Source organism: Rhyacophila brunnea, unplaced genomic scaffold, assembly GCF_057557595.1.
Source record: "Rhyacophila brunnea isolate RB1 unplaced genomic scaffold, BYU_Rbru_1.0 scaffold_23, whole genome shotgun sequence".
NCBI lineage: Eukaryota > Metazoa > Arthropoda > Insecta > Trichoptera > Rhyacophilidae > Rhyacophila > Rhyacophila brunnea.
In genome coordinates, this window is record NW_028232893.1 from 19546586 (window position 1) to 19680235 (window position 133650).

The 133650-nt window shown below is 33.6% G+C and overlaps 1 protein-coding gene across 1 annotated transcript; it reads right to left on the bottom strand.

Annotated features, from left to right (window-relative positions):
* Positions 1-815: 815 nt before the first annotated feature.
* Positions 816-96223, bottom strand: Gld (Glucose dehydrogenase). Its single transcript, XM_085950402.1, has 11 exons — positions 96156-96223; positions 38213-38356; positions 25902-26022; positions 17486-17631; positions 13970-14228; positions 12741-13002; positions 10965-11200; positions 8787-9030; positions 6406-6670; positions 5667-5807; positions 816-926 (listed from the first exon to the last, which is right to left on the bottom strand). Exons 2-11 carry the CDS (start codon positions 38354-38356, stop codon positions 816-818), a joined length of 1929 nt encoding a protein of 642 aa, XP_085806528.1. The 5' UTR covers positions 96156-96223.
* Between the last annotated feature and the right edge of the window lie 37427 nt (positions 96224-133650).

Sequence of the window (133650 nt, forward strand, 5' to 3'; positions counted from 1 at the left end):
GTTGTCGTCCAACTTAAAACTCAAATTACTAGCCACCATCGGTCGATTGATTTGCATAATCTAAAAAATTAAAAACACAGTGACATCTGTTTGAATAATTATGAAATTAAGCCACAAATTATCGGTATTACAGCGATTTCTCTAAATTCAACGTGTGTCGTTAAAAATCAGCAGCCTATCAGATACTGCCATAGTTATATCGTAAGGTATAGAAAAGGTTAAGAAAGCAAACGTGAGTATGCAATGTGCTGGTTGATAGACACCTGAAATGACAATGGGTTAGCATGTCGGTTGGAGAATGAATAACCAGCACCAACTTAAAGCGAATTGATTGAGAATGGCGATGACAAGCGAAATTAAATCTACTCTGAATGGAAGGAGATAAGGGGGGCCTTTATCCGGTAGTGGGTAGACCCCAACTGATAATGATGGCTTGGATAATGATACAATTTGTTCACAACGTGTATTTTACGGAGCTACGGGGGTGCTGGCATGTCCTGGGTAGAAACAAATACTGGCGAGCGACGGGAACTAGAGATGTCATATGGAAAGAAAAAGTAACTTTTTTCACACATCTAGCCGGGATTCTTGGAGATCTAAAGTAATGTGCTCAAAGAAAAGGAAAAGTTAATTAAAAAACCAAAAATATGAAATCTTTCACTTTGCTAATTGTTTTCTGAATTATTTTGCTAACCTCGATACATCCACTGTATCGTCATAATATTTAAATGGTCTTGTCCTTACAGTTATGTACAACACTTTAATTAATTAAATCTATTTATAGATAGTGGTGGATATCTATTAAACGTAATGCCTCATTTCCACGATCTCCATTGCCTCACAAGAGAAGCGGGGTGCGGTTGGAATTCGCTGTTCTGGAAGATTCCATTCAGTGCTCCGCCCGAGTTGTCTATTGGATAAGGTATCTGGAATTGGAAAAAATAAACGCACATAAAATTTTTTGCAAATTTCTAGGTAAAATATATTTATATGGCGCCCAACGTGGGGCAATTATTATAAATATAATTTCTTAATGACGAATGATAGCGAAACTAATATCACACAAAGTCATACCAACAAACGTGTTGACGTTTTTGTTTATTATATTACATGTTGTGTTAATTATATTAATAACCTCTTCCCCGCCGTATTTGAAACAATAAATTTAATATTTTTCCTCCAAAGAACATTTGGACAATGCATTGACACTAGTGGCATGCAGTGACTTTTGCTTAGAGGGGTGTCGTAGAGAAAAAATCATATATACATAATGTAGTATTATCTAACTTTTTTGGTTGGTGAAGCACTTGAGAGATTTTAAAAAATCTTGCGGAACCCTTACTTGGCTGACATATGCCCCCAAGGTGATAAATTATAAAATGGCCGCGCTAACCATTAGGCAGTGACATATTCAGCAAAGAAACGAGCATAAGCAGGTTCGAAATGCCATTCCTAAGCTGATTTAAGTCTCAAATATTATTTAAATTCATTACCTACTCCAATAATTTCTGTGCTGCCATCTTAAACCAGGTACTGTAAACAGAGGTTACTTTACCCAAGTGAAGATAACTTTAATCCACGATTTTAAATGTCTCAAACCCATCTGACAATATATGTATAGAATAGTTCACAAGATTTGAGAATGCAACATTCTTTATCGAACCAAATATGAAAACACTAATTAAGATATATACTTATTAGAGTAGAGAAAGTCTTTGAAAAAAACTACAACGCAGGGCAGGAATCGAATCAAGTGAAAAGACTAAGTTTCATTGTGCATTCTTGGCTTGGCTGTTCTTCTTTTTTTCTTTTGACCATGTCTGATTCTAATAGGATCATATGGGCCTCCATAGGGTAGAGGTTTGTATTAACAGATTTTTGCTTTTTATGAGAATAGAATGTCAGCCACTTGCTCAAGAGTATATATATATATGAAAAAATGCATTATTTTGAAAGTAATGGTTAAATTTTATATACTCTATATCAGGGGTTCTCACGTGAAATTTAACTGTGGCCGCAAAATTGACATTGACAGGTCTATGGAAACGTCTGGTGGCTGCACCAAATTTCACTTTTGTTGTCATTAAAAAAATTAAAGCTAAATTTTAATTACTAAAAATGGATCAACTTATTTATAGACAAGTCCATTTAATAAAAGACATTTGAACATTTTAGGACATATATAATTTATTTTAAAATAATGCAAATGGAAATTCCTCAATACTTTTTCCCAATGCGAGCCACATGGCTGCTTCAAAGTTTACATCTCTCAAGTGGCTTCGATATTTGTTTTTTTATGAAGTACATTACACTGATTTTTGTATTTTTTTTTTCATTTTCATTTTCACAGTATACAGTAGTAGGAAAAATCGATAATATTAATAAAGCAATAGTTGCCAATTCTTTGAATTGACTTGATTCTTGGTCAACGTATAACTTCGACCAAAATTGTTCAACCGTGGTATTATTAAAATGGTTTTTAAGTACTTGATCATTACTCTTTCCAATAACGCATATTTAACGTTAGCCCAGTTAATTAAATTAAATACTGAAAATGATGTTGGTGACCGCAGCAAAATCACCAGGGCCGCACATGGGAACCACTGCTCTATACCTACTTATATAAAAAAATTGCATTATTTTCAAGTTAACGGTTTTGTCAAAAATTGTATTGAAAAACCGATGTGTATTTGCCAGACCCAGGATTCAAAGCTGAGACCCATTCATTATAAGCCAACCTCGTTAATTTTGGCCATTAATGTGATAAAAAACATGCATAGATGTGTACACACATATTTTGGAAATCAGTCTTTTTGTAATGCACCTTACACCATAAAAATGACTTATTACCGCATGTATATAATTATTATAAAAGGTTTCATATACCTACCAAAAGGGCTTATTTCCAAATGTTTTTTAATATTACTAATAAAATAAACTTTTATCAGATTAGTTACATATTTGAGCTGAAAAAAACATAAAAACAATAATAAACTCATAAATCATTGCAGTTATTAAAAATATTTTCAGCATTGAAATAAGTCTCATTGAATAATATTAACCTCTTATTGCCTAGAGACTTATCCATAGGTTAGTATTGGTTAAACCGGGGTAATTACCACTGTACAGAAATAGAATATTATTTTACAAGCCTCATGGAGAACCTAGAAGAAGAAGAACCAGAGATAGAAGGTAGCAGGGCATGGAGGCCAAAGAAAATTACTGAATTTGAGAATACCACGATAAAAAATAAAATAAAAACCATAAACTCCATCTACCAACCTACCTAGTAAAAAACTCAATGTCTCTCTTTCCTAGAATCGCATCCTGTAACTAAAAATAATTAGGTATTATTGAAGACGACAGTGATGATACAATAATAAATTACCTGGGTAGTGGGTATTATTTTAAGCGCCCCTTTGATGTTAGTTGCTGGGATTTTGTTATGCTTTGGGTAGGTACTGACATCCACAGAAGAGATTAATAAATATAATTCCGATAGGGTATAATACCCCCAATATACAAACATTTTGACGCAGGATTTTGAATGTGTGAGTGTCCAAAGAAAATGAAATTTCCAGAAGAAAGTCTAGAAATTATAAGATTCTCACTTCTCGAGAAATCATCAATGAGAATAACGAGATATCGAGAATTTTTAATGGGACTACAAAAATACAAGACAGAATTTCGCAGTAGTAGTACTGGGGGTCAGAAGCAGATGGCGGTAAGTCCACTTTTTTAGAAAATGATGTATTGGTGCCAATTTTTAAATGAGACTAATATCTATGAGAAGCAGATTGCAACAAGTCCAAAAATGTTGTAGGTACCTACTTTTAAAGATAAATCATAAATCTGTGCAGTAAGTCCTCTGCCCTGTAGAAGCAGAATGCAGCAGAGTGAGTTATCGCATTACGCTTCTAAGTCGAGACAATCATATCGACTACAATATATGAAAAATGTTGGACTTACTTCATTCTGATATTAAAGTTTGGACTTAAGTACCTACTTCATTGTCCTATTAAAGTTTTTCATTTGGCTAAATTATATAACATATAAAAAAAATTAAGAACATTATGTTTTTTATACTGAAATAAAAAAAACCATCATTGTCTGTCTCATTTGTTATATTTTACCATTCAAAGCAGTTTTAAAAGTGCTCCCCTGAACAATTTCACTTTTGTGACTTACCGTCTTAGCAGTACTAACTGTATTACATTATGACATGTGTAATTTTGGTCCGCATCATAGAACAGATTAATAAATATAATTCCGATAGGCTATACCCCAATACAATGCATTTGGACTGTGCGAGTGTCATACGAAAATGAAACACATTATAGACGTGCAATCAGTGTTGCCATATTTTCAAAGTGGAATTATACAATTGGTTAATATTATGGAATTGTACAGAGCCTCCAAAATTATAGTATTTCGGCAAAAAATATAGTACGCGTTGAATGACCAATACTTTTCTGCATTTTCAAAAAAATCCAAGTCAAGTAATTAACGGCTCGTCTTTTGAGACTTGGGAAATCAGAGCAGAGTACGTACACGCACCGATTTTTTTTAGACAAAATTCAAATGTTAAGTAATTAACGTCTCGTTTTTTTTAGACAAAGTTCAAATGTAAAATAATTAACGTCACCCTATTTTTTGGCAAAAGGGCTTTCTTTAGCGGTATTATTCATCTACTGCCGACTTTTTTTTCCGATTATTCAAAATTGTAGTATTTTAAAATTATAAGCTGAAATTTAGCCGAAAATTATAGTACAAATATTATAATTATAGTACGGTTGGCAACACTGCGTGCAATAGTGTGTGTTCCAGCATTCAAATACACCAACATTGAATGAGCAACAGTGCACAAATTGAGAGCAGTTGTCAGAACGAAGGACAACGCATTTTCTTGACACTTGTTTAAGTTTATCCCATATTCTTCCACACTCGAGATCGGATGCTTGTTACTCAACACCCGTTAGGTATTTTAGCTCCCATTAATTCTGTGTTTCCTGGTGACATCCTGAGGTAAAGCGACGTAGCATGCCGCCCCTTATATTTTTAATTTAAAATTAGGTATCTGAAAATTTGTCAGAACACCAAAAATCTTTAAATTGACATACATACCATCAGAATTAGAACATTTCTACAGAAACTACTCTTAAACTTTATGACGATGAATTTAGGTACGGTAAGGCTTGTAGTACTGACAGGTATGGAGGTACCATTGTGAAAATTATGCCTGTGTGATAAACCTATATAAAAATACACATTATGTATTTCAATCGGTATTGCAATAAACCAACAGTTTTGTTGTCGTGATGTTTTATGCTTCGTAATATTTCCAGTGAACACCAAATTTTGTGTTCCCTGGTTCATTCATTCGCCGCCCCTATGCAACGCATGGCCTCCCTACTCCCACGGGATATCACCGGGTAGGTACTTACCTACCTATTCTATAGGTACTCAATGTTTATGAAATATGCATTGTTTTAAGATATTGATAAAATTTAATAATTGAATGACTGTTTAAACTATTTCTACGCCCCCTTTTCAATTGGTATTTTGACTAATCGATTGCATCATCTGCGTCAAATAACATCGTCGCTGACTATTCCTAGAAGTAATCGAGTAATTAAAAAATGTCAAAGAATATCAATATTATGTACCAATCGAGGGTCCATCCATCTTGCTTTCATCATGTCTGCTGCCTTCTCAGCTATCATGATTGTGGGGGCGTTTGTGTTTCCTGAAGTAACGGTCGGCATCACACTGGCATCTGCTACACGGAGACGGTCAATTCCTTGAACCTATCACAAAAAAAAACATTAATTCACATTCTAATACCATCATCATTATCAGTGGCTTAACAATCTAAGGCGGGTTCCAGCCTCTTCCATGAGCTTTCTTCATAATATATCCCCTATCATGGGACAGTGTCCTCTAGGTGCCTGCAAAGACTGTTTGAAGGATTGCATTGATAGCATACCCAGAAGAAAATAAGTCGACACATTCATTTTATTATCATTATCATAAGGAAAGAATCCGTATGTCCGTAAGTAGAGAAATCTAAGAAATCTATTGTGGACTCGATCCAACTTTGCATGGACGGACCTGTTAGGACTCCAAATAATGCTGACATATTCAAAAATACTCAACACAAATGATACGTATAATGTACGTAGCACTCGAACGTTTTCAAATGATTTTGAAACCCTCATAACAAAAGCAAGCATTTTGCTAGATCTAGTACTGATGTTAAGAATATGCTGATTGAAAGAGAACTTTGCATCATACAATGCACCCACATCTTTTATCTCAGTCACCCTACTCATTATTATACCAAAAAATGTGTGTGGGAACAATAAGGTGTGCCTTGAACGACTGTATGCAAGTATAAAGTTTTACCTGCAGCAGATTGTCGACGACAGCGTTCGGGTCTCCAGGCGCGCCCATCCTGCAGCTACCAGCCTGGTGGTTTTCTGGCCCAGTAGCTCTTCGCACAGCGCACTCCCAGTAAGCGTCGCAGCCGAATTTGATCTTCTCGCACCCAGGAACGGGAGTCATGTCCAATCGGAGGCCGTAGCGACGCAGCGCTGCAGTTTCAGATAGCCTCAAGGCGAATTTGATGCCGTCGACCAACACTTTCACGTCATCCGAGTGGGTTAAATAGCTGAAAGAATACACATTTGTTACTTTATAATGATCATAGACAGTGACGTCCCGTGGGGGTAAGCAGATTGAGCGTCGTTTGGGGGCGGCAGTTACTCGAAGGGCGGCAAATCGAGAAGAATCATTAGGTATATTTAGAATATAGCTACCTAAACTTAACGTAATAACGGAAATATCGTTCCATTAAAAAATTCAGCTCATTGGTTGGAAACAAAATGTATTAATTAACATACAAGGTTTAACAGGACTGTATTTTTTTGTCGGGTTCACGATGTCTAGCTTACTTCCGTTGTACTTGGACATCACGTCCTTGATGACCAGCAATGACACGTGCAGATTTACGAATTATAGGTAGGTACATACTTACCTAATTTAAAATTTATCTTAATATTTTTGCAGGTTACTCGTGAGTTTTGGAATTTGTCAGGTGTATTTTTAAATGTATTGGAAACCGTGGACTCGCAATATTGTCTATTGAAGCAGAGATGGCATTTAAATTAGATTTAGTGGTATATATTTTGTTAGTAACCATACAACACATTTCTTAGATATTTTCTCATGAAAGGATGATAAAAAATGAGGCGGCATTTTGGCGCTGCCTAGGGGCGGCATTTTGTCTAGGGAAGTCACTGATCATAGAACTGAATAGCTAAACAACGACAGTATGGCGTATCTACGAAAATCACCATATTTGCCCCAATGCAAAAGATAATATTAATATAGATTCCGACGTACTAATCCTTTGGAGGGATTACATCTTTCTTCTCAATGTGAGTGACAACAAATCCAAACCACGGAGTATATATTGCTGAGACCTGCGTCACATATTTTGTGACCCTTCGCCATTAATCCACCGATCGGATTGAAGTTCTGCCGGTGCCTATTTAGTGATAACTATTTGACTACGTGTATTAAATAAGGCTCTAAGTACCAAAAAGTAGTATTGCCTGTAGTTACAAAATACCGAGTCATTGCAGTAAAATTTCATGAAGCAGACCTTTTGAAAAATGTAGTTTTACAGTGTGAAGCAATCACGGCAGCTTCTATAATTTTAGGAATTTATAACTCGCAAGTGTCAACACACCATCGTCAGCTATTTTATATTGAATGCCGTTGAGAACTGCAGTGCTACTTATACCATTATAAATAAAACACGCCAACGGACTTACAACGTCGACAGGTTTAATTATTTTGCTGTATTTTTTTGACTTGCTTGAGGCACTTAGACTATAGTTGAAGTTATTGGTGTTGGTACGAGTATGTAGAACATTTTTCTATAAAAATGTCAGTTTTTATTTTTTTGGTACTTAGCGCCTTAATTAATACACGTATTCATTTATTGAAATGTGATTTTGTTTCTGAGAATATTTCTATGATATTGTCTATTATAATGTTGTCTACTTTCTGCTGTCATGCAAAAGTATAAATACAAACTTTTGAGCATATGTCCGAGAGCTGGATACAGAGATGTTGAAATTCATGTAAAAATAATAAATTGCACAAATTAGGAGCACTGTACATTGTCTAGAGTGGATCCAAAAGTTTGATAGCTTGTGTCACACTGTAGACAAGGTGACACTGGTGACAAGGCTCTAGCCTGGGGGCCCGGGCTCAGGAGGGGCCCGGCGAGGCGAGTCGTCCAGATAAGTGAGATAAACACACATCACAAATTTGCTTGAATAATAAAAAAAGTCGCCTGCGACGCTATTTTCCTAAAATAATGTTTTTATTTACAATTATGTGGTTGTAGGATACAATTTTTAATTGTGTATCGATACTCGATAACCCCATAATTCAAATGGATATATTAAAAAAAAAACACTAAATATACACATTAATTTTACCGCGTACACCATTTGAAAAACGCTACTGTAGAGTGTCACATTGCTTTTATCCTTAGCAATAGATAGGGGGGGCGCCAAAGATCCTAGCCTAGGGGCCCGCTTCAGGATGTGGGGGCCATGCTGTAGACTGTCAGCAGAGGGGACATCATTAAACCCCATAGTCATAATGATGAAGAGTTAATATGAAATCAATGATGATTCTTTAAAGATGCCGTCCGTCAGCATTAAGGAATAATGTCCGAAACAGAGAACAACTCTAAATAGATTGCTTACCCTGCAAATATCCTCGGATGTTGCAGTGGATCGGCTGAGGCCAGCGTCAAATATCCTCTGCTCTTTGGATGAAGAACTGTTGGCACGATGGTTATCATGCGAGTACCGTTGTCAAGCTTTTCTCCGACTTGACCAGTCCTCGCGCAGTTCGCCAGAAAACCGCTGAAGAAGAACTGGAGGTCGGGATTGTCCACGGATAGGTCGGCGTATTTTGAGTTCACCAGACCGGTCACTTCAGAGATTCCTGAATACAAATGTAAACAATAATATTATACGGTAGAAGTATCTACTAGTAAGTAGGTATAAGAGTCTTAATCATCATGAAACTTTATTGTTCCCAAGAAATATCAATTAGGTCAGCAAATAATTATTCATAGAAAAGATCCCAGGTTTCGTATTTCTGCATCTTCGGGCACTATGCGCACTCACCAATGGTAAATACACACTGACAACAAAATACAGTTCATTCTAACTTAAAATATAATAAATTAATAGAATAATGTAGGTAAACACATTATTACCTACCTATTAAGTCAATGATCAATTATAAAAATTAAAAACATATGAATAGTCGAAGTGTTTGTAAAAAACCCTACCTAATAGATAATTAAATACCTAATCACTAATAATACATTCAATAGGCACCGGGGAATAATAGTGGCACAACTCGAAAAACTTGTTTTTGCAGGAGAGCAGTTTGAATATTTTATTTTGGTGTGTTAAATAGGTTTTTTTTTTAAAATTTACTTTATAACAGCGTGAAGTTGGCACACTTAAGTCATCTCATTTTGAATGTTAACCGGGTTAACAATGGCACAATGATTATTGTGCCACTATTTCTGCTTGAATTCAAGTAAAATGTTATAATATGATAATGACGAAAATGCTTTTAAGGCCACCATTATATTTTTTAAGAATTATGCCGCTATTTGTGCGGATAGAAATGATATCTTGGAACATTTCTGCATACTTAACTCAAAAATGACAATTTGGACTTGTGCCACTATTATTCCCCGGGTGCGATTGGAAAAACAGCGGCACTGGGTAACGTATTAAGAATTATTTATGGAGTTAATTAATGATAATGTCAATAGTATAAGTAGGTAACTACTAATAATAAATAACAATGGACTCAAACGGAATAGTACAAAACTTAAATACGATAGAATTTAATGATATTCCTTTTCATTCACACTTTGATATTTCCGGAAAACGCCATTGGGGGGGGGGGGGGGTGTAGGACGATTTGGCGCCGGACAACTTGACGCCACGCAATTCGAAAATAAATAGACGTTAGGTACTTAGAGGTACTTTAAAAAAATATATTTAATATTATTATTTATATTTAAATTATTATATTTTGATTTAATAGTTGGTGAGAATTTAAATATGCACACGTAAATAATGATTTAATCATGCGTTTAAGTTCCAATGAAAGAAGAGTTTTTTTTATTTTATAACGTTTTTATTAGCTCTTATTCTTGTTTGTCCAGTACAAATCTTGCAGTCGATTTTTAACTAACTTCCCGACTAGCTAGACATTTGAAACTTTTAGAATATATCAGAACACGCTGTCAATGCATTATTTTAATACTTTTAGCCATTTTTAAGCAGAATTGAATTCATTTTCAGTTAATTCTCTTTTGTATAAAAATTTATTTCAGAAAAATCCGTAAAAAGTAAAAGACTATTAATGGTTGCTAAGGAAGTGGTCCTAGCAACTAAATTATTAATATATACGTGCGTTACTATAGAAATCAAAATGAAATGTCAAAATGACATTTCAGTATTCTATATTTGTTTGTTTGTTTGTTTTTTATTTACTTCGTATCAAGTACAAGTTTGAGCATACTGAGCATAATAATTCAACAAAAAAAATTTAAAACTTTGTATATAAAAAGTTATTTTTATCTTGTAATTATTTATATGAAGCCGTAGGCATGGTAATTCTTAATCCACAATAAAAAAACATTATGTTAAGAGTAAAATGAATTAAAACTACTATGTACTAGATAAAAACTGGTTAAAATTCCTCGTCTACGTTCTGTATACGTGTATACGACAGTGCGGCGTCCAATTGTCCTGGCGTCCAGTTGTCCCTTCCCCCCATTGGGATCCTCAATATATAAAAATCTGTGTTATCGAGACAAAGCAAGATGATCAAAATCGAATCCTAACCTGTTCCAGACATGAGTCCATCTCTGAACAGCAGATATTCCATTGCCGTTGCCCAGTTGAGAGGAGCAGTATTGGTGTCGTTGATGTTGAAGTTCACAAAGAAGGCGACGTGATTGTGAAGATTTCTACCAACTGCTGGAAGATCGTGGATGGGATTTATTCCGGCTCTCCGGAGTTCGTCTGATGGTCCAATACCACTCAGCAGGAGTAGCTGTGGAGAGTTTACTGCGCCGCCACTGTTGGAAGAAAAGCAGATAACATTTATGTAACCCTGTTAACTCCTTAGTTTCCATGATTTTGAGGTTTCTCCGATACAGTTTGGCAAATGTAAATATTACCCAGTCGCTAGGAGGATAGTATTGACAGAAATATAAGCATCTTGGTAAAACTTGGAAAAGGGACTTAGAGATTCGGGATTGCTTGAGCAAAGCAGTTGAAGATGAGAAAGATTGAATTGTGTTATCGAAGAAGATGAAGAGATGCGATGTATACCTTACTTTATACTAAAGGACTCCAATAAGAAACGTGTATACCTACATTCATTATCTTATTTGGCTAAAAATCAGCATCTTTGTAAATTGTATGTTTAGATTTTGGAATTTTTGACCTTCCCCCAACATCTTCGTCACAAAATCTTTCTTGTCTAAATTACGTCACATTTCAAAATCGTTGAAAGTACTTGAAGAGTGACATTCCAAACCGTCCTTAGTCCAAAATTACAAATTTTCATGTTTTGATGGAATCAGATAGAGTGTGCTGAGATCTATAATAGTCTCACTAAAACCTCTAAAAGTCTCTTCAATTTGATGTCGAAATGTGCCTTTTTCCAAAACAGCACTAAGGTAACGGTTGATTCTTTCCAAACTCGCCTAAGGAAATGCGCATGCGTAGTTGAACTCTTTTTGCTACATTTACGCTCCAAGCGGCCATAATATAATAGGTATTGTAACACGTCAGATTAGAAATGTCAGACGAAATATTAGAGAATTTGTTTTTTATAAGTTCATGTGCACATCAGTATACTATTTTTTTTATTGAAGATCCCTTCATTGTAGTGTTATTATATAATACCTATATTATGCTGTAAAAGTTACAATGTTTTCCTTTTTATCAAAAAATGCAACAAAGTGAAAGAAATTTAATATTATTTTTATTCATTAATCATCCCAACAGACCTGTCCATGACCACATTTTATTACACAATCATAATTGTACACACAAAAGATACTCAACTTTACTTTATTGTGTTTCAAACTGTTCTTAGTACAGACTTAGGGCCATTTTGAAAAACAATTTTTGAATGATTTTTTTTGAAGTTTTACTATACTTTTTAATGTTATTTATATTTCATGTTTTCGAGTCTTTGAATTTTCTATGAAATTGTCAAACATTATAGTACCGAAAAATTAAGAGGTAAATTACAAATCACAAAAATATGATTATCTCAAAATCAGATTTTTAGACTTAGGCCGGTTTGACATGTCACTCTTCAATTGATGTTCTCACGGAATATTTCATTCAAAGAAAAAAAGATGAGTTACACTTTGTTGGTTTTGTGACGTCACATTTTATACAACCCCTCTAATCCCTTCTTCACAATTTATCACATTACATCAGACCCTTCCCCCTCGTAGGGTGTGATGTCATATTTATATGGACGGCTGCTAATTAGCAGCGGACTATACTGATAGAAAGTAAGGTGCACTTGGCCCTTCTCCAGCTATTATCTGAGTATCAATATGGTATTATTATGCACCTATCTGATCTACAACTTACCTCAAAACAACCTCTTTATTCGCCAAAATCATCTTCACCACTCCTTTCGAGTCCAGGACCTCGACTCCGTAGGCAGCCTTCGTGGTTCTGTTGACAAGCACGCGCAGGCCCGTAGTGTTGAGCATGACGTGCAGATTCGGGCGGTTGCGTGCTGGCCTGAGGAAGGCGCGTGCAGTACTTAATCGGGACCCATTGCGGTTGGTCGTCTGCGCTATAGCGAAGCCAGCGCGCGTCTCACCGTTCAGATCGGTGGTTCTATATCCTGGATTTTTTTATAAAAAAATAATTATGAACAGCCCAGAATCATAACTCACATTTTGCAATTTTCGTCTATTCAATTCTAAACTATCCTACACGCCAAACCATAAAATGTGCAGGAAAGCGAAATTTAGAAATTACGAACCTTCCGAAATTCGATTTATGTACCTATTATCGAAATGTTAAAAAAACTTTTTTGTGTTTCAAATTACAATTAATTTTGGGGATTTTTTTCCAATTAAAATTTTTAAATTAATAATAATAAATACTTGATTTAATAATAACAATAATAAATAATTAATTTAATAATAACATAATTAATTTTCTTAAATTCAATATAAATAATCCTATGCATTTAGGTTTGTACAGAAATTTTAGAAATTTCATAGAAAATCGATTGATGTAAAAAAATGTATTTCGAAAAATTGGCGTTTAGGGTAGTTTTGTCATTATTTTAAATTACATATAGGTACCAAGTGATTCTAAAGGCATTAATCTATATAGGTACTTGAAAATAGTTGACTACCAAAAGTTACTTTAAACCATGTGAAAATCGTTGACAAAGTTGACTTCACATGACTTTTCAATGGATAATGTGAGTTCTATCATCAAGGACTTTCTAACCAATCACGAAGCTCTATTTCTCATAGTGTGCTGTGTGTCTGCAGCCTTAGGTGTATTATGATAGGTATATAGGTATATTAAAAAAATAATGTAAATCGACTCATTATTCAAGAGAGTCAATGCTTTTCTTTGAATTACAAAAAAACAGTGCTGTGGTAGTTTTTTGTGTTTATCTCAAAACTCGATTTTTGGAATAATATGTGAGTTATGTTATGACTCTACGTAACTCATAAAAAGTTGTACTATATATGTAAACTGGTCAGCAGAATAACTGAGTTAGTATCAGTACGTCAATTGATTATTTTAACGGTTATTAATAAAAGCATTAAGACGGAAAAGATACACACCTAACTCTTCGCCAGCTTTTAAAATGGCATACGATAGTGGCGGATGGTACGGGAACTGGCTGACAGTCAGCGGACCTCCAGCCGCGTGGTAGCCTCTGTCGATAATATCCGGTTGCTTATTGTCTTCAGATTTGAAGAAGTAAGGAAGAACCTCTTCATAAGACCATCCTGCGGCACCGCCTGCTGACCAGTCGTCGAAATCCTTCCTGGATCCTCGGATGTACATCATTCCGTTCATTACTGATGTCCCTCCGAGAACCTATGTATGATTTTAGAATGTCATTACTCATTATAAATAAATAACTGATCAATCAACCGATCTGTCTTACAATTTAAGGGGTTTATCTAATGGGTACTTTTGATCTGATTATGTTTTGAATTCCGTCAATAGATGGCTTCTATAACAATGATGTTTATAATGACGGAATAACGACACATACATTAAAATGATTCGCAGATTTCCAGATTATACAGCGGCGATTTTCTTTGGCGCACATGACGCAATTGATTCGTCAAAACGGTTTAAAAGGGGGGCCTTGAAACAGTTCAAACCACAATTATTATTAAATGAATACGTGTATTAATTAAGGCTCTAAGTACCAAAAAGTAGTATTGCCTGTAGTTACAAAATACCGAGTCATTGCAGTAAAAATTCATGAAGCAGACCTTTTGAAAAATGTGGTTTTACAGTGTGAAGCAATCACGGCAGCTTCTATAATTTTAGGTATTAAGAACTCGCAAGTGTCAACACACCATCGTCAGCCATTTTATATTGAATGCCGTTGACCACTGCAGTGTTACTTACACCATTATAAATAAAACACGCCAACAGACTTACAGCGTCGACAGGTTTAAATATTTTGCTGTGTTTTTGTGACTTGATTGAGGCACTTAGACCATAGTCAAAGTTATTGGCGTTGGTATGTAGAACATTTTTCTATAACAATGTCAGTTTAAAATTTTTTGGTACTTAGCGCCTTAATTATTAATACACGTATTCAAATTATATCAATATCGTTAAAATATTCGTATTTCACCCAAAACATCATAATATCTCTGCAACCATCACCAAAAAAGCTTACCTATAATAAAAGCACTTCTAAATATTAAGCTTACTTGTATAACTACGAAAAACATAGCCACTGACATTATTATGTGTCAACTCATCTTTCATCATTCATCATTCATCACACTCATCACGCTCATCACTGTGGTTTTACATAATAATTCAATAAAGAAGAAATGCATCGAAATTTTTAAAATATAGTTGTTATTATATTGTTTATCGTGGGGCCTCCAAATGATTCAGTGCCTCTGGACTACATATACGATTATAACATAACATATCAATTATTATATTCAATAAAGGATGATATTGAATCAGCGCTTGAAATGGAAAATTTTACGAACCGTAGCGCTTGATAATTTTACGAAAATATTAACACCGTTACTTATCTAATTCTATACTTACATATTTTTCTTTTGACCATGTCAGATCCTAATAGGACCATATGGCCACAAAGTAGAGGTTTGTATTAACAGATTTTGTTTTTTACGAGAAATGGATGTCAGCCACTTGCTCAACCTAATAGGTCCATACCCTGACTCACACAAAAATTGAAAAACAATATGTGTACTTGCCAGACCCAGGATTCGAACCTGAGACCCACGGCATGATAGTCCAACGCTTAAGCCACGCGGCCACCGTGGGTTTTTTTTAAAAAATACATATATGTATTTAAAAAAAACGATTGTGTAAGATTTTTTTATAATATGACATATCTCGCTCAGACGGTCAAATTAATATTTACATGAGACGAAGCAATAATTTTGGGGATTGTATGAACCTGAACGGCGCTCCGGTGCGTTCCGGTCCATTTCGAGCCCTGTATTGAATCTTGTTTTCATTGAATAAAGAAATATATTAATTATTAATACTTACAATATCGTTATCAGTTAATATTATAATATGGAAGTCCAAAAGGTGTCAGTAATCAGTACCTACCTGACATCTTACGTGGGTAAATAGTATGCACAAGTGGAAGCAAACTTATATCTAACGTTTTATGACACAACAAGTCATGTCATAAGTCAAAAGTACGCGTGCGTTCACAGGTAACTGCGTAATTCACAGGTAAGTTTACGCAATGGATATACCATACACAATATGTATGTAATTGCAACAAACAGGAAACCTTTTACGAAAAAGTCAATTGATCAAAAGGTAATAAATACTAATATGAGAATATACGAGTACATCTTCTAACGGCTACATATAAATTGTACGTAAAATATTTCACCGTACCACAGTTAGCCGTGAGCTTTCTATCGGAAAGAGATGACCGTATACTATACGGTCTCCAATTTTATTAGATTTAATATAAAAATTAATTAAACTTTCATAGCTGATTTTGGCAAAATTCATAAATTCAAGAATGAGAACCTAACCTAACCTAACAAATAATCCAGTATTTTGGCCAAAATTTGTTTGCCGCTGGCTTCATGTAAACTGTAAAATGTAAACTGACAAGAACCGTGTTTTATTTAGCCATGATTTTTTTCTCAGTACTATACGACCCAAAGAGGTTAGACGGTCTTTAATATACGACCATTTATATTTCCGATACAACATTTCATGGTGACGTGTGATACGCCGAACTGCATACGTACAAATTTCCGGACATGGCTACTAAGTATGTATGTATTCACTAAATATGACGAAGAAACACATTCTTCCACGTATATATGCAGAGGCGCGTTACACTAACGCAACATGATGGAACCGATTCATGATAAAAATTAAAAGAGGGCCTCCGAAGGTAAAAATTTAAAAAAAGATGCATATTGAGTGGAAACTATAACGCAATTCGATAAGCATTTCATGTAACAAGTAGAAGTTAAAATTTAATTGGTAAAATATACTCGGCCCGAATCCAGCAGATACAGGTTCAAGTCCCGTCGGGTGTCGTATTTTTTTTCTACAAAACGATTTTTTCTAGTGTGTATACGCATGAGATGTTTTCAAATTATGTATATTCTGTATTATATTATGTAGATATACTATAATGTTGGTCCGCATCACAGAACATATTAATAAATCTAATTCCGATAGGCTATACCCCAATACACTACATTTTCACCGTGTAAGTGTCCTACGAAAATGAACCACACATTATATACGTGCAATACTGTGTGTTGCAACCTTCAAATACACCAATATTAAATGAGCGTCAGTGCATAAACTGAGAGCAATTTTCATAACGAAGAACAATCATATTCTTGGCACGTGTTTAAGTTTATCCCATATTCTTTCAGACTCGAGATCGGTTGCCTGTTACTCCACACCCGCTAGGTATTTCAGTTCCCATTATTTCTGAGTTTCCTGGTCCTCATACTATGAACGTTATATGACAGTATTATTATAGAATGGCAATATTCACAAAAATATCCCAACTCGATTACTCAAGTATGGTGTTAATTTGGTAAAGTATTAATATGATTCATAATATATCATACCTTTCCTCTGGGCCAACTGCAGCGTCTTTCTACTTCTCCTAGGCATGCTGCAGTCTCTGGTTCCGTTCTGTATCCCCAGTCTATCGACGATCCAAGAAAGTTGAGGAACATTGAAGGTACTTGGGTGCCTGTGGGCTCGTCCATTCCTGGAAGCAAAGATTATCAAGATTTATCGATAATTACAACGTGGATTATAAAGGTGCAGGATCGAGAGCAGCGTGAGAAGGGAAAGCCAGAAGAGATAATATGTTCAGCGATTTATGAAAGGTAGGCTAGAATGATAATAGTATATTTCAGTAGCGAAGGGTGGAGGCAGGCTGTTAAGTTCCGCCATAAATAGTGCACATTAAACTGTGTTAGTCTAGACTAGACTAGACTAGTTAGTTAGACAAAGTTTAATGTAAAAATTAAATATAATTTATGGCGCCTATAACAGCCTACCTCCACCCTCCGCCACTGGTATATATATATATATTTTTTATTCAAAACCAAAAAAGACCGAATGGGATTAGAACACATATCTTTCACTTTTTGGTATCAGTGCTCTTAACTAATTAACATACTGACTCAAGTATCTTTATTGACAATAATTCCTAATAGTTATGCTTATTATAGTACATATTTAAAATTCCGTCACGAAATGGCTACGGTGACTAAATGTCCTAATTAAACTGATTTATCAGCGGCGTCACGAGTAATACAAATTTTTGTTTTGATATTCTTGCATTTAATAATATTTTATTATTATTATTATTCAATACTTATATTAAGCGCAAATGTTTTAGGCTTGCCCATCGAAGCCTATCATATAACACACATTGCGATAGACATACTGACAAGTCCGTACAAAAAAGTGCCAGCATTTCTCGGTGAAGAATTCGATAAATACGTTAAAGTCAGATGGCGCGCTGTGGCATATATTTTTTAAGCCTTTGACAGATGGTGCTGTAATCTGTATATATGTATAATACATTCCTACAAACACGACATGTGTCGTTGGCAAATTAAATTATTTTTATAATGTAAGGGAGGGTGTTAGTTTTAAAGTCGGCAATAACATTTAGGAGTACAAATGGTATATTTTATTTTACAAACATAACAGTTAAAAATTAGAAAAAAACGAATAGTGAAATAAAGTTTTTTAGGTCATTAGCTTAATAAGATAACACGTTTAAAATTACTCGTAAAATAAAAAAAATGTCGGCTGATTAATATAAACGACTTACAGAAGCAGGATCAAGAAAAATATCAAAAAAGCAAAAAATGGAGATTACCGACTTTGAAAATAATCAATGTGTAATAAAATAATAGTTACCTAAATGAACATATTTTATAATGTCCCCTCCCCTAAGTTTGGACCGCTAGGCTTCCACCCTGCAATGCCCTGCCAGTCCTCCCTTGTGGGTGTAACGAAAAAGGTTATCTATCGCCATCATATTTCGGTTCAATAATGCAATTTATGGCGAGATTGTTACGTGTTGTTTCGCAATTCTTGCATTCACAATAATTTACAAAAACAATCAAAACCGTTGATTTGACGATTGATTTAATGTTTTTTTTCCCATGGCGCTGATATGGAAATCGGAAATTGAATTTTCAAACTAGGGTCACGAGTTCGCTCGAAAATGGACTTCTCGTGAAACACGACAATGTTTGCATATAATTTGCATTTTCAAAAATATTCTTATTTCATCGTTTAACTTTTGACACGCGATATTAATATTCGATACAGATCATTGGTGTACTCAATAAAAAAAGCGAGAGGAATCTGGTGGACGAAATTATGTGTAAACACCATAGTTATTTGGTAATTAAATATTATAAAAAAAGCAGTCATATATTATACTGTGGCCAACACACCATTTTTATTGACTTTAAAAACAGTAATATTTGAACCATAATGTCCAATTGCGTGTAATAACTATTATTGTACTAATTAAATATAATTTTACTACTCCTTTTCTTCTGGGTATGCTATCAATATGATCCCTGTCCACCCGAAGAGTGATTGATTTGTTTACTTCTTCGTGGGTTCATTTACAATCCATATATACTGGAAAGTATTCATTTTCATGTTCCCACCAATATCAATTGTAACCCGAGCATTGGAGCAAGAGCACGGAGCAGTGGAGCAATATGGTTTTACCTGGAGAAGGAGCGGAGCCGGAACACCGAAAATTTGTAGTGCTCCACTGCACCGGAAGTTTTTTTTATTATTAAATTTTCGTCCTAAAATCCAATGATAATAATATATCTGTAGTAAGATGGCAAAACATGATATGTCCGTTTTTTTAAAATCGAGTTATGTATAATACTTTCAGACTCTTCGCAGTGAAATCTACAAAATATCAAAATATGGTACGAGTATGTCTAGGTTTTATAGGTTGAAAGAAATAAGCAGTGTCAATATGTGGTATGTCCATTGTTTGAATTCCTTTCGAAGATTAAAATTGTTCTGAGCAATTTAGAAAATCGTATATATTATCGTGTTTTGGCATCTTACTACAGATATTAAAATTGACACTTTGCAATACTGGAATTATTTGAAATACAACAACACTGCCGAGTGATAAATAACCTAACTTTTTTGATAGAAGAGGCAAATAATGAAAGACGATTTGCTGCCGGCCATTTTATTTAAGTAATATAATTAATAATGATAATGACGATTATTATTTTAAAACTACTTATATTTTTTATTTTTTAAAATTTGTATAGATACATATAATACCTATTAAAACTTTTTACCCGGAGTGGAGCAGACCCTGGAGCGGAGTTGGAGCAAGTATTAGGTCCCGGAGGGGAGGAAGTCAAAAAAGGGTCCGCTCCAACCCTCAGTTTGTAATTCTACTCTACCCCTGTGTTCAGTGATATCCCGAGATGGTAAGCAGGTCATGCATTACATATGGCCGGCAAATTATAGAGGGCGGTGAATGAACAAAATGGGGAATACACTAACTCATAAAGTTCGCTGAACATATGTGACAGCGAAGAATTACTAGGGAGCGAGAAAAAGTGGAAGAAGCTATGGGAGGCCTTCAATTTGACTTGAGTATTTCTAGTATTCTAGGTCTAAGCCCCAAAGTGATACAATAACATTTTAAAAATATCGTTAATTAGCTGCAAATTCCAAGATCTATATTTTATTAAGTATAATATCTTTTCACAACGTCACTGTGTTTCCGGTTCATATTTGGCGGGAAACAATAGATGGGCACATCGTTGTTGATGCAAATCACTTTGGAAAGCGAATTCGCAAGTCATCGCGAATAATATGCATCGAAAAAAAAATACAAAACATCACTTTCTAACATGCGTTCCGTGCACTGTGACATTACGATCATAATATATATACATAATATATTATAATCTGGTGAGTTCCAGCGTTTTACAAACATTTAATTAAGTAGATTATTTTCTTTTGAAACTACATTTTTTGACAGTTATTTTGGGTTTACGAAAAGTAAAACAACTTTAGATTGGGTGGAGAGTAGAGTTGTGTATACGTAATGTGAGGAATGCAATTAATTCTGTGATTCGTCCGCATTAGAAGATAGTATACATGAAAAGTCATGGTGCCAGGCCCGGAAGTGACCGTAACTTGGTACTTGACGAGAACCGCATCTCGGATTCATCTGAATTGTATTATAATGGGCGCAGTTTCTCATTAAAGGTGCAAAACATGAAAAATATTTATTAGAAGATGACTTCATTAATTGTTAGTTGTGAAAATAATACTTTTATAATGTAATAGTATAAACATGATAATGACATTATGGGGAGTTTTGGCTATAGTAACATCTATCGGCAGAAAATAAAACTAACTGTCTCGGACGATAATACAAATAGTCGACACAACTAGACGTACCTAGTTCATCCGCAAGTGATGTAAAACTAATTAAATTTATTTGGATATATTATAAGATTGCAGTTCGATAGATGAGTAGCTTAGTATCAAAGTGGGAAATAAGCCATACAGGAGACTCACAAACATATTATGTGAAAAGTGTCCGTTTTTCATATAACATACCAACTTTAAACTCAAAAATCTCTATATAAACGACCGTTTTTGATACTTTTGGTGGATTTTTTGAAAAGAGCATCACTTGCACTACCATGATCAATCAAAACAAGAATTTAGTGGGAGGTGGCGTTTGACCCACTTTGATACTAAGCTAGGTACTCATATATTATGTGTGTGTATCGTGATAGAGTCTGAAATGAATAATGAAACAGTAAAGTCAATATAAATTTTATTATAAACAACTATAAAGCAATTTTTTCTCTTATTTTATATTAGGTACTGTCATCTCCAAAGGTGGGGAGGGGGGGGGGGTATATTTGACTATGCGACACTGAGCGAAAAAAAATACAACTACTGCTCCGGAATTCGGAGAGTTCGTATTATTTCTACCTTGTTGCTAACCACTTTTCACTCTGATGCCAGTCTGTCTGCTAGAAATTTCATCTGATTACTTCGCACCCGGGAAATAATAGTTGCACAAGGCTTATTCAATTCTTAAAAATATAATGATGGCCTTAAAAGCATTTTTGTCATTATCATAGTATAACATTTTACTTGAATTCAAGCAGAAATAGTGGCACAATAATCATTGTGCCATTGTTAATGCGGATAACATTCAAAATGAGATGACACAAGTGTGCCAACTTCACGCTGTTATAAAGTAAAAAAAAAACTGATTTAACACACCAAAATAAAATATTAAAACTGCTCTCCCGCAAAAACAAGTTTTTTGAGTTGTGCCACTATTATTACCCGAGTGCGACTTGTTAATATCTAAAAAAATACGTGTAAAATAGTAATACCATCAACTTAGGACTAAATACATTTTTTATGATACGCTTCATAATCAACATTGCTTATATTTCTATGAGTTTTTCCGATAATGATAAATTACGGCCTTTATAGGGTTCCATAACATATGATCCTTAGGGGATGACACTTTTTGGGCGGTGTTAGTACATTCCTAAATTATATGTGCCTAAATAGATAGATTGCCTGCATAAAGTTCTTAATAATTAGCAACAATTTAGATTGTTTTTGTGTATCCTTTCTAACGAATTATAGGTACCTATTATAATACGCATGCTGTAATTTTTTTTAGCGCCATTTAACTTTTGGCGTCACGTCGTTTGGATGGGTAAACGCACTCTCGAAATCTCAAGGATTAGTATTTATAATGCAATTATCAAAAAAACATGATGATTCGGGAGTACCTAGTACTTCCGGTCGTTAATTGACAAAATGTCACCAACAGCGGATACGGTAAAAAAAAACAAAGATTCCATCTGATGGTGTTCTTGAAATAAATCCTTCCCTAAGACAATGGCTTTATATTTTGAGTGTTAAAATTTTCCTGACAATGGATGGCGATTATAATTTTTAGTAACCCTGATGAGAGATTTAATGTAATTGTTATAATTGTTTGTCTAAATCTTAGTTATTGTTTTTAAATGATTAACTTAAGAAGTAATTACATAGATACGTTTAACATGACTTAGTCATAGTGGAGATAACAAAATAAGATAAATACATACATATAATTTTAAAAAAATGTTTATATTGCGATTTTTTGACCATGTTCAGTCCAAAGAAGATTATAATTTGGGTCTCCACATAGTGGAGGTTTTTACGAGAAATATATGTTAGCCACTTGCTCAATCTTTGACTTCAAACACACATTTAAAAACAACATATTGTCTATTTTACAGAACTAGGATTGGAACCTGGGACTCATGACAATATAAGTCAACGCGTTAGTCGCTCGGCTATTGTCAGGATTACTCGGCTTTATTTATGTAGGTACGAATAAAGAGAATAATGGACAATTTTATTGATGAAATTTAAATTCTAATCGATTTAAACTTTGTACGATTCCCATGGCCCCCACATCCTGAAGCGGGCCCCCGACCTATCGCTAAGGTGAAGAGCAGTGTAATGTTTTACAATAGTGTTCCTTTACGGAACTCCAAGGTTCCCCGTATAAAATAAAGGATATTCCGTGTATTCTTCGAGTTTTTTTGATATTTTTTAATAAATCCACTTGAATTGTCGGCACTTGGTATCATATTATGAAGTACTGATCACGACCTCCTTTTGTGATAGGCAGGTAACACGCGACTCTTCGCCATATTGGATAAATAGTAATTTTTATTAGTCAGGAAACCCACTGAAAATAATTATAAAATAAAATTCTTTTAATAAATTAAAATTCATTTAAAAAAATAATATTCTATTGCATTGGGGATGCGGCTCCTTGAGTATTTTGGGGGTAAGAGGGATGCAGATTTCTAGAAAGTTTGCTAGTGGTTTCGACAAAGAATTTCCATTGAGTACCTATCAACGTTATATTTTTTTTATACAGGAGATACGGTGGCTTCTCTGGCAGGTTCCATGAGTTTAGTAGTGTTACCTGTTTTAAGTATTATCCATATAGTGGAGAGATACAGAATGTAAACCACATGTGTACCACTGCTCAAGTCGATTAAACCAGCTGTTGGACCCATCAAACCATCCGACCTGGTCGCCACAAAGGCCAATTTTGTTGCATTTAAAAAAAATGCGCGGCCATACTGTCAACATGATCTCTTTACTTAGATTGTTCGGCAGTTTTGTAATGGTTTTTTATTTATAATTTGCCTCTATATTGTGTTCTTATCTCCCATAGGTAATTTAAAGTTTAAGTTATGTATATTCAGTAAAATAAATAATTGCTTCGGATGTTGATATATTCCACTTGCGTGAGGTGAGATGGACGCAATTTTATAAATTCTTAAAATAGGGTTTTCTAAGCAAACTCGGTGTACTTCTTTGAACTTCTTTCGATGTATAATTGTACTTTCACTGCTTTTGTATGTATGTATTATGTTCTCTTTTTATATTTTCATTTTTATCGTTTTTATTATTTTTTTCTTTATAATTATGTTTCATGTTGTGAACGTCTTAAACTTATAATTTGTAGTGTCCACAATATGTTAAAAAAATTAAAATTGAAAAAGCATAATTGAGTGCATGGTGACGTAAGTCTTGGGTAACTACTCCTGAGACATTCCCAGTATAAAAAATACACCCAAGCGTAGGATCCCGTGACAAGATTTTACGACTGGGTGTTGTTGGTAGGACCATTAACTTCAATGGCTGCAAGAGACGATACATTACGATTTTTTTTAGTATTTTGAATTTGGTTCTGATTATGTTTGGGTTTCCGATGAGGATTAATTTCATATTGTAGATTTGGCATCACTATAATATACGCGTGAAATTGTCCCGGTGTTTTTTTTAATTTGCAAAATACCATATAAACTATCAAACACAATCGGGGATGTAGATTACATCTCTTGCCTTTTGTTTGATTTACGAGATGTATTCGGATATGACCGGACATGTTCGGCTAACAACAATGATTTATTATTTCACAATTTCTGATTGCGAGCGTTTAAAAATGTTTAATACTTACCTACTACAAAAGTGATTGCGTTACTACAACGTAATGTTTGGCTGACTTTCAAATTGGTCTATTCCGGCTAATTTACCGACAGAAATTCGACTAATGATCTTAATTTCTTTTATCTCGGATTGCAATGCCATCTTTGAACAGGCGCTTAAGTTAACAATTAAAAAATACTTATGTATAGTATATTATTATTAATGTTATTACCATCGTGAGTTGAGAGGTCTTGAAAAAAATAGCTGATATAGTAATTTGTAATAATTAGAATTGTAATGAATATTATTAGGAATCTGTTTGGAGCATTGTTATTTTTTTGTTATGAAACGATTACCATTATTATATTTCAACTCCATGGCCCCCACGTCCGAAAGCGGGCCCCAAGACCAGGATGTTTGGTAGGCCCTCCTACCTATCGTTAAGATAAAGAAGATGAGGGGAGTGTAATTTTTTTACAGTAATGTCCTCCAAATGGTATTTCCCGGAATCCCAGAGTATTATTGAGTTGTCGAGACTCATTATGAAGCACTAATCGCGACCCACTTTGTGATGGCCAAGTAACATGCGACCCTTCGACATGTTGGATAAATAGCCACTTTTATAGTCAGGAAACACACTAAAAACAATTTAACCTTAACCATATCACATTAAATTGCGTCGAATCTGAAATAAATATTCTTTAAATATTTTTAATAGTACCGCAGGCGACTTTTTTTTTAACTATTAAAGCAAATTTGTGGTGTGTGTATATCTCACTTAACTGGCCACGCTGGACCCCCCTTAAGCCCGGGCCCCTAGGCTAGAGCCCTGTCAAACCCCCCCTTGTGGGGGCCATGTTCAACTCATTATTTATTTATTTAAGAAAACAAAACATTGTGGATGTCCAAAACATGAGCTTTACATATATATACTTATGTATATAAAATAAATAATCATTATCAACTTACCAGCTTCTACTAATAGCACGGTGAACTCCGGGACTTCTGATAGTCTTGCCGCTATCACGGCTCCAGCAGAACCACCTCCTACCACTATGAAATCGTAAACATCTTCCATCTCGCCGCGATACTGAAAAGACAAAATAACAATATCAGTGGCGCGTATAGTGAAGTAGAGGCCCGATGCACTGATTGATTTTGAGGCCGTGATGCATTCAAACAATTTATAATTTTAATGTTGTATAAATTATACAATCGTGGTTCAATTGAAACAATCTCGTTTCTTACAAATCACACCACATAAGTGTGTACTTGGGGGATGTCCGTATATGATATCACGCTCTAGGGGGGGGGGGGGGGGGGGGGGAGAGTCAGAGAAAATAAAAGGATCTGAAAACACAATATTGAGGATCGGGGATTTAAAGATGAATATTAAAAAAAATCATTTTTTCTATTTTTTTAACTTTTATGGAGGGGGGGGGGCGTTAAATAGCCAAAATCATGTGAAGTCATAATATATCAGGGATGGCCATACATGAGGTCAATGAGAGACACATTCTGGATTTTCATATATATAGAAAGCCACGCCATAGTTACGTCCTCATGTAGTATTAAATACACAAATTCAAATTTAGAAAGGAAAACTCGCGAACATACAAGTATAATGGGGTATATAAAAAATACCTATATAGTTTTATCAAAAGCTATTGGGAGCCACACTTAACCCAACAAAGAGCCGCATTTGCCCATGTCTGTCATATATGAACGACCTCTTCACCTTAAATAGCTGGGCCATGTACACAGGATGGACGAGTTACGCATGACAAAGAAACTGACATTCCAGAAGCCGGAAGGTAAACGATGACCTGTTCGATATTGGGCTTCCCAAACTGGACGGAAGTGGCTTTGAACAGATCTGGATGGGGGGAGGGAGGCACAGTGGCGCACCCAGGATTTAATATTGGGGGGGGGGGCAAGAAGGAGAATGTAAATTAGTCTCATAGGCTCTTTTCCTTCTTCTCATTTATCGGTCTTTTGTCTATTACCTACACCATGGTCCCCACATCCTGAAACAGACCCTCAGGCTAGGATTGGCGGCCCTTCTACCTACCGTTAAGATTAAAGGCAGTGTAAAACACTACACTAACGTAAAATTGTGTTTTAGTTCAAATTAAGGGTACTTATACAGTGAATTATTGGCGGTTTTTAATACAGCTACTTTAATATTAGAGCTGTCGAGTATCGACACATAATAATCAAAAAATATATTGCACAATTATATAAGTAATTGAAAATGTTCGTGACCATGAAGTATAATAGCCCCGCAGGCGACTTTTTTTACTATTAAAGCTAATTTATGATGTGTGTTTATCCCACTTATCTGGTCAACCCGACACGCCGGGCCCCCCACAGCCCGGGCCCCCAGGCTAGAGCCTTGTCAGCCCTCCCCAGCCATGACCTACACCACTCCGGAATTCGGGTGGACACCGAGAATTTTTTGACAGTTCCATTAAGGATTGGGTTTCTAAAAAACCTGACATAAGTGTTGTGTTAGAAATCAAAATCTAAGAAATTTTTCTAAAATGGGTGCTGGAGAATTACAAATCATTTTTTGCCGTGTTTTTATTTGTCTAAGCCCAAAGGTATAGTTTATTGGCTTTCAATTTCAATGTTTAAAATCATTCTGATAATTTTCATGTTTGGGGGGTGCCAAGGCCCCTTGGCCCACCCCCTGGGTGCGCCACTGGGGAGGCATATGCTAAATGAGGCCAATACCCACACAGGGTTGTAGGTACCATGAGGGAGAAGAATAAACGCGTAGGAAGACCTGTCAACAGTAGATAAACCCGCATCTCACCTCGCTACTCTACCGCTGCTATCTGGCGAATTTAAATACTTTTGATGAATTATTGCAAATATTTTCGAGAAGTTTTATATTGTAATTTCGTAGTCTTCATTTTTTATTATTTACAAACGGCGCATGCACGTAACAAAAAATAAATTCAATAATAAAATACAAGTTAAGTAAAATATATATTATATAATATATGGGAATTATTAACCCAAGCCGTGTCAGCATATAGATAGGCCAGATTAAATAGTTGATATAGCTGACCGCAATTATGATTCCGTTTTCCCATATAGGCAGCCAATATCCAATCATCGTAAACTCGATACAAAATAGCTGACTCAATTATAATAGTTATTTACTAAATATTATTTTCAAGATATTATTTTGATTGTGAGTACGTTGATAAATAGCGGATTGATTATGAATGCTACTCTAACACAACTTCCCGGACTGTCAGTATCTCAGTCTCTATATCGCACCACACAGTATCTCGTGTACCGAGTTTCGAACCTCGGAACAGTGTCATAACTCATGTGCCGACTGTTTACGCCGCAATAAAAACTCGCTCCTCAATCCATCGGAGCAAACCAATGACATTAATATGGACGAATCATCTGGGAATAAAAATGACACTCACTTTTTTGTCGTGTCTGCCGAATGGCATAATCTGTTCTAACGCCATTGCAATAAAGGTGATATTTCTATAAATTCCCGATGCTTTTAGCCGGGTCTGCCGAACGGTTCGGTTCGAACGGGTTTGCTCGAATGAACATTGACACTAGAAACACTATTCTAACGCCATTACAATAAAGGTGATATTGCTATAAGTTCCCGATGCGTGATATCGCATAATGGAAAATGCGTGACGTCTACCTATACATGTGCGAATGTCGCTGTGCGTGAATTTAATTGCTAGCTACTGTATTGAGTGCGTTGTCCATTAAAAATGTCATTGGAGCAAACCACCAAAATCTCAACTCTCGGTCATCCTCCTACAGCGGTCTCGTCGCTTTACAACCAGACCGCTAACATATAATATAATATATATAATAATTAAATTATAAAATTTAAAAAAAAAAAACCCAACTAAAGTACCAATAATGTGGTATAAGTTAGACACATTGTGTGAGCACGTCAATTTGTTTTGTGATGGCGTCGGAGGAATATATTCTTAAATCGTGTAAAGATTACTAAAAAACGTTCCGCATGTACTTGAAAAAAAAACATGTCAATGAATATACTATTATTATAACGAATATAATAATAAACATAACATTAAAAGGACGCATGTTGAATTTTTATGACAAATTATATTTCGTTCGGCTAGCGTCATTTGCACAATCCGCGTATCGCCTAGTCATGATCTTTTTAGACCATGCCTCAGCTGAAGTATAGCCTTAAGGGGGATTATAATAATATTTATTGAACAATATGCAATTATTTTAATATGCACGTAATGAATAATGAGTCAAGACAGCTGCTGTCAATAATATGACATTATAATTAATGAATAAGTTTTATAATATATTATTTGAAATTCGAATTTACATAACATTCTATTGGAAAGACATATTAGAATGTTTAAAAATAATCTAATTGAAAAATCACTGCAATTGTTCTCGTAATACAATTAAATCTTTTATTGTAAAAAAATTACAATGTATTGAACAAAAAAATATATAAAATTATATATCTACAAAACTAATTCTTTCATGCTTATGCAAATTTTCAGTGAGTGTATTATTAATAAGAATATAGTCTATTCAATAAGTTTTATATGTATAGTTATATAAAAGTTTGAAATGGTCTATTGTGTGTGATTAATCTTTTGAAAAAGTCAAAAATGATTTACAAAGGATACTCGAGATACACAATGGAGTTGGAAATATTCTTTGTTGTCGATTATTATGCCACTCTAACATTATTATTATTTATTAATACTTTTCCTCGTTAATGGAGCTATTCATAATTCAGACCATTTATCTTATATCTCTAATATTCGAGTATGTTTTGTTAGTGTTTAGTGAGGCAGTAGCGTTTGTATATTTATCAATATCGATTGCGAAAAATAACATTTCCTTCTTTGCTCTTCGTGCAATCGAAAACAGAACGGAGTATAGTATGTATTCTTTTAATTATTGCTAGTTTTGAAACACTTTTGAAATAATATATTTGGTATGTACTTCTTCATGGCAGGTAAGTAGTGTAACCCTCCATTTAGGGAAAGCAATACTGAATGAAAATACCAATACCGGTATACGTGAAATATATGGAAAACTAGAAGTATCAACTAATATATATATATATATTATATAAATCTCTTTAAAATATTAATATTTCATAATATGTAAACCGTTACAAATATTTATTTATTTGTTTAGAAAAGAGTATTATGGCATTACAGCGAATGGCCAATGCACTATAGTACATAATTAATACAAAATAATAAAAATGACTTAATTGCAAAATAACAACCAGTATAACAAGAAAGTATAAAAGACAGATGTTTATGTAGATATTAGAGTAAAATGATAAATACATTTTTTTTAAATTTAACCTATTTAACACGTCCACAAACATGATATAATCAATAAAAAACAAATCAACCTTAATGGTCCCATTAAATAAGTTAATCGCATGATACACAGCATCATGAAACATTACATAATATGTTCTGCGACGAGGTAGTGTTACGAGTGATATTGGTGGAAACATGAAAATTACTATTTGCCAGTATATACGGATTGTAAATGAACCCACGAAGTAGTAAAAAGAAATGCGTTAAAAGAGCAATCACTCTTCTGGTGGACAGGGATTGCATCGATAGCATACCCAGAAGAAAACGAGTCGGAAAATTTATTTTATTATCTCTGTCATAATGAAATAATCCGTATGCCTTTAAGTAAAGGTAAGATATGGTAGAGATGTTGATGTATCTATACAAATACTCAGTAGTTGACAGATTGGCACTTTCTTCTTCGAATGATCTTTCAATATATTTATATTATGAAGTGATCTTAGATGTGTATGTGCGAGATGCTGGCGTGACTTTGGAAGATGCAAGAATTAATACCAGCAAGCGGCAGGATTTTTTGAAGGCGCCGTGTGGTATCCATATGCTGAGGAGCGGATATGGTCAAACAGAGAGAATCATTTTGATGAAAACTACACGATAATTGCAATATGTGGATGCAATATTATAACGCCTCCTAATGGAGTATCTAATACTATATGTATAATAATATATTATATACTAATATATTATATACTATATGTATACTAGTGATCATACCTGCAGGCTAGGTGTTCATCACTGGAATCAAAACGCGTAGTATGTAGTAAACATAGGGAATACGGCATCGTAGCACAGTTCGCCGCGAGCTTTCTTATCGGAAAGACATGATCGTATACTACACGGTCTCCAATTTTATTAGATTCAATATGAATATTAATTCAATTTTCATAGCTGATTTTAGCAAAATTCATTAATAATTCAAGAATGAAAACCTAATCTCACCTAACAAATAATCCAGTATATCGGCTATTTTTAAAATTTGTTTGCTGCTGGCTTTCGGTAAAGAATAAGCCGATAAGAATCGTGTATAATTTAGACATGAATTTTATCACATTATACGACCCAAATAGGTTGGATGGTCTTTAATTAATATACATCCATATATATCCGATAGAACATTCCACGGTGAAGTGTGATACGGCAAACTGCATACGTACAAGTTTCCGGACACGAGGTAATACATCCGGAAAGTACTGGGTTCCGATGTGCGCTAAGCGACACGTAATTACCAAAAGAATGCTGTATTACGATCAGTAAATATAAAATAATTCATGTATAAAAACAGGTAAGTCACTTTTCCGTCGGGATTATAAAAAAATCAAATTGATTAAACTTTTACTCATTCTCAATGATTATTATTGTGTAACGGTTATTTTTATAATTTAATTAAAGCAATAGTTGTTACTAGTTATAGGAAATGTCGGACGTGTGACTGACACACTGCTAGAGATAATAGTATTAAACTTCCGTCGGATCAGGTGGGCATTATTATTAATTATTTTACAACCAGAATTAGAAATGGCGAGCAAAAAAAAATCGGAAATTGCCTCCGCGTTTAAGACTATAATGGATTTTTTTATTTACCATATTATATTTTTTTAACATTAAGCTTTTAATCTTACTGTGGATTGTATTCCAGAATGTTTTAACAATGTGATTGTCGAGATCAAATATTTAACTATCAACGTTCACTTTAATTAAAAATCAAAATTGTATTTGATCATATTATTATTTGTTACCTGCCTACGTAATTATTTTTGTAATATAGATTTTAATCTTGTCATGATAATCAGAATACATTGCTTCATCCTCTCAATTCTTTATATAGTCAAAACTTTGACACTTTCACATAAGTATCAGAAATAATTACAAGATAAAAAGAACTTTTTATTTACCGCGTTTCTAAATTTTCTGTTGAATCATATAAACTTGAAAATTCTATGCATCAATAATTTATGACAAATAAGGCAATTGTCAACAAATCATTTTTTGCTATTTTGCAACAAACAAACAAATATATAGGTAATACTGAAATATCATTTTGATTTCCATAGTAACGCACGTATATATTAATAATTTTGTTGCTAGGACCACCCCCTTAGCAACCAATAATAGTGGATTGGATTACGGATTTCTTCCGAAATAACTATTCATACAAAACAGAATTAACTGAAAATGAATTCAATTCTACTTAAAGATGGCTAAAAGTAGTAAAAGAATGCATTGGCATCGTGTTCTGATATATTCTAAAAGTTTCAATTGTCTATCTAGTCGGGAAGTTAGTTAAAAATCGATTGCAAAATTTGTACTGGATAAACAATCACCGGACAAACAAGAATATGAGCTAAGAAAAACGTGGTAAAAATCATAACAAAAATTAATTTTGAACAAGTCCAATTATTGATGAAGGTCGTGAACCAGAGTAAACGTAGTTAAATCCAGATGTAGTTGTATTGGCGTACATCACAATGGCGATGAAGAGGTTTTAAGATTCGGCGAATCAAAGCCATATTTTATTACAATGTTTTTCTTAGCTCGTATTCTTATTAGTCCGGTGGTTGTTTGTCCGGTACAAATCTTGCAATCGATTTTTAACTAACTCCCCGACTAGCTAGATATTTGAAACTTTTAGAATATATCAGAACACGATGGCAATGCATTTTTAAAATACTTTTAGCTATCTTTAAGTAGAATTTAATTCATTTTTAGTTAATTCTGTTTTGTATGAAAAGTTATTTCGACACCATTATTGGTTGCTAGGGTCTGGGGTCCTAGTAACTAAATTATTAATATATACTTGCGTTACTATGGAAATCAACATGACATGTCAAAATGACATTTCAGTATTATTTCTATCAAGTACAAAATTTTTGATCGTTTAAGCTAGTCAAGTCAAGTTTATATGATTCAACAGAAAATATTAAAACGTTGTATATAAAAAGTTCTTTTTATCTTGTAATTATTTCGTAATGAAAATTACGTAGTGCTGAGTACAGGGACGCCCATGCCTATACACGCCCACGATAGCTGAGAGTCTTATGCGTCGGCTTATAATGTCGTGGGTCCTAGGTTCGAATCTTGGATCAGGAAAATAGACATATTATTTTTCAATTTGCGTATGGAGTCAGAGTGGGGACTTAATAATTGGTTGAGCAAGTTGCTAACATCCATTTCAAGTAAAAACAAAAATCTGTTAATAACACAAGCTCTACTCTGTAGAGGCCCATAATATGATCCTATTAGGATCGGACAGAAGAAGAAGAATGCAGGGAAATGTGTAAGGCATCAAATAGTCAAAGATAGTCTCTTAGCTCAAATTTCAAGACGTTGCTGATTTGATACGACTGGTCCCAAGGTAGTTAGATATACCTACTGTATTTTGTCGCCAAGCTTCGATAGTGAAGTATCGAATATATATATTTTGATTTTAATAACTATATAACTATTTCTTTTATTCAACGAATAAGACACAAGATTATTTGAGAATGCAACATTCTATATATTGGACATACATAATTCAATAAAACGCAATTCGATAAGCATTTCACGTAACAACTACTAATTAAAATCGTCGTAATTAAGTAGGATGCCCGTATCTTAATTAGAAAAGCATACATGCGCGAATCTAGCGGATACAGGTTCATATCCCGTCAGGTGTCGTATTTTATCTACAAAAAGATTTTTTCTGGTGTGTATGTGCTTGCGATGTTTTCAAATTATGTATGTTCAATATATTTTGATTTTAGTTAATTAAATAACATGTGCTTTTTGGAGTTACTGATATCTGCTATCATTCTGTTAGCTCATAGCCTTTCAAGGGTAAATCTGGCCCTTGTATAAAATATGTTTTAGCAATAATGTGTGTCTGTTTTAAATCAAATGTAGTGATTTATGTAGCTATATTAATTTAATAAAAAATCGTGATTTAAGTCAATATCATAGTGTGTTTTTTTACTGATAGTGCTATAGTCCCAGAATTATTCGCCGTATCTAAATTGATAGATACCTACTAACAATTAATAATATATATCAGGCATGGTCAACTTAACTATCTAGTAGCAAAACATTACCATTCTTCAACATTTGGCCGAGGATACTCGGGGATTACAAATTATACACCTACTTTCTTTCAACACAACAAACAAATACTCAATTTGCTATTTGTCGTGAAAATTATAGGTTTTGGTCTTCTTTTGGGCAATCGTAGCATACATAGTATAAGAAAAATACGCCTCAGTTTAAAGTGCCAAAATTCAAATCGTCGCTTTCTCTCACTCCTGCGATGAGTGATGCATTTTGAAACAAGTGATACGACGATGTCTCGTGGGTACAGTTGGGTATTTCCTGAGAAAATCTCAATCTCGAGATTCGGGATTTCCAGAAAATAATTCTCGAGAATCTCGAGATATCGGACAATTTAAAAAAAACCTGTAAAAATCCTAAAATCAGTGTAAAAACAGACAAATTCCCAAAAAATATGATTTTTTTTGTTTATATAAGAAGACAAACAAAATAGAAGTAGGAAAACAACAATACTTCAAAACATTACTTATTAAAATAGAATTTCAAAAAACACAGACTGTCAATGGCTGCGTCTGATAATCGCGTATGCTTTTGCGACACAAAATTCCCTGATGTTGCAAAAATTGCGCTCATTTTGAGTCGACGTTGGCTTAATTGTGTTAAATGCCCCGATCAGTTTTTGAACGTTTTGTGTTTTCTGTCCACTTTTTTCATATAGAAAATTGTTTTTTCAATTAATATATAATAATAAAGAAATCCCGAATCCCGAGAAAAGGTTCTCGAGATCCGGGATTTCCCGAAATATTAAAAATTTCAATTCTCGAAATTAGGGATGGAAAATCTCGAAAATTTCTCGAGAATTCCCGTCGGGAAAACCCAACTCTGCTCGTGGGCTTCATAATGGTTAATTTTAAAACGACTTTCACGTAAACTGGATACGGAAATAAAATAAAGAATGGTTAATGCATCCTCTTCCAAAATCAATGAAACCATACTATTTAAAACGTTATGGTTAACTTTCCGCAAAATCCAATATTCGATCTCTGGTCATCGAAATTGATTCAGCACACTATAAATCTGCGGTCTTCATGATACCCCGTCGCAGGACGGATGCTGTGTATCGTGCAATTAACGTGTGTGATAATTATTTTTTAAATAAATAATGTTTGTAAATGTGTTAAATAAGTTAAATTTATAATTGTTTTTTTTATCATTTTACTTTAATATTTACATAATAACATACTTTTTCTTCTACAGTCTTGTTACATTGGTTGTTGTTTGTAATTAAATCATTTTATATTTTGTATTTATTATGTGTTATGGCGCATTGGCCAATCTATGTAATGCCAGAATACTATATTTTCTAAATAAATAAACAGATAGTCACTATTTTACGCTGAGCAACGTTTGATATCAGCTAAAAGGGACCCTTTTGACATACTTAGAGCGGCGTTCGGATTCATACACCTTTCTGTACACTACATCAACACTCATTATCTCTTTAGAATGCCTTTTTCAACGAGCTTGAAACTGAAACTTTGATAACATGGGGTGGAAATGGAAGCCAAAAAATCTATTATGGAAATCATATTATATTATAAATAATAAATACACTCACTATGGCTTATTATGGCATGCGTCCCGGGTCTGTCAAATTCACACGTTGTTTTTCAATATTTTTTTGTGTGCAAGTGGCTAACATATATTGTACGTAAAGACAAACATATCAGTTAATACAACGTCCACTCTGTGGAGGCCTATATTATGATCCTATTAGTATCGAACATGTTGATGTATGAAATGTGTAAATGTACAATTTTTTTACATTTTCACGACTCAATTCTATGTTACGATCGACAAAAATTCATCCCGCGATCAACACGTTGGATATACCTGATAGTATATAACTATGAATAAAATATATAATAAAAACTTTGAGTAAAAATCGTGTAGAATTCAGGTGGTAATTTTTTTGCTACACATTCATGATTCAATTAAGAAAAAAATATATTGCTATTATTTACATGGTCGCAGTCACTTTAATATTACGTAATATTTAAATAATAATAATTCTACCTATATAATAGGTTTCTAAATACGATATACTTCAAATTTATTAATATTTATATTATATGGATCATATCCATAATAAATTGCTAGCTTGTGTTTGATTTTTCTTAAACAAATCAATTGGACCGATTCTGTACATTTTTTTTATTCTCGAATGACTAACCGGTTAACCAGTTTAAACCGTCAATAATAATAATAAGAATTATCAGTTAATTGTAGGGTAATAAACAAAATTTTTGTGTAGGTAAAATTTTATTTTTCCCACGCTTAGCTGCAGTAGTGTTTATGTGTCTTTTTATATAATCCTATTTTTTATTCGTACTGTTATGGATCTGTCACTCCCCTCTGTATAATATCTCTCCAATGACAATAAATTGTCTTTTGTTGATTCATCGATACCCTAAGTTACTAATAATGTACTATTGTTAAGAATATTCGATCGATGTGATTTCGACTATTACAATGTACCTACTCAATATTATATTATTGATCAACCCCAATTTATCCACCCTATCTAGCTGTGTTACTACACACATATAAACCCTTGTACATGAACTAAGCATCACTAATATTACTTACTTACTATTTCATATTAATACTATTGTAAATGATCCTTGGATTCATTCACCTCGGACCATTCAACTTGTTCAAACATAATTCAGCTCTGCTCACCGAGTTGTTTCACTGCGGATTGAACTCTATTGAGTTCTTTCCCTTTTATTTATACACCATGTAATTGTAAATTGAGTATTGACGAATAAACATCTCTGAAGATTAACATCATCGAGTCTTATTACTGACATGAACCTTCCACTGGATCACGAGAAGGATTGGAGCCCGTTGGTAAGGATTTCCGTTGCCGAAAACATAACAGTACAAATAGCTAAAAGAATTAGGTCAGTTAACCGCGTAAAATTACCCGGTTTTCGGTTAGAAATGAGCGGTTACTCGGTTAACCTGATTTGGTTTAATCCGGATTGGAAACTCTACCCCCAGGTATTTGAAGCTGTCGACGCTCTCAATGTTTTCTACGTCACTAATTAGAAGGAAATCTTGAAGGACAGGTGCTATTACATAAAACGTTGGTTTTCTTCACGTTGATTTTCAAATCTATGCCGAATTGTCTTGAAGGCTGTCGATTGTTTCTTGAATCTCGTCGATTGAGTTGTCGAATAGGACAGCGTCATCGGCGTATTTCAGATCGCACAGCTTAAGGCTATACCTCAGCTGAGGCATGGTCTAAAAAGATCGTGACTAGGCTATGCGCGGATTGTGCAAATGACGCGAGCCGAACGAAATATAATTTGTCATAAAAATTCAACATGCGTCCTTTTAATGTTATGTTTATTATTATATTCGTAATAATAATAGTATATTCATTGACATGTTTTCTTTTTCAAGTACATGCGAAACGTTTATTAGTCATATTTACACGATTTAAGAATATATTCCTCCGACGCCATCATAAAACAAATTGACGAGCTCACAGGTCGACTATCGCTCTCCGACTTGCAACGCGGTCGAAATTACGTCCCACATACTGTTGAAAATTATTTTCCGTGTCACTTGTGTACGCTCTTAACCGTGGGGTAACAGGCATGCCTCGACCAGGTGGTATTAATTTTCGTAGTTTGAATTAAAAGTGGACGAAGAAAGGAAATGGAATATTGACACGACCCTGTCTGACTATAATTTTCCGTTATGCACATTAGTATAATGTCAGTTAGGGGTGGTTTAATTACTGTAAATTAACAAATCCTGTTAAACGGTAGTTGCGATTAAAAAAAAGATACAACTTACCCCCGGTCTGTTGCAAGGATCCTCAAGATCACACTGACTCCTGAGGAAGACTTCTAGTAGCCCCATGAAGAGCATGAATGCACCTCCTCCGCAGGTTCCGGCCAGGGTCGGCCCGCCCTGCATTGCAGGACACTCACACGACATCTAAAAAAGAAGAAAATAATACTTTATAAACAATATATTTTGACTCTGCAGTACTAGGAAAGCCTTGCCTAGTATATACTGGATATGTGTCGCTAGATTTAAAAATAAGTCCATAATAGATGAATAGGAGAAAAACAGCTTTTTGCTCAAATACACAGTCACAAGGGTGAAAGTTTATATTGTTTCGAGTATCGAATATTTAAAATTAATAAATTCCACATATTGATAATGCAGAAATGTTAGAAAGCAGTAGTTCTTCAGCAATTCACAAAAAGTCAAAAATACCTAAAGGTGGACTTAGCTGATTTTGAAATTCAATTTCAATTTTCAATTTCAATTTATTTATTTTTACATATTGTGGACATTACAAATTATAAGTTTAAGACGTTCACAACATGACATAAAAAAGAGATAGATAATATGTTATTAAACAGTAGAAATATGTACATACAAAAATATTAATTATATAGGTACATGGAAATACACCGGATGAGTTAAGCAGACCCTATTTTAAAAATTTATAAAATAACGTCCACCTATACTCATCCTCACGTAGGTGGAATATATCAACACCCGAAGCAATTTCGTTGAACATAGTTATCGCCCTCCCAATTGGCATTACCAGTGGCAGGTTGGTTCTGCACCTTGGGAGAATAAACAACTGATGTTCTCTATTTCTAAGATAGTTATCAGGGACACACAGGTCAACACTGCCCAAAATGGCAGAGTTCTCATTTATACCTCGTATAAGTCGAAAAAAATACATAGCTAAATAAAGATTTCTTCTAAATTGCAAACTGCAGTATGTAAGCATGCCTAAGAGAAAGTCAGTTGGATAAAGCCACGGATAGTATCCGTACAACCTCAAATAAAGGAGTCTCAAGAATTTCTTCTGAACCCTCTCCACCATAAGGCCATACTTCAACTGATGCGGTGCCCAAACAATAGACCCACTCTCAAGTCTGCTTCGAACTAAAGAATTAAATAAAAGTTTTAATACCGTAACATCCGAAAAGACCCGGGAAGTACGCATGACGAAGCCCAACATTTTAAGCGCCTTGTTACAAATGGTAACTATATGGCTAATAAATGTCAGTTTACTCTCAAACGTAATGCCAAGATCCCTTACAGATGATATTCGTGACAGAACTCTGCCATGCATCGAGTATTGGAAAAACAACACTTTTGAGGCTCTGGTAAACGACAAAAGATTGCATTTATCAATATTGAATTCTAGTTTGTTACGCCTGCCCCAATCTAATATATTATCTATATCAAGTTGGAGCTGACGACAATCGTCCAAGGTGACAACTTCCAAAAAGAGTTTCAAGTCATCAGCGAACAACAAAAACATAGCATTTTTTATTACCAATGCTATGTCATTTATAAAAATCGTGAACAGCAACGGCCCTAAGTTTGAGCCCTGAGGGACACCAGAAAATGTGTTAAAGGTCTGTGACTGATAAAGGCCGTACGATACGTATTGTTGACGGTTCCTAAAATAACTCCCGAATAGCTTCAAAAATCGATCAGACAATCCAATAAGTTGGAGTTTTTCCATCAGGACATCATGATCGACTTTGTCAAATGCTTTCGAGAAGTCATTGTAAGAACAGTCAACCTGGTGACCTCTATCCAGGGCCGATGACACATAATTGGTAAATACCATCAGGTTAGTTTCCGTTGATCGGCTTGCTCTAAATCCATGCTGTTCATTTATTATAAATGACTCAATTTTTGGAGAAATCATGTTGTGCATGATCATCTCAAGAACTTTTGCTGGTGCAGAGAGAACAGCTACCGGCCTGTAATTTTCCACTGATGACTCTGTACCACTCTTATGGATTGGAGTAACCTTCGACATCTTCCACGTTTCCGGAAAGATACCTGTCTCCATTGTAAGATTATAAATATATGCAAGTGGGCCTTTGACAAAATCAACACACCCCTTTAAAAAAAATGTAGGGACGTTATCAGGTCCCAAAGAGTGAGTATTTTTTAGTTTTTTAATAAATTTTAACACATCACTCTCATCAACTGGAAAAATATCAATGGACTGGGCACCGCATGATGGCTGTCTTGACGCAGAGGCAACATCCAAATAAGGAATACTACTTGCGTAGACAGACCTGAAGTGACCAGCAAATGCTTCTGCCACTCCATGTCCGGTCACCTTTTCGCCTTTCCAACTCATCGAATCGGCATACCCGCCATCCCTTCTTAATGATTTAATATAATCCCAAAACGATTTGGGATTTTCACGAATGCAATCTTCTACCGATTCCATATATGTTCGATAGGCCACTCGAACAGCTTGCCTCACTCTCAAGCGATAAAGGCTAAACATTTCATAGTCGCGTTGACCATGCTCAGCCTTCCAAGCTTTGTGATAGCAATGCTTGATCTGAATGTCCCCAATATGGTATGGAAGTATGGACGCTAAGCTAAGAGATGTCACGGAGACTTGAAGCTTTCGAGATGTGGCTGTACAAACGCATCCTCAAAATTCCTTGGACTGACCGGGTGACAAATGTTGAAGTTCTCAATCGAATGGGGAAAGACCGAGAAGTTTTACGTAGTATCAAAACCAGGAAACTACAGTACCTCGGCCACATTATGAGAGGACAAAAATACAGCATTCCCCAACTTGTCATTCAAGGAAAGATCAATGGGAAGCGTAGCAGAGGACGGCGCCGCATTTCGTGGCTTAAAAACCTTCACTGAACTGTTCCGGGTAGCAGAAGACTAAGATAAGATCGCCTCGATGGTGGCCGACCTCCGCTAGGGGATGGCACAATAAAAAGAAGAAACGATTTAAGAATTAATTCTTCCGTCGCCATCACAAAACAAATTGACGTGTTCACAGCTCGACTTTCGCTCTCTAATTGCCAGCGAGTTCAAAATTTCGTCGCACCTCTAGTTGAAAATTATTTGCCGTTTCACTGAAATATGCTCTAAAGTAGAAGTATCGGGTCACAGACTATCGTTTTCAATAGTTTCAATATTCAAATTATGGTGTCGCCGTTTCGACTCTTAATTTCCATACAATTCATAAATCGCTGCGAATCCGGCCGCGCGTTTGACAGGCGAAGGCGAGCGCGCATCTCTGTCACGACTCCGCGTTGAGAGGCCGTGAGAAATAACATAATGTTGGTTGGCACAATACCGAACCAAAGTTCTCTCTAGATGGATGTGAACCAATTTCATAACCAATTACACTATTCTAGATTACCTCCACTAGAGCATCGCTGGTTTTGTAGTAAAATGTAAAGTAATCAAGAGATTGTATAACAGTAGTTTGACTCAGGGCCTGCAAAGCGACGGTCGCAGACGATAATAGACACTTTATATTCAAGTACATACAACTTCAATACCGTCAGTCACTTTTAATAAATGGCAAAACGTTATAATAATAAATTGAACGGTTGAAAGTTTATAGGGTTTAAGTGCCAAAAAATTCTATCCCTACCTACAAGTTTTTTACTTCAATACCACAGAACAGATAATAAATAGAATACCGATAGGTCATATTCCATACGTCGCATAGTGAAGCAGGATTTTGAATGTGTGAGTGTCCTACGAAAATGAAGCACGCACTATGCACGTGCAATGGTGTGTGTAATACATCAACGTTAAATGAGCGTAAATGCATAAACCGAAAGCAGTTTTCAGTATTCGACGTAAAACGTATTATTGACACGTGTGTAAGTTTAACGCGGATTCTTCCTTACTCGAGTCGGTTACCTGCTATCGCCTTACCCGTTATGTATTTCAGTTCCCATTATTTCTAAGTTCGCTGTTCAATACAGTCTAGGTATATAACGAGGAAAAATTTCTAAGCTTTTAAAAAGTTTGCGGCATTTTACGGTGAGCGAGAAGGTCTTTTCTCATCGAGAATTGACCGTAATACATTATATCGAAGTAGGGATCACACACACTCTAGTGCACGCCAACCAAGGTCTTGGGAAGTTGCTCCTGAGACACTTTCGGCACAAATTTGAAGAGCGCCTAACGTTCGTTACGCTACGGTATACGCCTGCATAACGGGTGTGGAGACGTGGCGGGTGGTGGAGAGAAAAGCAAGTCTATATACGAAGCCTAGTGATATTCTGAATTCCTAACTCTACACTACTACTTTGTCACACAAATATATTGAAATATGGGCGGGGTCTATGTGCCCCTGCATACCCATCTACAATTTTCAATATTTTATTCTTCCTTCTTTATTTTATGTACATTTATCATATTACACTGATAGCATAGCACACACTATCTATCTGCCAAATATTATGTACAGCTAACAGTAAGTGCAAGAACGTAGTGGTCGCGCGGGGATGGCGCGGCGGCGTCTTGCGCAACTCAAACGTATGAACGTGACGTGTGTGAAATGTGCGTAGACAGTGTCTTTTTTGGGGCAAAATACACACGGTTATACGTTTGAGTTTCTCAAGACGCCGCCGCGCCGCGCCCGCCAAATCACTACGGCCGAGCACTAAGTTGCCTCTCTCTGACGCACATAAAATTGCATCTGAAAAAAAATGTGTTGTTGATGCGAAAAAGCGATTGCTTAAATAAACCACCCACATTGCATCCCTCAAGTGCGTTGCACTTAATCGCTTAGTCAAGTAGGTATATACATTTCGCGTACACGCTTCTTAACTCACTCACTGGAAAGTATTCAAGTTTCGTTATTACAACGTTTTTATTAGGTCGTATTCTTATTTGACCGGTGGTTGTTTATCCAGTACAAATCTTGCAATCGATTTTTAACTAACTTCCCGACTAGCTAGATATTTGAAACTTTTAGAATATACCAGAACACGATGCCAATGCATTCTTTTAATACTTTTAGCCAGTGGCGCACCCAGGATTTAATATTGGGGGGGGCCCAAGGAGGAGAAAGTAAATTAGTCCCATAAGCTCTTTTTCTTCTTCACATCCTAATTTCTCGTTGTCTATTGCACTCGGTGTACCTACACCATGGTCCCCACATCCTGAAACGGGCCCTCAGGCTAGGATATTTGGCGGGCCCCCTACCTACCGCTAAGATTAAAGGCAGTGTGAAACACTACATTAACGTTTTTCAAATTGTGTTTTAGTTGAAATTAAGGGTAGTTACACAGTGAATTATTGGCGATTTTAAATACATCCACATTAATAATGAAGCTGTCAAGTATCGACACATAATAATCAAAAAATATATTGCACAATTATATAAGTAATTGAAAATTTTCATGGTTATGAAATATAATAGCGGCGCCGCAGGCGATTTTTTTACTATTAAAGCTAATTATTTGTGATGTGTGTTTATCTCACTTATCTGGTCAACCCGACCCGCCGGGCCCTCCACAGCCCGGGCCCCCAGGCTAGAGCCCTGTCAGCCCTCCCTATCCATGACCTACACCACTCCGGAATTCGAGTGGACACCGAGAATTTTTTTGACAGTTCCATTAGAGATTGAGTTTCTAAAAAAACCCGACATTAGTGTTTCGAAATTTTTGTGTTAGAAATTAAAATCTAAGAAATTTTTCTAGAGAGTGCTGGAGAATTTAAAATCATTTTTTGCCGTGTTTTTATTTGTCTAATCTATTGGCTTTCAATTTCAATGTTTTTGGGGGGGCCAATGCCCCTTGGCCCCCCCCTTTGGGTGCGCTACTGCTTTTAGCTATCTTTAAGTAGAATATAATTCATTTTCAGTTAATTCTGTTTTGTATGAAAAGTTATTTCGGAAGAAATCCGTAATCCAATCCACTATTATTGGTTGCTACGGGTCTGGGGTCCTAGCAACAAAATTATCAATATATACGTGCGTTACTACGGAAATCAATATGAAATGTCAAAATGACATTTCAGTATTATTTGTAACAAGTACCTACAAATTTTTTTGATCGTTTAAGCTAGTCAAGTCATGTTTATATGATTCAACAGAAAATTTAAAAACGTTCTAAGTATATAAAAAGTTCTTTTTATCTTGTAATTATTTTTATAAATAAAAAAAAAACTATTTTAAGACAATACCATTGAAACTCAAGTAAAATACACCGGCTTTATCGAAATATATACATACAAATCTATATTGATATTTGGATTGGCGAGCGACAGAGATTCTTGGAAGCGCCTTGTGGTGTCCATATACTCCAACTGAGGGACATTGGTCATAGAAAATATGAGTTTTTTTCCATATTGTCATCCTCTCTGAAATAAGGGGATCAAACTAAGGAGGGTCTTAAATCTGGAGTTTGCTGACTATGAAATCATTGGTTTGTTCGACCATTCACAAAATTGTCAGCATCTGTACTTAAAACTATATTTGAATTTCATCTAACCTTCAAATAAAATATATAATAGAGTATATTAGGTATATAATATACTTTTGACCATGTCCGATCCTAAGACAATCATACGGGCTTCCACAAAATGGAGTTTTGTTTTAATAGTGTTTTTTTTGCGAGAAATGGATGTTAGCCGCTTGCTCAACCTAATAGGTCAATACTCTGACTCCAAACACAAATTGAAAAACTATACGTATGTGTATTTGCCGGACACAGGATTCGAACCCAAAACCCACGACTTTTTAAACCGCTCAGTCATCGATATAATGCATCGGCAGGGCTTGTAAACTGATGCATTGTGGTGATTAAGATTTAAATTGGACCCCGTTAATTTTACAAATTTTGAATTTTTCGCCATTCTCACAGCCCGATAAAAGTTCTTTATAAATTTCGTAAGGTGCCTTTTTGAAGATTCAGTCTTATTTGTAACTAATTACGTCAAAACGTCTTGTGAAAATTTAAAAAAAAATATGTTGTACGGGGCGAAGAGAACTTTTATGTTAAAACCTCGAATTCAATTGTTAAATTTGTGTTATACTCTTGGTTAATGTAAAAAATTCATACAACATAAAAACGACTTGGCGGGTTCCTCCATAATGTAAAAAAATACGTATTATAACTTAACACTCATCCTTCATAAAGAAATCCTGACTCCTAGAGTAACTATAATGATTTATGGTTAGAATATCTATAATATAATCACGTCAAATAATATTAGTATATGTTGCCGACATTCACATCACCGGAATGAAAATGCTGTCAGAGGAGTTTTAATTGTGGATACTGAGGAAAACGCCAGCATACTAGGATTTTCCTGTTAACGTAAAGACTATGTTTATATTCAGAGAGAAGAATGGAGCATGTGAAACGTAACATTTATGTTTAACGCAACAATACAGTACCTACATAACACATTTTTAATACACACTGTAACGTCGATCACAGAGTGTGATCATAGTATGATAGATTTGGATCAGTCTAAATATCAATAAGTTTATTATTATATTAATAATGAAGTGTTTTTTGTTATTGCAACGATTCGCAGAAATCTCAGATCAGCAATAAATATTATTAATACAGTAAAGTCAATCATACAATAACAGGTATGACGAAACATTTAATCACTTTCAAGTAAACCATACTAAAGTATTGCTTGCTTTAATTATTAAATGTCAATCAATAGACAACATGGCGACTAAGAGCAGGACCGTATTGAGTGTGAGGACTAAATGGATTATAAATCTAGAGTGTCAAGATCCAAGGGGTGCCAAAACTGTTGTTTTATTTATTGTTATGATTTGAAAGTACCGAAAGTAAGATTTTAATTCAATACAACCTTCTCAATTATCATTTTTGGACGTACAATACGTTTTCAGCATAAAATTAGAACGCAGATGGGTGTTATGTTTATAATAACTAAACTAAACTTAATAAGTGTACAATATTTTGTCTGTAGTGTGCTTATGCTTCAATAATTACATTATAATGCACGTCTAATACTGTCACGCTATCACGGCGACAAATTTAATCTATGGTTTCGTCATTTTGCAAAATATTTTGAACGACCACCACCTCTGTAAATTCAATGATGGAGAGTGCCAACTCTAATGTATTAGTATTTTGGATTATTTTTCATTATTTATGCTAAATTCAGACGATAAAATTACTTGCTATAGATAATATTTTGAATAAAACTCAACCTGCAAACAGTAGATAATAGATATTAATTTAATAGAAAATCTATAAGGAAAACCATTAAAAAAAATGAACACCCGATTTTTGTATAAATCTAAAATATGTAGGCATGTAGAAAATGATAAAAAAACGTTCGTTGAGGCATGCGGATGTCGTTTCAGTGCGGTACGCGTGAGGTGACCTCATTATTGTTATGGTGATTTGGACTGACAATGTTCGTTTAAAGGTACCAAATGTTCTAAGGGATAGGAGTATCAGCCTGATAACATTTTAAACAACGAAAAAAACTACATTACATATTTTTTCCCCCATAGCGGCAGCTTACTGTGATGTCACGTGATAGTACTCGACGTGCACCATAATATATTTGACGCTTTATAGACATTGTTACACCGATAGTACAAGGGCACTTTGTTTCGGTATCTCAAGGCACTTAATCACACAGATACGGCCCTGACTTTGGCCGTGCCATTTCTTTCGCAACACTTCACTTTAAACTGCGTTGTTATAATTAGTATTTCCTTCCCGGACTTATCCGTATATGAATCACTGATATCAGATAAGATCGGTGACTTAACCGTGTTTGTCTATCCGGACATCATTATTGCGTAACATAGAGTTAATTGCTTAGACACGGATAACTTTTTTTTAATGTTGGTAAAATATGAGATAATAAGTTTCTTTTCTCACGGTTTCGGGCCATGGAAGTCAATCAATTTTTAATACCACGTTTAACGGCGTACGATGTTATCTAAGGCATTTTTAATAAGCTGCAAAATACGGAAAATAGAGCAGTTTTAAACAGTGATTGTTTTTAAATAATGTGCAACAACCTTATAAACGTAATATTATATGATATGCCAATTGCCATATTTATAGAATTATTTACCTTATATCAGTAGCGAAGGGTGGAAGTAGGCTGTTAAGATCCGCCATAAATAGTAGACATTAAACTTTCTTTAATAAATTAAAATTAAATATTAAATAATAAACTGTCAATAAAATTCATGGTGGAACTGCATTGTATTGTTGTTTAATTTAATAAAACGCATTTTTTGTAGTACTAATTCCACTTTTCATCAATAAATTAGGACCGGTTTTGTCCGCCTCAGAAGGACAGTGTCCACAACATGTGACAAAATGTCCCTCTGAGGCGGACGAAATCGGTCCTACTTTATTGATTAAAAGTGGAATTTTAATTTAATTCAATTTATTTATTTTTTAATTTATAGTGGTCATTACAAATTATAAGTTTAAGACGTTCACAACAGGACATTTAGAAACAAAGAAATATAAAATAGTATTACATAAAAAAGAGATAGATCAGTATAGAGATAGATACTCGTAGTATGTTATTAAACAGTAGAAATGTGTAAATACAAAAAATATAAATTTGATAAGTACAAAGAAGGACACCGGATGATTTACGCAGACCCTATTTTAAGAATTTATAAAACAACGTCCACCTATACTCATCCTCACGTAGGTGGAATATATCGACACCCGAAGCAATTTCGTTGAACATAGTTATCGCCCTCCTAATTGGCATTACCAGTGTCAGGTTGGTTCTGCACCTTGGGAGAATAAACAACTGATGGTCTATGTTTCTAAGATAGTTATCAGGGACACACAATAAGTGCTACAAAAAAATGCGGTTTATCAAATAAAACGACAATACATTAAACTTAGTTAGTCATACGTATTTGTTTTTATTGAACGAAGACTACTTTACAGATGCTATTAGTTAGTTTTTAAAATTCAATTGAACCCTGCCATAATAGTTTGGTATATTTTGAGCGATACGACAGTATAGTGCAAACTTTTTCATTTATACTTATCTGTTTTCGTTGGATTTAGTTGAGAGTGTCTGAACCGAGAAGGGAGTTCGTCAGGGATGTGTTTTATCTCCCTAGTTATCCAATATATATGGAGAGCATATAATGTGAAGAGCCCTAAATCATTGGCAAGGCGAAATAACAATTGATGGCCAGAAAATAAACAACTTAAGATTCGCAGATGATACCACACTAATCGCTGCTGATGAAAGAGCACCCACTGAGAGGAAGAGAGTTGCAAATACGGCCTCCTTATTAATAAGAATAAGACCAAGTTAATGGTTGCCGATCGGACTAACCTTTTACCAACAGCAAGTAAACTCCAAAACCTAGAAAAAGTCGATGAGTTTGTATATCTGGGATCGACTATCAGTGGAAAGGGCGGATGTGAAGCGGAAATAAGAAGCCGCACACAGATTGCAAAAAATGCGATGACACGTCTTACCACTATATGGAAGGATCGGGGATTTTCGGTTACATGTAAGTTGTACGTATGCAGTTTACCGTGTGACACTTATTCGTGCGCCGCAGTACGTGAAACATGAGTTCGTATAACATTTTATCAAATGACGAGTTCTTCGTTGAACATTTCAACGTGGAATAAATTTGTACGTATCTTACAAAATGCGGCGATAGTTTGCAAATAGTACTGTTCCAATTAGATTAACCCTAACCTCACCTAACGTAGTAAAATTATCTAATAAAATTCGCCACGTGTTGTAGCATACGTACAAATATACTCCACGGTGAAATGTTCAACGAAGAATTCGTCGTTTGATTAAATGTTACACGAACTCATGTTTCACGTACTGCGGCGCACGAATAAGACAAGTGTCCTGCGGTGATCTGTTTACGTACAAATTTCCGGATACTGGGAATTTCGATGGAAGAGCGAAAATCGCCATGAGATTGGCTGATATCCCATTAGGGGATGACATGGGAAGAAGAAGATAGATAACCATGATTTTTTTTAATAATTACTAGTTATAAATTAATATAATCAGTAATAGTACATAGTAGATTTTTGGGTTTCCACCGTGTGTCCTTCTTCCTTCTTTACTCGACGTTTCGGGCTCGTTGCAGAGGCCATTATCAAGGGATGATATAGAGATGATCTTGATAATGGCCTCTGCAACGAGCCCGAAACGTCGAGTAAAGAAGGAAGAAGGACACACGGTGGAAAACCAAAAATCTTCTACGATAAAAAGCAACCGTGAAAGCCTCAAACATTACAGTAATAGTACATATTATAATCTGTTTTTTTACGTAAATGCGAAGTTTTACAGATGAATCTGTGCAATACTTAATAGATTGCATGGTTTAAAACACGCAAACGGATCATTATTGTGATCGAAAGATCGTAACGCAGATATTACGGATAAGCCAAGTGTTACTTTGATCGGAAAGTTCAATCTTGAATTTAAATATGAATATGTTGCGAGTTATAACACATTAAAAGGTTATGTATTTGTTTAATAACTTTGCCCCTGAGTATTTTAGAAGTGATTTAGTTGCTAACTGCTTAGTTAGCACGCCGAGGATCAACTAAATAGTTATAATTAACTATTTTTTTTATTCAACGAATAATTCACAAGATTTAAGAATGAATCATTCTAATTATTGAACATACATAATTTTGAAAACACTTCTAAGAAAATATAATAAAACCAATAGAAAAAATCTTTTTGAAAAAAGTAAGACACTCCAATCGAACCTGCATCTCTCGGGTATCGCATCCACGCACATTGACCACAATGCTAAAGGAGTCATACTTAATTGTAGTAACTAACAAATGCTAATACAAATCTGCCGAACAATCTAAGTGAAGAAATCTTCACATATTATCACGTCAAATCTTTAAAATTGGCGATCAGGACAGACGGTCCGATGGGCCCAACAGGTGGCTGAACCGACTTAAGCAGCTTTTCCACTTTCGTACACATTTTAGGATATTGCCAGAGGATGTGGTTTGCATCCTGTATTTCTCCGTCACATGTACATTGTTACACCCCCGAATGATCCCCATTTGGGGATGTCTCCTCTGTTGTTCTAAAGAGGCCTGAACCATTATCAAGCCGACGCATAGTAAGGGTTGATTGCGAGAATAAATAAATAATAAATGATAAATATATAACCGGTAACATTGTCCAAATTCCGTTAAAAAATATATATGAATGGCAACGTCATATTTTGTACCCACTGACAGCAAACAATTTTTTCGTGCAGGAGACGCTCTTAAATATCGACATTGTAAACACGTACTTTTCGACCTCCGCAAAGTTATTGAAATTATATAAAATGTAACCAAATAGTAGTATTAAGCAAATAAAAATCGCCGTTTTCGACCATTCTGGTGTTATTTTGTTCATCCCCAAGTCCCAAATGACAGACGATGACGAAACACCAGCGTACTGAGCGAGGAGAAGAATGCATCATTTCGCTCTCGACTTGACGGGAAATGTCGAAGGTAATAGAGCCGGCCAACGAAGCCACCATGTCCAGCCAAGAATTGACTGATGCAATGATATGGAGTCATAGCGGTTATCTCCATTCGCCATTTGATAATTTGATAATTGGCCTGCCTTTAATGGAGGCGTCCATTTTTTTTTGCCAGGTCTCTAACGCCAAATAGATAGTCTACTTCCTTATGTATAGTTTAAGTCACGGATATCCTTCTCCTCTCCTCCATTTTGAGGAGCATCATGCATGCACCGTGTATCTGTACATGCAGATCGGCACAACGATATATCACTTTTGACTCTCCATTTCAGTTTACTCACAACAAGACATTCTTTTTAGAGCAGAAGTACAACTTCGTATCCCCTCTGTGAAATATGCCAAAGTCCAAGCCAATCCAAAAATGTTCACCTAAACTGCTACTATCCGCGATTTGTGATTGCGTCCAGTGTGTCTATTCTATAGACAAGGCGACTATCATCCGCTAAAGTGATAAAGTGATAGTATTTATTACATATTATTTGTATTGAGGTATTATAGCCGTCTAAATAGTCAAAACTGTCTATCTCGCTCTAAATTTTATCACAGCCGAGAGAAGTACTATTAAAGTATTAGCACTTATTGCAACAATTACAACCAACTTATTGTAATTGTTACAATAAGTGCTAATACTTTAATACAAACCTACCCTAAGTTTGATAATATTTATCACTTTAGCGGTCGATGAGTATAGAATAGGCCGACAGGTGTCGTAATTGGCAACGGGCCTGACAGCACTGCTGCAGGGTGAAGGGGCTGCACTAAATTTGGCGTATTATTGTATCAATATCGATTAAATTGGGCAATCACTTTGCAAATTACACAACTGATATTGTAATAAATCTTTATTATAATACATATAATATATATAATATCTATTAATAATATTAAACTATATTATGATTAATAATATTTCTAACAAATCTGCGGTATCTTATTGTTAATATAAATTCTTACAGGTGTTGCAAATCACAAATCATTAACAATAAAATTCACCATTAAAGTGGGCCTTGCCACTATGCACGAAATTGGTTCGGTTTAGTTAGAAGAAAAATATTTGTTACCGCCGAAAGTGAGTTGGCCTGTACAAAAATAAGAATTACCATTCAACGGTTTATTTAACATTCATAGATCAAGGTCTGCGCTGAGAACAAAACATTTTACTTGATTTGTATTTGTGATCTTAACTTAACGTATTAGGAATCAATATTTTTATTTTAAGCACTCACTTAACAGTTTTTTTGTTACCTAGTTATATTTATAAATAATTGTGAGTCAGTGAGAATGATTTAAGTAAGTAATATAGTATACAAGATATTGTAGTGGCAAAGGGTGAAGGTAGGCTGTTAAAATCAGAAATAAATAGTACACACTAAACTTTGTCAGTTATACGTATTTGTTTTCTTTAAAATAAGACTTCAATTTACAGATAGCGCTGGTTAATTTTTAAAATTATTCAATTAAGCGATTTATCTAAAAACTATCTGAAACTATACCATTGAATCGTTCATAATTTAGAATATATAAATAGAATAATATTTTTTATCTATTATGGTTTGGTTCAGGCAGTGCTTAATGATTTAAAAAAAAATAACCAACACGATGTTTGATATGTATTGTTAATTCAACGAAAATAAATAAGTATGAATGAAGAAGAACAATACCGAATGAAAATGTCAATACCGGTTTTAATATAGCTGTTAAATATAGCTATTTAATTTTTTTTTAAATATTATTTTAAAGCGAAAACCTACATACCTACATTTCTTATGTTGACATTTAAAAATAATATATATTGATCATAATAATTGTAGAAGTAGTGATTTTTTGCAAATAATTTGAATATTGATTATTTTAACTAAAGCCCTCAAAAAAAATTCAAGAATATTAAACTTATTTTAAGTGCTTTTGAGTACAACATAATAATATGTAATGTAAAAGATATATTATAAATAATTTATAACGCCCTCTTAAAGAAATAATATTATGATAATTCATCGCGACAATTACTTATTTAAGTAAATATATTTGATGAAATTTGTTTTATTATTTTTTTTTGTTAGATTCACTCAATATATTATTTGCGTTTTAGCAGCATATAGCTTATAATTCATTTTCAAAAACTTAAACGAGTGTGCTTTCTTAATACCGAAAATTCCGGTATTTTGGATTTTTAAAACCGGTAATTGATAAATACTTGAATACCGGTTTTGAAATACCGGTATTGCAATCCTTAGATCGTGTATAGCTTAACAAAACTATTACAGTTTGGCTAGGCACGGTTTAGCGTGCACTATTTATATCAGATATTAGCAGCCTACCTCCACTTTTTGCCACTGGTACGAGGGTGGGTCAATAAGTCCTTAGAAAAGCCGACAAGTGGCGCGACTAGTACTGTAAGCGGTTTGTTTTCATGCAGCGGCACTACCGATTCAGTATGCTGCGAAGTTTCAATCAGATTGGTCGGGTTGTTGTGTGTTTTTCGTACATTTAAAAAAAAAATTTGCTTGTGGAAAATGGAAAAATGGAAAATGGAGAAAATTGAGTTTAGAGCTGTTATTAAACATTTTAATATAAAAGGGTTAACAGCAAAGGAAATAAAAAATGAGTTGGATTTAGTTCACGGCATATCTGCTCCTTCACTTGCAACTATTTATAACTGGTTAAATGAATTTAAACGTGGTCGTACATCAACAAAGGATGAATGTAGAGGTGACTACACCAGAAATGATCAATAAAATCCACGATATGGTGTTAAGTGACCGAAGATTAAAGTTGAGTGAGATAATTGAGGTTACAGGGATCTCAAAAGGTAGCGTCATTTCTATTTTACATGACAAATTGGGCATGAAAAATATTTCTGCAAGATGGGTGCCGCGTTTGCTCACAGTCGACAATAAACGCAGTAGGGTGGTGGCCTCTAAAGCCCTGTTGTCGCTCATGCAACGCAATCCGGATGAATTTTTTCGTCGCTTTGTGACTGTAGATGAAACATGGATACACCACTATACTCCCGAGACGAAAGAACAGTCAAAGCAGTGGATTGCGAAGGCAAACCATGTCCAAAGAAGGCGAAAACCGTAAAATCAGCTGGTAAGGTTATGGCTACTGTATTTTGGGATGCACGTGAAATTATTTTCGTTGACTATTTGGAAAAAGGAAAAACAATAACAGGGGATTATTATGCATCTTTATTGGACCAGCTAAAAAACAAAATTGAAGAAAAACGGCCTCATTTAAACAGGAAAAAAATCCTCTTTCATCAGGACAATGCCCGTGTTCACACATGTTTACGATCAATGGCTAAAATTGAAGAATTGAAGTTCGAATTGGTCGACCACCCACCGTATTCGCCAGATTTAGCCCCCAGTGACTTTTTCCTTTTCCCAAACTTAAAAAAATGGCTAAGTGGACAACGTTTTTTTTCAAATGAAGAAGTCATCGATCGGACAAATACTTATTTTGAGGACCTTCCGAAAACTTATTTTTCTGACGGTTTAAAAAAAATTGAGAAACGTCTAACCAAGTGTATTGAGCTCCAAGGAGATTATGTTGAGAAATAAAAAAAAAAATACAAAAATAAAAACTGTTTTAATGCTTTTTTCTAAGGAATTATTGACCCACCCTCGTATACAAGATAGCATAATAAATATCTACATTATCTAATTTAAAATGAAATGATAAAATATGTTGATTATGTAATAATTAAACTATTCGGTTTAGGCAGAAACCTGTTGGTGTCTGTCGATAAGATGGCAAGTGACCTGATGGTATAACGAAGATTTCATGTAGAGGTATGTATGGTTTTGGATGCTACTGCGGTGGATACACTAGTAGCCACATAACAGAGAATAAAAATAGAATTCCGATGTGCTATATTATATCAATACAGTAAAGTTTGGCGCAGGGTTTTGAATGCGTGAGTGTCCTACGAAAATGAACCAGGCATTATAGAGTGCAATAGTGTGTGTAATACACCAATATTAAATGAGCGTCAACCCATACACCAAGAGCAGTTGTCGACGTTGAGTTTATCCCGGATTATTCCTTACTCGAGATCGGTTACCTGCTTTTCCTTACCCGTTAGGTATTTCAGTTCCCATTATTTCTGAGTTCCCTGTTCGTGGCATATTACTTTTGTTTGTTCACCCAAAGAGCAGAACTAACCTGCCATTGGTGATGCCAATTGGGAATGCAATAACTCTGTTCAACCAAATCGCTTCGGATGTTGATATATTCCATCTACGCGAGGATGAGTATAGGTGGACGCTGTTTTATAAATTCTTAAAATAGGGTCCACTTAGCTCATTCGGTGTGCTTCTATGCTTTATAATTTATATTTAATATTTTTTTTATAATTTTGTACCTTTTACTTTAGTTTTCATACTATTTTTGTGATACTGCATATATTTATTTCTTCTTTACACTGTTTCTTTGTTATTAAATGTCATATTGTGAACGTCTTCACTTTGTAATTTGCAATGTTCACCGTATGTAAGAAAATAAATAAATTTGAATTTGTAATTAAGATTGGAAATGGTCGGAAAAAATGTCAATTTTATAATTTACAGAAAATCGTAATTTGTAAACAATTTTTATCGCAGAATGCAACGTTGCTATATTGGTCACTGTTATACTATCTGTCATTCCACTTTTATCTATGCATAATATTTTTAATTAGTTAGTTGTACAAAATGAAAAAAATCTATGCATCAGACCCTAAGTGTCTTATAAGATATAATAATAAAACGTATAATCACCTTGCCACCTACCTAGAAAGTAGAAACTGTCTACACTTTAAAACCGCATAATGTCATATTATTTATGCGATGACTATCTTAGAGTGTATGTCGGTTGTGAGTGTGTTGAGTACTTAAAGCATGAAGTATGTTGTAACACATTGCGGACACCATCTGACGTTCACACGCCGTAGTGCCAAATAATTATATTAAAAGTTCAAATGAGAGTACATTGTTGTGGCTACACGCTATAGAATCATTTGCTATTAAATTCAGAGTAAGTACTGTAAGACATCAACGGTGGCCGCGCGGCTTAAGCGTTGGACTATAACGCCGTGGGTCCCAGGTTCGAATCCTAGGTCTGGCAAGTACATATATTGTTTTTCAATTTGTGTCTGTCAGGGTATGGACCTAATAGGTTGAGCAAGTGGCTGACATCCATTACTCGTAAAAAACAAAATCTGTTAATACAAACGTCTACTTTGTGGAGGCCCATATGATCCTATTAGGATCGGACATGGTCGAAAAAAAGAAAGAAAGAAGTACTATAAGTATGCCATAATTCAAAATGGAATTGACTATACCACAATGCTTCTAAAGAGAGTAAAATATTTAGTGGTCTAATCACTGGGAGTTAGTTTAAACTTAATATGTAATAATAATTCGATTCAATTGTATTTTATGTATCTTAACAAATTGATTAAATAATGTAAAACGATAAATATACATTTACGTGAATTTTCTGCCAGTGAACGATTTCCGAAAAGGGCGAGTATTAGGCGCTGTCGAACAAGAACTGTTTGTCCACGTGTTAAAAATGTGAACTAACAATCCCCTCCAGTGCAACAATTTACGCTTTCGTGGTGTACAGATCTGAAAATTTACGTTTTTAAAGTTTTTCTAATAAAAAAACAATCAGGAGTGATATTATAATTATTATTATTCGTAAACTTTTAGCTTATTGCGAAGAAGAAAAGTAGTAGAATCTAAAAGGAGAGCCGATACATTATTTAAACACACCTCTAGCATGCGTTGCCGCCATAACAGGTATTGCTTCTACAATATGCGATTACAACGACTTTCGGTTATCGCCAATTTATTGTTGTTGGACAATAGTATCGTCATTGCCTGTTACTTGACATTTTACAGTTTTCTTTCAGGCAACGCAGTCGGGAGTTCGCTCCTCATTCATAACCATGAATTGTTATACCAATCTAAGGTATCTAATGTTTGCTTTAATATTCTGACGCGGTATTATATAGAAAACAAGACAGCGCAGATAACACAAACAGACACTAACGATCCTAATAATTAGAAACGTTAGGCTAGGCGCATTCGATAATCACTTGTGGATGCGACACCCGTAATAATTATAGTTGCAAGCCAAACGATGATCGCTATTTTCGAAAAAATGGAGGGTCTAGGTATGGGGAACGAACATGGAAAAGTGCGAGGGTCCACGGTTGAAACGACGATAAGCGATAAGTAGTAGGCGGGGTAAATGCGAAAGTCAGTGACACGTGGTAAATTTTGTTAATTTCGCCCCCTCCCACAGCCTTAATAGTCAATAATAGATTACTGTGGATATTTTTTCGAAATATACCCCTCCATATCATTTTTTTTTATGGGCACGCCTGACTAGGTCACTACTTGTAACACAGCGCGTGCCATAATCACTCTTTACGTCTTATCAGTTTAAATTGAATCACCACAATGGACAAAACAGCCGGACAAACGGACAAAACAGAACACGACAAAACAGACATGAGAAAACAGAACAGTGACAAAACAGAACAGCTAGGGGAAAAATGAAACATTAATTTTTGTGGAATCTATTTGGGTTAGGTTAGGTCATTATTTCGTTGTACCTAGTCACCCAATCATATTGAGCTATGGAACCACAGATACACAACATCCGCCACAGGATCAATAACGCAGAAATTTATTCCAAACATAAACTGTGCCATCACTCTTGCCAGGAACTTAAAAATATCACACGAACTCACACAGATACTAACAGGCCACGGAGCGGTGCGACCTTATCTAAAAAGATTCAAATTGAGGGATGACGACTGTTGTCCATGTGACGGCAACACATCTCAAACTGTGTGGCATGTCATCAACGACTGCCCTATACTAGAAAGGGAGCGATGGACTCTCAGGACTCGATGTAGACAACATAATCACGAAATTGACCTCCAAAAGCCTCACGAAGCACTAAGTAATAGAACAACACAAGAACACTACACAAAATATTTAATCCTGGCCATAAAGAAAATTAAAGATATAAATGGAGGCACCTTATTAGCCCCACATCAATGCAACTAACCCACCCAACCACCTTGTACGAAAAAGCAAGGGTATGGTTATTATTAAAAAAAAAAAAATCATATTGAACATATTATATTGATTAAGATGAGATATCCTAAGCTTGCCGGCAACACTGAGTTAAGTCCCTTTATTTGAGACTTTCTAGCGATTAGGAATGCAGAAATTAGGTATATAATTTGATTTATTCTGGCGCATTGAAAATCTGTGCTACTAAAAATCTATCAACATAATAAAGATGGGACAATTTCAATATTAAATTTATATTTTTCCTGAAAGGTCATAGTTATATTTATCGTTGTTCTGTTTTGTCACTGTTCTGTTTTATCATGGAACCGTTACGGTTAATAGGATCACTATAAACTGTTCGGTGTTATACCAGTCTTAAATAGTGTTGCCAGTTATTTATAAGTAAATGGTGTTTATCTAGTATGGCTATAACATCGCGTGATGTGAAAATTTTTCCCATTAACTGAGTGCTAATATTCAATGAGATTTTATAGCAGGCAAAGTGTGTCAAAGCAGTTATGGGTTTGATAAAATTGTGTAAATAATCTTTGATAATTTGCAAAAAGTGTGTAACTTATAATATACCGTAATATTATGATTTTTTAATCGCATCTATGAATATTTATTTTATAATATAACCAAACACGAAACAACTCAATGATAAAGCATAATAAATATTAAACAATGAAATTTATTTAGTCGTGGAAGGGTATGTCTTTATGAGTTGTGATTGCATACATATTCACGACCATGTCCGATCCTGATAAGATCATAAATTATTAACAGATTTTTAGTTTTTGCGAGAAATGGATGTTTTGATGTATACACAAATTGAAAAACAATATTTGTGCACTTGCAAGACCCTTGATTCGAACCTGGGACCCACGACGCTATAGAATTCAGGGTAGTCAACCTGGTCCCTACCGCCCACTAGTGGGCGTTTTAGTTTTCATGGTGGGCGGTAGGGGTGTTAAACATATTATATTAAATAAACAGAACAGCCAGGGGAAAAATGAAACATTAATTTTTGTGGAATCTATTTGGGTTAGGTTAGGTCATTATTTCGTTGTACCTAGTCACCCAATCATATTGAGCTATGGAACCACAGATACACAACATCCGCCACAGGATCAATAACGCAGAAATTTATTCCAAACATAAACTGTGCCATCACTCTTGCCAGGAACTTAAAAATATCACACGAACTCACACAGATACTAACAGGCCACGGAGCGGTGCGACCTTATCTAAAAAGATTCAAATTGAGGGATGACGACTGTTGTCCATGTGACGGCAACACATCTCAAAGTGTCTTGTGTCAAAGCAGTTATGGGTTTGATAAAATTGTGTAAATAATCTTTGATAATTTGCAAAAAGTGTGTAACTTATAATATACCGTAATATTATGATTTTTTAATCGCATCTATGAATATTTATTTTATAATATAACCAAACACGAAACAACTCAATGATAAAGCATAATAAATATTAAACAATGAAATTTATTTAGTCGTGGAAGGGTATGTCTTTATGAGTTGTGATTGCATACATATTCACGACCATGTCTGATCCTGATAAGATCATAAATTATTAACAGATTTTTAGTTTTTGCGAGAAATGGATGTTTTGATGTATACACAAATTGAAAAACAATATTTGTGCACTTGCAAGACCCTTGATTCGAACCTGGGACCCACGACGCTATAGAATTCAGGGTAGTCAACCTGGTCCCTACCGCCCACTAGTGGGCGTTTTAGTTTTCATGGTGGGCGGTAGGGGTGTTAAACATATAAGTATTCTCCAAAACTCTTCATTTTCCATACAATTGCACGAGTCTACCATTGTAGATAATAATGTTTATTGATAAATGAATGGCATATATAAGTTATTTTGACGAAAACAACACATTACAAGAAGAAATGCTATTCGCAATAAATCTCATTACAGATACAAGAGGATTATCTATCTGTATTTAATACTGTTATAGGTGGTCGCGCGGCTTGAGCGTTGGACTATCACGCCGTGGGTTTCAGGTTCGAATCCTGGGTCTGGCAAGTACACATATTGTTTTTCAATGTGTGTGTGAGTCAGGGTATGGACCTAATAGGTTGAGCAAGTGACTGACATCCATTTCTCGTAAAAAACAAAATCTGTTAATACAAACCTCTACTCTGTGGAGGCCCATATGATCCTATTAGGATCGGACATGGTCGAAAAAAAAAAGAAAAAAAAAATAATACTGTGAAGTCATACTTTACAAAAAATAATATTCCTTTATAAAGTTAAGTAAGTATAAAGTAAAGTTACTTCCCTACTTTATAAATCCCCATTACTGTGGAACCGGTGGGCGGTTAGAAAATTTTACTACTAACAGAGATATAAAAGTGGGCCGTAGGTATAAAAAGGTTGACTACCCCTGCTATAGAGTATAGGCCGATGCTTAAGCCGCGCCGCCATCATGGATACATGCAGACGAATCGAAAATTTAATATCATGTTGGTTAAAATTTAAAAAAAATATACCTACATTTACGATTTTATTATTTGTTGAGATGGTAATAGAATTTCCTGTGGAGGAGCGCTAACAATATTTTGAAAAAGGGTGCCGAGCTAAGAAGGTTTGAGAAACTATATTATATTAGAATAGTGGAATGCCGACGGCTTCTGCTAACGATGATGATGATAATTCATTCATTCATGAAATGGCCATTCACTTTAAATTGGTTCAAATACGCTATTTTTTATTTGTACTACTTAGATATATACTGATTACTATATTAAATAAAAACCTGTTTATGTACTATATGAATTCAAAATCACTAGTAATATATAATAATAGTATCTCTAGATATAATTACAGAGAAGAAATTTGTACGTAGAGTAGGTAAACGAAATAATGATTTGGAATTTTTATTAATATTCTCGTGGTACCTATATGGATCACGTGGGATATGAAAATGAAGCGATTGCGCTGGATCGGCCACGTGCATAGAATTCCGGAGGATATTCCAGTAAGGCGAGCTATGTACGCAACCCCCGAAGGTAACACAAGACCTGGTCGACCGAAATTGAGATGGCTAGACTGCGTTACAGAATGCGCGGTCAAAGCAACTGGAGACTGTCGGCGCTGGTTCGTCTGTTATGCCTTAATTTTTGCATGCCACAATCTTAAAAATAGTTATCTACTCCATTTGAGCCTGAGTTTTGCAAGTATATTTCTTAAATTCAATTATTACATAAGTATGTAAATATATTAGGAAAATTATCGACGGCTCTGGTTAGTAAAATCTTCCATTTTGAGCACTGTATTCATTTGAGAATTCCAGATATTCAGGTTAAATGTTGCTCCAGCCACAGTTTTTTTTTGATAACGAGCGATCTATTGACGATTTATCACATACATGTAAGAGACAATCTAGTCTCCATAACAAGCTCACGATATAGTATTAAAATATTCTATTTCATAAACATATGATAGTGAGTATTGGTATTGACAGGTCATGGGCAATATTACGGAATACGTACAAATCTTTCAAATGATACATTTAACATACAGTTCTTATATTATACTCTGTACCTAGTACCCACTTATTGATGCATATTATATATATATATTTAATAAGGCAGTGATCGAATTGGAGTATTCATGAATCTGAATGAAGAAAATTAATACTTTAAAAAATAAATTTAGTAGGTATCTAATAGTCTTTACTTATTATTTTCATAACGAAGTTATTCAATTTTACTATTTTAAACATTGATCATACATTCCAGGTCGCAACCTTTATAAGTCCCGGGTTCAGGGTAGCAGATTATAAGGCTAAGATCGTCCTGATGGTGGCAATCTCCGCTACGGGATGGCACGGTAAAAAGAAGAAGTATTCAATATACGCAGTGGCAAAGGGTGGAGGTAGGCTGTTAAGATCCGACATAAATAGTGCACATGAAACTTTGTCAGTCATACGTAATTGTTTTCATTGAAATAAAACTACAATTTACAGATAGTGTAGGTAAGTTTTTAAAATTCAATTAAACCTTGTAAAAACCAAGCCATAATAGATAATAGTCAAAAACAAAGGCAACGGTGTACGACAGAATAGACATGAATAAGTGGCGATAGGTGAAGAAAAGTTTTTTAATTTCTAGTTTTTTTCATACCAAAGCGCTGTAATGATTGAACCGAATGCATTCCGGGCCCTGGTTAAATTCCGATATAGCTAAAGAACTAAGATCAAACGTTTGGTCTAGTTAATTATATAGCAAGTATTACCCGGTTGATTTTTAGCTGTCATGGTTTATATTGTAAGTCACGAATCAATCAAATATGAACTACCGTTTAAAGAACAGCCCCCAGGGTGTAGCATGTGGCGTAGCTGAGTAACGTTTTTGTTATTATATTAATGTATTTTTAATCAGTGTGGAATATAAGATAAGAGGGAAATACATTATTATATCGTAATTATATTATATAAGTATGTAGATATGTCTGCTTGCCGTGGATATGAGGTTGTCAGAGATCTATGGGCTTGTGATTTGAATCACTATAGTTATTTAGTTAGTTATAATTAAAACTTTTAGTCACTGGAAACAAGGTCAATCTACGGGTGGAAAAAAACTATACAACCTTAGATACGTACTATACTCGGTCATGGCCCCCACATCCTGAAGCGGGCCCCCAGGCTAGATTCTTAGTCGGGCCCCTTACCTATCGCTAAGAATAAAGGGATTGTGATGCTTTACAGTAGCGTTTTCCAAACGGTGTACGCGGTAAAATTAATGTGTATATTTAGTGTTTTATTCTATATTTTAATACATCCATTTGAATTATGGAGTTGTCGAGTATTGGATACACAATTAAAAATTGTATCGTACAACCACATAATTTTTAATAATAATATTATCATTGTAGGAAAATAGCGCTGCAGGCGACTTTTTTACTAGTGAAGCAAAGTTGTGATGTGTGTTTAGCTAAATTATCTGGTCAACTCGCCTCGCCGGGCCCTTCCTGAGCCCGGACCCTCAGGCTAGGGCCTTGTCACACCCCCGCTTGTGGGGGCCATGTACTCGGTTACATGTAAATTTTACGTAAAACATTTTACCGTGGCACAGTTTGCCGTGAGCTTTCTTATCGGAAAGAGATAACCTATACTATACCCAATTTTATTAGATTCAATATGAACATTAATTCAATTTTCATAGCTGATTTTGGCAAAATTAATGAATTCAACAATGAAAACCTAACCTAACATAACAAATAATCCAATATATCGGCTATTTTCAAAATTTATTTGCTGCTGGCTTTCTGTTAAGTGTACACTGACAAGAACCGTGTTGTATTTAGACATGAATTTTATGTCAGTACTATATTATGACCCAAAGAGGTTGGACGGTCTTTAATACTTTGGACGCTGAAGACGCACCTGGCGCGTAATGACTAGGCGGCCGATCGATGTAATTAACGTGCATTTTAAAGGTGGTAATTAAAAAAATCATTATCTAGTCAGCAGCAAATGAGTTTATACGACGATATATTTACGATACAACATTTCACGGTGAACACGGACACGCATATACGCGTATCACAGTATAATTTGAAAACATTACGACTACAATCATTGCTACTACAATCAAGGCATAGGGATTGAGTAATGTACTCGTATCTTGAGATAAACAAATCCAAAACTAAAATCATTATAATTGATCAAATCATTCAGTTGCTTAATGATACAAATAATTCAAACAACATGAGTATGTAAGATTACTAAAATTAGAGTGAATATTATGTACTACGAATAATTCATAGACTTTATAATATTATTTCAACGCATGGGTAACATGCAAACCTGACTTCTTATAAGAAAAATCTTCATAATAATAAATTAATTAATGGTTATTACAACATCGTTTGAATTAGTTTTTATATTAGTGTGTATAACGTGCATTGATAATGTATAAACATTATTTAGCAGGTCATATCGCACCCTCGCAACTCAACTGCCACAATCCAAAAAAACGTCAAACAGAGAAAATCAGCTTTGAAGTTTTGAAGCGCCTAGTTTCAAAAGCCCCTAAAACGATTTTAGATAGTTCTGAGAAAAATGAGAAAAAATCATATCTATTAAATCTGTGAACTTTATGTATTTATTTTTTAATTCGTTACATTTTAAAGAGTAATTTGGCTTTCCATTTTAGGGGTATTTGAAAAGCATACCCAACCATTTGAGCGGATTTTGAAATTTACCCTAATTTTTGATCATACGTATTGACGGTTTCTGGCGTTTTTAAAGTTCAATCTTTGGCCACCATATAAGTAACAAAAATATCCATCTAAATACATATCTAACTCAAAAATTTCAAAAACCGTTTTAGGGGCTTTTGAAACTAGGCGCTTCTTTTTACCTTTCGCATTTTTGTACTGTACGCATACTAAATATGTTTAGATATTGAATGAAGTTTTGACTTGAATTTGATGACTTAGAGATATGAAATTTTCGGTACATATACTATGAACAGACAATGAAACGTAGTAATTAACTCAAAACACGTAAATTTGGACTTGTGGCGGTTTAGTTGCGAGGGTGCAATATATATCGTGAAAAACCATAACGCTGTGTTGTCACGTTTTTTGTGAATATCTAATGTCAGAGGCAACGCAAAACGATGAAGCTGATTGGATATATCCTTACGCCTCCTAACTTTAGCGGGGTAGAAGTGTCCGTCAGCGGTGGTGAAGAGTGGAGGTAGGCTGTTAAGATTTGACATATAGAGTGCATACTAAACTTTGTGAGCCATAATTATTTTAATATTCGCTGGATAAAAGAAATGATTTATTAAAATATTAGCAAGTGCAAGTAGGTTAATGACAACATTTGAAGGGATTTGGACGTCGGTTAATAGATACTTAGGACACTTAATTGATGCCTTGATTTAATATACTAAAGCCGATTACCAAAATTAATTATCAAAATAATTTGATAAGCATTTAATTATGTAAAAACTATTAGTTAATTCGATAGTTGACCCGTGGTTTAATTGACAAACCACATTGGTGTAAATTCAGTGGACATGAGTTCAAGTCGTATTATTTTCAAAGATTTATCTTGTAAGTATATCAGTGGCGAAGGGTGGAGGTAGGCTGTTAAGATGCGACATAAATAGTGCACGCCAAACTCCCTCAGTCATACTTTATTGCTTTCAATGAACTAAAAAGATAATTTGCAGATGGTGTCGGTTACCATAATAGTTTAGATATGCTTTGGGCGATCCGACAAAAATAGTGCATTCTTTAACAGTCATACTTATTTGTTTTCATTGAATTAAGAATACAATTAATATTACAGATGGTGTCAATTAGTTTTCTAAGATTCGTAAATCCGTGCCCAACCAAACCATATTCGATTAAAATATTCTTCTAGGTATATAAAATATCTAAAATCATGTATGGTTTAATAGCATAGTTTTAGATATTTTATAGATAAACGAATATTTTTTACTATTATCTACTATGGCTTGGATAGGGTTGAATTGAATTTAAAAAAACTAACACACTATCTACAGTTTCTACACATTGTATACTTAGTTCAATGAAAACAAATACGTTTGACTTACTAATTTTAGTGTGCACTATCTATGCCGGACCTTAAGAGCCTATTTGCACCCTTCGCCACTGCTACATAGGTTTCCCTGCTTTGTCTGTCTGCACTTGTTATGTAAAATTTATCAATAACTGTTGGATAATGTGATCCTAATCCAAATTAGACAGGGTTTAATTAAATTTTAAAAACTAACAAACACTTTCTACTCATTGTAGTGTTAGTTCAATGAAAACAAATACGTTTGACTGACAAAGATTGGTTTGTACTATTTATATCGGATCTTAATAGCCTACTTCCACTCTTCGCCACTGAAGTATTATATTCTTTCCTTAATATACCAAAACCTCAAGCGTATGTTGCACCATGTGGAGTAACAGAGGAAAAGAAGAAATGCATAATTCAAAAATAAGGAAGAGTAATGCCTACAAATAGGATGACGTTTTTGGAGTTTTCCCACCAAAACTGACGATTTTTTGTATATTTAAAAATATATATTGTCATTACAATATTATTTAATAAATAAAACACCATTACAATAAAAAATAAGTATTTCATTTTTCAAAAATATCCATTACAATTTAAATTATAAGCAAAAAAACATATTTACTGTTTTTTTCCTTATGAAACTGACATTATTCCATTCAAAATCATAAATAAAAAGACAATAGTGAAGTTTTATAATCAATATTTTTGTAATTTCGCCATTTTTATGTAATCAAAATATAAATTTTTAAATAATCTATTATAAATCGAAACATTTATTAAAATTGATTAACTTTTAATGAAGCAACGATCAAAAACATGATAACCTCTCTTTTCTCAAAATTGACTTTTTCCCATTAGCTGTGTTTTTACTTATGGGGGCAGTATACCTGTATTATTATCATCTGAGTTATTTTCAAATTATGTATGTTCAATTCCAATTTTCTTTTGTAGCAGTTTGATAGCTTAAGTCTCAATATTACATGTTACCTACAATATTATCTAGACTAGTAAGATTATATCAACAGAAAAAACTGAATAAAAAAAATCCATTAATTTTGTGACGTCATCCACGTTATGATACTCCAAGAATTGCTGTGAATTAAACCTTTCACACGCGTTATAAATTAATACAATAATACCGTATTAATGTTTTAGAATGTGCGTTCAGTAAATATGTCATTTAGTATTACACCATAATTATATCCATATTAATATTGCTTGCAAAATTACGCACTGTACAATTTGTAAAAAATACATTCGTTCACTTTACGGTACTAATAAAAAGCTAAGTGGAATCATTCTATTTATGGCATTTATGCGATGTTTTTATATAAACGTGTATTTTACGGGTACCGATAGAACTGATTAAGTCATTTTAGTTATTTTTTGTCTTCATTAATACAGTGCTTATTTGATAGTTTTGTTAATATTCTTGTGAATTTAATTGACGTCACGTGGGAGTAGGCAGGTCATACGTTGATTAAGGGCGGCAAATGAAGGAACGAATGCGATCACTACAACATTTGGAAGGAGCGGCGGTTTTCTTCTCTTAGAAAGTACCAACATCTCAGTTTTAAAGTATAATGCCATCCGCTCACGCAGAAACTAAAATCCAACAAACTGGTTGCTGATGAAACTCATAAATTAATAGAAAAGCCAGTGATGGATGCTTCGTACACGGGGCCACTGAAACCTAATAATCTCATAACCTCAAACTGTCAAACCCATTGTCTTTCCTACTTCATTCTAAGCATATTCCATAATATCTTTACGTGAATATTCTGGCAGCCTCAAATTATACAGGCAGGAGTATTTCTCAACATCTGCCACATATCTTTAATTAAAAATCGGTTCGCCCATCTTTAACTTTTGACGTCTTGACTTCTGTTATTGCTTGTTTAGTTAAGTTCAGTGCTACCAATTTTGGTAAGAAAATATTATTTTTCATCGAATTTACTGATATTGGTACCACTGTTTTATGGGTGACTGGAGACTAGCATGTCACGTCTCTTCGGCTTCGGTCGCGGACGTTTTGAAACTGAGATATTCCAGTCTTGCCGTCAGCGAGCCGCTATTAAAATACTGGAGTTTCAGTCTCGTCTTTTTTGAGTATTCACGTGAGCGAATGGCCTTACAAGGAAGCCTGCATACTTAGCCTTAACTTAAATCACCGCTGTTTGAGAGTATGTTTCGTGGAAATTCTCTAATCCTCAGTAGTTTATGTATACGTGTGTCATTTTTATCAAGATTTTAGAGCACCTATTTACTACTATATACTAACCTAACCTAACAATTTCGCATACAATTTTAGACTAAGAGCATAATACAAAGTTGTCAACGTTAAACAGCCGATCTAACAAAAAAAATATTATAAATAAACGCGTCACATGTTATTTCTCTCTTCCACTTAGGCGTTCTAAGAAGAATAATATTCTGGGTCAGAACTGTTTTTTCGAGTCAAGCCTATCAGGCATCATTAGCAAAGGGTGCAAAACTAGTCAATGCGACCCTAGAGACATAATATTATTATATTTTCAAAGATGAACTGTGCATTTTGTTTTTGAAATTTTATTTTATTGTATAAAATTGTTTATATTTTTTTCGGTACTGTTCGGTTATACGGAATACAGCGGAAAACGCATTTTGAAAATACCCGATATACTGGATTATTTGTTAGTTTGGGTTAGTTTAGGTTAGGTTAGGTTGGCTTGGGTTAGGTTGGCTTGGGTTAGGTTAGGTTAGGTTAGGTTTGGTTAGGTTAACCTAACAAATATTCCAGTTTATCGGCTATTTTCAAAATGCGTTTTCCGCTGTATTCTGTATAACCGAACAGTACCTTTTTTCTTCTGCTCTCTTGTGAGTATAATATTTGTTATAATGTAAATCTCATGTTGTGATTTCCTAAAATTTTGATTTTTTGTGTCCACAATGTTTTGTTTTCTTAAATAAATAAATATATAACATACATAATTTTAAAAAACTTCTGAGAAAATATATTATAACCAAAAGAAAAAATCTTTTTGAAAAAAGTAAGACACCCCGCAGGAATCGAACCTACATCTCAAGGGTATTGCGCTCACGCACATAGACTACTATGCTAAAGGAGTCATACTTAATTGGGACAAGTACACTGAAGCGCTTTCCAAATTGAGCTACTATTGGCGATCGGCTTTTGTATTTTAAATCAAAGTATGTAGGTATCCTTTTAATTACTAACCGACGTCGCGGATCACTCCAAGATTTTTTATTGTAACATACTTGAACTTGCTAATAATTGTATTTGCTATATCTGAATTTGCTAATAATTTGCAAATTTTAGTAAATGGGAAAACGTTATGATAATAAATTATTAATATAAAACATAAAATTTATCTCTCTGTTTGTCTGTAACGCAGCACAGCATAGCCCACACACTCTCTGTCTGTCAAATATTATGTACAGCTAACAATAAGTTGCCTTTCTATGACTCACATAACTTGCTAATAATTTTTAATCAGCGATTTTTTTTATAAAAAAATAGGGAAGCATTTAATCAAAAAATAAATTTTGCACTTAACTTAGGTCATCTAAAATAGTCTATTCAATTTAGGCGCGTATCTAAGGGACTTAAGGGTCCTAAGTACGGTTCTGCATCGCGCTTTAAAAATGAAAGGGGTTGGCATTATCCGTCTGCAACAGGGCGGAACTTTGCCTATGGGGTTAATTATTATTGGCCATTTATTGACTTTCTAATTTGTCAATATATAATGTAATCTAATAGTTGTGGTATTGATATCAAAGTTTATAATATTATGTATAGCAGATGTAATATTGCTATCACACAGTGAACGATTTTGTCAATAATGAGAGCTAACAGGACGTCTATTCGTACATATATATAAGAAAGTACATAATGACAGTTTTTATGCAGGTAAGTATAATGATAATGTAGATTGACGGTAGCTAATTAAAAACAGTTTGCGTTTGAATAGTTATTTTTATGAGATTGGCAACATATTTATTCTAAGATATTTATTAATAGCAGTAGGCTAGAAATAGCGCGTATCGAATGGATAGCCGCTGGTCAAACGCAATAATACAGGGGTAACCAAAGGACGCTATATTATGTCAACATCAGTTGCGAAAGGTGACTTTTGGAAAGAGGTAGGCTGTGGAGATCTGAGAAAAAGATCACACTTTTCAGGTATACTTACGGGAAATAAAATAAGAAGATAATACGAAAATAATTACAAGATTAAAAGAACATTTTATATACAACGTTTTTAAATTTTCTGTTGAATTATTATGCTCAATATGCTCAAACTTGTACTTGATATGAAGTAAATAAAAAACAAACAAACAGACAAATATAGAATACTGAAATGTCATTTTGACATTTCATTTTGATTTCCATAGTAACGCACGTATACCTATTAATAATTTAGTTGCTAGGACCACCCCATTAGCAACCAATAATCTTTTACTTTTTACGGATTTTTCTGAAATAACTTTCCATACAAAACAGAATTAACTGAAAATGAATTCAATTCTGCTTATGGCTAAAATTATTAAAATAATGCACTGGCATCGTGTTCTGATATATTCTAAAAGTTTCAAATGTCTAGCTAGTCTCGAAGTTAGTTAAAAATTGATTTCAAGATTTGTACTGGACAAACAACCACCGGACAAACAAGAATACTAACTACTAAAAAACGTTGTAAAATATCAGCATTCCTTGACGAATAATCCGACATTTATTTACGTTAAGACAGATGGCGTGCTGTAGTATTTATTTTTTAAACCTTTTCATATTATTCTGTATTCTGTATAATACATTCCCACATATAGGTAAAACAGAAGATGTTCTTGAAAAATTAAATTATTTTTATAAAATGTAAAATAATCAAGTGATTATAATATAAATACGTTATTATAAAGTTAAAAAATATTTTTCTTAAGAAGATAGGCTTTAATAATCACCTAGTATGGAGTCTTCGCCTCTGGTTTGTATCGTTTAAATAAAACCTACTGGAAAAACTGATTAAATTCCATAAAACTACATGACAGAAAATAGTTGACGTAAGTTACATACGTTGGATGGGTCGAATATTGATAATTCGTTTATAGTTGTAGTTATGTTTAAAATGATATTCATACACGAGAATTAGTGATACCGAAATTGGTACTAGGGTGACTTTGAGTGAGTGTTGCCATAGTATCCCCCTCTTAGTTATACGTCTTCACGATGGTGTTCGTATTGCCACGTGGGTATAACGAAAAGGGGACCCTTTTTAGTCTTGAGAATAGCGGGAAACTTTTGTCCAATCGGGAAATTCAAATTTAAATTAATTTATAAATATGAGTAGGTATATTTTTATATTATAAATTATAATTTAAAAGTTACTTAGCTAATTTATAAGACTTTATCCGACATGTGTTGTATTACGGGTCAAAGTGTTGAACTCTCACGAAGATGAGCATGCATTAAATTTGATGTATTCGAGAGAAAGGCGCTACGTACTCGTAAGATTATACAATATAATAATATTGATACTAGATATACTAGAAGAAAGAAGGCGATTTGTTTAATTATTAAGACGTGACTCGGAGTTCCACAATTTCCTTCAAGTTTTTGATGAAAACTCTTTAAACTGATGGTTAAACCATCGATTATATTGATGACGAGCTGAAGTAGATATTCAGCTTTGTTTTCCAGTAGGATCCCGTATGATTTATGACTGTGGTTTCAATCTTTCTCATTAATTGACAGCTTTCTTTTCAGAATGAAAGTCGAAACCTTTTTTCGTACCCTTATCGGCACAGATTTTCACCGGAAAATTTTATATATTCAATTTCTGCCTGATATCGTACAAATCATTCATTGTGATCGTATATTGAATTCAGATTGTCTGGATTGCTTTTCGAATAGCCTGCGGCGCATAGTTATACCACTGATTTACGGTATTTAATATATAATTTACAGGCACGTTCTTTTGACCATTTATTTTCAAATATCGAATAATAAAATCTTCAATTATCTCGAACAATAAATCGACGCCACCACTGTTTTTTAAAAAATATTTTTTTTTAAAATAAAACATGCAAATTGATAGCATAATAATTAACAAAATATAGACTTTTATGAAGCCTTTTTTGGTGCCCCGAGAGAAGATAAAATAAAATTAGTAGGAACAAACAATGTAGCTTTGAGTTGTGCAAGTTTCATTAATATTGATCTCAAGTAGTTATTGATTTATATCTGAACAAAGGTAACGGGCAGGTAAACAGACATTCAAGTTGTGTTAAGTTTGTTATGTATCCACAACTTCCCTCTCTACGATATCACCCCAATGATAATAAATTGTTTATTCTAACGGATTTAAGTTTTGTACTATTCTATTTGAATCGTTTTTAGCCACCCGGGTTTAAGTGGACTGTCAGTGTTAATTTGCCTTTTGGTGATACACTCAGTGCCTGAAGATGCCGAAAGGCGAAACCCGGGTCGCAAAAAACGACTCAAATAGAATAGTACAAAACTTAAATCCATTATAATTTAAATTCAAATTCCATCAAGTACCTTCGGTGGATAGTATTAAAATTGTTCATTCTTTAATTCATCGACACCCAAAGTAACTAATTATGTATCTATTGTTAAGAATATTCGATTTGTGCGATTTCGGTAAGGGTTTCCGTTTCCGAACACATAACAAGATGATATATTATATGTACCTATAATATTCGGATCGTTAAACAACATTAGGTAATTTAAAAGTAAATAATATTTTTCATGTGATCCATAAACTATTTATTATTGGATCATAAATAATTTAATATAAACTCGAAAGTTACCTGCAATAATATAATTTGTCACGTTGTAATTAAATGTCAAGGAAACGATCTAAAGTTCCTACATAAATTGCAAATTAAGTGACATTTAAAATCCGAATGACATGAAAATATATTGCATCCTTTATTGAGAGTACCAACATTTTGTAAAGACCTTGATAATATAAATAAATAATAATTTGGTTGCTGCTTGCTGCTTCTGTTGAAAAACTAAAGACGAGCAGTGGAGGATCAAGTTGATTCAAGTTGTAGCGCTGTTGAAGAGGAAGAAATAACTATTCTAATATTATGATAAATCAGTAAAAAAATATTGTACAACAACTTGTGCATTAAAAACATGTTATCAATATCTAAAAATAAAATTTCATGACGTACTCGTAGCTAGAATGTCTCACAATATCGTTTGCAGTCAGTAATGTAGCACAATAACAAAATAAAACGCTGCGCGAAAAGGCGCCTTTACTCGAGCAAACGCATGACGAAAGCCATTTGAAATTTACACATTTAAAAATTCATCGACCCCCTTCCCAACGCTGCCTACGGGCACGAGGTTTTTTGATTTTTTTCCCCGAGATTACTACAGTATGAATTTGGGAGAGGGGGTGAGGGTATTTCTTAGATATTTACACAATAAAAATGTATCTAAGCTGAGTGACAGTTTTGACTCTAGAATTTACAAGTACAGGAAATGTTATAATGTATTATACGATACCTTTAGTGAATTTGATTTATATTATAAAATAGGTTTTAATATTACATCACTAATTAATGGTGCCAATTAATATTCGTATGTTTTCCTTATTTTAGGTTCTCAACAGAATGCATGAAAAATGTAATTGGTGATGATTTTAGTAGACTGTAGAAAGAGGGTTTTGGATGTTGGAAGAGGGCGGTTACACAGGGATTCAGTCCAGGTACTGGCATCAAACTTTGATGTTGAGATGGCTGGATCTGGTTCCTTGTTCACGCACTCACACAACTAGTACCACCAATCTCAATGTTATACTGTACTTGTAGTGAATGGGTGGGTAATGAGTTTATGAATTACTGTGATTATCGCGGCATTGATCGAACCTTAACTGGTAATTGAATTATTGTTTTGATGAATGACACTGTGGCGGTCAAGCTAGTGCAAGTTTTTACGCTCTTGTGATCTACAACAGGTAAGTACTGTTTTGCAAACACGGTTGAATAGTCACTCGTTAATTGATTAAAGTGCCTGGATGACAACAATGAGTGTAGTAGGTAGGGTGGAAATATGGGATGGTGTTTATGGCACGATAATTATCGCCAACAGTAATATATCACATTTTATTTAAATATTTTATCCATTATTTGCAATGACATTAATATGGACGAAGCATCTAGAAAATAAAATGACACTCACTTTGTGTCGAGTCTGCCGGATGGCGAAATTCATATTTTAATATCGGTATCCTACGCTCAAATGAACATTCTGCTTGCAAGCGGTCTGGCGACACCGCTGGGTCTGCCTATACAAAATTGGTTTCGACTCCACCGTTATTATTGTGTTACAAAATGCCAATGTGCCTAGTTAAAAATTGTAAAAAAATCTACTAAACACTCCAAGAAAGATGGGATATCACTTTTCATGTGTTAGTATTATTTATTATTTATAAAATGCCATTTTAAGATATTGATGAATGTTTATTCAATGCAATTGAATGACAGGAACCATTGGACAGTCAGTCGCCTGTGATTCGCTGGGCTCACTTGCGTCTAATCTCCGAGAAGTCGTAAGTAACCGAGAATCTGTTTCTAACGCAATGAGTCATGACACTAATACGCCATTACAATAAAGGTTATATTACTATAAATTCTCGAAGCTTGTATCGCATAATGGAAACGGATACGTCATATGGTCATGTGACATCTACCTATACATCTGTGAATGACTTTCATGCACAATTTCTCGTGCGCGCCGGGTATGAAGTGAGTTGTCCATTTAATATGTCATTGATTATTTGGATGAAAGTTGGACATGAATCAGAAAGTGAGACAGATATGTACGAGTATTATAATAACAAGGCTTTGAAACAAAATCTATAAATAATCTATTTCCGATGAAAGTTGATTGTATATAATTAATAAAATCAATAAAATCTGTTATATATCACTAAGTTTCTATTGATTGTTCTGTGAAAGATAATATGTAGATTTATGAAAACTAATAAAGTTTACGGATGAAAGTTGTATATTGAGTTTTGCGGGAGGTAAAGATTGATATTTTCATGGTTGTATTATGTAAATTTGCAAGCGGGTATACCTACATGTTCATACTTTCAAAATGCCAGTGGATTCACGGAACTGGGTCATCTTCGCTGCAAGTCAGCGGTTGTCAAAGTTTATATGCGTTTGTTCAATGATATAATATATGAAAATTACAATGAGAGACTAATCAGATATGCCTATAAGAATTAATAGTCAGCAATCTATAATTGAATTCCATGTAATTGTAGGTATTTATTATACGATATATTTATTCACTGATTTGGGTATCTATTCTGTCTGTAATTGGAATGATTGTCAATAAATTCGTCGTGCAATATTATAAAATAATAAAATACAATTTAAATTATAATAATATGGATTAAATATTCAATTATTAATTCAATTTTCAGAGATTCAGTCTAAAATTGACAGGTTGACAAAAAAAAACAGAGACATCTTGAAATTTTAAACTCAAAAATAATAATAATTGACGAACTTTAAAAATACAGCTGCCGAGAACTACTCCCTATAAGAGGACATGTGAAGTAGCGTAGGAATTCCTAATTAGTGATAAAATAATTACAAGATAAAAAGAACTTTTTATTTACAACGTTTTTAAATTTTATGTTGAATCATATAAACTTGACTTGACTAGCTTAAACGATCAAAAAAAATTGTAATTGACATGTCATTTGATTTCCATAGTAACGCACGTATATATTAATAATTTAGTTGCTAGGACCCCAGACCCCTAGCAACCAATAATGGTGTCGAAATAACTTTTCATACAAAACAGAATTTACTGAAAATGAATTCAATTCTACAAATGGCTAAAAGTATTAAAAGAATGCATTAGCATCGTGTTCTGATAATATATTCTAAAAGTTTCAAATGTCTAGCTAGTCGGGAAGTAAGTTATAAATAGATTGCAAGATTTGTACCGGACAAAGAACCACCGGACAACAAATAAGAATACGAGCTAAGAAAAACGTTGTAAAATATGGGAGGTACGAGTATTAATAGAAATGTTTAAAATATTGCACAAAAGTGAAAAATATTAATAATTAATTTGTAAATAAGTAAATAATGTTTCAGTTGCTAATTACACACATAAGTTTGTTAGATGAACAATTAATAATTCTTAATATATGCTCGGAAAAAAGCTGAAATGAAAATTTATCAAATTGCAATAGACAATTTACAATTTGGGAGTAAAAAGTATTATTTTTAAATTTTAGAATAAATTTGAATAAATCGTAGATTGTATGCAAGTGACAGTAGATTGGACGTTCTTTTTTTTCAATATTTATATAAAATTAGTGGATTTTGAATTTGGAATGGTTATATATTATTAATAAATATAAACAAGAAAATACCTTTTTTGAATTTAATATAATACATTTTGGTCGCCGGTGTGTTACCTTGCGATTATATTATATTTATGTAGTCTCAAATAGTTTTACGACTTCCCAGGTCATGCTTTGACTATCGCTGGTGTAATTAAACAAATGTTCAATAACCATATCACCCGGAAGACTCTCCATGCTCTAATCTGCAGGGAGATGTGACATTATTTGTTTGGCTGAGTCAACTTTCTAAGGTAACACGAGTAGCTTGGTCTTCGCCTGTCAACTAGAGCTCATCTAAATCGGTCTGATGGAGTATTGTGCAACTCCACCTGAATGTAGCGAGACTTCGACGTCGCAATATTGAGACACCAGCAATAGCACAATGTGATACGGTAGCTTTGACAAAAAAATACTATTGCACGTTTCAATTGCGCTGTTTTTAATTTTTGAATCTTTCCTACATTAAAGGGTCCATTTTAAAATTCAATTAATTTAAATTCTAATGGAGTTTAGTTTTGTACTATTATATTTGAGACGTTTTTTGTACGTATGCAGTTTGCCGTATCATACTTCGCCGTGAAATGTAGTATCGGAAATATATGGTCGTATATTAAAGACTGTCTAACATCTTTGGGTCGTATAGTACTGACATAAAATTCATTTACACTTAAAAGAAAGCCAGCAGCAAACAAATTTTGAAAATACCCGATTTATTGAATTATTTGTTAGGTTAGGATTACATTCTTGAATTCATGAATTTTGCCAAAATCGGCTATGAAAATTGAATTAATGTTCATATTGAATCTAATATAATTGGTATAGGGTCATCTCTTTCCGATAGAAAACTCACGGCGAACTGTGCTACGGTGAAATGTTTTACGTAAAATTTACATGTAAATCCACACGACTACCACCTACGACTCAAAAATCTAGAATTAATAAATATTTATTATTTTATTATTTATTCGAATAAGTACGTAAATTGAGATTCCGTGTGTGTTTAAATGTAGATGTTTATAATCAAACAATGTAATAATTGATGGATATATATTTGATGAAATTGTTCGCAGAGTAAAGCTAGGCTGGAGTGCTTTTGACCGCCTGAATAATGCCTTCAAAAGTGTGTGCTTCCCGTGATCACATATGCGTGTGAAACATGGACCCTAAATTAAAAGAGAGATCCAGAAACTTAGAGTAGCACAACGTGGTATAGAGAGGTGCATGCTGGGCATAACGCGAAAGGACAAAAAGAGGAATGAGTGGATAAGGAAGCAGACAAGGGTTTGCGATGTAATAGAGTTTATTAAAAGCCTTAAATGGAGATGGGCTGGACACATAGCTCGAAGAAGAGACAATCGTTGGACAAATCTAGCCATCCAGTGGTATCCAAGAAGTACAAAACGTCCGCAAGGTAGACCTAGAGGCCGCTGGATCGATGAAATAATAAAATTCTGCGGAAGTACTTGGCAACGCAATTCACAGGACCAAAAGAAGTGGAAGCAGCTTGAAGAGTCCTTCATCCAACAGGGGATAGATTCAGGCTAATGATGATGAATGTAATAATTATAATTAGTGATAGAAAAAGCGAATAGGTGTATATTATATTAAAATATTATCTCACACATTGTAGAATCTCTGTTTCAATTAATTTTACCCTAAAAGGAATATAATGGAAATAATTATTACACGGATCAATGCTGAACAGGTAGTATCAATTATTGTTAACGAAGTGTTTTGACATTACATGTTAGGTTTCTTTCTAATCTGCAGAGTTATTATACCATCTTCATGGTGACATAATAATACAAAGTAGTAATTAAAAGAATTTTCATGTTTCTCTTTATTGTTAGAATTCTTGTTAACGATGTATTTATGAATTTTTTTGTTGTTAATATGGTACGATTTTTTTTTATTATTGTGAACATTATTTATTATTATTTCTCAGCTTAGATGCATAGAATATAATAATATGAAATCTATATAACAGCAATATTACATACAATGCAAACCTTCTATGTCTGTTTTATATAAACGTTCAGGAGAGAATTAAAACGTATCTGTTACATTTCTTTTATAATTAAAAAAGTTTTAAATTTATGATTAATGATACGTATATAAAAAACGAGTGAACTTTAAATAATATCGTAGAAAAAACTATTTTTATTTGTAAAAGAAATGTATTAAATAATACGTTTTAACTCTCTGCTAAACATTAAAAATTACAAGATAAAAAGAACTTTTTATATACAACGTTTTTATATTTTCTGTTCAATTATTATGCTCAATATGCTCAAACTTGTAAATAAAAAACAAGCAAAAAAAATAAATATATAATATTGAAATGTCATTTTGATTTCCATAGTAACGCACGTATATATTAATATTTATGTTGCTAGGATCACCCACTTAGCAACCAATAATAGTGGATTGGATTACGGATTTCTTCCGAAATAACTTTTCATACAAAACAGAATTAACTGAAAACGAATTCAATTCTACTTAAAGATGGCTAAAATTATTAAAAGAATGCATTGGCATCGTGTTATGATATATTCTAAAGGTTTCAAATGTCTAGCTAGTCGTGAAGTTGGTTAAAAATCGATTGCAAGATTTGTACTGGATAAACAACCACCAGACAAATAAGAATACGAGCTAATAAAAACGTTGTAAAATAAAACAGATATAGAAGGTTTACATAATAGGCCGACGATACATAAACCAAAATGCAGTGACAGTAAGTTGTTAAACTCCTAGTTAGTCAGATCGCGTTTCATAAGGTACAATTTTAAAATTATGATTCCCTGATAATTCATTAAAAAAATATTGTTCAGAATAGAAAAAGTATCAGGCAAAATAAATATCTAAAATTAAATTTAAAAATTACTAGTAGCGCAACGTACCATATAAATGTGCATGTTGGGCACAACGCGTGAAGATTACAAAGTAAACCAATGTGTAAGGAAGTAGAAAAAAGTACGCGATGAAATGATGTTGGGCTGGATACGTTGCTCGGTGAGTGGAAAACCGCTGGACAATTAATGCTGTCATACAGTGGTATCCAAAGAGCACTAAATGCCCACAGGACGCTTTAAAGCCCGCTGGAGAGATGAACATAAATTCGGTCAATATAAACATTAAATAAATAAATGATCTCTTTATCAGAGGTTAAAAGAATTTATTACACTCTATGGGTCCAGTATACTTAATATTTATACTAGATCTATTTTGTTTTTATTAATATGGCAATAAAATTAGTAGATTTCAAAATGACTTCTTTGTTGATGTTACAGACAGTGAAAATAATGTAATAATCAGACGTATTTATTAGTGTTAGTGTTAGGTATTTACGTAATGAATCGATCTTAATATACTTTTCATTTATCGAAAAAAAGTAAACAACACTCAAAAGTATTACTTTATTACCTGGGTAAAGAATGACAAATGTACGATTTTTCAGCATTTGCGCAAATATTTTCTTGACATTTTTTTTCGATATTCGTTAAACATCCGTCTGTCGGCTACAGCGGGCTCTATGAGTGTTACAAATCTTTGTTGTGATGATTTCTTTTATAATACTGTACAAATTAGAGGATTCTATTTATGAATTATTACAGAAAATAGCTGTGATCTCGTTACCAGTGGCGAAGGTTGGAAGTAAACTATTAAGATCCGCCATAAATAGTACATACTAAACTTTGTCAGTCATACGTAGGTATTTGTTTTCATTGAAATAAGACTACAATTTAAAGATGCTGTTGGTTAGTTTTCAAACAATTAAACCCTGCGAAACCAAGCCATAATAGATAATACTCGTCTATCTATAAAATATCTAAAATTATGCAATTAAATCATACATAACATTGGATATGTTACAAATAGAATAATATTTGTTATCTATTATTGTTTGGTTTAGGCAGGGCTTAATGAATTAAAATAAATGAACCAACAGTATCTGTAATATTATTTATTCTTAATTTAACGAAAACCAATAAGTATGAATGAAAAAGTGTGCAAAATTTTGTCGTATCGACCAAAGTGTTCAAAGCTATTATGTTTTGGTTTAGGCAGGGCTTAATTGATTTTAAAAACTAACGAACACCGTCTGTAATTTGTGGTCTTAGTTCAATAACAACAAATGCGTATGGCTGACAAAGCTTAATGTGCACTATTTATGTCGGATCTTAACAGCCTACCTCCACCCTTCGCCACTGCGTTACACATATTTGTTTGTTAGAATTAAAGACTAATATTTTTGTCCGTACATTCTTTGTTATAAATATAACTAAAGAATCTCGACGTTTTTCCAATATACATCCGGCTACAATCATTGTAAATTAATTTGAAGATACGAATGTTATATCTCTCATAGTTGTATTGTTTTTAACCATATCGATTACTAATTAATTTATTTATTAGGTTTTATAATAATAAATACATTTCATTAAAAATATGCTATTTCGATTAGAGTTTCAAAAACTTTTTCTCTCACCATTTTAAAATAGATATTATTTTTAGCGTCAAGCTTCGAGAAGATTCTATATTCTATATTCTAGAGAATATTCTATATTCTATTAATATTTTGTGAACTGCTTGTTTGAAATGTTTAATATGGACGAGTATTAAATAATCGATAGAGATCGTTAGTTATATTTTATGTTATAAGATGTTACTATAATATTCGAATCCGGTATTCACATTATAAGCAGACGTGTTACTGGTATATCTGTACTGATCAATATTATTAGTTATCAAATAACTAACATTACAAATAATACCTATGCAATGATAAGGAAATTGTGCGACCAATTTTTTTAAGTATTATTAATTTTAAACTTACTTTTCAACATCCTCTATCATTGTTTAGGCCAGCGACGTACCTCCAGATCTCTCTAGAGTTCACTTTGGGAAGCCATGTTTTAGATAGTATTCCGTAAGCTGCAGTACTTATAAAATTATGAAATATTTCACAAGAATACTAGTTCTTATTATAGAACTATAATCCAAATGATTAATCTGTGCACGAGGTCTATCAATCATTATACAAAGTTTTCTTGCAATTTCATGCGTGCGCTCTACATAGAGAATTGATTTCAACAAAACATCTCGGTGATCGATAACTTACAAATAAATCATATGATTACTTATTGTTTACACAGCCTAGCAAAATTTGCGTAAGACTTGAATGTAAAATGCCATTCAATATCTCAACTTAGTCTAGCCAGGTCGCTGGTAAAATTAAATTTATGTACATGCTACCTGAAAGCAACCTGTCACATGTTGTCACGACATGGCCCCCACAAGAGGGGGGGGGGCTGACAGGACTCTAGCTTAGGGGTCCGGCGAGGCGAGTCAACCAGATAAGTAAGATACACACCACAAATTTGCTTTAATAGTAAAAAAAGTCGCCTGCGGCGCTATTTCCCTTCAATGATATTTAATTAGAAATTATGTGGTTGTATGATAGAATTTTAATTGTGTATTAATACTCGACAACATCATAATTCAAACGGATGTATTAAAATATACAAAACACACTAAAATATACACTTTAATTTTACCGCGTAAATCATTTGGAAAATGCTAGTGAAGAGCATCACACTGCCTTTATCCTTAGCGATAGGTAGGGGGGGGGGGGCATGTGTCACAGTGTCAAATTTAGTCTATGGTTTCGACATTCCGCAAAATATTTTGAACAACACTATCTCTATAAATTCAATGATGGAGGGTGCCAACTTTCATGTACTTATTAGTATTTTGAATTATTATTCATTATTCATGCTAATTTCAATTAATTTCAACAGTTTCTACGTGTGTGTACGTTAAAATTACTTGCGATGATATGGCATCTATAGATAATATTTTGAACAGAACCCGACCTGTAGACCATAGATAATACAAAATATTCTTGTAGAAAATACATAGTGCCAACCACTAAAAACAAAAAACGCGATTTTGACATCAGTCAAAAATGTGTAGGCATGTGAAAAATAATAAACATTCATTGAGTCATATGGGTGTAGATATAACGTGGTACGCGTGAGGTAACCTCATTATTGTTCTGGTAATTTCGACAGATTTTGAAGTGACAATGTTCGTTTAAAGATTCAAAGTGTGCTACGGGATGGGAGCATAAGTCTGATAACATTTTAAATAAAAAAAAAACACGACACTACATACTTTTTCCCGTAGCGACAGCTTACTGTGACAACACATAACGTAATCATAATTATTGTATTTCAACCTTTAGCCTCAAATGTAAAATGCCATTCAATATCTCAATTTGGTCTAGTCAGGTCGGTGGTATAATTAAATTTATATACACGCTACCTGAAAGCAATAGTGGTATAACTCAAAAATACTAGTTACTGACATATACGGCTTGTAACACTTCAATCAAATAACAATTTCCAAGTGAAAAATGCAAATAATAATATAGTTCAATTTTTTTCTTAATGTAGGTACGCAAAAAAACAAAACGAAACGTTGCTACAGTAGCAAAAATAATAACTATTGGATGAAATACGTGCATTTTTGTTAAGAAACACTACCATGTGCTTTGCAATAGATACATTGGTAAGCAGAGCCGGATTAAGTTATTATACGTTACTAGAAAATATATTTATAATTTGATTAAATTCTTCAAGTTTTATTCATTGCAGGCAATGACCATTATTAATGGACAACGTACTCAATACAGTAGCTAGCAAGTAAATTCGCGCATTCGAATGTATAGGTAGACGTCACGCAATTTCCATTATGCGATATCACGCATCGAGAATTCATAGCAATATCACCTTTATTGTAATGGCGTTAGAACAGTGTTTCTAGTGTCAATGTTCATTTGAGCGAACCCGTTCGAACCGAACCATTCGGCAGACCCGACAAAAAGCATCGGGAATTTATGGCAATATCACCTTTATTGTAATGGCGTTAGAACAGATTATGCCATTCGGCAGACCCGACAATAAAGTGAGTGTCATTTTTTTTCCAGATGCTTCGTACATATTAATGTCATTGATTGCGGGTGACTTTTATACACATAAATTTAATACTATACCCCATTGTGTAAATCTCATGACAAGTTGTGATAGATATGCTGTGGTATCAGTGACGTTCCGCGAGGGTTGGCAGGGCATGCGTTTCATAGGAGCGGAGAATGAAGGAAGGAATACAAATATAATACTTTTGATATCAGTGAGGGATTTCCATGAAATCGACGATTTGTTCGCTTCAAAAATAATCGAAGGATAAAAATTCCTGCCAATGTTGTCACTATGATTGTCTTGTAATACCTAATAAGATAAGTAAGCAGGTACCCAACAAACTAGCAGACAATTTGAAACTAAAGATAAGAGAAGACGGCACTTTGCCTAGGGATGTCACTATATGATATATTTCACGTATCTCTGAGTTATGAAGTATCAACAATAGCGTTTGTTAACAGAGCTTCTACTATCTACGTCATAGCCCAAAAGATGTAATAATGATGCCGATTTTTTTAACAGTTTCGCAAGTGTGGGTTTGCACGAAGGGTAAAACATGGGTACCAACTGAAAGATTCGCCTAATGCTCTAATACCCTACCAGTTATTTTACAGATACACATAATACGAGGTCTAGAAAATAACGAAAAAGTGTTATGGTGTTATCTAGTTGGAATAACTCTCCTTTTAAAGCCTATAACATAATACGGTCCTGTTGGCACGGAATATAATCAACTTTGTGTTTGCAAATTTGTAATGATTCATACAAGCGAAATCACTTTGATATTGGCTCGTGAGGTACTGCTTAAAACGAGAATTCAGTTCATCGTTAAAATTGTATCATGTTTTACCCAAATAAGAATATCTCGTTACAGGTAATCGTGAATCTTTGCCCAAGCAATTATACAAATAATTGTCGAAGAAAATCATGTTAGTCTTGTCTAGATCTAATTATTATTTAATTAGTTACGATTAATTTCAATTTTATTTTGCTGAATGAACACATCTACCTATATAATTCAATATGTTTACAACATGAAATTTTCGAAAAAAAATTACAAAATATCTTAACTAAGAAAGTTATGTACTTAGTTATATAGACACAATGAGATTAAAAAGATACCGATTGGGATTTTAGAACGTTTAAGTGTGTTAAAATCGGTTCTATTATGGAGTCTTAAATTATAAGTTTGAATCCCGCGTCTGATAAACATAATAGGATGAGAAAGAGGCTACCATCTATTTACATACAGCGAAACATTATAAATTATAATATTTATCTGATTAAACACGAAAGTTATACTTACTTATTATTAAATTGATTATATTTATTAACGTGAGTAAAAATTATAATATTTATGCTCAAGAACTTCACATTATGATAATATCATTAAAGCAGTAGCAAAGGGTGGAGATAGGCTGTTAAAATCCGCCATAAATAGTGCACATTGAGCTTTGTTAGTGATACATATTTCTTATTGAACTAAGACTACAATGTACAGATGGTATTGGTTACTTTTTAAAAATCAATTAAACCCTGCCTAAACAAAACCATAATAGTTTTGGTATACTTTAAGCGACATGACAAAATTGTGCACTCTTTTTCATTCACATTTATGTATTTGTTTTCATTGGATTAAGAATAGATATTACACATATTGTTGGTTGATTTTTTTAAATTCATTAAGTCCTGCCTAAACTATATTATAATAGAAAAAAATATTAATCTATCTTAATTCTATCTATATTAATAGCCAAAATTATGTATGATTTAATTGCACAATTTTAGATATTTTATAGATAGACGATATTTTTTTGACTATCATTCTGTTGTGGGTAGGTTTTCGCAGGGTTGAATTGAATTTTAAAAACTAACTAACACCATCTGTAAATTCTAGTCTTATTTAAATGAACACAAGTACGTATGACTGACAAAGTTTAGTGTGCACTATTTCACGCGGATCTTAACAGCACACCCTTCGCCAATGCATTATAGATATATGATATATATGTGCCTACAAAATAGTGAATATTTAAAAAAACCGACCAAGCTTCAAAGTTTCAATAATAGAAATTATATATTATTTTTGTTATGGCAATCAATTAAACCGTACTAAATAACCAATATCCGATTTGGTAACTCTGGTCGTCGTAACAGACACGGTACACTATCGCAACCTTTTTACTCTGAGCAACGTTTACTCTCATCTATACACACCACTTTTCAACACATTTTACATTAATACCCCTAGGCCCTAGTAGTACACTTCAATAAATATATCTTGAGAACGGTCTCTACAACAAGCCCTAAACATCCATAAAAGAAGGAGAAAGCATGCAGAGACAACTAAAAAATATATTACGACCATTGGCGGCCGTTGCTCGATATTTTGGGAGGTCAGTTTTAAATAATTTTATATTATTTTAATTTGCCTTTTCGTTGTACACTTAAAAGACGTATAGCAAATTGGCTTTTTATACATTATAAAAGAAGTGCTATAAATTGTTAGATATTTAGATTAAAAAGATAGTTAAAACAATGCTTGTAGGTAATACAACACATACTCGATGAAATTACGAGGCAATAATAATTAATAACAGAACAACGTTTTATACCTGTTTCCTTTAACACACTGAAAAATGTATTGTTATCTCTTTCTCGGACAATGACAAAAATCTTGCCTATGCTGCGTCAAAACAAATTAAAAAAGACTGGCGAAATGTGTGCTTTCTCCGTTTCGCATATGGAAAATGAGAGAGAAAGAGAAATATTGAGGCGTATTTCCAAATGACCCAAGGTATAGCGACCGAGCGGATTTTTTTTGTTTGAATTTTATACACACAGTTCGTCCATCCATGTGCGTCTCGCCTTGACGTGTTAGCCGATAATTATTATAATACCTTGTACCTACATCTTAGTTATAACCTACATAGATTGTGAAATGTTTATTTTTGGGGGGTCATTGACCAATTGACCTCATGGAAAAGCCGCTATTGATTACGACCACAGATAACCGTAAAAGTTGTAAATATTACGTACTTAAAATATTGCAGAATTGTCATCACATCATGTAGAAAAATCATTATACTTATATATATTATTTGTATATTTGTGTAACTATATAAAACGATCATGATTATTGATTATACACGGAAGTATTCAAGACATCAAAATTCATGTTCGGTTATACCTAATTACATATTATTATAATGTCAAACTATTCCCATAGTTACTATTCAGAGCTACAACGCTCTACGTGAGTTTTGCATACTACTTACTTACACATAAAATATAATATAATAACACTGTGAACAAAAAACAATGGAATCAACAGCCGAAGAAATATGATCAAAATTCATTGGGTAAATACGGTACACAGACACACATCGTGTGAAAAAAATTTGTATTGGGTTGGGTGCGAATGTGAAGAGCCTTATTTACGGTTTAGCAGACAGTCGAAGCGTGTCGTTTATAGTTTGACATTAGTGAACGTTTTAAGTATACCAGACTAATATTCAAATTGCCCCCCGGTCGAGCGTTCGTCCTACGCTGGGAAACACTGGTTTAGATGGGTAACTTATTGTAACTGTTACAATAAGTGCTAATACTTCGATGAAAACATACCCTAGATCGCTGCCGTAGCGACCGAAAGCAGTTTTGTGTATAAAATAGATGCGCTGTTCTGTGTTTTAAAGTTTTTGTTAAAGATAATACAACAAACGAAAGCCACAGAATTAGTTTAATGTTCTACAGTAGCGTATGCACGAAAAAGCAAGGACATGGTTATTAATAATTAAAAAAAAAAAAATGCGATAATTTGTTTGCGATAAGGAAAGATTTTTGATTGCATAATGCATGTTCTTTAAATAACGATGACTAGGAAATCCAATCCCGAACCAAATTTTTGATCCCAGGATTTCGGGATCCGGGGATTGTCATTTTTTACGATAGTTAATATTATATAAATACATAAGTTTTATATAAATACAAATAGCATTGATAAAATCGGTCAAAAATGTTTAGTATAATTTATACTATTTAAGACATATTTGTTGTTAATATTATTGTGTACGTTCAATATTGGAAATACATATGTTTAATGGAGTAAATAATATTATAATATAAATAATAATGTGAAAGTAAAACAGTTTTATTTAAGTATGTGTTTAAGAAAAGATTACAAATACAAGTTCAATAAAAATAAAAAAAAACATCTAGATGACAATAAATACAATGCATATAATAAAATTGCGTGTCAGCACGTCGGTGGCGTCTAACTGTTTTATTTTTCTGATGTTGTTACGATTGCGTATGGCACCAAAAAATGGTTATTTATTTTCAGTGAGCATCCGGTGTTTCCCCCTGTGACATGTGCAGGTATATACACGTCACTAACATAATGATTTTGTACACGTACCAATTGATTGTGATTGATAAAGAATTAATTCCAAAATTTTCGGGATTATGTTTAGGTACTAATCCCGGGATTCATAGGGATCGACAATTGTTCGGGATCCCGGGATTGGATTCCCTACCGATGACTATGCCTAGTGATCAACAGCTTTAAATACTTAGAGGAGCACATCACGAGAGATGGTATTTTGTAACGGCTGGATTAACATTCAACTTAATACAACACGTCGCCTATTCTACGCTTGACTTCAGTTGACGACGCTGCTTTACAATAGCGAGTCATGTCTCCATAAAAATACTCAGAACAACAAAGTATACTATACTTTGAAAATAGATTTTTGCAGCGAATACTGGGTGTGTGGTGGTATAACTTTAGGAGATAAGACACCGGACCAAATAACCTCTCTTCACGCTGATAGTGAAGAAGCCACGTGCTGCAAATGCCTCAAGAGAATTCCAACCGGACTTGTCTGTTCTGTAAGCCAAGTTTCAGCGTCCTGGGACGTTCGCTAAATACCATCCACAGAGTGTATACGGCGGAGATACGGGATTATGGTCTAGGATGGTACAATCAGAATACTGTCCTACTAAGTAAAAATACACTATATCTATACACTGTCTATTTAGCGATTATGTCAAAACAATCCCAATATTATAAGGGAACAAGTAGTTTAAAACTTGGGTTCTCTAAACTAAAACTAAAAACACTGTCTTGATTGCTTAGCAGGGTAGAATAACAACCGACGGATTCTTGGAGACACCGTGTGGCAGTAGCGAAGGGTGGAGGTAGGCTGTTAAGATCCGTCATAAATAGTGCACATTAAACTTTATTAGTCATACGTATTTGTTTTTATTGAACTAAGACTACAATTTACAGATGGTGTTGGTGAGTTTTTTTAAAAATCAATTAAACCCTGCCTAAACCAAACCATAATAATTTTGATATACTTTGGGTGATACGACAAAATTGTGCACACTTATTTGTTTTCGTTGGATTAAGAATACATATTACCCATATTGTTGGATCATTTCTTAAATTCATCAAGCCTTGCCTAAACGAAACTATAATAGATAAAAAATATTATTCTATCTATAAAATATCGGATGTTAGGTATGATTTAATTGCATAATTATAGATATACGAGTATGTTTTGACTATTACGTATTATGGTTTGGTTTCGCAAGGTTTAATTGAATTTTAAAAACTAATCGACACCGTTTGTGAATTTTAGTCTTAATTCAATGAAAACAAATACGTATAACTGACAAAATTAAGTGTGCAATATTTATGGCGGATCTTAACAGCCTACCTCCACCCGTCGTCACTGCAGTGTGGTATCAAAATCTTCTAAGTTGAGGAGCGGATATGGTTAAAAGAAAATGCATAGAGGCTTTAAATAATATTATACTGAAACTCTTAATAATAAAGTTTTGGATACACGCTAAGTTATGGGGACAAAATATTATGACACATTAGAGACTTAATTAATAACAAAAGAAATGAGTTAGGTATATAGTTTTTTATTGTCTTTAATCTCATTTTACGGGTGAGAGAATTGCAAATACTTTGTCCTATGTGGCAAACGATCCAGTTCTCATGGGATCACATCGCGTAATATTATTACTACTTGACGAATATGAAATACAACGAAAAAAATGTGAAGAATTTAAGAGAAAATGTAATATTATAAATTTAATTATGTTACAGGTTGCAGTGAAAATATTGAACGAACTATTGCATTTTTTTTAAAGTGTGGTGAATAGAGAATTTGTTTATTTAGTTATTTATTAAGAAAACAGTAGTATGGAATATAATGTTTGAAACGGTTGATTGTTATCGTAATAGATTTTTGTGTTTCCACCGCATAAAAAAGTAGGTACACAATATTATAAACAGTAGCATAGAAAAAAATAAATAAGACACTTCATAACCTACTGATGACAACAAATTTAAAACAAGAAAAAGGAAGAAAACTATTTTATTACAACGTTTTTCTTAGCTCGTATTCTTATTTGTCCGGTACAAATCTTGCAACCGATTTTTAACTAACTTCCCGACTAGCCAGACATTTTAAGCTTTTAGAATATACCAGAACACGATGCCAATGCATTTTTTAAATACTTTTAGCCACCGTTAAGTAGAATTGAATTCATTTTCAGTTACTTCTGTTTTGTATGAACAGTTATTTCGACACCATTATTGGTTGCTAGGGGTCTGGGGTCCTAGCAACTAAATTATTAATATATACGTGCGTTACTATGGAAATCAATATGACATGTCAAGTACAAAGTTTTTTGATCATGGTTCAACAGAAAATTTAAAAACGTTGTATATAAAAGTTCTTTTTAGCTTGAAATTATTTTATGTAGGTAGGTAATATGAAAGTAAAATAATAAAAACATTTATAAATTTAACCTACTATTTTAACACGTCTACAAAAATTTAATAAAAATTATAAGATTAATATTATTCAGAGTTTACAGCGATTAATCAACAATAAAATAGAATATCTACTTCAAACGGTACACGAGAATAGATTAACAAGATCGCTCGACTCGACCCCATGAGCAGATAAACTTGCCAAAGGATTAGTTCACTTCAGGTGTGTATCGCATTTGACAACTAGATGACCACACTTACCACTAGAAATGGATCTCAATAGTGTAAGGTGCTTAGTCTCAAAATGGAGGACTTGTATGATAAAAAAGGGTCAGAGCTAATCAGACTAAGCTGAAGCTGAGAGTTTCTGAGAGAAAATTGCTTTAACTTATTTTTTTTTAAAATAAATACTGAATAAACATAAGATTTCTCTACTAAAGCACTGGATTATCATTCAGGGGCTCCGGGTTCAATTCCAGGTGACTTCACAATAGATTTAAGTATCTATTTTTCTGGACATTTATGTGATTGTTTTATTTCCATTACTGCAATAATGTTTTACTACACTAATGTCATTCGACAGTGGACTATAGATTCATAGACAGACTAATATAGATTATTTATTATACAAAAAATATCTACAATTAAAAAAAAATGTTAAATAAACGGTTTCTTTTATTCAACAAAATTATTCAGATTTTAAAAAAATGATTCGTTGACTAAAAGAAATAGTTTATTAAATAATTAACAGGTGCAAGTACGTTATAACTAAAATTTGGAATGAACTGGGCACCGGTTAATAAATAGTGCGCTTAATTTAAAACAGAAAAAGCAATAGCCAAACCTAACAAAATTTGATAACCATTTCATTTTAAAATTACTAGTTAATTTCGTCGTAATTGGATAAGACACCCGTAGCTTAATTATTGGTAAATCACATTAACCCACCAGGCGTCGCATTTAAAAAAAAAGATTTTTTAGTACCTAGGTGTTTTTAAATTATAGTATTTTTTTCCTATAATAAAGAATAATTTTGGTGAGCAAGGTAATGATGTTTTTTTTCCGTTAAATTAAAATTTCATAATTCTTTTTGTAACCATTCCATCCTCACACTGAACTTATGAGCGTAAATATCAGATCAATACAAAAAGCACCTAACTGAGTTTTAATCTTACTTCGTGATATGTCAATAATGAAATAAGTACTTCTGATTCATTGAATTTGATTGACAAGCAAAAAAAAACACTCTCGCTTGTAGAGACCGTTATACTTAATGATCTCGATCAATCACGCTGGCATGGATAGAGGCTCTGCAAGACGTGTCTCTATCAGTGGCGAAGAGTGGCTATCAGCGTTGCCAACTTAGAGTTCTTGCTAGATCTAGTATTTTTAAAAAGAAATCTATTTTGCAAAATTCACATCTGGCTTTGGTCTAGGACGATTTGGCGCCAGGACAACTGAACGCCACGCAATTCGAAAATAAATAGACTAAATATTTATAATTAAATTACTATATTATGATTTAATAGTTGGTGAGAATAATTTAAATATGCAGACTTAAATAATGATTTAATTGGCATATGTTTAAGTTCCAACGAAAAAAGAGTTTTTTTATTTTTATATAAAGCCTTAGGCATGGTAATTCTCAATACGCAACACAAAAACATTATGTTAAGGGGGGACGTGCGCCGCGTAGGTCAAAATGGAGGTTTTATGCTATTTTCAAAGCATGACCCTGGACATTCCTTAAACGTTGTAGATAATCTTTTTATTTAATTTTGAAGCCTTATTATCCTTTATATTTATTTTAAACATTTGATGACTGAATAAAGTATTTTTATTACATAAAATAGTATTCTTTTAAACCTCTCGCTCTAATGTTTTAGAATAAAGTCATATTTCGGTACATCCATGTGCAGCGGTGTTAATATTTTTTAGGTTTATTAATTTTTAAACGCATTTACAAAACTATTAGTAAAATTAATGTAACATTATATAGTGACATATTTACGATACAAAATTATATTTTATAATCTTTGTGATCCCAAATTTGACAAAAATTAGGCATTTTATTATTCAAAAAATGGGCAAGATTTACACATTTTAAGATAATTTAAGAGTAAAATGAATTAAAACTACTAAGTAGTAGATAGAATCTGATTAAAATTCATCGTCTACGTTCTGTTTACGTGTCTACGACAGTGCGGGGTCCAATTGTCCTGGCGTCCAGTTGTCCCATTCCCTCTGGCGCATGGCGATAAATACAGCGTTTTCGAAACTTCGAGCTTAAAACTTCTTATAATAAAGCCATAATGAAAATCTTCATGAAAATCTTTTGTACCTTATGTATTATAAATAAAATAAATGCTACATACAAAATTATGACTAACCCTCTTACCTGCTTTGATTTTGTGATTTAATTTATTACTCAGTTGTAAAACAAGAAATTCTTTTTCGATCTTAGTTCGTATTTAAAAATTGTTAATAATTTTCTTCTTTATCTTCTCTCTTCTCTTTCTTTAAAGAAAATGCTTGTTTCGGGACACTTTGTAAATTATGAGAAAGTCTAGCATTTTTTTCTGCCATATAACTTATTTTATTACCCTATTTCACTTATTTTTGTGAATAACAGTTGGCAACACTGATTGATGCCTTTTGAATGTATTGATACATCTACAGTCAAAACCGACTAAAATATAGGCCGTGGTACAGAATTGCAAATTACAATGCTATATTTTTTTAGTATTACGACTTTTGATCGCGATTCTACAATGTTTTCAGTGTGGTTAAATTGGTAGCCACATAACAAAATATTGTTATATACCAGGTATATCCAACGTGTCGATCGTATGATAATATGACTTCATTGGGATTTCGAAAAGAACCATCGACATTTTTTTTTAAATTTTATTTACCAGTTTAGACTACTAGTTTAGACTTTAGTTTACTAGTGGGACCTTGTCGTATCACTTGATTTGTATTGCATTACTTACGGCCTTCCGGAGGAGTGAGAGGAAGAGAAAGTGTGAATACCAGCACTTTATACTAATTCCGTCATAGTAAATATCTCTAAGTTACCTAGGGTTCCAATCCCGGGATCCCGGGATCCCGAGCAATTTTTGATACCTATGAATCCCGGGATCGATAAACATAATCCCGAAACCTTCGGGATTGTTTTTTTTTTATCAATTTTTATGGAAAATAAAATAAAAACGAAAATATAACAGAAAAATACTTTTAATAACAAAAAACTACATTACAAATAAATTGAGTTTGAATAAAATTTGGTTTATACCCATGTGTAATTTTCCGACTCATTTTATTTTTTCACATACGTTAATAAAAATGAGAAAGATTGGAAAAAAACAATGCTTCACACTATTTACAAAGTAATTCCACCATGATCTCATACGTTTTAGGGCAGTTCCATATTTGGTTGACTAATTAGATTTATGAAGCGGAAAGGCCATAAGTACACCATGATTTGCTTTACTATTTTAAATCTCGCTAACCCATTCGTTAAGTCTTTACTATCAGAAATAGCAATCTCATATTAAATTCATATTATTATTTATATTACAATATTATTTACTCCATTAAACTTATGTATTTTCAAGATTGAACGTATAGAATATTAACAATAAATGTCTTAAGTAGTATAAATTATACTACATTTATTTTTTACCGTTTATATCAATGTTATTGTAGTCCCGAAATCCCGGGATCAGCATTTTGGCTCGGGATTGGATTCCCTAGTCATACCGTATCTAAAGGACACTAAATGACCATATAATTCGCTGGATAGACGAACAAAGTTCGGCAAATGTATTTGTCAGCAAACAACTAGGGACCGAGAAGAGCGTAAGGAGCTAAGAGAACGCATTCATCTAAGCCAATCCTGGCTGATGATGATGTGAATGTCTGTTCAAACATTGTTAATATCCGGAACGCCCATGATAAGTTAATTTGTAATCTGTTACCGGAATCTCTACATGAATCATAAGTCTACGTTAAAAACGAAAGTCGAATGCACACATAAACTATGAAATATATTTCGGATATTTTTCCTTGAAATAGAACTCCATAGTTTGCAATATTTTTTTCCTATGTCGTTATGACAATGCATACCTACTGTCGTGTCTGAAACTTGTGCATATTTTGTCGTCTACCCATAAATTATCAAGGATACAAAGTCACTCTGATTAAAGTTAGTTTTAACTGTCATTTCATGGTGGTGGTCGGGGTCTTAAAATATATATTTTTTTATAATAAACTATTTCTTTTATTTAACGAATAATTCGTGAGATTTAAGAATGTAATATTCTATAAATTGCACATACATGACTTGAAAACATCTCATGCAAAAACCCGCGGGACTTGAATTTATAATCGCTGTATTAAAGCCAATGTGCTTACCCAATTAAGCTACATATGTGCTTACGACGAATTTAACTAGTAGTTCGTACATGAAATGCTTATCAGATTGCCTTAATAATTTTGGCTATCGGTTTTTGTATATTAAATCCAGGTAGGTAGGTTAATTACTGGCCAACGTCACGGATCATACCAAATATTTAGTCTTTATAACGTACCTGCACTTGCTAATAATATAAATCTATGGTTAAAAGTATATGATGTGTGACATTGATATAGCTTGATACCGATGTTCGTTTTCTGACGCTGTTTATGTTTATACACAGTCTATCTACCCCGATTTAAGTCTCACGACCCTCTACATTCATCGAAAAGCCCAGCAGTAGTAAATTGATCCAGGCTGACAAAGGCTGGTGAAATAAAGGACGACAATTACATCTTGAGATGCGGCGATTTGGAGAATAATTAATATTAATATTGCGACATCAGCGAAACGGCGCCACGCAACAAATCGAGCTGTCAAATAATGTCATTGATGATTACATGAAATATTTTCAAAAAAATCGAAAATGTGATGTACCTTTATACAATGTAATACATGTTATTATAAACGCCATATATATTACAACAATTGTTACTAACCGACGTAATCGCATAAGTTTATAATTCTAGTTCTTTTTTAGATTAACAAACGCCAAAGTGACATAATACATTGGGATTGCAATACCGGTATTTCAAAACCGGTAATCCAATATTTATCAATACCGGAATTTTCGGTATTAAGAAAGCACACTCGTTTACGTTTTTGAAAATTAATTATAAGTTATGTGCTGCAAAATGCAAATATACTGAGTGAATCCAATAGAGGTGAAAATATAATAAAACAAATTTCATCAAATATATTTGTATAAGTAATTGACGCGATGAATTATCAAAATATTATTTCGAAATAGAAAACATCCGTGACAAAAATGTTCAATTATTCCATAATTATTTATGACTGACTGTACAAGCAGGAACTCAGGAAGCAAATCAGGAACTGGAAGAGACGTGCGGAGGACCGTTCCGGCTGGAGGACAGCGGTGGAGGAGGCCAGGGCTCGACTTGAGCTGTAGCGCCATCGAAGAAGAAGAAGAAAACTGTACAAGCGTTGAATTTAAGAAGCTTTTTCGGCAGCCGGACTATGTGCACTTGATGAACTTTTGAGTGTTTTAGTTAAAATTATCAATATATACAAATTATTTGTAAAAAATCACTATTTCTACAATTATGATCAATAGATATTTTTAAATGTCAACATAATAAATGTGGGTATGTAGGTTTTTGCTATAAAATAATATTTTAATAGTTATATTGATTGATAAGCACCTACTTTTGTTTTTTTTTAATATTTAAGAAATACCGGTAATCAGTAAGAAATACCGAAAAACCGGTATTGACATTTTTATTCGGTATTGCAATCCCTAATAATACACAGTTCTGGCATTGTGCAGCAATTGTTGTTAAGTGTTAACTTGAAATTTAGTTAACCATACACTTATACACAGAATTGACCCGAGCGATATTCGTGTTATTTTGGAATAAATAACGGAAAACTGTTGACCCTGCTTGATTTCAAAGACGAATCAAATGAAAAAAATAGATTAATTACGTCAAATCAGTTGGAGATCAATTTATAGTTTAAAGATAAAAGGTTTCATTTTTAATGTTTACTTAATAATGTTTTTTTTTTGACCATGTCCGATCCTAATAGGATCATATGGGCCTAATTGTGTTTTTGCTAATTACTTTTCAAATGCAAATTAACACGTTAAATACAAAATTAATTAAAAGGGCCCGTAAGCATTGTGTTAACAGATTTTTGTTTTTTACGAGAAATGGATGTCAGCCACTTGCTCTACCTATTAGGTCCATACCCTGACTCACAATTAATGTTTACTTATCTTGTAATACTGACAACCATACAGAAAGAATTCAATACCAATAACTGTTTAATCCCATCACTATAAATACATTATTGTAAAATACAATATCACTGCTGGAGTTTTAATTAATTGACTCTGTAATTTAGACATCAAGCATTCGGGTCTACGCGTCATAGTATTATAATTTCAATTCAAGTATCCCCAAGTCAATGGTATTAATTAATAATAGAAATTGTCGAAAAAGCATTTTTAACTTTTTTATAATATTAATTTTAAACCAGTTTATAAGAAACAATACTACTTACTTTACGTTTTGCACGGACGACTCTGCCAGCCGAAAATAATGTCGAAGTCAATAATGATTATTTATCAAGAAACCAATCGGCCTAATTCATTCACCTGCAATCACATTAAAAGAAAATACTATTAATATTAGAGAACAACTTTGATATTATATAAAAAAATAATTTTATACATTATTGCTAATTTATATATTATTTTAAGTAAGGAAACTTAGTGAAGAAATAAAACGGAGTTATTAACAGCAAACGGGTGCATCAAGTATCTTCTTTTTTCATACAAATATTCTGATACACAAGACGTTTATCCAACCAATACTGACCTATGGGTCAAAGTGTTGGGCTATATTCGAGAGAAAAGGCTATATAGGATATAGATCTTTGGAAGTCTCGTTGTAAAGGGACGAGACTGCTTTAGAAGGAGAACCATTTGTGAAGATGAAGTCGAGATTGGAGGTTGCTCCGATGAATGAAGAAATGTTACTGAGTGTTACTGATGAGTTGCTGTGTGGAGCGATGCGGAGACTGACAAGGTAGAAATGTAAAAATATATGCCACCGATCTACTTTTAGAGATAACAACACAAAAAATGACCCCTCCAAATTAACCGGCTCCGCATCATACTCTGTCTTAGTCGAGCGTATCATGAGACTCTATGCTTGGGTGTGAATCATCAACAGTTTTTTACGCATGGTAATGCCTCAAGAGCAGATACCCAAAACTAATGTTGCCACGCTTTCAAGTGAGTTTACTGAGTTGACTTAATTTAATAAATAGTGCCATGTGAGAGAAAGGCACGGAGAACTAACATAAAAGAAAATGAATTTAATTATAAATAATATTATTTTATTTATTTATTAAGACCATGTCCGATCCTAATAGGATCTATGGGCTTCCTCAGAGTAGAGGTATGTTTTAACAGATTTTGTTTTTTACGAGAAATGGATGTCAGCCACTTGCTCAACCTATTAGATCCATACTCTGACTCACACACAAATTGAAAAACAATATGTGTACTTGCCAGACCCAGGATTCGAACCTGGGACCCACGGCGTGATAGTCCAACGCTTAAGCCGCGCGGCCACCGTGGTGTATATAGGCAGGGTTTAATTGAATTTTAAGAATTAACAATCACTATCCGTAAATTTTATTCTTAGTACAATGAAAACAAATATTTGTGACTGAAAAAGTTTAGTAGTGCACTATTTACGTCGACAATAAGGTACAAAGTCCACATGAAGTGGCGAGGCATCGGAACGCACACTCAACCAAGATACTATGTAGTAACATACTGTAGAGTCCAAAGGAAGTGGTGGAATCGACCAGATGTGGAGGCCATTCAGTTTACGTTGCCCATATCACTCGCCTATCTTTTCTTGGTGGTGATATCAATCCAGTTAGAAATGTCAAAATAAGATGTCATTAAAGATAACAACACAATAAATGACCCCTCTAAACCAACCGGCCCCTCACCACTCTCTGTTTTAATCGAGTGTATCATGAGGCTCTATGCTTGGTTGTGAAGCATCAGCAGTTTTTACGCCTGGTAATGTCTCAGAAGCAGATACATAAAACTGAGGTCGGCACGCTCTCAAATGAGCTTTGACTGAGTTTAATGAGTTGACTCAAATTAATAAAAAGTGCCATGTGAAAGAAAGTCATGGAGAACTAACATAAAAGAAAATGAATTTCATTATAAATAATATACTTAATACAAAAACAAAGTTATACGGGCATATAAAAATTCTGAAGAGATCTTTAAATCCGCAATAAGACGCCACAAATTTCTTAAAATCAATATAATTCGCCTTTGTGGCGACCATGTCGGACATAACAACAGGAATGCTACGTAAACTGAATTTCACACATCATCACGTCGATTCCTGGGAGTTTTTCACTATAAAGAGAACATGATTTAAGAAAAAAAATACAATTTAAACTGAACTAACTTATTGAATTAAAAAAAAAATGCAGTACAATAGGCTCAACGAATACTTCAACTATACTCTAATAGAATCTTCCGAATTCAGTGTGACCATTATTAAAGTAGGCCATATCGAAACGTTTTTCGTCATAGACAATATTATTTATTATTAGTCAAAATAACCAATTGCGTATCGGTTTTTATGCGAAATTTTTATTTAAAATAATACTTCGTATAACTAACTGCAGAATGTTAAATAACATTCAAAGTTAGTTACTTCATGTAGTTTGATGAAAAATACTTCTGCGTTCGCTTGTTTTGAAACTTAATTTGAATAAAAAGTAAAAATATCTTTACGAGTATTTTATGAAAAAGTTTAAATTTTTGTAATTTAATGTAGGTGACGTTTTGTCAAAGAAATAGTACATGGCGTTGAATTTCGGTCACCAATTTGAATAAAATAAGAGTTAGTATTCTCCATATTATTTTAGTACAATGTCGAGTCATGGATTCTGAGGGTAAGGCAGCGGAAGGGAATTGATGCCTTCGAAACGATTTCTTGGATAGAGTACATTACGAACCAGTTAATCATCTAGAGACTACAGATAAAGGAATGGTTATCAACAATTTTGTTTGAGATGCATTCTAAAGTTTTTTGGACATAATGCTTAGCACGGACTGGATATTTTGGGGAGACTAGTGGTTTTGCAACCTTCACTATGTCCTGAGAGAAACAGAGGACCGAGAAAAGTGGAAAGTCTTGGTCGCTCAAAAGTTTACGGAATTTCAAGGTGGTCACTATTCTCAGCTATGAGAGAACGACCAAGAAGAGAATAATTCACTTAATTATTGATAGTTTAGTTAAATACTTTTTATATACTTGTATTTTTATATTAATCAATATGACAATAATACAAACATATACCCATCCAAACCAATCCGCCCGGAAGCACTTTTTCAAACCCTACTTATCAGAAAGCAGAGTTCATTTTCCCGCCTTTATTGGTATTTTGGTGACCGCATTGAAATGTCGCTCATATAAAATATTTTTTAAAAATTAATATTAGAAAATGACTAAGTAGAGTCCATACCAAAAATAAGTTATACAAACTCAAATAACCTTAGATAATATTCTTAATTTTGCAACGTTTTTATTAGCTCGAATTCTTGTTTGTCCGGTGGTTGTTTATCCAGTACAAATCTTGCAATCGATTTTTAACTAACTTCCCGACTAGCTAGACATTTGAAACTTTTAGTATATATCAGAACACGATGCCAATGCATTCTTTTAATACCTTTACCCATCTTTAAGTAGAATTGAATTCATTTTTAGTTAATAAAAAGTTATTTCGGAAGAAATCCGTAATCCAATACACTATTATTGGTTGCTAAGTGGGTGGTCCTAGCAACTAAATTATTAATATATACGTGCGTTACTATGGAAATAAAAATGAGATTTCAGTATTCTATATTTGTTTGTCTGTTTGTTTTTTATTTACTTCATATCAAGTAGAAGTTTGAGCATATTGAGTATAATAATTCAACAGAAAATTTAAAAACGTTGTAAGTATATAAAAAGTTCTTTTTATCTTGTAATTATTTATAAAATAATGCTTTAACTATGTAGGCTTATCGTAGAGATATTATTTAACATTATGATTAAGTACATTATAGGCATACCTAATCCGACGATGACTGTTTTAGTGTATTTAATAATAAATAAAACCAAAATATTGACATAGAGACTTCTTCATGGAATTACACACAATCGCCAAAAGATACATTGATGTAAGCATCAAAATTGACCATACTTTGCTTTTTGATAAGAAAGGTTTGACCACAGAACAGATAATAAATAGAATACCGATAGACTTTATTCAATACGCCGCATATTGATGCCGGGTTTTTGAATGTGTGAGTGTCCTACGAAAATGAAGCACGCATTATGCACGTGCAATAGTGTGTGTAATACACCAACATTAAATGAGCGTAAATGCATAAACCGAGGGCAGTTTTCAGTATTCGACGTACAGCGCATTCTTGACACGTGTGTAAGTTTAACCCGGATTCTTCCTTACTCGAGTCGGTTACCTGCTATCGCCTTACCCGTTAGATATTTCAGTTCCCATTATTTCTGAGTTCCCTGGGTTTGACAATACGCTGGAGGGAACTAGGAGATCTAACCGTCGATAAGCCCTGTCTGATGATGTAAATTATACGTATTATATTTCATCACAGTTCAACGTAAGCTGATGGCTGTATAACATTGAGATAAACAAAAATGACGCGTTGTTTTACAAGCACCTCCTTGCTAACCTAACTTACTTACATACTATTTTTTTCTGCTTTTCCCTTGAATTTCGGTGGTTTTTATTACGTATTTTTTAAATGGTATACTTAGACATGGATGTGATCTTAAAGTTATACGGTCATCTATTTTCGATACAACATCTCAAGGTGAATTTTTGTCGCATATGTACAATTTTCCGTACAAGGAAATTTATACTAAATTATTATAAGAAACAATTATAACAACAATAAATAAAGAAACAATATAAGAAGAAATTATATGATCAGTAAATGAAGATCAAAAATTGACAGCCATTGCTTGAGTTAGTAAATAAGACACACCAACACGGCGATGTCAATATCTGTGCAGTTGACCAACTTACAAATAATGCTTCATTTGTTCGATAAATGCTTTAAAATGTCATAATAGAAAATAGTGTATAAAATTGCTTATATTATAGTCCACGTACTTTGGATTTATATTGAATTTAACGAGAAGAGACATTCTTTACCTGATTATAAATTCGCGTAGGTACCAATCTAAATTACCACGGCAGTATGCTGACATTCTATCAAAATAATTTATTATTGTATTCTAGTTACAACTAGAGAACTCGAGTAACCAAGCAATTGGTTTAAATACGGTTACAACATATTTTTTATGCAACGTTAACCTTACTATTACAGTGATTGCATTTTGTTTTATTTCGAACAAGATTTAAGTATTTGTTTTTAATATTATTCTACGATGCCTTGACTTTGTTTTCTTTCGATTATCGATTTATTAAACGTTGTCTTTATTATTGAATTATTTTATTTTAAATAACAATAAAGCCGGAAATATTTAAATGCTAAAATTTCTGCGGAAACAATATTCTTTGATAACTAAACTGAATTGACAATATTTTCTATTCTTCATTTTTATTTTATGGTAATAAGTATTATAACAATACTTATTTCTTTACGTATTGTTAAAATTTTACCATGTGTCAGTTTCATTGACTATCAAATCCAGTGTGAAATCATTAGCAATAAGATAAGTTAAAAAAAATATTCAGATAGTCACATTTGAAGCGGCAAAGTATCAATCCGGTACAGTTCGGTTATGACGAATACAGCGGCAAAAACTTTTGGAAAATAGCCGATATACTGGATTATTTATTTGTTTAACCTAACCAAACCTAACCTAACTCAACCTAACCCAACCTAAACTAACCCAAACTAACAAATAATTCAGTATATCGGGTATTTTCAAAATGTGTTTTCCGCTGTATTTCTCATAACCGAACTGTACCGCTTAAACTCCTACGGGGAAGGCATACAATTTGTTAGCCAGATCGCACATTCAATAATCGTTTTGAATGAAATATAGTCATAAATCAAAATCAAGCGCAATGTTGTAACTGTCTTCCATGCATACAATTATGGATATGCCGGGATAGTGATATCATGCTATTAGCCGAAATAAATGAAAAAGCAGCTTCTGTACTTGTGTCGATATGACTTGCGAACTAAAATGTCAAATTCAAATTGTGTTATGGTATATTTAGCTATATATTGTATTTTGTGAATACTAAGTATATTCGACGTGTTGCAGTCTTAGTTGTGCGCTCCAGCTTAGATGACTCCACGATATGCTCCGTGACTTGTATCTCACTACATTCATGAAGTAAGGACTCTTTCAAGCCCTATATAAATGTATCATATTATTATAAGTGCACCTGGAATACTCACACCAGATTCGGTACAGACACACGCCATAATATTTGCGTGGAAGCCTACACTGTCCTGCTAAGTAAAAAGACAGTGTTTTTGGTTTGAGTCCAATAATTTTTCATAATATAAGAGAAAATGTGATTTAAAACATAGGTTCTCATTTCATTAAAACCAAAAATATTGTTTTTTTTTACTTAGCTGAGCAGTACAGCCAATAAACTCGTTCGGAGATAATCAATTATTATAAAAATTCTGCTGAATAATGGAGCTAAAAATATTAAAACCTCCTAACTTCGATAGCAAAGAAATGAAATCGTAGGTATATTGAAAAGTCAAGAACATCTAACACCATTGATAATAATATATTATTTAACCTACAGCAGAATTTGTTTCTAATAATTAGAATCTGTGATTCTAGTGAGTTCAGCAATCATTTTAATGATGTTAATTGTCAATTCTTCGTGGAAATATATTGTATTAATTTACAATTATTATTATCAAGTTTACCATATTTTTTTTCCAAAAAGATACAAAGTATTTATTGATTTCAGTCCATCTGTATATAATATAACATCATGTATGTTTTCATTTACTTATTTTTCTTATTTTATTACTTATTGCATTATTTACTCACATTGCCGTATATTTTTATTTGAAAAACTGTTAACACTTATTTTATGTCATGTGGCGAACGCTTTGAATTTATAATTTATTATGTTCATTATGTAAATATAAAATAAATAAATTTGAATTGAATATGATCATATTATTATCTATGTCTGACTTTCAAATGTTTCACACATATATTATGGCGGATGGATATGGGGTAAGTTTAAAAATAAAGTCTACATTTTTTTGCTTAGTATAAATGAGATATAGATTGTTTTACAGTGATATTATAACTGTAAGAATTACCAATGTCAAACGTGAAGTTAAATAAATAATACCGGCTTTCTGCCTACACTTGACATATTATTATAGACAAAAAAAAGTAATTGGTATGTATATATTTTTTATTAATTATTTTTTTCGTTGGTTAAACTTGAACTCAATATTAAATATGGTATCAGAATGGTATAAGGCGTCAGAATTAAAAAAAAAAAAACATTTCATTGATCTTAAAATTGAACTTGTACTTAATTATATATTTATTTATTATTAGGCCTATAGCTACTTAAGATAATAATTATTATAAATTATTATTTACTGTTCTGTAATATTACCTACATGGTAATTTATTTTTACTCTTGGGAAATAGGCTTTATATATAATTATAAGTAATAATATATTATATAAGTATTTAATTCGACATGAATTTTGCTAACATAGCAACAGTGGTGGGTTTATGGATTTGGAGATCCAAGGAATTGACTGATTTTGAGATTTTGAAACATAACATTTCAACATATCTAGTAAAAATAAATATTTTTATCTTACCTATCCAAATATTATTGAAGATCACAGATATTAGTATTAATTGTTTATTTTTTGTGTTCAATTTCGTATCTGTTATGGATTTTGTTACGATTGGGTAGTATTATCATACTAATTATTTGAAAAATACACATATTTAAAAATATTTTGGTGTATGAGTGATTTGAACGGTTTCGAGACCCCTCACAAATTTTCTGACGAATCGATTGAATCATCTGCGTTTCAGAAAATTTTCGCTGCACAGGAAGCTTTATCAAGACAGTATAAGTGACATTAAGTTTGAGGTTATAGTGTTATATTATTAAAATTGGTTTGTATAAAGCTTTTGTAAACTAACTAATCGTAATTTGTTTTGAACTTTTGAAACATGTAGCTTTAAACGGTTATCAAGATTCTTCTGCCCATATTGCTAATACAATAAGAGCAAAAATTTATGATTTTTATATACGTAAGATTGATTTTTCAAAATTGATATGAGTTAGTTGATGCCAATAAATCATTGATAAAAAAAATATTTATAAAATATGGAATAGCTCAGAAGAACTTTACAAGGCTTATTTATTGTCAACTAAATATTTTTATAACTTTATAGTGTGACCCTCGTGTATCAATAATCATATTTTACAATTTTTAAATTAAACACGTAAAGTGATTGTAAATGCACCAATATTATATACTTAAAGAAAAATAATTGGGTTTCAAAAGTCACTCTAAACCGTCTAAACCTTATAAAATCCATTTCTAATGAATGTTATTTTAATGTTGTTTTTTTTTGGCACTACGAAATGCCATTCGGCTCGATAATGGTAGTATTGTAGTGAAACAGTAGTGTAGTAATAGAAGTGAAACATTCACAGGTTTTAAGAAAATCATATATATACTCGTATACATTGTGACCACACCGGGAATCAAACTTGTTTTAATCTGTTTTGAAATTATGATTTTTATAACTAATTGGGGATCAGTATTTTAATACTTTCATGGTAGATTTTGCATCTCAATAAGGATATTTTAGGAGTTTTGTTTATATTGAAATAAATCGACAATCTCACTCATTAATATTTGCGAAAGTTCATTACTTTTTTGTAATAACAAAAAATGGACCCAAAACTCAATTTTTTGACAATGTGAGTTTCGATTCTAATCTAATCAAGTTACGAACTGAATTACCCGGCTTCACACGAGGTCGCTTCATTGATCAATATTCATTTATCTTACTTAACAAAATAATAAAAAAATACATTCTCCAATGTTAAAATATCTATACCTAGTCATACATCATGTCAAAATGTCAATAATTCTGACAGCCAAGTCAAACAAAAGAGCATCAAACTAAAATCGAAACCAAAATATTCAAACTTCAACTGTCGTGAAAATTCGAATTCGCAAGAAAAGTAATTTGAACGATCAAACTTTGTATTTTACCACGTTTTTATTAGCTCGTATTCTTGTTTGTCCGGTACTAATTTTTTCTTGTGTGTCCAGTATAAATTTTTTCTTGTTTGTCCAAGATTTGTATTGGACGATTGAAGATTTTTGACTAACTTCCCGACTAGCTAGACATTTGAAACTTTTAGAATATATCAGAACACGACGACAATGCATTATTTTAATACTTTTAGCCATTTTTAAGCAGCCTTGAATTCATTTTCAGTTAATTCTGTTTTGTATGGAAAGTTATTAGTGTTGGTTGCTAAGGGTGTCCTAGCAACTAAATTATTAATATATACATGCGTTACTTTGGAAATCAATATGAAATGTCAAAATAACATTTCATATTGACAAAATAACATAAAAGTTTTTATTAATACATAGAATTGTCAAGTTTATATGATTCAACAGAAAATTTAAAAACGTGGTATATAAAAAGTTCTTTTTATCTTGTAATTATTTTATACTTATTTAGATGTCAGTTGGAGTCAAGTATGAAGAATCTTTTGAAAATACATGTCTCAATTAATTTTATAAAGAAACTTACATAATAAAATATAAGTGGAGTATATGTGTATAAAGCAATCCAAATTAGAAATATAATATTTAAAAAAAATCCTGCAATCAATATAAAACACTTACAATGAATGATCCAAAATTCGACGATCTTTCGACAACTTTACTTAATACAGATTATTTACTGTGAAAGATTTACTTAAAAACTTCACTTTAATAAAAAAACATCTGATGACAGAAAAGTTTACTGAACTGCACAACAAAATAGACACATTTCGCCGGGAAATTCGTAAACCGCACGCGCGATAGTCACTCGAAACAGCTGCTGCCTGTCCGTGTGAACGCTGGAACAGTACTGCGTCTGAGAAAATGAATTTCGCGAAGATAATTTTCTCAAGTGATATTATCACACAATTAGGGAAGGGGACTTTTTGAGAAGGGTGCTTCTGAGAAAATATATTATGAATGATTATATTATATATTATGTGCGTGTGCGTGAGCTATTATGTTATTATTATAGTGTGGTAATAATAGAAAAAAAAATGTATGAATGACTGTGTTTATATTAAAATAAGTTTGTATGGACTATTGACTTAGAAATTTTGATTGAATTTTAGTACAATTGTATAGATAATGAAATGTGATTAGGCACTTTCTGAACATAATTATACTCGATCTGATTTTCACAAACAAGGGGTGAGGGGGGGGGGGGGTTCGAGTTTTGATCTCTCCCCCCAGGACTGAAAAATCATCATAATCAATATAAATTCTAATGGACTTAAATTGTGTACTATTCCATTTGAGTCGTTTTTGCGACCCGGGTTTCGCCTTTTGGCATTTTCAGGCGCTGTGTACACTCACCAAAAGGCAAATAAACACTGACCATGAATACTATTAACTCAAATGGAATAGTACAAAACTTAAATCCATTAGAATTTTAATTCAAATTCCATCAAGTATGATCGGTCTATAGTATTAATATTATAATCAATATAAGTGGTCCAATAATCCAGGTCATGGCCCCCACAAGGGGGGGGGGTGACAGGGCTCCAGCCCAGGAGCCCGGCGTGACGGGTCGACCAGATAAACTCTACAAATCTCACAAATTTGCTCTAATAGCAAAAAAAAGTCGCCTGCGGTGCTATTTTGCTTCGGAGTTATTACCATTTTAAAATATATGGTTGTTGGGACGTGTTAAATAATACTCGACAACTCCATGGTTCGATGTGTTAAAAATCGCTAAATTACACTGAATTTTATTTGACCTCGAACACCATTTGAAAAACAACACCGACCGTCAGACTGCCTTTAACCATAGCGATAGGTAGGGGGGCCCGCCCAAGATCCTGGCCTGGGGGCCCGCTTTAAGATGTGGGGGGCATGATCCAGGTTGTATCCAAATCTCCCTGAAGACCTTGCTAAAAGACGTCTGACCGTCTGGTCTGGTGACTTCATGATTCCCCTCTGCAGATGAGAGCTGTCCATTCTTGCTGCATAACTCGCCCGCAGGAACGAAACATATACAACATATTTAGATGAATGTAATCCTACTTTTTAGTCAGGGTCTCACAACTGAGGATTGTGTCCCGGTAATTTAAATCAAAATTATTGCAGACTTTTCTATTTCTTAAAAGTGTCTTATTATTTTGACACTTTCATAATATCACTACGTGAATGTCCTTAGTCATATATATTGGAAAATAATTTTAAGACGATGTGAATGCAATTTATAACAATGTTCTGAAAATTTACCTCTAAATTATTTTTATGAATTCATACGTAAACGAAAACTAATAAAACTCAACTGTTACAGTTTAAAAAATTAGTAACCGTCAAATTTATGAAAACCTTTGGCAAAATCAAAAAGCCGAAAAAATAAATATTTATCCACTAAGTAAAGTAAAATAAAAGTCTATAAAAATAATTAAAACATATAGAAAATACGTAATAGAGGCGTCTAATTACAAAAAGCGACAAGTCCACAATTCAATATTTTCGGGAAACAACGTTTTTATGTTTCAAGCTTCAATTATTTGTTTTAACGTGAGATTATTTTTTCCGTTGTATTCTATGTCGAAATTAGAACCAAATGTCAATCTGTTTCAGCTGATAAACTCTTAAATGTAATAAATATAGGCAAAATAAAATTGGACATAGCGCTACTTGTACCTCAATTTTTAATTTATGCCGCATAAGGCACATATTTCCATGGTACTGTCATGAGTTTCCCAGATGCTACAGCATGGAATACGCCATTTTCAATATTGAACGTTCCCTTATTGGTTGACTTAAACACGCGCGAAATCAACCACACTTTAAATAATATGAAACACGGACTTGGCGCTTTTTGTTATAAATCGAGACTAAAAATATTTTTTTTCGTAGGGTTATGTCCCGTTTTGGAATTTATAGATCAATACATAATATTGTGTAAAATTATACAAAGAATGCGTGCGTATTTTTTTCTCGATTTTGACCAAATGTGGACTTTTTTGGAATTATACGCCTCATATTGTAAAAATAAAACTAAGCAACAGTCTGATATAAATGTAGTCAAATCCGTGTCCAGAAATTTGTACGTATACAGTTCGCCGTATAACACTGCATCGTGAAATGTTGTATCGGAAATATTTATGTTCGGATACTAAAGACCGTCCAATCTCTTTTGAGTCGTATAGTACTGAGATAAAATTCATAACAAATAAAACACGGTTCTTGTCGGTTTACAGGAAGCTAGCAGCAAAACATTTTTGAAAATAGTCGATATACTGAATTATTTGTTAGGTTAGGTAAAATATCAAATCGAATATAATATCTGATGACAGTTAATAATGATAGTGTTATTATCATATATTTGAAACCCATTAATATAAAATTAATGTGTATAATGAATCTAATAAAATTTTAACATTATTGTCTGCGTATACCTAGTATACGGTCATTTCCAGTGACGTCACGTGGTAGTAGGCTGATTGAGCGTCGCTTGGGAGCGTCAGTCACTCGAAGGGCGGCAAATCGTGGAGAATCATTTGGTATATTATATAAGACATAGGCACCACAACTTAGCAATAACGAAAATATCTTTCCACTTATAAAATAAGCTCAGTGGTTGGCAACAAAATGTATTAATTAACATAAAAGGTTTAACAGTTGTCAGGTGTATCTTTTAAGAACCTCTGATTTGTGTAAGTGTCTAACTTAGTCATATTATATTTATGCACTTTTTATATCTAAATTTAAATTTATCTGATTGCTTTGTTAGTAATGTATACATACAACACATTTTTTACATATTTGAGTCATGACAGTATGGTAAAAAATACTGCATAACAAATGGGGTGGAATTTTGTCTAGGGACGTCACAAGTCATCTCTTCCCGATAAGAAAGCTCACGGAAAACTGTGCTACGGTGTAATGTAATACGTACAATTTACATGTAACCCATTAAATCATGGTGATGCAAAATCAAAATAATCACCAATGTGGCACCGGAGGCCATGTCGCTAATAAAATAATGTTATGGTTTTTTAACATCACTATAAGTGGGAAACTAACCGCGAAGCATGTAGTTGATTATGATAATGGGTTTACTAATTTCCTTGTGGTTTTGCGGTAACTTTTATGATTTATATGAAGGACTAGTTTCAATATGATATTTTCCGTCTGTCACATTTTTGGTGATGCAATATTTCGCTAATGTAGCTTATTTTGTTTCACGTAATATATTTTTGTATAATAATAGCGCTCGCGATTGATGCAGAGCGTAAGCCTCTGAATTTTTGTCGTGGGTTCGAATCCCACGGCCGGAAAAGTATTTTTAGTTAGGCAGATACTTTAGCTAATTAATCAAGCAGGTAATAAAATAAATATTGTATCGAAATGAAAGTGGTCTTCTTTCTACAGTATTGAAAATATAATAGTGAATAACTAAATTCATGAATTATTGTAAAATAAATTAGTGGTTTCATGTATTATTTAAAAAAAATTATAGCTTCTTTAAAAAGTAAACATAAAATTAGAGGAAATTTTAATATTAGGTATATCCTTTTGTATATGATAAACCTAATATTAAAATTTAAATGAATTTCATACTCGATAAAATCTAAAAGTTTTTATATCCCAACCAGAACCGTTCTCATAAAGGTGCCGTTGATTATATTAAGAGCTTGTAATTTCTTGACTTTCTTAATTTCTCTCTTCCAAGAATATTTATTTTCTCTAGAATTTGAGATTGTATTTTTCTAATTTAAAAAAAAATCAAATTATTTTGAGATATTCCATTGTTTTTTTAAATTATGGTGATTGTCAGCAGCTCAGTCCAGACAGTTTCTCTAGGTTCGAGTTTGGCATTTTCCGATTATTTCTTGAAAGTCTCGAGACGAGATTTCTCAATCACAACTTATAATTCCACGTGCTTTCAAAATATGTGTGCAAATTAACAATGATTATAATAAATAAAAGAAACATTGACAAATAAAATATAAATAAATGTCTTTAATGCAATGTTTTTTTTGAAATACTATGTGATGTTGTATTAAAAGTAACTGCCTAAGTACCTACTTCAAATAACAAAGACAAACATTAAAATATTCCCTCAGTGAAATTTAAAAATTATCATTTTTATGGTCATATTCTTTTTTAGTATCACTGTAACAGTAAAATATTTCATGAAATATAATTTATTAGCTAAATTTAGGAAATAGGTTTTTATTGTAATGAGAGGAAATTACCATACTTAATATTTTTATATTTGGAATATTTCAAATTGACTCAAAAATGAAGATGAATTTGTGTAATAATGGTGACCATATAATGTTTGTTTATTTTAAAATATCAATTTAAAATGTTTGTTTAAAATCTAAGCCGGCTCTCACATCTAAACTCGCCTTGTCTGCCGCATAGCCATAAATCAAACCTTCCAAGAACGGCGATCCGGTGTTGCATATGAAGACCGCGCAGACCTACCTAGCAGTCGCACGTAACCTTCGAAATGTATATAGATATTTGGATGCGGCGATAGGCGAGCCCGTACAGGAATGATAAATTCGTAGGTGTTTGTATGCGACCTGTCGTTTTCGACTCGAAGCCCGAAAAGAATGCAACTTGTCGATTGCAACAGCAGATGTTTTTTTCAAACCAAACAGTCGCATTCGACTAATCTGCGGAGCTTCTTTTGGCAACATGTGTTTTGTGAATAATAATGACGTGACATCGACGTTTTTGACACGTTGCAGCCTGCAACTTTTTTATATAGTTTATACTCAGAAGAAATGAGTCGAAGAATTGTGCATGTGATGGTTTCAGTGATATGATGGTAACCTGCCACTGGTAATGCCAATTAGGAGGCCAAATGTTCAACTAAATCATACCAGATATTGACATATTCCTACTGCATGAGGATGAGTATAATAGGTGGGCATTGTTTTATAAATTCTTAAAATAGGGTCTGCTTAACTCAATCGATGTACTTCCTTGTATCTAATTTATATTATATTGTATTTACACTTTTCTAATGTTGATCTATTTTTATTAAAACTTCTATTCTTCTAAATGACATGTTGTGAACGTAGTTTGTAATGTTCACTTTATGTTAAAATAAATACAATTTGAAATTAAAAATTTGTAGGTGACGTATAATAAATAATATAATAAATTAGATAACTTATGTAAGTTTGTTTTATAAAATGCAGTCTAATTTTATAGAAAACTAATATTCACCCTATTAACTATCAGGTAATTTCGTAGAAACGTAAACAATGGTAGCTCGTGGTGGTTGAAATTAAATTTCGTAGTTGGTTACGACACGTGAATCGAGGCATTAATTGTATTAACTTTAATTAACAAACAAGTTGTGACTTTCCCACGCCCCTGTGCTCCGCGGGTTTCAAACTTGCAACAAACCAAACATTAATTATTATAGCCGTACCAACGATAACTAGAGTGAATCTCTCGTAATTGACATAGTATCTACATAGTGCAGAATGGAGGTAGGCTGCTAAGGTTCGACTTAAATAGTGCACGTTAAATTTTATCAGTCAAACGATTTGTTTGTTTTCATTAAACTAAGACTACAAAGTGTAGATAGTGTTTGTTAGTTTTTAAAATTCAATTAAATCCCGCCTGCTCCAAACTATAGTAGATAATATTAAAAAGTATTCGTTAATTTATAAAATATCTAATATAATTATAGAATAGTTTAGGCAGGGCTTAGTGAATTAAAAAAAACCTAACCAACACCATCTGTAATATGTATTCTTAATTCAACGAAAGCAAATAAGTATGATTATAAAAGTGTGCGTTATTTTTGTTGGATCGCCCATAGCATATATAAACTATTATGGTTTGGTTTAGGCATGGTTTAATTGAATTCAGCACCATCTGCGATTCGTATTCTTAGTTCAATGATAACAAATACGCAAGGCTGACCTAATTTAGGCGAACCAAAGTTAGATATTGGTGCATACAAATTTGATACGGTCGACAGTTTCATATACCTTAGTTCTCTTGTAACTCGACATAATGATATTACAGAAGAAATCAAAAGTGTCAAAAATCATGTCTACGAATAAATGCTACTTTGGCCTGTTAAGACATTTTAAGTCCCGCATACTATCTCGTCGAACTAAAAGCACTCTTTACAAAACACTTGTAAAGCCAGTGCTCATCTACGCATCGGAAACCTGGACATTAACTCTGCGAAATGAACGAGCCCTGAACATTTCTGAAAGAAAAATTCTCCGCCGTATATATGGACCGATCAGGGACGGCACCAATTGCAGGAGAAGATATAATGCTGAGCTCTACGGGCTGTATGAAGATTGCAGCGCAGTTTAATCAATTAAGATTGGGAGACTGCGATGGCTAGGTCATGTGCACCGTATGAATGGCAATGAACCGGCAAAGAGAGTGATGTCCAGCAATCCAATAGGGCGTAGAAGAAGAGGCAGGCCAAAGATTCGCTGGTTGGATAGAGCTGCCAGTGACTGCCGTATTCTGGGGGTACCGAATTGGAAAGCGGCCACACTGGATAGGGACAGGTGGAGGGAGCTGTTGGAGGAAGCCAAGACCCACAACGGGTTGTCGCGCCCCTGATGATGATGATGACATAATTTAGTGTGCACTATTTGAGTCGAATCTTAACAGCCTACATCCACCCCTCGCCTGTGACATATTATGACTAGGGAACGAATTTATATGCAACAAAAAACATGATTATATGCATGCAGATGTGCACAATATGAACAGTTGATCAACAAAATCGACATGCGAGTTGAGGCATCGTTGGTTTCACTCTACATTATCTGTGACACTTGCCAAATATTAATTACTTCTTATTATTGTTATGAGCTTTTTGCAGTTTAATTTAATTTGTACGCATTTTTCACTTGCAAAATCTCCTTGCAAAACGTCATACTCAACTGGCTAGGTACTCAAATGTGTGCCATTTTAGAATCTGGCTAATAAGTTATTAGTCATTGTAATTTTTAAACAAATAAAAAATTATAATTATTTTAATTATCTTCTATGGCAACAATTTAAAATTTATGATATGTCAAGTTTTTATTAGTACCCTGTAGTACTCTTGGTGAAGTAAAGGCAACATTTTGTGTATGAAATGTTAGTAGACAATGTTTTTTTTGGTTTATACATTTGAATTGGACATATTTATGCAGAAAGTAGCCAGTCTACAAAAAATAAAAAAAATGAGATATGATATAGATCAGATGCGAGAAGGTTTTCTCTACGTTCTGCTGAAAATAGCCAAGCCACAAAAAAATATTTTTGAAATAAAATATTATTTACAATTTTACATACATTTTTAATATCATGTTGTTGCTAAAGTGCCATTATCTCAGCTCGACATTATTGTGGACTGGCTACATTCTGCATAACTACGTTCAATTGCGCACGCCGCTCACGCCCCGCCGAATGCTGTCCACTCTGGCCGTACACTTACACGCAAGGTCTGAACAAAAACGAACCATAAGTGCGAGTGAGTAAGCATCCGGCACGCGTATATCTCCGTACTATGCGTTAGAGTAAGATATAATTTATACGGCTGAATTAAATATTTTTTGTAAACATCGCCGGTAAATATGGATTTGACTGATTACATTCATCTAACAACTGCGAGCACGTGGTGCTGAAATTTATTGTTTTTGTGTTAAATAAAATTAGTGGATATTATTTTTAGTTATTTTAGTATGGTTAACTATGTTTTGTTTAAATTTGGTAGCCGTACTGAGGAGCAACGCGATGGTATAACGTTTCATAGTTAAGTTGATAATAATAAAATCGAGGTTAAAGCGTGCGTTATACACAAGAAGCACGGCTTCATTTTGCCGAACAATAGGCGCTCTCTATATATCATTACCCTGAGCTTACACGATTAATTTATAGTTTAAAATAATTAAAAAAAACAGTTTTCCTCTAAACACTCACGTTTAAATGAGAATTATTATCTAGTAAGGAAATAAAATAAATATAAATGTGAACAAAAAAGAGAAATTATGGTGACCTATTTTGATTCCATCACGATTATTTTCACGAAAATATGCATGTGTAACATATCTCTAAAAATGAATATGTTTTATCACAACTTTCGAGACTAAAAATCCTGAGTGATGTTTTATCTTCATGGGAATAGTTTTGAATTTGTACATTGTGAGTTTGCTATTAAATAATGGCTGAGATAAATTTGATATAATTAAGAAAACGAAAATGAATGCTTCATAAACATTTCTTTTATGTGAAGTAATAGTGTCAACTTAGCAACACTCAATAAAATAAAAATAAAAGCGTTTCCTTATTGTTGTATTGTTAAAAAAAATGATTATTAACAGACTAGAAATAATGGAGTTCTCGTACATAATTTATTGAAGATGGTTGTAATTGTCGTATTAACGGCACGTTTAAGTGAACCGTTAAATATATGCAAAGATAAGAGCATTTTAAGACAATAAACACACCACATAAGCGTGAAATTGTATAGTTTTGATAGATAATAAAGTCGGGTAATCATTAGCGAGTCGTAACTGTAACCATTCTAGACACTGTAATCCATGGCCCCCCACAAGGAGGTGGGGCTGACAAGGCTCTAGCATAGGGGCCCGGGCTCAGGGGGGGGGGGGGGAGCAGAGTGACGGGTCGACCAGATAAATGAGATAAACACACATCTTAAATTTGCTCTAATTGTAAAAAAAGTCGCCTTTTACTTCAGAGTTATTACCATTTTAAATATATACGATTGTTGTGACGTGTTGAGTGATACTCGACATCTCTATAATTCGATGTGTTAAAAAATCGCTAAAAATACACTGAATATTATTTGTCCTCGAACACCGAACACCATTGTAGAGCGTCAGACTGCCCTTTAACCATAGCAATAGATAGGGGGGCCCGCCCAAGATCCTAGCCTGGGGGCCCGCTTCAAGATGTGGGGGTCATGCTGTAACCATCTCTTGGTTTGGACGCTACGTCAATGGTCTGTATCCACAATGTTCGTTCTGAGCTAGCTCACTAGTGCAGCGTATATTTTTATAGACTTTTTACTTGATAACGACAAATGTCATCGATAACGTCGGTGGTACGAGTATCACTTCATGTATAAAAAAGGAGCAGTTCTTCTTTACTTGCTGATTTAAAATAGCTAACATATTAGTGGTTATTATTATTATTGAAAAAAAACCTTGTATCATCGTGGAATTACAGCCAAAAGTTGGTAAGTCGATAATTTAGGTATTTAGAGTTAACAACGGATTATGTGTCTGTATAGAAATATGTATGCTAGAAAAAAAATCGAAGTTCATCCGATGTATAGAACATGCACATAAAGCACAAAAAAACTAGAATTATGCCAGATTATAGAGGACATGTCAAACTTCAAATTGCAATAATTATTACTCTATAACACGACTTCAAGACTTAAAAACTTTTGGCAGTAACCCACGATAAGTGTTTGTCTAATAGTCATGGAGTACGACGTATTAAAGAAGCTTACTGTATTTTGAAGTTATTATTTTTGGTAGCAACATAAAATGTTTAAGCCTTTTGTTCTCACGTTGGTGCATTTGTTTTGTTCATTGTTAACTCAGTCGCTTGGAAAATGCCACTTTACTTTCAGCTCTTATTAAACAGTATTTGATTTTTTTGGTTCCTTTGAAGATGTTTAGCTGGATTGCGAACGGCCATTCAACCATAAAAATACCAGTATTTAAATAACTATATTTTTATTTTATATTAAATGAATTCATTAATTTAAAATACGTTGAAAATATGACATTTAAAAGGATAATATTTTTAAAATGCCGAGAGCAGTGGATTAGTTAAGGCCATACCTCAGTTGAGACACGGTCTAAAAAGATCGTCGCTAGGCGATGCGCGGATTGCGGGTCGCGGGTGCAAATGAGGCATGTCAAACCAAATATAATTTGTCTTATAAATCCAACATGTGTCCATTTAATGTTCTGTTTATTGTTTTATCAGTAACACTAATAATATATTTATTAACATGTTTTCTTTTTAAAGTAAATGGGTAACGTTTTAGGTCATCTTTACACGATTTAAGAATTATTACGGCCGTCGCCATCACGAAGCAAAATGACGTGTTTCCAGCTCAACATTCTCTCTCCGAATGGGAGCGAGTGCAAAATTTCGTCGCGCCTATGGTTGAAAATTATTTGCCGTTTCACTGATGAATCACCTTAAGTAAAATACTGCGTTCGCTACAAAATAGAAAAAATGGCCTCGACAGAGGGGAGGTTATGCAAACTTTGTTTTCATGAGGAATGATTGAGAACCATTAATTACCTAAAGGTTTTTACTCTGCCAACTACGCCGTAGCACTCAGTGGAGGCAATATGCGAAATGAATTAAACAAAAATCCTTAATTAAATATTTTTTTATTCAAGATGGCAATTACAAAGATGTTACCTAGGCATTAATTTTTAATTGAATTTGAAATAGGTACCTCGAATAGCATATTAATTAGCAATTTATTTGCATAAAATGACAGTAAAATCGTAGGTTTTTCAAGTTGAAGTATAGTATACTTAGGTACATGAACACTTGTTACGATTTTATGATATATTTAATTGACCATCTGTTTTTAGTTGATTTGTTCTTTCTGAAAAATGGTCCCTATCACCTGTTTCAGATTTTCCCATTTTTTTCTAAATAGGAATTTCTATTTACTTCTTTCTTTCTTTCTTTCCTTCTTTTGACCATGTCCGATTCTAATAGGATCATATGGACCTCCACAGAGTAGAGGTTTAAATTAACATCATGGGTGCCACATCCTGAAGCTGGTCTCCAGGCCAGGATCTTTGGCTGGTCCACCTACCTATCGCTGAGTTTAAGGGCAGTGTGGTGCTCATGGCCCCCACATCTTGAAGCAGCCCCCCAGGCTAGAATCTTCGGCGGGCCCCCCTACCTATCGCTAAGGTTAAAGTCAGTCTGACGATCTACAGTTGTGTAATACAAATAGTGTTTAAGGTAAAATTTTGGGTATTTTATAGCGATTTTTTGTATTTTTAATACACCCACTTGAATTGTGGAGTTGTCGAATATCGATAAACAATAATCGAAAATTGCCATTTTTTACTGGTAGTGCAATTTTGTTGTGTGTTTATCTCATTTGGCTGATCGATCCGCCATGCCGGGCCCCACTTATGTCCGGGCCTCTAGGCTAGAGCCCTGTCAGCCCCACCCTTCTGGGGGCCATGATTAAAAGATTTTATTTTTACGAGAAATGGATGTGAGCCACTTGCTCAACCTATTAGGTCCATACTCTGACTCATACACAAATTTAAAAAAACAATATGTGTACTTGCCAGACCTAGGATTCGAACCTGGGACCCTCGACACTATAGACCGGCGCTTAAAGCTTAAGCTTAAGCCATCGTGTGTCTGTTTATTTACTGTATCGGAATCGACGGAATATAATAAGATCGTAAATGAAAGGTTAACGTAACCCTGTCAACCTGGTTTTTAAATAGTTAAATCTAGAAAAATAATCACACTGCTGAAAATATACAAATGCGGTCATCTTAGTGTTAAAGATTCACAGAGAGCAATGGTTTATTGCTAGCACGTGTGAAGGTGGGAACGCAATATTTCTTCGCGAAAATGAAAGTTAAAAATAATATCTCATTGTTTGCGAGAAGACACGGCAATTGCGCAACACGCATTCACCGTGATTGTCTGCCTTCGGCCCTGGTTATTAAGTTGTCAGCGCCGGATCTAGGACTTGATAAATTTTATATTATTATGTAAGACGAACTCTAACAATAATATGTGCTGTAATACACAAATGTTGAAAATTACATATTATATATAAAAGCTTAAAGAACACTGTTTTTATTTACGAGATATAATATTTGATATATTGTCGGCTCTCGTGGTGCAGAGCGTAAGGCGCCCGAGAGTTCTGGGTTCGATTCCCGGTCAGGACACAATATTTATGTGTTTTTCTCAAAGCCTGGGTGTTTGTGATTGTTCAAAATTACTAACAACCACCTTGTACGAAAAATCAAGGATATGGTTATTAATAATTCAAAAAAATATATATTTGATTTATTGAAGAATTACAATTTACATAATTTGAAAACATCTCATATATAACCACACTAGAAAAAATGTTTTTGTAGAAAAAAATACGACATCTGATGGGACGTGAACCCGCATCTCCTAGATTCGCGCCGGTGTGTTTTTCCAATTAAACTACGGGCATCTTACTTAATAACGACGATCTTAGCCAGTAGTTGTTACATGAAATGGTATCGGTTTTAATATATTAAATTAAGCTCGGTATCAATTAATTCCTTTAATTACTAAACGACGTCTCAGATCACCCCATTATTTTTTTAACGTACTTAGACTTGCTCATAGTTTAATAAACTATTTCTTTTATTCAACAAAAAAGACACAAAATTTGAGAATGTAATATTCTATATATTGAACATTCATAAATTGAAAACATTTATCATGCATATACATACACACTAGAAAAAAATCTTTTATATCTTTACTAAAACCGATAGCCATCATTATACCGCAATTCGATAAGTATTTCATGTAACAACTACGAGTTAAAATCGTTGTAATAAACTAAGACGCCGTAGTTTAATTGGAAAAGCACACTGACGCGAATCCAGTGGATACAGGTTCATGTCCCGTTGGGTGTCATATTTTTTTAAAAAATATTTTTGTAATGTGTATATGCATGAGATGTTTTTCAAATTATATATGTTGAATTATATACACTGTTGCACTCTCAAATCTTGTCTTATTTGTACAATAAAATAATAATAGTTTATTAAATTATAACTTAGTTAAGAATCAGAACCTCACAATTGAGGATCGCGATTCGATTGATTATATTAGCGATCAGCGTATGTCAGTGAAAATACATGGAGTTCTTAATTTGATACATTCTAATTTATTGTGTTCCTTACATTGGGTAGTATTACAGTGAAAATACATGGCATTCTAAATTTGATGCATTGTAATTTATTGTGTTCCTTGCATTGTGGAAAAAATAAATTTGAATTTGAATCTTTAGCCTTTCCTACCCTATGTTCTAACTAAATGCCTAGGTACTATGAGTTTTATAAAACCGACGTCTTCCCTGTTGTAGAATAAACGTCCATAATAATATATAGTTGTACACGATGGCCGCGCAGCTTATGCGTCGGACTATAGCATCGTGGGTCCCACGTTCGAATCCTGGGTTTTACAAGTACACATATTATTTTTCAGTTTGTGTATGGGTCAGAGTATGGACCTAATAAGTTGAGCAAGTGGCTGACATTAATTTCTCGTAGAAACAAAATCTGTTAACACAAACCTCTACTCTGTGGAGGTCTATGATCTTATTAGGATCGGACATGATCGGAAATATATATATATATATATATGTGGTCAGAAGCATTGTTAAATAAATGTAATATTATGCCAGTCAGGGTAAGAAAAGAAGCTATTTTGTTATGCAAAATGCCAGATTTCTCTTAAAAAAATTCCGTCTAGAATAAAATTAAAACAAATAATTCTACCTGCTAAAACTATTCATCAAAATAAAATTTCAATGGACACTAAAAAGCAACATATATATTAAAGAAAATGCTTCACCGGATGAGATTTTTGCAAGCGAGATTAGTCAAGAATGTTGGCAAGAAAAGTGGTGTGTTGGCATCACTAATCAAAAGATTGGATAAGATGATAATTTTAATCACCATAAAGCATTTTATTAGGAATGGTTGTCAGTCATTCATCCATCCCATTCAATCTGTATTTTGGATTAAACGAACAAATCTGAACAAAAAAAACATCAGGTGAATTAATCTGTCAGACACGAGATTAGAACTTGAGATTCATGCCTTCAGTGACGTAAGCTCAACACACAGAACAGATTAATAAATAGAATTCAGATAGACTATACTCCGATACACTACATTTTGAAACAGTGTTTAGAATGTGTAAATGTCTTACAAAAATGAAACACGTATTATAGAAGTGCAATAGTGTGTATTTTAACCTTCAAATACACCAATAATGAATGAGTGTCACAGTGCATAAACCGAGCTCAGTTGTCAGAATGAAAGACAAGCTTAGAATAACGTATTATTTAACACCCGTTTAAGTTTATCCCATATTTTTCCACACTCGAGATCGGTTGCATGTTACTCCATACCCGTTAGGTATTTCAATTCCCATTAATTCTGTGTTCCCTGATCATTATCAATGAATAAGTTATAAGATGGGCGAAACAATGCCACATACTTGGGCCATATTTTTCGTAATAAAAATTACGTAGTGTTGACTGCAGGGAAATGTGGAGGGCAGCATATGCATATTATATGATAGTTTCTTAGCGCAAAGTCACAAATATCTGATACGACTGGCCACGTGATAGAAATATGTACTGTATTACTGTCGCCAACCTTCGATAGTTAAGTATCTACTAGTTGTTACTACTTACTGTGAGAGCATAATTATGATAGTATCCGACGTGCATCATGATGTAATCACAGCATAATTTAAATTTTTGTTATTATCATCTACATACTATCATCTCTATCATCTACATACTACTACGATATCTTTATCATCTACAAGTTGGTGTAGAAATGAACCTATCAAAAACAATGCTAATGACAAACAGCACAGAATCAAAAATTTCAGTCGACAACGATGTACTTACCTACACAGAAAATTACACATACCTGAGGAAACAAATTTGTTTTGACAGGAAAAACAATGAGCTGGAATTAGAAAGAAGAATACAAAGTTCTTGGAATAAATACTGGAGCTTAAAGGAAATATTTAAAGGCGATATGACAGCAACAATAGGATAAAAACTAGAGTGATGAACTCATGTCTCCTACCATGCTTAACATATGCCTGTCAGACCTGGAGATACTCTAGCATAATAAAGAACAAAATCACCAGCTGCCAACGCGGTATGGAACGTAGTATGCTAAATATCAACAAAAGACAAAAAATCAGACATACAAAAATAAGAAATATTTCAAAAGCCACAGACGCTCTAATCCATGCTCAAAGACTTAAATGGAAATGGGCGGGTCATGTAGCGCGAATACAAGATGAGAGATGGACAAAAATAATTTATTACTTCATGGAACGGCCCACAAGGGAAACGCTATAGAGGAAGACCCCATGCGAGATGGCAAGACGACATCATAAAGACAGCGGGCCCAAATTGGCTACAAATAGCCAAAAACAGAGTACAGTGGGACTCTTTGGAGGAGGCCTTCATCCGAAGAGGGGTTCTTATAAACCAAACAAACTAATTACATATCACTGTTTAATTTATGAACATTATCTAATAGTAAACAAAATAAAAAAATCTTAATACATATTTATGTATTACACAAAAATATAAAAAAATAATAATATTTTTTATTTCGACCATGTCCGATCCTAATAGGATCATATGGGCCTCCACAGAGTAGAGGTTTGTATTAACAGATTTTTTTTTGCGAGAAATGGATGTCAGCCACTTGCTCAATCTATTAGGTCCATACCCTGACTCACACAAATTGAAAAACAATAATATGTGTACTTGCCAGACCCAGAATTCGAACCTGGGACCCACGGCGTGATAGTCCAACGCTTATGCCGCGCGGCCACCGTGGGCGTAGAATAATAATTAATATTATATAAACTAGAAAATAAGTAGATAATACAATCATAGATATATATACATAATAGATATATTCATAGGTTATATATATATATATATTCATTAGATATAGTCAATTAACTGTCATTTACTTTTGTTTGTAAGAAATAAAAAGGCTTTTTTATTTTATTATTATTATTATCATCTTACAAATTTTGTGTCGTGGGGCCTATGAACAATCGTATTCTTCGTCTTATTGTGCCATCCCCTAGCGGAGGTCGGCCACCATCAAGGCGATCTTATATTTGTCGTCTGCTACCCGGAACAGTTCGGTGGAGCTGCACTCGTACCAATCACGGAGGTTCTTAAGCCACGAAATGCGGCGCCGTCCTCTGCTACGCTTCCCATTGATCTTTCCTTAAATGACAAGTTGGGGAATGATCGTATACAAACAACTTAATACTACCAAGTAAAAGGCCATTGGACCCGTTTTTTTCCTGTCTTCTCGGAATCGCGGAAATGATAAGCATGTTCAAAACGAATTGATACACAATATACTCTTTATTTATTTAAAATCTAATAAATAGTATTCAACTAAAACGTTCTGTGTCATTAAAATTTTTCGAATCGCTTTACTTTTTAAAATAAATGACAATTAGTCAGTCCTGTTTTCCAAATTGGTCAAAACGACTGTCACGCCACAATGAATGTTGAGCTTAATAATAGTTTTGCAGGTATATATTGTATCAAAGAAATGGGTAAAACAATACATTTCATTGATTAACTCACGTACTTTTTTTAATTTCGGAAAAATAAAGATTTTAAAGCCATTTTAGTTTGAGTATACATCAGCCAATTTTGAATGATTTTTTCTCACAAAATAATATATACTGCACAATAAAAATATTTTTTTTATTATAATATAACATTCACGTAATCCTATAAATAATAATTAACAATGAAAAAATAAATAAAACCCCATACATTTGGTATAATTAGTGACGCTGTATTACTAAAACACGTCGTACATTTTCATGTATTTATCCTGTTTTCAGACGTTTTAGAAATATAATTATTTTGCAGAATTATTAAAAAAAAGGCAATTTGATTGATTGATCCATACAGTTTTTTCATTCTTTCGATATTAATATAGTTAGTCGGCGACCAACTGGGACGCAGTGAGGACGTGTTTTTTTTCTTCCAGAATTTAGTTCAACACACCCATGATAGCCACGCGGCGTAAGCGTTGGCTTATTGCGTCGTGGGTCCCAGGTTCGAATCCTGGGTCTAACAAGTACACATATTGTTTTTCAATTTGTGTATGAGTCACAAGTATGGATCTAATAGGTTGAGCAAGTGGCTGACATACATTTATCGTAAAAACAAAAATCTGTCAATACAAACCTCCACTCTGTGGAGGCCCATATGATCCTATTAGGATCGGATACGGTCGAAAAGAATATTATTTTTTACTATCCTACAGTGGAGTAGTTGGCATAGCGCAGTGGGTGTGGGTTCGAATCCCACGTCTGGCAAAATTACATGTTTTTGCAATGTGTGTTTTATCCAGATTAACTACCATTCCTCATAAAAAGTTTGATAGTATAAGCCTCCATATGCTCCGCTGAGGAGATAATGGTATTTAATGTAACATAGTTCGTTGCCACCGGGGCATTTTAAATAATGTAATAATTAACGTGATATTTGCCATTTAAAAATTAATTGCGCATAATGCGCATTCCACTTCCCCGGTGCCAATGAGTTAGTTATCTAGCCGCAAACGCATTATTATTTTATATTAATTAAATGTTAGAAATCAAACATTTAAAAAAAAATCAGTGGACAACCCTCGTCCAATGTTGGACGGAGACATGAATTCTATTATTATCGGCCCATATTCATTATTATAGGCCGGCCAGGTGTTATCAATAATTATAATCATACACATTAAATAGTTTCTTAATTTGGATACCTATAAACAATTTTTGGATTGATTTAATTTTTAATACGTGTATTGTTTCAATGATATAAATAACACATATTTCACTTCCCGTTTTTATTTATTATCTATACTTACTATAATTTCGAAAATATATTTGGATGTTTGTATGTTTGTACCGTTGTGTCGGTTTTTGTTTATAAAAATCCACAGGCGCAGTCGGATTTCGACAACATTTGGAGGGTAGACGGCGGCTGACGAGCCGGAGTGCGTGGTGGAGGTCTCGAATTTCAGATTGAACCCGCCTCTTCTTCTTCGTTACATACATATTAATTACATATTAATACTATTTATAACGTTTCTATATTGTGGATTCGATTTTAATTTAATGTTTTTTGTTTGACCTTTACTCCTATTAGAATTATTTTCATATTGGCATATTGTATTGCAGATATTTTAGATAAATATATCCACGAAGCGACCCTGTGCGAAGCCGGGTACTTCAGCTAGTGTTATAATATATTGTTTTATTAATTTTATACTTTCATTTATTTCCGAAATGTGCGTCTATTGGGAAACCGCTTCAAGATTTGGATTGACGCCGCATTGTAAATTTTAATTTATTTTTTAATCGCCTCATTGAAATATCAAGTCATTCAATTTTTTTTTCATGACTATGGCAAATTTATTTATATTTTCCGAAGTTAGAAGAGGATCTGTATCTGAATTTGTTATTAAGTGTAATATGTGTGACTTATCTTTTACTCTCAGTACGGATGAACCTAAAGCGAAGCAAAAAGGGTTAAACGTATAATTTGTAATGAGCTTATGAAAAATATTAAAATTATATTTGTTCACACTTTCGTTTTTTTTTGTATTCATACACACCGAATTTGCCGTGGGAAAATTATATAATACATAAGTATATATATTTCAAATATCTCAGAAACCTACATAAGTATTAGATTTTTTTTTGAAAAAAATTTGCACTGAATTTGGTCCTACAATATGATAGGTTCAAGAAAATGTATCACTTCACAAATTCAGCATATCAATAATATGACGTTCTTATTTGGAGGTCTAATATTTTTATTCTTATAATTTATTCTACCTACTACCTACAAAAATTTATATAATTTGTTAGGAAAAAAATATTATTTATTAAATAATACTTTCGAAACCCCTGATTTCGCTCAAACTTCGCTTAGGCGGCAGACAGCAGACAGCAGCATATTGCACGTGTACATTAAAATGTTATAATATAATACTTCTATATACCTATACAATAACATGTTTATTTTGTTCCAATGCTTGTCGCTTACGTCAAATTTGATTCTTGCAAATGAACCCATTAGCCTTAGCGCACTTAGATCCGCTGCGTTCTGAGCTCCTGAAGTATTCAATTCACGTAACATAATAAACTAATGATCAATAATATCGAGAACATATTGAATTTATATATTTCCGGCATTGGTTTTTTTTAAGCGAGTTATTAATGACTTGCCCAAAACATAACCTTGACTATTCTGACGTTTTAAATGAATTTTATAGAAATAACTTACACTTTTAGATTCAATCAATCACCTGGCAGCTACTTGCATTACTTCGTTAACTAAGCTAAACTCGTAAATTTAACCTAAATATTTGTTTTTTTTTTTAATTTTGTTAGACTGTAGTGACATTTAATTACAAACTATAGACATTCAGATAACTTTATAATATATTAGGTACCGACATTATATTTATCTTTCACACCGATGTTCAAGTAGTAGAACCAGGGAACACAGAATTAATGGGAACTGAAATACCTAACACTGACACTGACTAGACACCCAGGGTGGCCGCGCGGCTTAAGCGTTGGACTATCACGCCGGTTCGAATCCTGGGTCTGGCAAGTACACATATTGTTTTTCAATTTGTGGTTGAGCTTAGGTTGAGCAAGTGGCTGACATCCATTTCTCGTAAAAAACAAAATCTGTCAATAAAAACCTCTACTCTGTGGAGGCCCATATGATCATATTAAGATCGGACATGGTCGAAAGAAAAAGAAGAAATACCTAACGGGTGTGGAGTAACTTGCAACCGATCTCGAGTGTGGAAGAATATGGGATAAACTTAAACGCGCGTCAAGAATACGTCATTCTAACTTTTTCTTCGTTCTGACAACTTTACTGCTCTCGGTTTATGTACTGACGCTCCGGAAACTTGTACGTATGCAGTTCGCTGTATCAAATTTCACCGTGAAATGCTGTATCGGAAATATATGGCCGTATATTAAAGACCGTCCGACCTCTTTGGGTCGTATAGTAATAAAATTCATGTCTAAATGAAACACGGTTCTTGTCGGTTTACACTTTACAGGAAGTCAGCAGCAAACAAATTTTGAGAATAGCCGATATACTGGATTATTTATTAAGTTAGGTTATGTTAGGTTAGGGTTTCCTTCTCGATTTCATGAATCTTGTCAAAATCAGCTATGAAAATTGAATTATTGTTCATATTGATTATAATAAAATTGAAGACTGTATTGTATACGGTCATCTCTTTCCGATAAGAAAGCTCACGGCAAACTGTGCTACGGTGAAATGTTTTACGTACAATTTACATGACATTGTAACCCATTCAATATTGAAGGTTGCAACACACACTATTGCACGTCTATAATGTGTGGTTCATTGTCGTAGCCTAGCCTAAAGCCTATCTGAATTATATTTGTTGATCTGTTCTGTGAATTTAACCATATATATAATTAATTTTCTCGGAAATGTCCCTTACGCATTTTTAGCATAGCATTCTCAATTTGTTTATATTATTTGAGTTTTGCTGTGGACAGTTTTAATGAAGTCTATGATTAGAGAGATTTGAATGCTAGATCAGAGGCGGAATGCGACTATCTCTTGTCTATGATGTTGTGTGAAAATAATCGTATGAAAGTCCTTATAATATTACTTTTAGATTGCATCAATTATTCACTTAGCTATTTCCTTTCTACGGCATGCTGGGCATAGCTCATTCTGGGCCTGACAGGCGAGGTGACGTAAGTGAATAACGCACATTCTTCGCGCTATGTAAAAATAAGAAATCTGATCTAAACGTATCTCTTTGAGTTCGCGATAAAATAACAAATGTGCAATGTGTATCCGTAATTACACATGCGTGAAAAATATGAAACCTCGTTAGTTAGTAAATATGCACGCATAACGCGTAAGAACAATAGACAGCATTAATTGATAAGGTAACAAACAAGTATAGACGATGTAGTAGAGTTTTCTAAAAAATCAAAATTGAAATGGGTTGGACACACACTTTTGCAGAAGAGAAGTTACCCAAGAGTTACCCAGGGATTTTGGACAAGGTATACCTGGAGACCACTATATTGATAAAAAGTTAAGTTTAATGTGTACGTGGTAGTGCAATGCACAAGAATCATAGAAATAGAATCTGATTGGCGATGTCTACATCCAGCAGTGGGCTGATTTATATATTATGAAAATAATGAATTTACATGTATAATTCAATACTACCTGACCGAGGCATAGCTGTCACCTCCATGGGGAAGCTGTGTGATATGAAATACGCCGATGACGCTGTTCTATTTAACAAATCAATCGCGGGCTTCCAAGAGATAATCGACATGTTTCATAAGCCGGCTCGCACATCAAAACTCGTCCGCCTGCAACGTGTCGAAATGAAAATGTATATACGTTTCGAGGGGTTATGCGTGTCTGTCACTAGGTAGATGTGCGAGGCCTGCATATGAAACATCGGAGCCACGTTCCTAGAAGGTTTGATTTATGGCTCTGCAGCAGACGAGGTGAGTTGTGCAATATCACCTGTATTGATCTAGATTTCCCTCTGATTAACGATGGGCAAAACATCGAGAATGTTGGTAGCTTTAAATACCTTAGGGACACACCACGGGAGATGGTACTTAGTTTGTTATTTGAATGGGAATAGCTGGAGCAACATTCAACTCGATGCGGAGTGTCCAGAACTCTTCTGGGTTGTTTTATGGTGACCTTACAAAGATACAGAGCAACTGCATACCGATATTCGATAAAAGATGTTAGCGATGAATACTGGGTGTGCGGTATGACTCTAGGAGTAACATGGATATCAGAAAACAAACCGAGTAGCCTTACATCACGCGGGAGTGAAGAGGCGACGTTGGACCTGGCTCAACCACATGCTGCGGAAACCCGAAGAGAATTATTACAACTTGACTTGCATTTTATTCAAGCCAACTGGTTTCCTACGTTCTAAAAGGCCACTAAATTACTATTTACATAATGTATACGGCGGAGTTACAGGGTCCTGGCATGGTCTGGAATAGTGAATCCAATCCCGAGCCAAAATTCTGATCCCGGGATTACAATTTGACAATCCCGGGATCCAGGGATTGGGATTTTTTCCATAGTTAAAATAAAAATGTTATATTTACAAATCACATTGACAAAATTGGTCAAAAATAAGTCTAGTATAATTAATACTATTTAAGACATTTATTGTTAATATTGTGTACGTCCAATCTTGGAAATACATAAGTTTAACGGAGTAAATAATATTGTAATATAAATATTAATGTGAATTTAATATGAGATTGCTGTTTCTGATAGTAAAGACTTAATGAATGGGTTAGCGAGATTTAAAATAGTAAAGCAAATCATGGTGTACTTATGGCCTTTCCGCTTCATAAATCTAATTAGTCAGCCAAATATGAAACTGCCGTTAAACGTTTGAGGTCGTGGTGGAATTACTTTGTTAAAAGTGCGAAGCATTGTTTTTTTCCAAGCTTTCTCATTTTTATTAATTTATGTGAATAAATAAAATGAATCGGCAACTTACACATGGGTTTAAATCAAACTTTATTCACACTTAGTTTAGTTCTAATGTAGTTATTTGTTATTAAAAGTATTTTTTCTGTTATATTTTCGTTTTTATTTTATTTTTAATAAAAATTGATAAAAAAATCAATCCCGAAAGTTTCGGGATTATGTTTACCAATCCCGGGATTCATAGGTATCGAAAATAGCTTGGGATCCCAGGATTGGAGTCCCTAGTCTGGAAGTATACCAACGAGCGACGTGGATTCTTGGAGGCGCCGTGTGATGTTCATATGCTCCAAAATTCATGGAATCAGAAATTAGTTTGATTGCGCTAGGAACTAAACAGTTATGTTTTTTCAATTCAATTAGGTTATCTTGTCTTAAACCTTGTCAAATACATCTGTGTCTCTTTACCTCTCGACTCTAAAATTTTATGTATGGTATCTGTGTTACATAGCTTAGAAAATACTGTGTACGAGTATCTCGTAGTAAAGTATGCTGTTATAAAAAATACAGTACGTATTATACACATACTACAGTCAGTTAATATTTAAAAGTATGTAGGTATCAAAATGTAAATTCAACAAGTATAGTTTTTTTTTCAAGTTAATATCTCCAACTATTTTTGCCGAGAAAGTTAATTTCCTTATCACTTAAAATCAGTGGTAGGCTATGAAAAATATAAAATCGGAAATTTTCACGACAAAAATATAATCTGAATTAAAATTAATGTGTACTGGATTGTCCCCGTGTATACTTTTTCTCATTTGCTTTATTACCTCCTAACCAGAACAACATTTGGGAACCAAAACTTTCGAACTTTGACAATCGATGGTTTAAAGGTTCAAAATGTGCTACGGGATGGGAGCATCAGTCTGATAACATTTTAAACACCAAGAAAAACGACATTACACACTTTTCGCCGGTAGCGATAGCTTACTGTGACGTCACGTGATAGTGCGCGACGTGCATCATAATATATTTGACGCTTAATACACTATGTTTTATTATGGCCAGGTAACGTTATTTTATTATAGTGGAACAACTTAACACCGAAATTGTGCAGATTGCAATGTCTTCTTTTGAGCACGGAGACTCCGCCAAAATTTTGGGATATTCTGGTACGACCACGTTAAAAATACTCGAGTTCGTGAGAGGATACGTCAACTCTCGGTTATTTAAGTAGTCACGAAGAGACGTTTCACGTAGCTGGATCAGAACCTCAAGGATTCCGTTGTCATGGCCTACCTACCATTATGTACCCTGGAGCTGTACGAAAAAAGCGATCTACGTACTGCGTATCTCACATCAAAGGATGCGCGAGACGTAGTGATAGACCGAAGGAAGTGGTGCAATTTTTTGCTTACCCTATGCTCCATACTGGGGCGTAAAAGGGTAGTGAATAAATAACCGGCTTGATAAAGCTGCACTCATACCAAATTATAGAGGTTCTTAAGTCATGTAATGCGGCGTCGTCCTTTGTTACATTTACAGTTGACCTTTCCTTGGATAATGTTTGTTTGAGAAAATGGGGTGAGAAAATTTGTCACCCCTGTCAGTTTCAGGATTTATATTTTATTATCCTCTCACGGGCACTTTCAAGTAAAAGTCATATAAATATAGTTAATACACACTTGAGTGCATGGTGAGCTCAGTTTTGGGTAACTGTTCCTGCGCTCAGGCATAAAAACCTGCTTCATACCTTGTACCTTTATGATTTAGACTTGTGTGGTGTGGGGTGAATGGTTTGGAGGAGTACTTACGTTATCAATTCAATGATTCATATTTTAAAATTATTTTTGTCTATTATTCATGCATCTCTCTAATAGACACTTTTAAGTTAAAGTTATGTAAATTTAGTCAAGGAAGGCTTAAGTGTGTGGATAACTACTCAACTGCTAAGACATTCCCAGTTATAAACAACTGGCAATTCTTCACACTAAACGTAAGGCCTCGTGATATGCCTAGCTAAGACTGTCCTCGTGATTGTGTTGTCAGTTGAAAGAATTTAAAGAATACATTCCCCCATGATATTATAATATCCTGGTTTAAGTAAGTAATAATAATAAAATACTACATAATGTCTCATATTATTATGTTATATTCAGATATAACGTACACCAATGGGTAAAACTTACTAAGTACGTTTTGGCGGGAAACATTATGAAAATATTCAGAGCAAAAATGTTCCACGTCGTCTGAACTCTGTGATTGCTTGAGCACTGCACGGGGTATATATTTTATGTCTAGAAGAAATTTAGACCCGAGCCCGTGTCATTAATGAGGTCGATATTTAATATTTCACTATTATTCTCCAATACAAAATACCGATTGCTTGCATAACATGAGTTAATGTTCAAATAGACATGACGATTGGGCACATATGTGCCAAGAGCGTTTTAATGTCTATGATCCAATGACATTATTAATGGATAACGCACTCAATACAGTAGCTAGCAAGTAAATTCGCGCATAGCGACATTCGCACATATTGTATAGGTAGATGTCACGCAATTTGCATTATGCGATATCACGCATCGGGAATTTATAGCAATATCACCTTTATTGTAATGGCGTTAGAACAGTGTTTCTAGTGTCAATGTTCATTTGAGCGAACCCATTCGAACCGAACCATTCGGCAGACCTGACAAAAAGCATCGGGAATTTATAGCAATATCACCTTTATTGTAATGGCGTTAGAACAGATTATGCCATTCGGCAGACCCGACAAAAGAGTGAGTGTCATTTTTTTTCCAGATGCTTCGTCCATATTAATGTCATTGCTATGATCATATCTATGCCATTCCGACATATTATACATACATATTGTATGACAGCTATGACATCGTATTTACACTCTGTGACACCCTGTGACACAGGACGTCAACATAAGAAACGGGTTTTTCGGCATTTATATGACCGATCGTCATAGAGTCTATTTGAGCCATTAAGTAATTTAACTACCACAACTTTAACTTGCAATTGAGTGGACTAAAAGCAAAAGGGCTTCACTTACACATTGAAATGTGCGCAAAAAAATGAACATAGTTCTGAGAAGATTATTAAATTATAAGTCATATTATGTTTTATTAATATTTAATAGAGTATATTGAGTTAATTTTATCATTGATTAAATTACAAATATTATCTTTATAATATAGTTTAATGTGAACATTTTAAAGAGCGACTGCTGTGACTTTAAAAATGTAAGAGAAGCTCTCTTGCTTTTAAAGTACTCAATTAATAGTCTTCTAACAGGACGGTTTCGCATCAAAACTTTTCGGGCTGGTTAATTCCGTTTATTCAAAGTCCACCCATCAAGAGCCACCCCAAAGTTCTACGCCATGGTTTCCCAAACTATGGGTCGCGAGCGAATATTGAGTGGGCCCTCGCCACTGTATACATGAATTAAAAAAATAGGAAGTGATAAATTTGATATTTCACTCAGTTATTTATAATTCCTAAAAATTAGTAGTTTTGAAACACTTGAAACATTTATTATTGAAAACCAAATGCAGCCTAAGATGAACATACTGTCTGAAATTTCCAGTCATTTATCAGTTTATCACTGTTGATAAATAACTTTGACGACTATTTTGGGGAAGAGATGAAAAAGTTTGATTCGTTGCGTTGGATTTGTAACCCATTTCAAGACGACTTACCAACTAGTATGTCAACAAAAGCAAGTGAAGAACTCATTGACTTATCAGAATTCTGTCTCTCAGTTGCTGATAATTATCCTTGCCTGGTCGATGAAGCTATGAAAGTCCTCCTCCTCTTTACTACCTCATATCTATGTGAGGTCGGATATTCGGCTATGGTTAACATTAAAACTAAATACCGAAATAAATTAGATATATCAAACTCTCTGCGATTAAAAGTAACTAAAGTTGAAGTTAATGCTAAAACTGTAATGAAGAAAAATAAGAAACAAATACATCCTTCCCATTGAAATAACTTTGTAAAAAAACCTTGCAGGTGTAGGTATTTAAGTAATATTTTTTTTAAATTTAAGTTGTGTTTCTTATTTCAACAGTCTTTCATTCATTTTGGTAACACTTTATTTTTTTTATTTCAATTAGAACAAATAGACAGCATTAAGTAGTTCCACGACTCGCCACTAGGGATTCTGAGCATTGCCAATATTTATGCCCTCTTTTCTCTAAGACAGCTAAGAGGTGGGTCCCAAGATTGGAAATTTTTGTTAGATGGGTCGGAGCCCAGTGAACTTTGGGAACCACTGTCCTACGCCATTATGAACGAGCCAACGCGCAAGCCGTTCGGCCATCGCGGACATTAAATATCATAAATAACAAATATAATAATATTATTATAATCTAAATGTATTATAAAGTTTTAAATTATCTCTTCTATTTTATTCAACAAATAATTCACACGACTTAAGAATGTAACATTCTTTATTAAACATACATAATTTGAAAACACGTTAGAGAAATATATGAGCACTAAAACCAAGCAGGATTTGAACATGCATCCCCCAGGATTCGCGCCAACGTGTGTCCTATCTAATTGCGACAAAGTGGTTAAGGTTTTTTTACAATATTCTCTTAAGTGATGATGTATAAATTTTAAATAAAATTGAATCAGTTTCTTTGAACCAGGTCTCATCTCACGGTATCTTTGAATTTTTAGAGTATATATAGTTTATAGTCTGGCCCATTAAAATATAAGTTCACCCCTGATACTAACTTTCATTGAACGTTTCAAATGTCAAAATAACATTGCTTATTGGTTGCATAATATGACAAACTGACATTTGACTTAGTTATCTTGTTTAAGGAACAAATAAAGTTCTATCTTCCGTGTGTTATATCTTTGGTTATTATAATATTTCCTATTAAAATATGAATACGTGTATTAAATAAGGCTCTAAGTACCAAAAAGTAATATTGCCTGTAGTTACAAAATACCGAGTCATTGCAGTAAAATTTCATGAAGCAGACATTTTGAAAAATGTAGTTTTACAGTGTGAAGCTATCACGGTAGCTTCTATAATTTTAGGTATTAAGAACTCGCAAGTGTCAACACACCATCGTCAGCTATTTTATATTGAATGCCGTTGACCACAGCGGTGCTACTTACATCATTATAAATAAAACACGCCAACGGACTTACGACGTCGACAGGTTTAATTGTTTTGCTGTATTTTTTTGACTTGCTTGATGCACTTAGACTATAGTTGAAGTTATTGGCGTTGGTATGTAGAACATTTTTCTATAAAAATGTCAGTTTTTATTATTTTGGTACTTAGCGCCTTAATTAAT

Bases quoted from the DNA above. Each gene is read 5' to 3' on its own strand.
- Gld (XM_085950402.1), bottom strand. From the start codon at position 38,356: ATGTCGTGTGAGTGTCCTGCAATGCAGGGCGGGCCGACCCTGGCCGGA. The intron at 14,229-17,485 runs GTATGATATATT...AATCATACATAG, and splicing joins GCAGTTGGCCCAGAGGAAAG to GTTCTCGGAGGGACATCAGT. The intron at 927-5,666 runs GTACATAATATT...TTCCAATTCCAG, and splicing joins GATGGATGGACCCTCGATTG to ATACCTTATCCAATAGACAA.